Source organism: Bufo gargarizans, chromosome 8, assembly GCF_014858855.1.
Source record: "Bufo gargarizans isolate SCDJY-AF-19 chromosome 8, ASM1485885v1, whole genome shotgun sequence".
Lineage (NCBI taxonomy): Eukaryota > Metazoa > Chordata > Amphibia > Anura > Bufonidae > Bufo > Bufo gargarizans.
In genome coordinates this window covers 190311761-190454423 of record NC_058087.1, presented here as the reverse complement: position 1 = coordinate 190454423, position 142663 = coordinate 190311761, and the positions used below count along the sequence as shown (strand labels likewise).

At 47.1% G+C, this 142663-nt stretch overlaps 8 protein-coding genes across 11 annotated transcripts; 6 read left to right on the top strand and 2 right to left on the bottom strand.

The window, feature by feature from the left end:
* Nucleotides 1–20273: 20273 nt before the first annotated feature.
* On the top strand, nt 20274–29197 carry LOC122944879 (nmrA-like family domain-containing protein 1). Its single transcript, XM_044303585.1, has 5 exons — nt 20274–20406; nt 22504–22742; nt 26580–26829; nt 27807–27997; nt 28736–29197. The coding sequence occupies exons 1-5, from the start codon at nt 20367–20369 to the stop codon at nt 28913–28915; spliced, it is 900 nt and encodes a 299-aa protein (XP_044159520.1). The 5' UTR covers nt 20274–20366; the 3' UTR covers nt 28916–29197.
* Nucleotides 29198–36965: 7768 nt separating this feature from the next.
* Nucleotides 36966–48968, top strand: LOC122945144 (nmrA-like family domain-containing protein 1). The gene is made up of 5 exons (XM_044304055.1): nt 36966–37090; nt 41851–42089; nt 42562–42811; nt 43915–44105; nt 48515–48968. Exons 1-5 carry the CDS (start codon nt 37051–37053, stop codon nt 48692–48694), a joined length of 900 nt encoding a protein of 299 aa, XP_044159990.1. The 5' UTR covers nt 36966–37050; the 3' UTR covers nt 48695–48968.
* Nucleotides 48969–52054: 3086 nt separating this feature from the next.
* CDIP1 (cell death inducing p53 target 1) lies at nt 52055–63119 on the bottom strand. 2 transcript variants are annotated; one of them, XM_044304056.1, is made up of 5 exons: nt 63026–63119; nt 61001–61101; nt 60519–60626; nt 60086–60377; nt 52055–55116 (listed from the first exon to the last, which is right to left on the bottom strand). In XM_044304056.1, exons 2-5 carry the CDS (start codon nt 61083–61085, stop codon nt 55005–55007), a joined length of 597 nt encoding a protein of 198 aa, XP_044159991.1. In that variant the 5' UTR covers nt 61086–61101; nt 63026–63119; the 3' UTR covers nt 52055–55004. The 2 variants fall into 2 exon arrangements, with proteins under 2 accessions (XP_044159991.1, XP_044159992.1); XM_044304057.1 differs by lacking the exon at nt 63026–63119 and adding an exon at nt 62970–62991.
* Nucleotides 63120–64881: 1762 nt separating this feature from the next.
* C8H16orf96 (chromosome 8 C16orf96 homolog) lies at nt 64882–83266 on the top strand. The gene is made up of 17 exons (XM_044304368.1): nt 64882–65024; nt 65626–66041; nt 66406–66510; nt 66678–66758; nt 68250–68336; nt 68874–69024; nt 70122–70207; nt 70281–70391; nt 79003–79077; nt 79415–79579; nt 80179–80297; nt 80557–80619; nt 80700–80771; nt 82009–82156; nt 82669–82762; nt 82843–82926; nt 83009–83266. The coding sequence occupies exons 2-17, from the start codon at nt 65646–65648 to the stop codon at nt 83158–83160; spliced, it is 1989 nt and encodes a 662-aa protein (XP_044160303.1). The 5' UTR covers nt 64882–65024; nt 65626–65645; the 3' UTR covers nt 83161–83266.
* A 1273-nt stretch (nt 83267–84539) lies between these two features.
* On the bottom strand, nt 84540–87566 carry LOC122944755 (UBA-like domain-containing protein 1). Of its 2 annotated transcripts, none has more exons than XM_044303349.1 (4): nt 87414–87566; nt 87019–87203; nt 86685–86744; nt 84540–85177 (listed from the first exon to the last, which is right to left on the bottom strand). In XM_044303349.1, exons 2-4 carry the CDS (start codon nt 87136–87138, stop codon nt 84929–84931), a joined length of 429 nt encoding a protein of 142 aa, XP_044159284.1. In that variant the 5' UTR covers nt 87139–87203; nt 87414–87566; the 3' UTR covers nt 84540–84928. The 2 variants fall into 2 exon arrangements, with proteins under 2 accessions (XP_044159284.1, XP_044159285.1); XM_044303350.1 differs by having other exon boundaries at nt 87308–87464.
* A 1604-nt stretch (nt 87567–89170) lies between these two features.
* MGRN1 (mahogunin ring finger 1) lies at nt 89171–109171 on the top strand. Of its 2 annotated transcripts, none has more exons than XM_044303348.1 (18): nt 89171–89469; nt 95471–95561; nt 97385–97503; nt 101239–101327; nt 101421–101567; nt 101662–101779; nt 102423–102489; nt 102597–102640; nt 103234–103281; nt 103797–103865; nt 104163–104322; nt 104441–104550; nt 104636–104817; nt 104898–105015; nt 105213–105258; nt 105346–105432; nt 105911–105954; nt 108013–109171. In XM_044303348.1, exons 2-17 carry the CDS (start codon nt 95474–95476, stop codon nt 105949–105951), a joined length of 1533 nt encoding a protein of 510 aa, XP_044159283.1. In that variant the 5' UTR covers nt 89171–89469; nt 95471–95473; the 3' UTR covers nt 105952–105954; nt 108013–109171. The 2 variants fall into 2 exon arrangements, with proteins under 2 accessions (XP_044159283.1, XP_044159282.1); XM_044303347.1 differs by lacking the exon at nt 89171–89469 and adding an exon at nt 94563–94715.
* A 4184-nt stretch (nt 109172–113355) lies between these two features.
* Nucleotides 113356–116449, top strand: LOC122944824 (zinc-binding protein A33-like). The gene has a single exon (XM_044303493.1). It carries the CDS (start codon nt 113366–113368, stop codon nt 115856–115858), a length of 2493 nt encoding a protein of 830 aa, XP_044159428.1. The 5' UTR covers nt 113356–113365; the 3' UTR covers nt 115859–116449.
* Nucleotides 116450–124868: 8419 nt separating this feature from the next.
* On the top strand, nt 124869–127933 carry LOC122944935 (E3 ubiquitin-protein ligase TRIM39-like). Its single transcript, XM_044303680.1, has one exon. It carries the CDS (start codon nt 124911–124913, stop codon nt 126483–126485), a length of 1575 nt encoding a protein of 524 aa, XP_044159615.1. The 5' UTR covers nt 124869–124910; the 3' UTR covers nt 126486–127933.
* The last annotated feature ends 14730 nt before the right edge of the window (nt 127934–142663 follow it).

The window sequence follows — 142663 nt, the reverse complement described above, 5'->3', positions numbered from 1 at the left end:
CCTCTGTCCAGGCTTCTACTCCCCTCACTACATCCACAGCCGTCCCTCTGTCCAGGCTTCTACTCCCCTCACTACATCCACAGCCACCCCTCTGAGAGAGGCAATAGTTGAACCAAACAGGAACTTTACTTGTCATTTGTAGTCTTGCAATAAGTATCATCCAGTAGCAGCACTTTGTCATATATCAAGATAGTAAAACTGTAAATCCCAATAACAGGCTCAGTGAGGAGGAGTATGTAGGTTCCAGCTCAACTGTGTAGAAGTGATGATCATACTTGTACTTGGCTCCTGTTCTTACTCTGGTTACTCAACTTTTCAATAATAGTTTGGATCATCTGTAAGTAATTATTCAGAAAATTCAATGCTTTAGTGATTCAGCAACCCAAGGGCGGTCTCCCTCATGGCAGGCAAACTCTCTGCTCCATTCTTTGAAAAGGTTGCACAAGGTACAACAATTATTCCATTAGCCCCTGGGAGGGTCCATAGAAGGGATATTAAAGTAAAGGATCAATAAATCCTAGTCCTGGACCACAAAGGCTGAAGTAGCTTCACTCCCTGGGCAAGGCCCAGGAGGACAGAGCCAAGTCTGGCTCCTCTCCTCCTAACTCCTAAACTCCCTCTAACTTCTTGTGTGCTCACCTATATAAATGGTGTGAAAGTGACACCTAGAGGCAGATATGTGTAGTGCATTGAACCAGCCTGAAATAGGAATTTAGCAGCTGTGACAAAGGAAGATACAATAAATAGTGCAAAATGACATAGGATGACACAGACAATTTTGGAGTGTTCCCATCCACCTGGACTGGGACACTATATTCCTCACTGCTTTAATGAAAGTCGACCTCGACTTTAGACTTGCTAGATGCTGTGCATCTCCTCGCCGTCACCTGAAAAACACCAAAAAACATGCGCCGCACACATATAGATCTCAAAGTTTGGCATTATATAATATTATTTTTTTCAAGTTAATCCAGTACTCAAGTGCATAAAAGAGTTTGCATAGAAATACACATTATCACAATATCAGAGGTTAATACTTCTTAGTTGTCATGGCGCAGATAAAGGGATATTGGGGGTTGTACTCTCTTCTTTGCTTGACGGTGACAAAATGGGAGGTGATTTATAAGTAATATAATCCAGTCCATAGCAAAGTCCATCCCTGATTTAGGGGTATAAATATTTTGCAATCCAATAAAGTGCAAAAGTTCTGGTATCGTAAATGTAACACCCCAGAGTTGTGTTACTAAACTCTTTTACCCCGGTACAATCTGTTAAGTGCTTTAACCTCGTCATCTGATGTAATTTTACATTATATCCTCACAACTGTGCATTATAAACCATGTTAAGTGCATATTGCTTTAATTGCCATGTTCATCCGGCAGGTGGCAGCAATGTATTAGCAAGAATTTAGGTTCAGTTTAGTACATCTAAGCTAGAATAGTTCATTCCAGTTTAGCTCCACCCTCTGTGAGCAGAGTGGGCTGTGCCCACATCCTGCAGCATGGGGAGAGAAGGAAGTTAGTGGGAGTGTAGCCCACCCCCTGCTAGGGGTAGGGTGTGCATGTTAGGCGCTCCCAGAGATAGGGAACCAAACCAGGATCTTGTCTTGGCTGAGACATTGATCACCATCCCCAGCCTGAGCTCTGCAGCTTCGGCTGGATGAAGCAAGCAGACAACTCCAGTTCCAGGAAGAAAGCATCCCTGAGAAGATAACTGTGAGTCAAAGTCCAGAGACCCAGGAGAAGCCATATTCCTCCACAGCTAGTCAGTCCCCATACAGCAGAAGATAGAGAGTGCAGAAGCCAAATTCCTGCCACAGTATAGAGCTAACAAGCAGACGTCCTTTCCTGCAAGCTTCAGGTACATGAGAGAGCAGAAGATACATTCCTGCCAACCATTGCCAATACCTGCTGGGACCTAAGACAAAAGCTGTATCTTGCTTGGATGAAAGTTACAATCAGTAAAGACAAGTTTGAACTTAACCCAAGGTCTGGATCTCAATTTCTGCTGCAAAATCCCTTTATTATTCCTACTAGCACCACACTCAATTTATTGCAAGTGAGCCAGGATCCAGAATTCCAACCGTACCCAGGTAGGAGACACCGTTGACACCATAATCACCACCATACACTCTCCTCAGAGAAATTACCGCCACACAAATAATTCTCTCTCCTGAGTTGTCAATTCTAGGCATCGGATTAGATAACTCCCCTCCCAAGATAAGGGGGATTTTAGCACATGTACTCAGCGCCTCCAGGAATGTTATAGCCCGCCAGTGGAAGTTGGCGCAGTCCCCGGAGGTAGCCGCGGTAGTGCAATCTGTTAATGAGCATATGCATTGTGAAATGGTTTTTGCGGAGAATGTACGCTCCAGAATACGCATACATAATCAGTGGGTCATGTGGCTGTCTAGCCATTATGCCACCCCCCTACCGTTTTCTATACTCTGATAGAGTTGCATTGTCATTGTAGCTCTTACTGGATGTGCTGCTTCATGTATGTGAACCCAGGATGTGCTGCACTTGCTTTCCAATGTACGCCTTTCTTTTCTTTTCTTTCCTTTTGCACTCTGTTGTTATTACTTGTAATGCTGTGAATGCGCTATTCGCGCCTCTGTAAACTGTGCTGTCCTCAATTGTTATAACTCAATAAAAATCTATTGAACACCATAATCACCACCATACAGAGACATTACACCACTCTGGCATTCCTAACCTAGGACGTGCGTTATAACACCTTTAAAGGGCCCTGTAATTGTACCCTGCGCACTCTGCAATTGGCGTCACAAACAAAACTATAGACTATAACCTACACCTGACCCAGCTCATTGCATAATTTGGCGTCAGAGTGCATACCCCGGTCCGGCTCATTGCAAATTTGGCGTCACTGGAACAGGATTGGATCGAAATGTGTGCCTATCCCTGCCATAACCGGATCCAATTGTGTGCCAACAGGATCGAATTGCATGTTTAACAGTACTGCAAGATCTAAGAATTGTGCCAAAACCCAGAAAATTTACTTTGCTGCCCTTATTTCTGTGCCAGACAGCACTACTCGGTGCGCACCAGCACTCCAAGGGTTAATTCGCCATATTCGTGTAATAGCGCCGCTTCTTCATGCCCTTCAGAAGCAGAAACTCTCAAGCCTGACCACCAAGAACTTTGCAATGTGAGCCAAGGGAGTGAAGACTCCTCCGTCTGGGCTCCATTCCCTGTGCTGAGTGAGAGAGGAGACGCAGGAAACATGGCGCTCCCATCACCCAAGTGGGACCAGATGGCGATACAAGGAGAGCTAATCTCCGAGGCTACCTTACCAAAGATCCGGGTCTCCCAGCTCGTGAAGAGAGCTGGCCCCTGCACGTTCGGAGTGTCCCCGAAGCCTGCGCATGCCGCGACTGGTGGAGAGACAGCCGCCGCCGACCAAATCAAGATGGCTGCCGTTTCTGAACCAGCTCCCGCAGAAAAGGACATTGCGTCTACAGTTCAGACCCTGGAGGCTGTGGATCCCTCCGCGACAGCTGAGCGCACAGACCAGACATTCCCCAAGATGGCCGCCGATGCCAAGCCTGCTCCCACGGAAGACACCGCCGACCAAGTCGCCCCAGCCTGCACCACTGACAGCACCTGAAGCCCCAGATGACCTCCAGGAAGCACCGGAACCGGCCGCTCGGCTGCAACATCAGGTAGGAGCAGTCGCACTCCCTGAGGCCCAGGCCCGGTCCGAAGCTGCCCCTGCATCATGCCCAATGGACTCTGATACCCCTAGTAGGCCCAAGCCAGCTCCGCCATGCACACATGCTGGTGAAGCGGAAGCGGACGGAATTTCCACTCCGCCGCCCAGAACCAATACCTCCAGAGCGGGACGCCTCAATCCTGAAGTCCCATTGGAGATCACTGCTCACGCCCAGACTGCGTGGGAATACAAGTCGGCCATTGAGGAGTGGGTCAATCAAGTGTTAGATGACCCCCGGCCAGGTGACCCGAAATGGGTTTCGGCGCACAGGGACCATACTATGGTTTGCTGTAGAGAGAGGAGTGGGCTTCCTTCCATTCAGGGGCTGAGATATTTGTGGGCTGCCATTCCGTCAAGCGCCACTACTTGCCCCAGGCCTGTCACAACCTGTATGTGGGGGATCAGGTGGAATATACCCCCATGCGCTCCATCCAAGGCCCTTTCGCTGCTGGTGTCCCTTGCAGTTACCCCAGAGACCTGGTAGGAAGATCCAGGCTCTGCGGGGAGAGTACGCTGCCTACAAGAGACCCCAGACGGCAGGATGCACTTTAAGGAACAGCCCCAGCCAGAACCTGAGCCCCTCATCCCTGACCTGGCCGCACCACCAACACTATGGGTGGGCCAGATTAACAATTCGGCTCTGACATTCAATCCCAGGGTGCAGCCACATGTCCTACCCTGAAAGCGGTCCCAGGCACCCTCAGGTGGCCTACCAGAGCCCCTTTAGCCGGAGGTATTGTCCACCTCTGCACCGGCTAGAGATCCCGATTTGCAGCATGTCATAGCTGCATTCACCTGTCTGACTGCTCAGCCAATTCCAAAAGACACCACAAGAGGGCAGTGGCGCACCACTACAGCTGCAAAACTAAGTTACCAGATGCAAGAGCGCCCTCTAATGAGCTTCAGTAGCTCTAGCAGCGAGGAGGACCCGGACGTCCTTCTCTAAATGCCTTCCTTTTCTAAAAATAAAGGACTAATGGGAGCCACAACATGGACTACACTTGAAGGGTGAAGAACTGTTGGCCATTTGTTCAGTGTGTGTTGCCCTTGTTTGTTCTTCACCAGGATGGTCATGTGCAGTAAGGACTCCCCCCATCTTCAACTATTTAACCCCTTAAATCCAAGTTTTACATTGTTTTATCCCCTTTTTCAGGTTACTTGATAGCCTTATGGAACTATGGTTCTTAATATGCTGCTTTTATGTTTTATATGACATTTTATACCATGGATTACAATTAACTTTATTGTTCCTGTGGATTACAATTGACTTTTGCCTGTTTCCAGAGGATTCTACATTAAGTACTTCAAGAAAAAGGTCTCAAGTCATATTTGAGCTTATTATTGCACTAATAAGTACATAAAATATTTGCACTGTTTTCCAAAATGTTTACTGCAACGTTAAAAGCTTGCACCCATAGAAAAGACTCAAATGTGTACCCGAGCTCTTTGTGATCTTAGTTGCTATATTATTGCACTAATTTTGCCTAATGTTTACATGTTATGTAACGTTCAAGTATAATATGCCCATTGTGCGTATTCTCTTCTAGGTGCCGCAATGTGACCCTCATGCACTTATTGTGAAATTGCACTTAACTTTGCACTTAACCAGATATGTAGCAACTTACTCTAGTGTGCCTTGCTTTACAGCTCTTGTTCTCTCCCCCCTTTATATGGACTGCCTCTTCGGACGCTTAATACTAATGGCCTACACCCGGTGTTATATACCTATAGGTACCCAGGGTAGGACCAAGTGGTAAGTCCTGGCAGGTCCAGTAACTACACGGGTAACCCCCCTGCTTCGGGAATGGTTAGAGGAGTTTTTGACCCCTCCTTCCCGTTTGTTATTTGTTCAGGATTGCTCCCATCCTGAGGTGTCTTCCAGGAGTTCCATGGGATTATCATACCCTCCTCCTGTGACTGCCAGAAGTGCATGGAGAAGCTGATACCTCCCCCTCTGTGCCTTTGCCTAAGGTATGGCGCCTCAAGCCTTAGTGCCATTTTAGCTACCCATAGTCACCATAGTGATCATGCTATAAGCCTTATATTTTGACTTTGGTGCAGGGAAGGGAATACAGGATAAAGCCACCCTTCCATTTGCGGGCATTTCATTACATAATGGTGGGACTACAGAGTAAAGACACCCCCATGTTTTCTTTGGTGTTAGGATCCGGAACACTTCAAAGTCAGTCAGTAGTGATTGCTTAGTGCAGACCTTTGGTTCACTGGTTATACTGAGAGGGAAACTGTTAATTAGGACACACTACTCATGCGGGCAGGAACCTCAGGGTAGCCGTTATATGTTAGTCTTTGTATGTCATATTTGTAATACATGCAGTAATTTGTACTAAAGTGGGTACCCCAGAGCTGGTTCCTCCCCTCCTAAGCATAAGCCGAGGGCGGCTCAACTCAAAGTAAGGGGGGATGTAACACCCCAGAGTTGTGTTACTAAACTCTTTTACCCTGCTACAATCTGTTAAGAGCTTTAACCTTGTCATCTGATGTAATTTTACATTATGTCATTCATAACTGTGCATTATAAACCATGTTAAGTGTATATTGTTGTAATTTCCATGTTCACCAGCAGGTGGCAGCAATGTGTTAGCAAGGATTTAGGTTCAGTTTTGTACATCTAAGCTAGAATAGTTCGTTCCAGCTTAGCTCCCCCTCTGTGAGCAGAGTGGGCTGTGCCCACACACTGCAGCATGGGGAGAGAAGTAAGTTAGTGGGTATGTAGTCCACCCCCTGCTAGGGGTAGGGTGTGCATGTTAGGAGCTCCCAGAGATAGGGAACCAAACCAGGATCTTGTCTTGGCTGAGACATTGATCACCATCCTTAGCCTGAGCCCTGCAGCCTCGGCTGGATGAAGCAAGCAGACAACTCCAGTTCCAGGAAGAAAGCATCCCTGAGAAGATAACTGGGAGTCAAAGTTCAGAGACCCAGGAGAAGCCATATTCCTCCTCAGCTAGTCAGTCCCCATACAGCAGAAGATAGAGAGTGCAGAAGCCAAATTCCTGCCACAGTATAGAGCTAACAAGCAGACGTCCTTTCCTGCAAGCTCCAGGTACATGAGAGAGCAGAAGATTCCTGCCAACCATTGCCAATACCTGCTGGGACCTAAGACTAAAGCTGTATCTTGCTTGGATGAAAGTTACAATCAGTAAAGACAAGTTTGAACGTTACCCAAGGTCTGGATCTCATTTCTGCAGCAAAATCCCTCTATTATTCCTACTAGCACCACACTCAATTTATTGCAAGTGAGCAAGGATCCAGGAATCCAACCGTACCCAGGTAGGAGACACAGTTGACACCATAATCACCACCATACAGAGACATTACTCTGGCATTCCTAACCTGGGGCGTGAGTTATAACACCTTTAAAGGGCCCTGTAATTGTACCCTGCGCACGCTGCCATTGGCGTCACGAACAAAACTATAGACTATCATCTACACCTGACCCAGCCATTGCATAATTTGGCATCAGAGTGCATACCCCGGTCCAGCTCATTGCATAAACATGAATATTGCATAAAACAGGCACAGAAAATGTCCTTCTGGCTACATCGTTTGAATGTTACATAACTTGATCCATGTTAACCACTTCAGCCCCCTAGCTGAAACCCCCTTAATGACCAGGCCACTTTTTACACTTCTGCACTACACTACTTTCACCGTTTATCGCTCGGTCATGCAACTTACCACCCAAATTAATTTTACCTCCTTTTCTTCTCACTAATAGAGCTTTCATTTGGTGGTATTTCATTGCTGCTGACATTTTTACTTTTTTTTGTTATTAATCGAAATTTAACGTTTTTTTTGAAAAAAAATGACATTTTTCACTTTCAGCTGTAAAATTTAGCAAAAAAAACGACATCCATATATAATTTTTTCACAAAACGTATTGTTCTACATGTCTTTGATAAAAAAAAAATGTTTGGGGAAAAAAAAATGGTTTGGGTAAAAGTTATAGCGTTTACAAACTATAGTATAAAAATGTGAATTTCCGCTTTTTGAAGCAGCTCTGACTTTCTGAGCACCTGTCATGTTTCCTGAGGTTCAACAATGCCCAAACAGTAGAAAACCCCCACAAATGACCCCATTTCGGAAAGTAGTCACCCTAAGGTATTCGCTGATGGGCATAGTGAGCTCATAGAACTTTTTATTTTTTGTCACAAGTTAGCGGAAAATGATGATTTTTTTTCTTACAAAGTCTCATATTCCACTAACTTGCGACAAAAAAAAAATTCTAGGAACTCGCCATGCCCCTCACGGAATACCTTGGGGTGTCTTCTTTCCAAAATGGGGTCACTTGTGGGGTAGTTATACTGCCCTGGCAATTTAGGGGCCCAAATGTGTGAGAAGAACTTTGCAATCAAAATGTGTAAAAAATGGCCTGTGAAATCCGAAAGGTGCACTTTGGAATATGCGCCCCTTTGCCCACCTTGGCTGCAAAAAAGTGTCACACATCTGGTATCGCCGTACTCAGGAGAAGTTGGGGAATGTGTTTTGGGGTGTCATTTTACATATACCCATTCTGGGTGAGAGAAATATCTTGGCAAAAGACAACTTTTCCAATTTTTTTATACAAAGTTGGCATTTGACCAAGATATTTCTCTCACCCAGCATGGGTATATGTAAAATGACACCCCAAAACACATTCCCCAACTTCTCCTGAGTACGGCGATACCAGATGTGTGACACTTTTTTGATGCCAAGGTGGGCAAAGGGGCACACATTCCAAAGTGCACCTTTTGGATTTCACCGGTCATTTTTTACACATTTTGATTGCAAAGTTCTTCTCACACATTTGGGCCCCTAAATTGCCAGGGCAGTATAACTACGCCACAAGTGACCCCATTTTGGAAAAAAGACACCCCAAGGTATTCCCTGAGGGGCATGGCGAGTTCCTAGAATTTTTTATTTTTTGTCACAAGTTAGCGGAAAATGATGATTTTTTTTATTTTTATTTTTTTCCTTACAAAGTCTCATATTCCACTAACTTGCGACAAAAAATTAAAAATTCTAAGAACTCGCCGTGCCCCTCACGGAATACCTTGGGGTGTCTTCTTTCCAAAATGGGGTCACTTGTGGCGTAGTTATACTGCCCTGGCAATTTAGGGGCCCAAATGTGTGAGAAGAACTTTGCAATCAAAATGTGTAAAAAATGGCCTGTGAAATCCGAAAGGTGCACTTTGGAATATGCGCCCCTTTGCCCACCTTGGCTGCAAAAAAGTGTCACACATCTGGTATCGCCGTACTCAGGAGAAGTTGGGGAATGTGTTTTGGGGTGTCATTTTACATATACCCATTCTGGGTGAGAGAAATATCTTGGCAAAAGACAACTTTTCCAATTTTTTTATACAAAGTTGGCATTTGACCAAGATATTTCTCTCACCCAGCATGGGTATATGTAAAATGACACCCCAAAACACATTGCCCAACTTCTCCTGAGTACGGCGATACCACATGTGTGACACTTTTTTGCAGCCTAGATGCGCAAAGGTGCCCAAATTCCTTTTAGGAGGGCATTTTTAGACATTTGGATCCCAGACTTCTTCTCACGCTTTCGGGCCCCTAACATGCCAGGGCAGTATAAATACCCCACATGTGACCCCACTTTGGAAAGAAGACACACCAAGGTATTCAATGAGGGGCCTGGCGAGTTCATAGAATTTATTTTTTGTTGGCACAAGTTAGCGGAAATAGATTTTTTTTGTATTTTCTCACAAAGTCTCACTTTCCGCTAACTTAGGACAAAAATTTCAATCTTTCATCGACTCAATATGCCCCTCACGGAATACCTTGGGGCGTCTTCTTTCCGAAATGGGGTCACATGTGGGGTATTTATACTGCCCTGGCTTTTTAGGGGCCCTAAAGCGTGAGAAGAAGTCTGGAATATAAATGTCTAAAAAATGTTACGCATTTGGATTCCGTGAGGGGTATGGTGCGTCCATGTGAGATTTTATTTTTTGACACAAGTTAGTGGAATATGAGACTTTGTAAGAAAAAACAAAAACAAACAAAAAATTTCCGCTAACTTGTGCCCCAAAAAATGTCTGAATGGAGCCTTACAGGGGGGGGTGATCAATGACAGGGGGGGTGATCAGGGAGTCTATATGGGGTGATCACCCGCCTGTCATTGATCACCCCCCTGTAAGGCTCCATTCAGACGTCCGTATGATTTTTTACGGATCTACGGATACATGGATCGGATCCACAAAACACATGCGGGCGTCTGAATGGAGCCTTACAGGGGGGTGATCAATGACAGGGGTGTGATTAGGGAGTCTATATGGGGTGATCAGTGGTTCATAAAGGGTTAATAAGTGACAGGGGGGGGGGTGTAGTGTAGTGTTTGGTGCTACTTTACACAGCTACCTGTGTCCTCTGGTGGTCGATCCAAACAAAAGGGACCACCAGAGGACCAGGTATCAGGTATATTAGACACTGTTATCAAAACAGCATCTAATATACCTGTTAGGGGTTAAAAAAATCACATCTCCAGCCTGCCAGCGAACGATCGCCGCTGGCAGGCTGGAGATCCACTAGCTTACCGTCCGTTCCTGTGAGCGCGCGCGCCTGTGTGCGCGCGTTCACAGGAAATCTCGCGTCTCGCGAGATGACGCGTACATGCGTTGCTGAGCGCTGGGCTGCCACCTCCGGACCGCAGATCTGCGTTAGGCGGTCCGGAGGTGGTTAAAGTGCTCAGATAACCTGAGAAGGGGGGTGAAAAAATAGAGCAACAAAAAAACTAAAATGCGCAATTTGGAGAATTTTCGCACTGATAATGTCCAGCAGATGAGTCCTGAACAGTTTTATTTTTTTTCTTAAAGGACCAGTAGGCTCTGAAGTGGCTTCTTATAAAAGAGTCCTTACTGTTTAGGGCTCACTGTGGAACACACATTTGTCTTTTTTAGTTGTATGGCCATCCGGCCTACTTACAGATAGGTGTCCTTCTCTTCAGGTTCCATGGCAGGTACTAGCCACCAAAGCCAGTTGTCGGACGAAATAACTTGGGTCGGGACCCTGCAGGACGCAGAGGCCTCCAAGCCTCCAGTGATTTCTGCAACAGTGTGTATCCTGCTTCTGGCGTATGTCAATCTCTCCGGTCTCCATCTGCGCTGCTGGTTCGGTGCTGTAGCATCCGCGGCGGAAGAATCCGGCTCTTGATGTTGAGCAGACTGTTCAGGCTCCACCACTGGGCTCTTCTCTTCAATAGGGGCCGACATTAAGGTTGCATGCCGTAGATTCCGATTACCTCCAGGCGGCACGGGGTAAGGGTAAGGTGGTGGTATGTTGCCCCTGGCTCCTTCCGAATAAGTAGGGGGGGCAAGCGACTCTCTCCCCAACTTAGCTCCATGGAGCGACAGGCTCCTGGTTCGGGCCTTGCTGCCACGCCATGTCTTCCGCCATAACTCCTCCTTTCTCCGAATCGGCACACATGAAAAGGTCAAGCAGGAACTTCCACTCCTCACAGAGCCCCCCGCCTTTTCTATAGCCCACCCCCTACGTTCAATTGCATAAGGGAGATTGTAATCCATGTTAAGCATATTGTGGCGCAGCAAGAATACTTTTCCCGCACTTTCAAAAGGGGCAGCACTCAATTTTCCCGCCACAGTGATGGCGCAGTATAATTAGTAAAGAAGCTTCAGGCGGCCATTTTAGGTGAAAAGGAAAGTCTATTCAATGACAGCAATCAGTTTTATTGACACAAAAATTGCAGTGGAGGGGAAGACAGCACAAAATCCTCCGGGGCACTCTCTATTGCAGGAAACACCAGCCAGATGGAAGTTGAGGTGCCTTTGATGGTAATGGGTACACTTATGGTGCTTTGGTGGCTGGACTCCTGTTTTGTTCGTGATGCCAGCACCGTCAGGTGCAATTAGGAGATGCAGTAGAATGATGAGAGAGGCAATAGTTGAACCAAACAGGAACTTTACTTGTCATTTGTAGTCTTGCAATAAGTATCATCCAATAGCAGCACTTTGTCATATATCAAGATAGTAAAACTGTAAATCCCAATAACAGGCTCAGTGAGGAGGAGTATGTAGGTTCCAGCTCCACTGTGTAGAAGTGATGATCTTACTTGTACTTGGCTCCTGTTCTTGCTCTGGTTATTCAGCCTTTTAATAATAGTTTGGATCCTCTGTAAGTAAATAGTCAGAAAAATTCAATGCTTCAGTGATTCAGCAACTCAAGGGCGGTCTCCCTCATGGCAGGCAAACTCTCTGCTCCATCCTTTGAAAAGGTTGCACAAGCTACAACAATTATTCCATTAGCCCCTGGGAGGGTCCCTAGAAGGGATATTATAGTAAAGGATCAATAAGTCCTAGTCCTGGACTACAAAGGACTGGCCCAACAGAGTCATAAAAGTAGATACTCCAGAAATGTTATTGCAGGGGGAATGCAAGTTACTAAAACAGACATGTCGGGAGAGGAGATGGGTCCCTGTTCTGATACTGCAGTTTTCAAATTGCAAAAAATAATAGAGAAAATGGCAATCGTTACAAAAATAATCATAAATGAATTATAAATGTAGATATTATGAGATTGCACTATGTTATTCCTAGTACTACATTATAGTATTATTACATTGTTGTTATGGACATTGGTTGTAGAACCGCTGTGCCAAACCCTAAGGGTGTTATTCTGGCGCCTGCCCGGTGTTCACCCTTTAAAGAGGACCTTTCACCTGTTCTGAGATTACAGTATCAATACCTGGCACTGTGGGGCATGTTTTACTAGATATTTTATCGCTATTTTTTTCAGATACGATCCTCCGCTGCGGCGGTGCGCCCCTTATTCTGTTTGGAGCCGCCCCCTGGGAAATGTGTCCGTCTCCTCCTCCCTGTACCGATGCTATTGATTAGCATACAGGGCAGCAAAACAGAATGGGGGGCACAGCGCCGCAACAGGGGAGCGTATATGAAAAAAATAGAGATATGACATCTAGTAAACATGCCCTACAGTCCCTACAGACCAGAAAAGCCAGACATGCAAATTACTGAAAGTTGGGCACACAGACTTCAGAAACTTGGACAATGTTCAAACATAGCAGAACTTGGCAGGATGGACTTTAGGAAGGGACTCCAGGAACTTGTTCAGATACAGGTACATACAGAAACAAGACAAGAAGGACAGGATTTAGACTGTGCCATAACCAGAACCATCCACAAACTATGGACTGGGGCTAAGGCACAGACAGACTGCAACCAGAACAAAGCAAGGCATGGCAAGGGCAGACATGACCCCGCATCCCTGCGCCACTCCTGGTCCCCGCATCACCGCTGCTGCTTCTCCCTGTACACGGATGACACTATACACGGTGTTGGGGAAAGCAGGCGGGGACGAGGACGAGCCTCCCTAGCATCGCTGCTCCCCCCCCCCCCGACACCAGATGTTTTTATCCATGTACAGGGAGAAGCAGCAGCGGCGATGCGGGGACCAGGAGCGGCGAGCGAGGTAAGTATATTCCCTCTCCCAAATGGGGCTGTTTATGATATTGGATAACCCCTTTAATAATTCTTCTACTACACTATATAGTGTATTATATTATTATACTGTATCATTTTATTAGAGTATTATTTAGATTATTACTTCTACATTTTTATATAATTTCATAGCGCTATCCCACTTCTTTTGTCTATAGATTATTACTACTACATTGGAATCATTTCAGATTAGTATTTTACAGTGTGATTGTTACATTGTATTAGTACAATCTGTTACATTATGACTAAGGTAAATTCTTTTTATGGATTTCCAGTTTCTTCCAGTCAGTACAACTCGCCAAGTAACATTTCACACAATGGAGCCGGTTTTTTCAGTCGCCAGTTCTTTTTTTGTTTAGCTGTAATGACAGAGCACAAATTCTCCTTTTCTGATATTACAGAGCGCTCTGCGGGCGGTCACATATACTGCAAGTCATCTATGGGGCAGTTTCAGAGATGAATTATAAAATCACTGATTTAAAGGGGATCTCCATATATAATGGACTGTTACATCAGAAAACCTCTCTAACCGCTCAGTGGGGCACATTTACAAAGCTCGCCTTTTTCTCCGTCATTTTCTGCCCTTTTTTTCCCCATCACGTGGGTTAGATTTATTATTTCATGCACAGCTGTTCTTAAATGAGACATATTTTGTCTGCAGCAAGTTTTTACCAGTTTTACGCCTGATAGTACTTAGCAATTGTGTTGCGAGACTATTGCACCTAAATGTATTATGGTGGCGCATGCGGCCAAGTGTCTACGTGGTCCAGGGTATCAAGGAAAGAATACGACAAAAAAAGTGGCGTAGACACTTTAGGAAATGTGCCCCAGTGTCCATTGATATCAAGAGACCATGGCCAGGAAAAGTTTTGCAGAGCTGTACTGCAGAGCTGTAATCGCAATTCTGCAGCCATCAGAGTTGAAATCACAATCGCTGTCCGCTCTGGTGATTAGCATTCTGGGAAATGTCGTCTTTACCCCAGACACTGTACAGTCCTCTGATGTAGAAAAACTTAACCTATTTAGGGATTCTAAACTAAGCTTCCACACCGTCCCTAGTAACAAAATCTGAATTCTGATTGCAGCTCTGGAGTATAATACAGGATAAGTATCAAGAATTCTGCTTGCCGTCAGTGAATGGGAGCTGCAGCCTTGCTGTCCTGTCTGGTGACATTGTGCTGGCTAATCTGTGGGATCTATGGGCCGCAGGGCTCGTGAGGCCTATTCGTTGTGATCGGCTGATTGTGGGCGATTATTTGGCACTTTGTGCTCGTGCAGTTTATTATAATATTATTATACAGGTCCTTCTCAAAAAATTAGCATATTGTGATAAAGTTCATTATTTTCTGTAATGTGCTGATAAACATTAGACTTTCATATATTTTAGATTCATTACACACAACTGAAGTAGTTCAAGCCTTTTATTGTTTTAATATTGATGATTTTGGCTACAGCTCATGAAAACCCAAAATTCCTATCTAAAAAAATTAGCATATTTCATCCGACCAATAAAAGAAAAGTGTTTTTAATACAAAAAAAGTCAACCTTCAAATAATTATGTTCAGTTCTGCACTCAATACTTGGTCGGGAATCCTTTTGCAGAAATGACGGCTTCAATGCGGCGTGGCATGGAGGCAATCAGCCTGTGGCACTGCTGAGGTGTTATGGAGGCCCAGGAGGCTTCAATGCGGCGTGGCATGGAGGCAATCAGCCTGTGGCACTGCTGAGGTGTTATGGAGGCCCAGGAGGCTTCAATGCGGCGTGGCATGGAGGCAATCAGCCTGTGGCACTGCTGAGGTGTTATGGAGGCCCAGGAGGCTTCAATGCGGCGTGGCATGGAGGCAATCAGCCTGTGGCACTGCGGAGGTGTTATGGAGGCCCAGGATGCTTCAATGCGGCGTGGCATGGAGGCAATCAGCCTGTGGCACTGCTGAGGTGTTATGGAGGCCCAGGATGCTTCAATGCGGCGTGGCATGGAGGCAATCAGCCTGTGGCACTGCTGAGGTGTTATGGAGGCCCAGGAGGCTTCGATAGCGGCCTTAAGCTCATCCAGAGTGTTGGGTCTTGCGTCTCTCAACTTTCTCTTCCCAATATCCCACAGATTCTCTATGGGGCTCAGGTCAGGAGAGTTGGCAGGCCAATTGAGCCCAGTAATACCATGGTCAGTAAACCATTTACCAGTGGTTTTGGCACTGTGAGCAGGTGCCAGGTCGTGCTGAAAAATGAAATCTTCATCTCCATAAAGCTTTTCAGCAGATGGAAGCATGAAGTGCTCCAAAATCTCCTGATAGCGGCTGCATTGACCCTGCCCTTGATAAAACACAGTGGACCAACACCAGCAGCTGACATGGCACCCAGACCATCACTGACTGTGGGGACTTGACACTGGACTTCAGGCATTTTGGCATTTCCCTCTCCCCAGTCTTCCTCCAGACTCTGGCACCTTGATTTCCGAATGACCTGCAACAGTCCAGTGCTGCTTCTCTGTAGCCCAGGTCAGGCGCTTCTGCAGCTGTTTCTGGGGAATGCGGCACCTGTAGCCCATTTCCTGCACACGCCTGTACACGGGGGCTCTGGATGTTTCTACTCCAGACTCAGTCCACTGCTTCCGCAGGTCCCCCAAGGTCTGGAATCGGTCCTTCTCCACAATCTTCCTCAGGGTCCGGTCACCTCTTCTCATTGTGCAGCGTTTTCTGCCACACTTTTTCCTTCCCACAGACTTCCCACTGAGGGGCCTTGATACAGCGCTCTGGGAACAGCCTATTCCTTCAGACATGTCTTTCTGTGTCTTACCCTCTTGCTTGAGGGTGTCAATGATGGCCTTCTGGACAGCAGTCAGGTCGGCAGTCTTACCCATGATTGCGGTTTTGAGTAATGAACCAGGCTGGGAGTTTTTAAAAGCCTCAGGAATCTTTTGCAGGTGTTTAGAGTTAATTAGTTGATTCAGATGATTAGGTTAATAGCTCGTTTAGAGAACCTTTTCATGATATGCTAATTTTTTTAGATAGGAATTTTGGGTTTTCATGAGCTGTATGCCAAAATCATCAATATTAAAACAATAAAAGGCTTGAACTACTTCAGTTGGTGTGTAATGAATCTAAAATATATGAAAGTCTAATGTTTATCAGTACATTATAGAAAATAATGAACTTTATCACAATATGCTAATGTTTTGAGAAGGACCTGTATAATAGTATGATTATATCATTGCTGCATTATATTATAGTATTATACTGTATTATAACCACTATTACATTATATTAAAGGGGTTGTCATCAGTATCTGATCGGTGGGGGTCGGACTCCTGGAACCACCGATGACCAGCTGTTTGAAGAGACCACGGCTTCCTCACAGCGCCGTACATTGTATAGTGGCTGTGCTTGGTATTGCAGCCCAGGTTCATTCCCTTGAATGGGACTGAGCTGCATCTAGGACATGTGACCGATGAACGTGATGTCACTGACAAAGGAAGCGGCCGGAGCACCGTGGACTCTTCAAACAAGTAGAGTATGGGGTGTCAGACCCCCACTGATCAGATATTGTTCAGTGACATCAATTTCAAATCCTAGACAACCCCTTTTTATATTCTTGTTGGTTTTATACATATTTTCATATTTTTATTTTTATTTTTTCATCCACACATTATTCCATCTTGTGTAGGATGCCTTTGTGGTGCATGTGGTCCGCTGCCGACATCCTCCATTGTATGCATTTTTGCTGGGGATAGTCGTTAGCAACGGATCACTTGCGGAGGAATTGCTCCACTATTATAAACACACTACAGGGTTGCGGTTTCCTCCCATTTAGGCCACTTTATTCAGTGATTTTGGTTTTATACAAGTATTATTACATTACAGTATTATTTTACATTCTGATTATTATCGTAATATTATATAGAATTATTGTCTTGCCCCATCAGATAATGGTGATGTATACAGCATTAGGGCTCATGCACACGGCCGTTGCCCGGCATGCATATGGCGGGTCCGCAATACACGGGCACAGGTCGTGTGCATCCCGCAACACGGATTGCGGACCCATTCACTTCAATGGGTCCGCAATCCGAGAGATGCGGAATGGAAGCACGGATTAGAAGCCCACGGGAGCACTTTGTAGTGCTTTCGTGGGTTTACTGTATGTGCCTCGGCACAGCAAAAAGGTTGTGCAAGCACTACTTTTTTTGCGGTGCGGACCGTAGGATGCAGATCGCGGACCCCATTCAAGTGAATGGGTCTGCGATCCGCATGCGGCTCCCCCACGGTCGGTGCCCGTGCATTGCGGACCACAATTTGCAGTCCACAGCAAGGGCACGACGCCCTTACATTCATGGGCATGAGCCCTTAGACTGAACATCTGTCCAACCACATTGACTCTGGGCTTCCGGCTCAGTCCCGAAGCAGCTCGTACTCTGCAGATTTCAGCATCAGGACTCTTCTCAGTCCAAACTGTAGATATGTGTTGTAATCCGCTGCGGAGGAAGGCTGTTTAGAGGAAATTACAGAGGTCCGGACCTTTTACTTCCTTTAAAAGACTTGAGAGACTTGTCAATTTTCTACCTCTGGTCTGGTTACTGACTCCAGCACCCTTCGCCGGCCACAGCACCTACACCCCCTGCCTTGCACCCGCACCAAACCCAGAATACTAAGGGCACTCCAACTACCATCAGGCAGGAGCCCCAACATCAGGGTGTGATCTGAGGGAAGAAAGGTGCGCCCTCCTATCACTGCCCTGGTCTTAGGGCGGATTGGCGTGAGGATCGCCAATGTGAATAATTATTGCAGCCAGAGCCACTACTACTCCCATCCTGCACATGTAAGCAGTAATTTTCTGGTAGATATAACAATATAGCACAAATCCTCCAGGCACAATCAGAACGTCGTCCCCCAAGCAATGTGTCACTCACACGTATAGTGTCATGTACAGGACATGTCAATGGGCAGTTTCAAGGTCACTGCTTTTAAGGGCTTCTCCATATGTAATGCCATCTTACACAATTATAAGGGAAGATCCTATACCAGGAGCCCCTTACAATAACCAGCGCAGGAGGGGTGGCACGTGCAGTTGTCCGCTGAGGGATCACCCACCAGGTGCCCTGTCATTTCACAAGGCCACATGCAGGTAAAAAAAACAAAAACAAAACTGTGTTTATGCTTCAGAGCTGAAATCTCCCAGCACCCCCTGCTTGTTCATAGTGATTTCATTTCTGAGAAAGGAAGAATCATCTGATGTAGGAAATCTTAACTGACCCCCACATTATAGAACAGCTATGCTGTTAAAGTGGTTCGGTGCCAAGCTTGCTGACCATTTTCCAATACTAATCAGCAGAATTGGGATTGCAGCTCTGGCGTATAATACAGGATCAGTATAAGATTATGTCATTATGTAGATTATGTATAAAGTGTATAACGGTGATCACGTTCAGTTCTTTCTAGTTCTACTTATTTCCTATGGAGAACATGGTGTCATGTCGCCTGCATGACGGCGGCGGCTGCAGAGGATTAGTCCGTGCACACACTCTATTGTGTGCAGTGATACCATAAACCACATATCAATACGGCGGTTTGCATGTCTGGACGCCGCTCGTGTTATGTGATCGTATCCTCTGCCATTACTCAGGACTCTGGACCGAATACATGCCTCCCAAGTGTCCCTCTTTTTGACTCAGGTCCCTCTTTAAATGTCCCTCTTTTTGACCTGGGGAATTAAGGCATAAATGTGCATTAATAAATTTTCTACATTGCTCCTCACTAAAGTGTCTGTATGATTTCTACCTGTATATAAACCGCAACTTCATTATTTGGTGCAATTTGGACCTTAAAATTGTCCCAGGGGCTCCACATGTGAAAAAAAAATAAAGGAACTTACACTCACCTCGTCGATCCCCAGCTGCTGCAATTGTGACGGGGGTCAGTAATTATGCTTTGAGTTAGAGGAGTGGCCTAGTATAAAAGAAATTGCCGCGATGCTTGCCGGCATATATTGTCCCTCTTTGCGATTTTCAAAAGTTGTGAGGAATGCGAATATAGAAAGGGGAACCCACCGTCCTGATCATAGAAAGAGCTCAGGGGTCCCTCTGAATAAGGACAGTAAGGGCCCCAGAAAAATGTTTTCCCTTTTAAACTGATATGATGAAAACATCTGCAGCTTTGTAATATACTTTAGGCCTCATTTATCCAAACAGGCCTTGTTACTCATAGCAACCAATCAGAGCTCAGCTTTCATTTTCCAATTCTCCCTGGAAAAATGAAATCTGCACTGTGATTGGTTGCTAGGGACAAGACGGCCTAGCTTCCTGGTAGTTGTGATAAATTAGGTCCTTTGTGTTTCCTCATTTTTCTCAACTCTGAAGAATTATAATGTTTTGGTTTTTTTCAAACACAGGCCACCACAGCCTTGAGGCCATAACTCACAAAAATTCACAACCCTGTAGGCTGATAATAAGGCCCTGAAGGCGCTCGTTTAATTCCTCTAGTAACTCATGATTTATTAAAGTTTTTTTCTATAATCCAATTATCATATTAATCCAGTTCACAATTAACACATGAGCGCGGGGTACAGCGCCATAGCAGTGCGCAGATTTCCAAAATGTAAGCCCCTCAGAAGACATGGGTTCAGGGTTATATTGTTGTTGTACATAGATTCTGAGTGACAACTATCAATGGTCGCCATTATCCTGCTCATACTTAGATTTCCACAGACCCAAAACTTCATGTAAACCTGCACTGGACTCCCACCTTCTCATTCTGTTCCACTGCTCTTTCTATGCCTGTGTCAGTCCTCACTGCAGTTCTGACATTCTATTCCTGAGCCTGCAAGCACAGGATAAACAGTGCTGCAGGCTAATATTATGAGTTATGATAAGAATTTCATCATATTCTTTTGGGAAATCCTTATCAGAAAGGAGTGTCCAAGCTGTGGAGATGGCGGCGTGACTGTCCAGCGGACAGAGTCTTTCCATGGAGACCCCTTCCTTCTGCTTGTCTATTGTGTATAGTGCTGAGTCACACTGACATTTTGATGAGGAGAGGAGGGGAGAGGGAGAGGAGGGGAGAGGGAGAGGAGGGGAGAGAGTTGCCTGAGCGTCCTTATATACGCAGCTCCACTCTGCTCGCAGCCATATCCTGCAGAGGACACTACACCTGCACCATGTCCTGCAAGAAAGTCATTGTAGTCTTTGGAGCCACAGGTGAGTGTGGGGGGAGGTAGGTGACCGCTCTGCGGATGAGGGAAAGTGGTGACCTTTGGGATCAGCTTTCCAACAACCCCCTCATGGAGATGATCACATACGTGCACAGATTATATATTCACACGCCACAGATTTGTTGCAGAAGTTTCTGCACCCGTCAGATTCATCTTAATTATGCCTCAGAAATCTACAGTTTCCAGTCTCTGGAATCTCTGCACCAAATCCACATGTGAATACCGCCTTACCGTGTCATCCAATGTGAATACCGCCTTACCGTGTCATCCACCTGTCTGCCCTACACGGCGAGACCTGTTATTATACCAGGTGAAAACTTAGAATTTATTCTTACAGCTCCCACACCCTGAAACTTTCCCACCCAGTTTTCATGGATTTTTCATGGCTAAAGGTCCCTTTAAACAGGACAGACTTTTGGGAGGGAACTGTTCCTTCTGGACAAGCTGCTGCTGCTCGCTAGCGGAGGAGACTGATGCATTTACATAGCGAGATCTCCTCCAGAGTATAGGGAGGAGTGATCGCTAACGCCATCGCTCTTCCCCATAAGGTCTTGTCGTTTACACTGTACAATCTGCTGTCGAGAAACAAGGATTTTTGTGCTGCACTAACGATCCTGTTACCCGATGAAACAGCGTTTCGGTGGTGCTTTTATACCGCCAGATCATCGCTAATGAGTGTTACTAAAAACGCTCGTTAGTGATTATCTTTGTGCGGTCTGCAAAATGCGGAACGCACAATGCCGATGTCCGTGTTTTGTGGATCCGCAAAACACACACAGATTATCTTTTCAATTCTCGGCCTGTGTAAAAGGCCTTTTATTCTGAATGGAGCAATATACCACATGGCTACACAAGCTGGGTGGCAGCCACCAAAATGGAGCCATCTGTGAAAAGTTCCCCCCCCCCCCATATATACCTATGGGCACCTTGACACGCTATCGATTTTGTTGCAGAATTTTCCGCAACTGAAAACTAACTTGAACTGACTGGGCCCCACAGCAAATTTTTGCAAGCTACCATCCTCTGTCCCTTTAAATAATTAAAAAAACAACCTCTCTTCTCCTCCTGCGGGCGCCTCTGCTGTACTGCATCTAGGTACGCACTACACTGTGCAGCGCAGACCGGGGAGTGGCGAGTACTACCAGTGCTAGGACTAAGAGCACCATACTCTCCTCCTTCCAGGCCCCTTCTTGACTTCGGGCCCTGTAGAAGCGGCTTCCATAGTAGCTACGCCCCTGCCACTTCCCCTAATGGGGCTTGCAGAAATCTATGTGCTTTCCACCCCATTCAAATTAATAGAACTGATTTCCAGTCGCAGAAACAAAATCCACAGCGTGCGAAGGCACCTTAACTAGGCATGTGCCCGGCGCCATGTCTGTGTACGTGCCACTTTGCAGAGCAAGATTCACCTGGCACCTCTCCATCAGTAATTTGGCACCTGTCCCTCTGTGCTGATGCTCGGGTCAACGATCATCTTATATGGATAAGGATCTCTGCACCGAGGGCTGGAGTTGCCCTCAGAATAGTTCTGGGAATGCTGGGTGATCACCATTATGGCAATTACCCAGCTTTCCTATGCTCAGTAATGAAATATCAGCCCCCACCTCCAGCACTGGCAGATAATCCAGACAGTCTGCGGCCTCTATTGAATGTTATAATGGTTGTCACACAGCTTTTCCAACCTCCTAAATGGCAATGCTGAACATTTGGTTGGTTTGCCACCGTTATTACCCTGGGTTCACATCTGAGCGTTCTGAAAGGAGCGCTCTGTATGCGCGATTGTACCAGCGTTTGCAATCGCGCATACAGAGACAAGCGAACGCCCATTGTCGCACGTTCCCGAAAGTCTATGTACAGGAACGCGCGACAAGACGCCCCAAAGAATCTCCTGTACTTCTTGGGGCGTCGGACGTTTTACAGCGCGATCGTACACGCTGTAAAACGCCCAGGTGAGAACCATTCCCATAGGGAAGCATTGGTTTCTCCTTGTTGAGCGTTTTACAGCGCGTAGGAACTCGCTGTAAAACGCTCAGGTGTGAACCCAGCCTTAATCTTCCCGCCGCGTCTTGTCGTCTCTCCGCAGGAGCACAGGGCGGATCAGTCGCTGCAGCGCTCCTGGAAGAAGGCACCTTTGCAGTCAGGGCAGTGACTCGCGATCCCAGCAAGTCGGCAGCCGTGAAGCTGAAGGAGGCCGGAGCGGAGGTCGTGTCTGCGGATCTGGACAATGAGAAAAGCCTGGAGGCCGCGCTGGGCGGAGCTTATGGAGCGTTCGTGGTCACCAACTTCTGGGAGCATTTCAGCAAGGACAAAGAGGTCGCCCAGGTACGGAAACCATCAACCCCACCGCTGGAGCTGCTTGACATCAGCAGTAGTGGTTTATATCAGGGATCAACGGCCTTCAGCACTCCAGCTGCTCTGAAACTACAACTCCCAGCATGCACACTTTCTTGGCTGTTCCTGTAACTCCCACAGAAGTGAAAGGAGGATTCTGGGAGTTGTTGTTTTAGAACAGCTGGAGTGCCGGAGGTTGCCGATTCCTGGTTTAGATAATGGAGACTTGTCTCTCAGTTCATCCTGAGCTTTCTGGTAACATAGTAACATAGTAACATAGTACATAAGGCCGAAAAAAGACATTTGTCCATCCAGTTCGGCCTGTTATCCTGAAAGTTGATCCAGAGGAAGGCAAAAAACCCCTGTGAGGTAGAAGCCAATTTTCCTCACTTTAGGGGAATAAAAATTCCTTCCCGACTCCAATCAGGCATCGGAATAACTCCCTGGATCAACGACCCCTCTCTAGTAGCTATAGCCTGTAATATTATTACGCTCCAGAAATACATCCAGGCCCCTCTTGAATTCCTTTATTGTACTCACCATCACCAGCTCCTCAGGCAGAGAGCTCCATAGCCTCACTGCTCTTACTGTAAAGAATCCTCTTCTATGTTTGTGTACAAACCTTCTTTAGTTGCCCTCCTCTGGACCCTCTCCAGCTCTGCTATGTCTGCTTTGTTCACTGGAGCCCAGAACTGTACACAGTACTCCATGTGTGGTCTGACTAATGATTTGTAAAGTGGTAGGACTATGTTCTCATCACGGGCATCTATGCCCCTTTTGATGCAACCCATTATCTTATTGGCCTTGGCAGCAGCTGCCTGACACTGTTTTTTGCAGCTTAGTTTGCTGTTTATTAAAATTCCTAGATCTTTTTCCATGTCAGTGTTACCGAGTGTTTTACCATTTTTAATAAGTACGGGTGACTTGCATTATTCCTTCCCATGTGCATAACTTTACATTTGTCAGTGTTAAACCTCATCTGCCACTTATCTGCCCAAGCCTCCAATCTATCCAGATCGCACTGTAGTGTATATACAGTATACTGTCTTCTGTAGTGTATATACAGTATACTGTCCTCTGTAGTGTATATACAGTATACTGTCCTCTGTAGTATATATACAGTATACTGTCCTCTGTAGTGTGTATACTGTCCTCTGTAGTGTATATACAGTATACTGTCCTCTGTAGTGTATATACAGTATACTGTCCTCATCAGTGTAAATTACTTTACACAGTTTAGTGTCATCTGCGAAAATTGATATTTTACTATGCAAGCCTTCTACAAGATCATTAATAAATATATTGAAGAGCATAGGGCCCAATACTGACCCCTGAGGTACCCCACTAGTGACAGTGACCCAATCTGAGTGTGTACCGTTAATAACCACCCTCTGTTTTCTATCACTGAGCCAGTTACTTACCCACATACAGACGTTTTCTCCCAGTCCGAGCATTCTCATTTTATATACTAATCTTTTATGTGGTACAGTGTCAGATGCTTTGGAGAAGTCCAGATCCACGACATCCATTGATTCGCCGCTGTCAAGTCTAGAACTTACCTCCTCATAAAAACTGATTAAATTAGTTTGGCATGACCGATCCCTCACGAAGCCATGCTGATATGGAGTTATTTGCTTATTTCCGTTGAGATGCTCTAATATAGCATCTCTCAGAAAACCTTCAAACAGTTTACCCACAACAGATGTTACACTTACCGGCCTATAGTTTCCAGGCTCTGTTTTTGGACCCTTTTTGAATATTGGCACCACATTTGCTATGCGCCAATCCTGTGGGACATTCCCTGTCAGTATAGAGTCCGCAAATATCAGAAATAAGGGTCTGGCTATGACATTACTTAATTCCCTTAGGATACGGGGGTGTATACCATCCGGTCCTGGCGATTTTGTCTATTTTAATCTTTTTAAGTCGCTGATGTACTTCTTACTGGGTCAGACAGGACACTTTTAATGGGGAATTTATTTTTGCATTCTGCATGTCATCTGACAGTTTATTTTCCTCAGCTTTGCTTTCTCCTCGTCGCTCTCTGCGACTCCCCCCTCATTACTCTTTAAAGGGCCGACACCTTCAGATTTATACTTTTTAACATTTATATAATTGAAGAACATTTTAGGGTTAGTTTTACTCTCTTTGGCAATTAATCTCTCGGTCTCTAGTTTGGCCGCTTTTATTTGTTTTTTACATGTTCTATTTTTTTCCTTATAGTTTTTCAGTGCTTCCGTGCTACCGTCCTGTTTTAGTGATTTATATGCTTTCTTTATGTCATTTATTGCTTTCTTTACAGTTCTGTTTATCCACATTGGTTTCTTTTTGTTCCTTAACCTTTTATTCCCATAAGGTATGTACCTCTCACAATTAGATTTTAGGATGCTTTTAAAGATATCCCATTTTGTGTCTGTATTTTTATTTTTGAGGACTTTATCCCAGTTAGTTAGGCCTATGGCCTCTCTTAGTTGGCTAAATTTAGCTTTTTTGAAGTTTGGTATTTTTGTTCCTCCCTGTAGAAACGCTCTTTTGAATGATAATTGGAAGGTTATTACTTTGTGGTCACTATTTCCCAGGTGTCCCCCGACCTGCACGTCTGCTGTTCTGTCAGGCCTATTGGTTAATACTAAGTCCAGTATGGCCGTCCCTCTAGTCGGGTCCTGAACCAGTTGGGAAAGGTAATTGTCATTGGTTATTGCCAAGAACCTGTTTCCTTTATGAGATGTACAGGTCTCAGTTTCCCAGTCTATATCTGGGTAGTTGAAGTCCCCCATAATAACCACCTCATTATGATTTGCCACCTCGTCTATCTCGCTTAGTAGTAGATTTTCTGTGGACTCTGGTATATTAGGGGGTTTATAGTAAACTCCTATTAGTAATTTATTATTGTTTTTGCCTCCATGTATCTCTACCCACAGAGACTCCACATGTTCATGTCCCTCACTTATATCTTCCCGGAGTGTGGGCTTTAGACAGGACTTTACATAAAGGAGAACCCCTCCCCCTCTCCGGTTTTGACGATCCTTTCTAAACAGACTGTAACCTTGTACATTAACTGCCCAGTCATAGCTCTCATCCAGCCATGTCTCAGTTATTCCCACTGTCATAGCTATCATCCAGCCATGTCTCAGTTATTCCCACTGTCATAACTATCATCCAGCCGTGTCTCAGTTATTCCCACTGTCATAGCCATCATCCAGCCATGTCTCAGTTATTCCCACTGTCATAGCTATCATCCAGCCGTGTCTCAGTTTTTCCCACTATGTCATAGTGCTCCTCACACATCACTAATTCCAGTTCACCAGTTTTATTAGTCAGGCTTCTGGCATTAGTATACAGGGATAAAATCTCTGAATAGGAGTGAAGACTGACACTAAGGCTCCATTCACATGTCTGCAATTCCGTTCCGCAATTTGCAGAATGGAATTGCGGACCCATTCATTTCTATGGTGCCGTACTATGTGTGGCCCGGATCCGGAAATGCAAACCCGCACTTCCGGGTCCGCAATTCCGATCCTGAAAAAAGTAGAACATGTCCTATTCTTGTCCGGACAAGAATAGGCATTTTCTTTGTGCGGTCTGCAAAATGCGGAACGCACAATGCCGGTGTCCGTGTTTTGTGGATCCGCAAAACACACACAGATGTGTGAATGGACCCTAAGCAGCATGAAGAGTGGGCAGCAGGTGATGTAGTGCAATTATCTGTCATTCAGTATACTGTAGTTCTTGCATTCTTCACATGAACCAGGAAGCTCAGTATGAACACAGCTGATCCTGTGTAACATGCAGCATTTATATGGGAATATTTCATTATTTTTCCTCCAGGGTAAACTGATTGCAGATGTGTCCAAGCGCCTTGGTCTGCAGATTGTGGTCTTCAGCGGCTTGGAGAATGTGAAGAAACGGACAGGGGGGAAGCTGGATGTGCTGCATTTTGATGGGAAAGGGGAGGTTGAGGAATACTTCAGAGAGATTGGGGTCCCCATGACCAGCGTCCGGCTCCCCAGTTACTACGAGAATCTGCTGACCTTCTTCAGGCCCCAGAAGAACAAGGACAGCGACAGCTACTCTTTAGGTACAAGAAATGTTCTGCCCTCCGGGAAAGCTGGGTGCAAAGTCCAGATATACTCCAGTCACACCCAAAGCTGTATTTAAACTTTCATGTGGGATCCATGACAAGCAGAGTTAAAAAAAAATCTGTTGGCCTTGGAGGACCCCAAAAGAAGGACGATGACAGCTGCTCTTTAGGTACAAGAAATGTTCTGCTCCTTATATAAAAGAGCGCAGTCCCTGGAACAGGTTTACAGCCACAGAAAATGTCTGCAACGCGTCTGCCATGAGTGAATTAACTCTAATTTGCCCACGTATCTCCATCAATTTATCACAGTACAGTGTAGTATTTGAATACTCTGAACCAGCAGAGGGCAGCAGTGAGATATGAAGTCCTACGTCCAAATCAGGAGGTCAGAACTGTGAATCCAGCTTTGGATGTGACCGGAGTATAATATTTATCCAAGATAAGTAGCTTTTAATTTCTCACCTCATCGTAACCCCTTCCCTTTTTACTCCCGGTCTTCCTGGAGCCTTTTTTATCTTTCCATTAACATAGCCGTATGAGGACATGGTTTTTTGCATTTGTATATTTTATATATATATATATATATATATATATATATATATATATATATATATATATATATATATATATATATATATATATATATTTTTTTTTTTAATGGCACCATTTTAGATTGTGTACAATATAGTGGGAGGCTGGAAACTATTTTTGTATTACTCTTTATTTTTATTATGGGGAAAGGGGTTGCTTACTATTATTTATTTTTTTTATAAATTTTTCAAAACTTTTTAGACTGATCTGCGGTAAATCAACCTCTGCTTGTAAACAAATGTTCTCATTCACTGACAGTGAGCCGAGGAATTGAAATTAAAAAAGTCACATAATTTGCCATTATACGAGGACTGAGCTTTATGGAAATAACTGGACAATCCCTTTAAGATGTCTCAGTATCACAACTCTCAATTTCTTTCCAGCCATCCCGATGGGTGATACTCTCCTGGATGGGATGTCAGTAAAAGATTTGGGTGGCGTTGTTGTCAGTATCCTGAAGTCGCCATCGCAGTACGCAGGCAAGGACATCGGACTGAGCACAGACAAGCTGACGGTGGCACAGTACGCTGCCATAATGTCCAAAGTCTCCGGCAAAGACATTCGAGACGCCAAGGTGAGATCAGATCCTCCAATCATTTATTACAACAAATTTTTTAAAAAGAAGGCTCTACCCCCATCTACTCTGAACATGCCTTCATAATGACACCTACAGCGCCCGATCGCCATACAGTGAGGCGCCAGACTGTGCGGTCTGAAAGGGATACCCTTTCATCTGTAATGTATCATTCATTGTACAGATAATTGAGCTCCAATCACCACCACAGCTGCATTTACAATTCAATTGGTGGCAGGTCTATGACTCCCCTGAAATGGCTGATAACAGGGAGCAATAGATTGTATTCTCCTGTCCTACAGTCATCCTCTCCCCTGAAATGGCTGATAACAGGGGGCAATAGACTGTATTCTCCTGTCCTACAGTCATCCTCTCCCCTGAAATGGCTGATAACAGGGGGCAATAGACTGTATTCTCCTGTCCTACAGTCATCCTCCCCCCTGAAATGTCAGATAACAGGGGGCAATAGACTGTATTCTCCTGTCTTACAGTCATCCTCTCCCCTGAAATGGCTGATAACAGAGAGCAATAGACTGTATTCTCCTGTCCTACAGTCATCCTCTCCCCTGAAATGGCTGATAACAGGGGGCAATAGACTGTATTCTCCTGTCCTACAGTCGTCCTCTCCCTGGCCTGTAATGGCTGACACCAGAGAGCAGTAGACTGTACACTGAGGGCGGCTGTGGCTCCCATTTCCTCAGTAGAGGATGATCTTTAACCCTTGCATTTCCTCTGCAGATCACCCCTGAAGCGTACGAGAAGCTCGGCTTCCCCGGAGCAGAAGAGCTCGCCAACATGTTCCGATTCTACTTGCTGAAGCCTGATCGGGATGTGGCGCTCACCTTAAAGCTCAACCCCAAGGCCAAGAAGTTCCAGCAATGGGCGGAAGAGAACAAGGAGACGCTCAAGGGCTTTTGAAGTCACCAAGATTGCCTGAAAGAGAAAAAGACTGAAAAACCGGGCAACATCGGGGCTGATTTCACAAAACTAGTGCATGAAAAATGCGTAACCATAGCAGCCACTCGGCCTATTATTAAGAACGCCCCCTTCCTATAGGCCACGCCCCTCCTACTCCAGTTCTGTTAAATCTACGCAATGTTGTCTGGACAAACTGTGAAGCACTGACATTTTTTTGTGATGAGATCCATGGCTCTCCTCCACTTTTCTGTATTCGTATATTAATAAAATAATTCTTCTGAATAGCGGTGTTCATTTTAGTGACTGGGCCCCACAGTTCATCTGAAAGCAAAGTGGAGCAGCTGCCCGGGTTGTCCCAGGATTTGGGTCTGGCTCACAAGGCACTTTAACACTCCAAATCCTGAATTCCATAATTTGCCGGCCAGGCTTCCCCTAGGTCCTCCTCCCTCGGATTATAATCCTTCTGGTACACCTAGTCAGGACTTACACACAGACCGTCTCAACCTTCAACACGGGGTGTCCCTTTGTTTTTTTTCTTTCTGATCAGACAAATTATCAGTACATACAATACTGTAGTTTGTCACAAGAAGATTTGCACCCGTTGTCTGCTAGAAATGTCAGCAGGGACAAGGTGGCCTGCTCGCCCACCGGGCGAGACTCTGCGCAAAGAAGCAAATCATCAACATATTGTAGCAGCATCACAGTCTGAGGAGGTTCCCAGTTAACTAATACAGACTGCAGGGCTTGGGTGCACAGAGTGGGTGAATTCTGTGCACCCTGTGGTAACACTGTCCAGGTATATCGATTGCCCTTAAATGTAAATGCAAACTAGTACTGGCAATCTGGGTATAAGGGAACACTGGAGAAAGCAACAGTGAAACATGTAGAATTGTGCGGTACTTGTGACAGCAAAGTGTGAGGGGTTGGCACGATGGGGGTCTGAAGGACAGTCACCTTGTTCACCATAGTCAGTCTGTCATAGTCCCGTCTTTGTCTCATAGTACAGTCGCCCTTTATACACTACAGATTTCCATCCTTCTTTACACACCTGCTCTGCCACTCTACACCATGCATCAACTACTTCTTCACATTCATGATCTTTTATTCACCCATCATGGGTCCTTTTGAATCTTTCCCAGACTAGCTTCCCTAGGACTTCCTCCCTAACTCAGGGTGCCACTGTACTAGCACTCCTAGGGTTAAGATTCCCATACTTCATACCTGCTTTTTCCAACACTTTATAAACATTCTTCAAACCTTCTTTACCTTCTATATTCTCCACCAATTGTTTGGCCGAATTGTACCCCTCAGGTACACTCCCTGAGTTCCCCATTTCAATAGCTGTTAGCCTAGAAATACTTAATCAGAAAACTACACTCACCTAAAGAATTATTAGGAACACCATACTAATACGGTGTTGGACCCCCTTTTGCCTTCAGAACTGCCTTAATTCTACGTGGCATTGATTCCACAAGGTGCTGATAGCATTCTTTAGAAATGTTGGCCCATATTGATAGGATAGCATCTTGCAGTTGATGGAGATTTGAGGGATGCACATCCAGGGCATGAAGCTCCCGTTCCACCAAATCCCAAAGATGCTCTATTGGGTTGAGATCTGGTGACTGTGGGGGCCATGAACTCATTGTCATGTTCAAGAAACCAATTTGAAATGATTCGAGCTTTGTGACATGGTGCATTATCCTGCTGGAAGGATGGACATGGTCAGAAACAATGCTCAGGTAGCCCGTGGCATTTAAATGATGGCCAATTGGCACTAAGGGGCCTGAAGTGTGCCCAGAAAACATCCCCCACACCATTACACCACCACCACCACCACCAGCCTGCACAGTGGTAACAAGGCATGATGAATACATGTTCTCATTCTGTTTATGCCAAATTCGGACTCTACCATTTGAATGTCTCAACAGAAATCGAGACTCATCAGACCAGGCAACATTTTTCCAGTCTTCAACAGTCCAATTTTGGTGAGCTCGTGCAAATTGTAGCCTCTTTTTCCTATTTGTAGTGGAGATGAGTGGTACCCGGTGGGGTCTTCTGCTGTTGTAGCCCACCTTTCTTTCCCATTCTGACATTCAGTTTGGAGTTCAGGAAATTGTCTTGACCAGGACCACAACCCTACATGCATTGAAGCAACTGCCATGTGATTGGTTGACTAGATAATCGCATTAATGAGAAATAGAACAGGTGTTCCTAATAATTCTTTAGGTGAGTGTATATAAATTCAGACGTCTGTATTTCCCTTGTTTATAACATCAGTACCTCCTCACTGCACCCTGTTAGTGTATACTGAACAAAACAAGATTCCCCCAGGACAAGTTTTTACCCCTACTCAACAATGTCTAATAGGCATTTCCAGTATTTCTATATATAATCCAAATTTAATGCAGATACGCAGCACAAGACCAAAGCATTACCCAGCAATCATAGGAATCATAAGGTTCTTACCTACAAAACAGGCTCGACTGTGAGTAGACTTTTATAACTTCCCCTCAACCTCGAAGGCTGATTTTCTGACAACAGGAGACAGATGATTGTAAGAATAAGCTTCTTACCTTTTACAGCGCTGTTTGTTATCTGTGCGTCCTTGTCCAAGCCTTCACGTGATTTCGATGCCTCAGAGAAAAGTCCACTAGTCGAGCCCCATGTTGGGCGCCAAGAATTGTTAGGGCAAATCAAACTGCAGAGTATTATGTGCGCATAGAGAAAACTGACACAGACACACTGGCTGAATCAAGTAATCTGTTTAATTTAAAGACAAGCGTACAATAGATAGGCTTCAAACAGAAAAAAGAAACCATCATATGAGGAACATGACATTTGTGGTTACAAGATATAGATCATAAGACAATATGTATGTTTCCATTCCTCTCTTCTCTTCCCCCGCACTTTCTGAGACTCGGACTGATAACTCTGCGAAAAAGGGAACTGGGGGGGGGGGGGGGGGTTTCACACACACATCTTATTATTATCTGCATAAAACTTTTTTCTATTTAACCCTGTAAGCTTCATTCAATACACTGACCTCCATCTCCCACAGTGCCATGTCAGCATTCTGTATTTTTCCACCAAGACCCTTTGTACTCACAAAATGGATTCCCATCTCTCACAGTGAGGGTACAATTCCTGGCACCACCAATGACCAGCTGCTTGAAGAAACCACGGCTTCCTCACAGCATGCCAAGCACAGCGCTGTACATTGTATAGTGACTTGCGTGGTATTGAAGCCCAGGTCCATCCCCTTGAATGGGACTGAGCTGCATCTAGGACATGTGACCGATGAATGTGACGTCACTGAAAAAGGAAGCGGCCGGAGCACCGCGGACTCTTCAAACAAGTGGAGTCTGGGGTGTCAGACGCCCACTGATCAGATATTGTTTAGTGACATCAATTTAAAATCCTAGACAACCCATTTTTATCTTCCTATTGGTTTTATACAAGTATTATTACATAATTATTTTATATTCTGATTATCATCGTAATATTATATAGAATTATTGTCTTGCCCCGTCAGATAATGGTGATGTGTACAGCATTAGACTGAACATCTGTCCAACCACATTGACTCTGGGTTTCCGGCTCAGTCCCGAAGCAGCTCGTACTCTGCAGATTTCAGCATCAGGACTCTTCTTAGTCCAAAATGTAGATATGTGTTGTTATCAGCTGGATAGGAAGTCTGTTTAGAGGAAATTACAGGGGTCCGGACCTTTTACTTAATTTAAAAGACTTGAGAGACTTGTAAATTTTCTACCTCTGGCCTGGTTACTGACTCCAGCACCCTTCGCCGGCCACAGCACCTACACCTCCTGCCTTGCACCCGCACCAAACCCAGAATACTAAGGGCACTCCAACTACCATCAGGCAGGACCCCCGACATCAGGGTGTGATTTGAGGGCAGAATGGTGCGCCCTCCTATCACTGCCCTGGCCCTAGGGAGCATCGGCGTGAGGATCGCCACTATGAATGATTATTGCAGCCAGAGCCACTACTACTCCCATCCTGCACATGTCGGCAGTCATTTTCTGGTAGATATAACAATATAGCACAAATCTTCCAGGCACAACCAGAACGTCGTCCCCCAAGCAATGTGTCACTCACACATATAGTGTCATGTGCAGGACATGTCAATGGGCAGTTTCAAGGTCACTGATTTTAAGGGCTTCTCCATATGTAATGCCATCTTACACAATTATAAGGGAAGATCCTATACCAGAAGTCCCTTACAATAACCAGCGCAGGAGGGGTGGCACGTGCAGCTGTCTGCTGAGGGATCACCCACCAGGTGCCCTGTCATTTCACAAGGCCACAAGGCCACGTGCAGGTAAAAAAAGAACAGTGTTTATGCTTCAGAGCTGAAATCTACCAGCACCCCCTGCTTGTTCATGGTGATTTCCTTTCTGAAAAAAGGTAGAATCATCTGATGTAGGAAATCTTGACCGACCCCCACATTATAGAACAGCTACGCTGTTAAAGGGGTTCGGTGCCAAGCTTGCTGACCGTTTTCCAATACTAATCAGCAGAATTGGGATTGCAGCTCTGGCGTATAATACAGGATCATAATAAGATTATAATGTCATTATGTAGATCATGTATAAAGTGTATAACGGTGATCATGTTCAGCTCTTTCTAGTTCTACTTATTTCCTATGGAGAACATGGTGTCATGTCGCCTGTATGACGGCGGCGGCTGCAGAGGATTAGTCCGTGCACACACTCTATTGTGTGCAGTGATACCATAAACCACATATCAATACGGCGGTTTGCATGTCTGGACGCCGCTCGTGTTATGTGATCGTATCCTCTGCCCTCAGGACTCCGGGCCGAATACATGCCTCCCAAGTGTCCCTCTTTGATCCTTAAATGTCCCTCTTTTTGACCTGGGGAATTAATGCATAAATGTCCATTAATTAATTTACTACATTGCTCCTCACTAAAGTGTCTGTATGATTTCTACCTGTATTTAAACCATAACTTAATTATTTGGTACAATTAGGACCTTAAAATCTATATAATCCAATGATTTATGACCCAATATTTAAGTGGTTATTGAAGCACTAGTAAAAATTGTCCAAGGGGCTCCACACAAAAAATAAAGGAACTTACACTTGCAACGGCCGGACACCCTGGGGGTTATGTGTGTGAGCGTACTAGTAATAGGGTGCCGAGGATAGTAGTACTCACGGTTAAGTTGTCCCCTGGGGCCGGCGTGCAGTGGATGGGCACAAAATCTTCCGGGGCACTCTCGGTTGCAGGGAACACCAGCCAGATGGAAGTTGAGGTGCCCTTGATGGTGGTGGTGTTTAGGGTGCTTGTGGTGGCTGGGCCCCTGGTTCGTGACGCCAGCACCGTTAGGTGCAAATGTTGAGAGTAGTAGTAATGAGGAGTCAGTTGTAGTAAAACAATTCCAATATTTACTCAAATCAGTAGTCTCAAGGCAGATGTTACAGTCCATTAATAAAGTGCATTCATATGGCATAAGTAATGGCTCAGAAGTAAGTACAAGTTTATTCCACTTATCATTTGCAGCAATTGTCAATTGAAGATCTTTCCTTACAGTTAACGCTTCACAGGCAAGACTTCACTATTTAGATTAAGTCCAAACTATAGCACTCTGGTACTAAGTATGCTGCTTACTTTTGAGCTATCCAACAGGGCGATCTCCCTATCGGCAGGCAAACTCTCTGCTTCATTATGTACAGGATGCTCTCCTAAAAGGTGTAGGTTTTCCACTTTGTCCTGGAAGGCTTGTGTAGTGAATAAGGACAATTCTGCCTTCTGCGCACTAATTATCCATATGTGTCCCGGCACTTGGAAAGTTACTCTCAGGCACTTGTGCTGATGAGGTCCATAAGTCTATGGGGTCCTAAGGGCTAGGTAGGGCTAGATAGGTTTAGCTGTAACCCTCACTAGGCTTTCTGCATATTCATACATAGACTCACTGTCTGGTGCTTGGCTGCTATAACATATCTTAGTCTGTCTTCTCCAGGGTTGATCAGGTCCCGGAGGAAAGGATTTGCAGCTACATGGTGACTTTAGCCTGTCTCTCTCCTCCATGAACTTACTTCTTCTCTTACTACTCTTATCTCTCTTAGGCTTCGTTCACATCACCGTTCAGCCTTTCCGTACGGAAAGGACGGATAAGGCACATAACTGATGCCAAACGGAGCCAAACTGATGCCAAATGGGTGGAAAGACAATGCCGGACTGATAAAAGTGAAATACCATACAGTAAATAAATACATAAATAAGCAGACATCTAAGTGTCCCCTTTCCACACAAATGTGGGACGCTGCACACTCACCTTGCCGATCCCCAGCTGCTGCAATTGTGACGGGGGTCAGTAATTATGCTTTGGGCGGAGTTAGAGGAGTGGCCTAGTATGAAATAAATTGCTGCGATGTTTGCCGGCATATATTGTCCCTCTTTGCGATTTTCAAAAGTTGGGAGGTATGCGAATATAGAAAGTGGAACCCACTGTCCTGATCATAGAAAAAGCTCAGGGCCCCCCCTGACTAAGGACAGTAAGGGCCCCAGAAAAACTGATATGATGAAAACATCTGCAGCTTTGTAATATACTTTAGGCCTCCTTTATCAAAACAGGCCTTGTTACTTATAGCAACCAATCAGAGCTCAGCTTTCATTTCCTAAACTTCCCTGGAAAAATGAAAGCTGCACTGTGATTGGTTGCTAGGGACAACATGGCCTAGTTTCCTGGTAGTTGTGATAAATTGGGTCCTTTGTGTTTCCTAATTTTTCTCAACTTGTTGTCAGTGAATGGAAGAATTTTTTATTTTATTTTTCAAACACAGGCCACCACAGCCTTGAGGCCTCCAGGCTGATGATGGGACCCTGAAGGCGCTCGTTTAATTCCTCTAGTAACTCATGATTTATTAAAGTTTTTTTTCTATAATCCAATTATTGTATTAATCCAGTTCACAATTAACACATGAGCGCGGGGTACAGCGCCATAGCAGCGTGCAAATTTCCGAAATGTAAGCCCCTCAGAAGACATGGCTTCGGGGTTATATTGTTGTTGTGCACAGATTGACAATCTGATTGAGAGTGACAATCATCAATGGTCGCCATTATCCTGTTCATACCCAGATTTCCGCAGACCCAAAACCTCATGTAAACCTGCACTGGACTCCCACCTTCTCATTCTGTTCCACTGCTCTTGTTGCGCCTGTGTCAGTCCTCACTGCAGTTCTGACATTCTATTCTTCAACCTGCAAGAACAGGATGAACAGTGCTGCAGACTAATATTATGAGTTATAACAAGAATTTCATTCTTATCTTTTGAAAAATCCTTATCAGGAAGGAGTGCCCGAGCTGTGGAGATGGCGTGACTGCCTGCTGACTGCCCAGCGGACAGAGTCTTTCCATGGAGACCCCTTCCTTCTGCTTGTCTATTGTATATAGTGCTAAGTCACACTGACAGTTTGATGAGGAGGGGAGAGGGGAAGAGGAGAGAGGGGAGAGGGGAAGAGGAGAGAGGGGAGAGGAGGGGGAGAGGAGGGGGAGAGGAGAGGGAGAGGAGAGAGAGAGGAGAGAGGGGAGAGGAGGGGAAGAGGAGAGGGAGAGGAGGATGAGAGGAGGGTGAGAGGAGAGAGAGAGGAGGGTGAGAGGAGGGTGAGAGGAGAGAGAGAGGAGGGGTGAGAGGAGGGTGAGAGGAGGGTGAGAGGAGAGAGAGAGGAGGGTGAGAGGAGGGTGAGAGGAGGGTGAGAGGAGAGAGAGAGAGGAGAGAGAGAGGAGAGAGAGAGGAGGGGGAGAGGAGGGGAGAGGAGAGAGAGAGGAGGGTGAGAGGAGGGTGAGAGGGAGAGAGAGGGGAGAGAGGGGAGAGAGGGGAGAGGAGGGGGAGAGGAGAGGGAGAGGAGGGGGAGAGGAGGGTGAGAGGAGAGAGAGAGGAGAGGGAGAGGAGAGGGAGAGGAGAGAGAGAGGAGAGAGAGGAGAGGGAGAAGAGAGGGAGAGGAGGGGGAGAGGAGGGGGAGAGGAGGGGGAGAGGAGGGGGAGAGGAGAGGGAGAGGAGAGAGGAGGGGTACTGGGCTGACTGAGCGTCCTTATATACACAGCTCCACTCTGCTCGCAGCCATATCCTGCAGAGGACACTACACCTGCACCATGTCCTGCAAGAAAGTCATTGTAGTCTTTGGAGCCACAGGTGAGTGTGGGGGGAGGTAGGTGACCGCTCTGTGGATGAGGGAAAGTGGTGACCTTTGGGATCAGCTTTCCAACAACCCCCTCATGGAGATGATCACATACGTGCACAGATTTGTTGCAGAAGTTTCTGCACCCGTCAGATTCATCTTACTTATGCCTCAGAAATCTAGTTTCCAGTCTCTGGGAAACTCTGCACCAAATCCACATGTGAATACCGCCTTACCGTGTCATCCACCTGTCTGCACTACACGGCTAGACCGGTTATTATACCAGGTGCAAACGTAGAATTAAATCTTACAGCTCCCACACCCTGAAACTTTCCCACCCAGTTCTCATGGATTTTTCCTGGCTAAAGGTCCCTTTACACAGGACAGATTTTCTGGAGGGAACTGTTCCTTCTGGACAAGCTGCTGCTGCTCGCTAGCGGAGGAGATATGTGCAGCTCCCGGCCTACCTAGGGGATGGTGAGTGTAGGGGTGGCGATATTCCGAGTGGGTGTAGTAGTACTCACAGTTCAGTTGTCCCCTGGGCCAGTGTGCAGTGGATGGGAAGACAGCACTGAATCCTTCTGGGCACTCTCTATTACAGGGAACACCAGCCAGATGTTGGTTGAGGTGCCCTTGATAGAGATGGCCTTGCGGTTTGCCCGGCGGTCGTTTCGCGGCGAACTTTGCGCATTTGCGATTTGCCAAACATGCGAACATATGGCGATATCTGCACCCGCCATATTCTTTTACATTGTAAAGAACTTTGACCCTTGACACATCCATCAGGTGGTACAGGGCAGCCAATTGAGGCGTTTCAGCACATGGACATACCCCCACATTTTACATTCAGTGTTTTGCCAGTGTAGGGAGAGGTTGCTGTGTGGAGCAGGGACAGGCTGTTAGGGGCACCAAACGCTGGCTAATAGGGCCACAAAAGTCTTTTTAAGGACTGGTATAGGTAGGTGTGACTTACTGAGAGGTGTAATATACTTAGAAAGTATACTATAACATAGAAAGTATACTATAGTGCAATTGTATTGCGCAGCAGTTGTGTGCGGTTCTGCGGCGTTACCGCAGCTACACAGAGTGCCAAACGCTATTGGAACAAATATTTTCTACTGGTGTGATATACCAAAAATATATTTTCTATATAGTGCATTTAGGTAGTGCAGCATTTGTTTGCGGTTTTGCTGCTGTAAAATTGATATCCAATGACCGTGTAATCTACCTCCAGCCACTTACTTGTTCTTTTCTGTACGGTGAATGCCTAATAGTTGGGGCCTCGGAGGAATTTAACACCAGTGACGACCACATGTTATAGAATTTCAACTATTATCATTAAGGTTTTTTTTCAAGAGGGGGGATTTCGTTAGATGTTTTTAATCCAATTTTATATTTTTATTTTTTTAAACATATGTATTTGGCCTGTAGTTGTACTGGCCTGCAGTAAAATTGATATCCATTGACCGTGTAATCTACCTCCGGCCACATAATCACTTGATCTTTTGCGTCCGGTGACTGCCTAATGTTTGGGGCCTGAAGTACAGTGGCTTACAGTAATATTTTATCCATTGACCGCATAATGTACCTCGAGCCACATCATCAGAACTTCTTTTATGTCAAGTGAATGCCTAATTTTTAAGGCCCGTACTCCTGTGGCCTAAAATAATATTTTTCTAGGCTCCAGCAGGGCACATTTCAGAGAATTTCCCTTTAAGACGCGTACAAATGTCCCCTGATTAAGATACATATTTTTTGTTGGAATTTTTGTCATTGATCCCCTTCTAGTATGTCACTGTCTATGTTGTGGACTATTTGTACACTTTTACTAAGTATTTGGTGGCTGCAAATATGATCTGAAGGTTTTTCAGGTTCGCCTGCCATTAAAGTGAATGGGGCCCGCCGCTAACTTGCGGTTCACGAACATTTAAAGGGTTTCTACCACTTAGGTGTCACATATTTAGCTGTCAGACACTAGCGATCTGCTAGTGTCTGCTCTGGCCAACCATCCTAATATAATTGCTTTTGGGGCGGTGGTTTGGCTAAAAAAACTACTTTTATTAATATGCTAATGAGCCTCTAGGTGCTATGGGGGCGTCATTAGCACCTAGAGGCTCCGTCTACCTTCAGAAACTGCCGCCGCCCAGCGCGTCCCTCCAGCCCGCCCATCTCTTCCTGAATGCGATCCTCCTTGTGAGCGCATGTATTCTGCGCATGCGCAGTGAATGTCTGACAGCTTCCCTGCTCAGACATCTCCACTGCGCCGGTTCCTCGGAGCACTATGGCGTCATCGCGCAGGCGCAGTGGAGATGTCTGAGCAAGGAAGCGGTCAGACATTCACTGCGCATGCGCAGAATACATGCGATCGCATTCAGGAGGAGATGGGCGGGCTGGAGGGACGCGCTCGGCGGCGGCAGTTTCTGAAGGTAGACGGAGCCTCTAGGTGCTAATGACGCCCCCATAGCACCTAGAGGCTCATTAGCATATTAATAAAAGTAGTTTTTTTAGCCAAACCACCGCCCCAAAAGCAATTATATTAGGATGGTTGGCCAGAGCAGACACTAGCAGATCGCTAGTGTCTGACAGCTAAATATGTGACACCTAAGTGGTAGAAACCCTTTAAACGCGTTCGCACGATCGCGAACCATCCCGGAGGATGTTCGTCCATCACTAGCCCTTGATGGTGATGGGTATGCTTAGGGTGCTTTGGTGGCTGGGCCCCTATGTTCGTGACCACAGTACCGTAAGGTGCAAATAAGAGATGGAGCAGAAGAATGAGGCAGTAGGTAAACCAAACAGGAACTTTACCTATTAGATGTAGTAAGGTGTCCAATATCATCACTTTGTCTTGCATAAAGTGCAAAGCTGCAAATCCAAATTAGCAGGCTCCTTGAGGTGAAGTGTAGAAGTTAACTCCAGCTCACTTTAGTAAAGGTAATGTTCTTACTTGTACTTGGTTCCTGATCTTGCTCTGATCACTCAACCTTTCAATAGTAGTTTAGATCCCCTGTAAATAAGTATTCTTACAGATGGCCTTTCTGTCCTTAGTTATGGTGGGCAGCCTGTAGCTTAGAATCTCTCCACCAAATGGAAAGGTGACTAAAACCTGATAAACACTAAACCTTTCAATAGTAGTTTAGATCCCCTGTAAATAAGTATTCTTACAGCTGGCCTTTCTGTCCTTAGTTATGGTGGGCAGCCTGTAGCTTAGAATCTCTCCACCAAATGGAAAGGTGACTAAAACCTGATAAACGGCAGTTATCTTCCTTCGCCAATATTCTTTAGTTTAATGATCCAACATCCCCAGGGCGATCTCCCTCACGACAGGCAAACTCTCTGCTTCATTATTTGAACAGGTTGTGGTCTTCAGAATAATAATCCACTTGATACCCCGGAAGGGTAATCTACAGTGTAGGATCAGACAGTCTTAATCTTGGACTCAATGGTTTAAGTAAATTGGTTCCCCTGGGCAAGACCCAGGAGGACGGAGACAAGACTGTCTCCTCTCCTTCCTCCTAATTACCAGTCTTAACTAACTTCCTGTGGCTGCACTATATAAGTAGTGTGTTAGAGACCTCTAGTGGTAAAAGTATGTAGTGCATGTTACCAGCCTGCAATATGAATTTAACAGCATAGACAAAGGAATAGTGCAAAATGACATTATAGTACATAACAATTTGGAGTGGATACTACACATAGCGAGATTTCCTCCAGAGTATAGGGAGGAGTGATCGCTAACGCCATCGCTCTTCCCCATAAGGTCTCGTCGTTTACACTGTACAATCTGCTGTCGAGAAATAAGGATTTTTGTGCTGCACTAACGATCCAGTTACCCGATGAAACAGCGTTTCGGTGGTGCTTTTATACCGCCAGATCATCGCTAATGAGTGTTGCTATAAACGCTCGTTAGTGATGATCTTTTCAATTCTATGTAAAAGGCCTTTTAGTCTGAATGGAGCAATATACCACATGGCTACACAACCAGGCGGTAGGAAAGCTGGGTGGCAGCCACCAAAATGGAGCCATCTGTGAAAAGTCAAGCTCCCCCATGACACTGATGGGGCCCCTCAAAGCCAATGGGCTTACTCCGTGCTTTCCCTTAGGCCTCTTTCCCACGAACGTATTTTATTTCCGTTTGGGGTCCGTATGCTGAACCATTCATTTCAATGGTTCCGCAAAAAAACGGAAGGTACTCTGTGTGCATTCCGTTTCCGTATTTTCATATATCCGTTCTGCTAAAAGATAGAACTTGTCCCATTATTGTCCACATTACGGACAAGGATAGGACTGCTCTATTGGGGCCAGCTGTTCCGTTCCACAAAATACTGAATGCACACGGACGTCAACTATATTTATTGCATACAATACAATACATACAGTTGTGTCGTGTGCAAGAGGCCTTGAGTGTCATGGATAGCCTCCGGGTGCGTTCAGTGAAACTCGCACCATTTTGCAAGTGATTACGTTCAGTTTTTTCCGCACGGGTGCAATGCGGGTGTGATCTCTGCACCTAGGGCTGGAGTTGCCATCAGAATAGTTCTGGGAAAGCTGGGTGACCACCATTATGGCAACGACCCAGCTTTCCTATGCTCAGTAATGAAAAATCTGCCCCCACCTCCAGCTCTGGCAGATAATCCGGACAGTCTGCGGCCTCTATTGAATGTTATAATGGTTGTCACACAGCTTTTCCAGACTCCTGAATGGCAATGCTGAAAATTTGGTTGGTTTGCCACCGTTATTAATCTTCCCGCCGCGTCTTGTCCTCTCTCCGCAGGATTACAGGGCGGATCAGTCGCTGCAGCGCTCCTGGAAGAAGGCACCTTTGCGGTCAGGGCGGTGACTCGAGATCCCAGCAAGTCGGCAGCCGTGAAGCTGAAGGAGGCCGGAGCGGAGGTCGTGTCTGCGGATCTGGACAACGAGAAAAGCCTGGAGGCCGCGCTGGGCGGAGCTTATGGAGCGTTCGTGGTCACCAACTACTTTGAGCATTTCAGCAAGGACAAAGAGGTCGCGCAGGTACGGAAACCATCAACCCCACCGCTGGAGCTGCTTGACATCAGCAGTAGTGGTTTATATCAGGGATCAACCACCATCAGCACTCCAACTGCTCTGAAACTACAACTCCCAGCATGCACACTTTCTTGGCTGTTCTTGTAACTCCCACAGAAGTGAAAGGAGAATTCTGGGAGTTGTTGTTTTAGAACAGCTGGAGTGCCGGAGGTTGCCGATTCCTGGTTTAGATAATGGAGACTTGTCTCTCAGTTCATCCTGAGCTTTCTGGTTCAGGGATAAAATCTCTGAATAGGAGGGAAGACTGACACTAAGCAGCATGAAGAGTGGGCAGCAGGTGATGTAGTGCAGATATCTGTCATTCAGTATACTGTAGTTCTTGCATTCTTCACATGAACCAGGAAGCTCAGTATGAACACAGCTGATCCTGTATAACATGCAGCATTTATAGGGGAATATTTCATTATTTTTTCTCCAGGGTAAACTGATTGCAGATGTGTCCAAGCGCCTTGGTCTGCAGATTGTGGTCTTCAGCGGCTTGGAGAATGTGAATAAACTGACAGGGGGGAAGCTGAATGTGCTGCATTTTGATAGGAAAGGGGAGGTTGAGGAATACTTCAGAGAGATTGGGGTCCCCATGACCAGCGTCCGGCTCCCCAGTTACTACGAGAACCTGCTGACCTACTTCAGACCCCAGAAGAACAAGGACAGCGACAGCTACTCTTTAGGTACAATAAATGTTCTGCTCCTTATATTAAAGAGCCCCCCGGGAAAGCTGGGTGCAAAGTCCAGATATACTCCAGTCACACCCAAAGCTGTATTTAAACTTTAATGTGGGATCCATGACAAGCCGAGATAAAAAATCTGTTGGCCTCGGAGGACCCCAAAAGAAGGACGATGACAGCTGCTCTTTAGGTACAAGAAATGTTCTGCTCCTTATATAAAAGAGCGCAGTCCCTGGAACAGGTTTACAGCCACAGAAAATGTCTGCAACGCATCTGCCATGAGTGAATTAACTCTAATTTGCCCACGTATCTCCACCTATTTATCACAGTACAGTGTAGTATTTGAATACTCTGAACCAGCAGAGGGCAGCAGTGAGATATGAAGTCCTACATCCAAATCAGGAGGACAGAACTGTGAATGCAGCTTTGGATGTGACTGGAGTATAATATTTATCCAAGATAAGTAGCTTTTTCATTTCTCACCTCATCGTAACCCCTTCCTGACAGCATTTTTTAATTTTTTTTTATTTTACTCCCTGTCTTCCTGGAGCCTTTTTTATCTATCCACTAATATAGCCATATGAGGACTTTTTTTTTGCAGGACAATTGTTACATTGCGTACAATGTAGCGGGAGGCTGGAATTTTTTAATTTTTTATTACTGTTTATTTTTATTATGGGAAAAGGGGTTGCTTAGAATTTTATACTTTTTTCATATTTTTAAAAAAAAATTTTAGACTGATCCGTGGTAAATCGACCTCTGCTTGTCAACAAATGTTCTCATTCACTGACAGTGAGCAGAGGAATTGATATAAAAAAGTCACAGAATTTGTCATTATACAAAGACTGAGCTTTAGGCCTCATGCACACGACCGTTGTTTTGGTCCGCATCCGGTGCTCTGTTCCGTCGCCCCGCTAAAAAAATATAACATGTCCAATTCTTGTCCGCGCTTTGCGGACAAGAATAGGCAGTTATATTAAAGGCTGTCAGTGCCGTTCTGCAAATTGCGGAGGGCACACGGGCACGGTTGTGTGCATGAGGCCTTATGGAAATAACTGGACAATCCCTTTAAGATGTCTCAGTATCACAACTCTGTTTCTTTCCAGCCATCCCGATGGGTGATGTTCTCCTGGATGGGATGTCTGTAAAAGATTTGGGTGGTGTTGTTGTCAGTATCCTGAAGTCGCCATCGCAGTACGCAGGCCAGGACATCAGACTGAGCGCAGACAAGCTGACGGTGGCACAGTACGCTGCCATATTGTCCCAGGTCTCCGGCAAAGACATCCGAGACGCCAAGGTGAGATCAGATCCTCCAATCATTTATTACAACAAATTTTTTAAAAGTAAGCTCTACCCCCATCTACTCTGAACATGCCTTCATAATGACACCTACAGCGCCCGATCACCATACAGTGAGGCGTCAGACTGTGCGGTCTGAAAGGGATACCCTTTCATCTGTAATGTATCATTCATTGTACAGATAATTAAGCTCCAATCACCACCACAGCTGCATTTACAATTCAATTGGTGACAGGTCTATGGCGCCCTGTTAAAGCCTGAAATGGCTGATAACAGGGAGCAATAGACTGTATTCTCCTGTCCTACAGTCATCCTCTCCCCTGAAATGGCTGATAACGGGGGGCAATAGACTGTATTCTCCTGTCCTACAGTCATCCTCTCCCCTGAAATGGCTGATAACGGGGGGCAATAGACTGTATTCTCCTGTCCTACAGTCGTCCTCTCCCCTGAAATGGCTGATAACAGGGAGCAATAGACTGTATTCTCCTGTCCTACAGTCATCCTCCCCCCTGAAATGGCTGAAAACAGGGAGCAATAGACTGTATTCTCCTGTCCTACAGTCATCCTCTCCCCTGAAATGGCTGATAACAGGGGGCAATAGACTGTATTCTCCTGTCCTACAGTCATCCTCTCCCCTGAAATGGCTGATAACAGGGGGCAATAGACTGTATTCTCCTGTCCTACAGTCATCCTCTCCCCTGAAATGGATGATAACAGGGGGCAATAGACTGTATTCTCCTGTCCTACAGTCATCCTCTCCCCTGAAATGGCTGATACCAGGGGCAATAGACTGTATTCTCCTGTCCTACAGTCATCCTCTCCCCTGAAATGGCTGATAACAGGGGGCAATAGACTGTATTCTCCTGTCCTACAGTCGTCCTCTCCCCTGAAATGGCTGATAACAGGGGGCAATAGACTGTATTCTCCTGTCCTACAGTCGTCCTCTCCCCTGAAATGGCTGATAACAGGGGGCAATAGACTGTATTCTCCTGTCCTACAGTCGTCCTCTCCCCTGAAATGGCTGATAACAGGGAGCAATAGACTGTATTCTCCTGTCCTACAGTCGTCCTCTCCTCTGAAATGGCTGATAACAGGGGGCTATAGACTGTATTCTCCTGTCCTACAGTCGTCCTCTCCTCTGAAATGGCTGATAACAGGGGGCAATAGACTGTATTCTCCTGTCCTACAGTCATCAGCCATTTCAGGGGAGAGGATAACAGGGGGCAATAGACTGTATTCTCCTGTCCTACAGTCATCAGCCATTTCAGGGGAGAGGATAACAGGGGGCAATAGACTGTATTCTCCTGTCCTACAGTCATCCTCTCCCCTGAAATGGCTGATAACAGGGAGCAATAGACTGTATTCTCCTGTCCTACAGTCATCCTCTCCCCTGAAATGGCTGATAACAGGGGGCAATAGACTGTATTCTCCTGTCCTACAGTCATCCTCTCCCCTGAAATGGCTGATAACAGGGAGCAATATACTGTATTCTCCTGTCCTACAGTCATCCTCTTCCCCTGAAATGACTGATAACAGGGAGCAATAGACTGTATTCTCCTGTCCTACAGTCATCCTCTCCCCTGAAATGGCTGATAACAGGGGGCAATAGACTGTATTCTCCTGTCCTACAGTCATCCTCCCCCCTCACATGGCTGATAACAGGGGGCAATAGACTGCATTCTCCTGTCCTACAGTCATCCTCTCCCCTGAAATGGCTGATAACGGGGCAATAGACTGTATTCTCCTGTACTACAGTCGTCCTCTCCCCTGAAATGGCTGATAACAGGAGGCAATAGACTGTATTCTCCTGTCCTACAGTCATCCTCTCCCCGTGAAATGGCTGATAACAGGGGCAATAGACTGTATTCTCCTGTCCTACAGTCATCCTCTCCCCCTGAAATGGCTGATAACAGGGGCAATAGACTGTATTCTCCTGTCCTACAGTCATCCTCTCCCCCCCTGAAATGGCTGATAATAGGGGGCAATAGATTGTATTCTCCTGTCCTACAGTCATCCTCTCCCTCTAAATGGCTGATACAGGGGCAATAGATTGTATTCTCCTGTCCTACAGTCATCCTCTCCCCTGAAATGGCTGATAACAGGGGGCAATAGACTGTATTCTCCTGTCCTACAGTCATCCTCTCCCCTGAAATGGCTGATAACAGGGGGCAATAGACTGTATTCTCCTGTCCTACAGTCATCCTCTCCCCCTGAAATGGCTGATAACTAGGGGGCAATAGACTGTATTCTCCTGTCCTACAGTCATCCTCTCCCCCCTGAAATGGCTGATAACAGGGGGCAATAGACTGTATTCTCCTGTCCTACAGTCATCCTCTCCCCCCCTGAAATGGCTGATAACAGGGGGCAATAGACTGTATTCTCCTGTCCTACAGTCATCCTCCCCCCCCCCCCTAAAATGGCTGATAACAGGGGGCAATAGATTGTATTCTCCTGTCCTACAGTCATCCTCTCCTCTGAAATGGCTGATAACAGGGGGCAATAGACTGTATTCTCCTGTCCTACAGTCATCCTCTCCCCCTGAAATGGCTGATAACAGGGGGCAATAGACTGTATTCTCCTGTCCTACAGTCATCCTCTCCCCCTGAAATGGCTGATAACAGGGGCAATAGATTGTATTCTCCTGTCCTACAGTCATCCTCTCCCCTGAAATGGCTGATAACAGGGGGCAATAGATTGTATTCTCCTGTCCTACAGTCATCCTCTCCCCTGAAATGGCTGATAACAGGGGCAATAGATTGTATTCTCCTGTCCTACAGTCATCCTCTCCCCTGAAATGGCTGATAACAGGAGGCAATATACTGTATTCTCCTGTCCTACAGTCATCCTCCCCCCTAGAATGGCTGATAACAGGGGCAATAGACTGTATTCTCCTGTCCTACAGTCATCCTCTCCCCTGAAATGGCTGATAACAGGGGGGCAATAGACTGTATTCTCCTGTCCTACAGTCATCCTCTCCCCTGAAATGGCTGATAACAGGGGCAATAGACTGTATTCTCCTGTCCTACAGTCATCCTCTCCCCTGAAATGGCTGATAACAGGGGCAATAGACTGTATTCTCCTGTCCTACAGTCATCCTCTCCCCTGAAATGGCTGATAACAGGGGCAATAGACTGTATTCTCCTCTCCTACAGTCATCCTCTCCCTGAAATGGCTGATAACAGGGGGCAATAGACTGTATTCTCCTCTCCTACAGTCATCCTCTCCCTGAAATGGCTGATAACAGGGGGCAATAGACTGTATTCTCCTGTCCTACAGTCATCCTCTCCCCTGAAATGGCTGATAACAGGGGGCAATAGACTGTATTCTCCTGTCCTACAGTCATCCTCTCCCCTGAAATGGCTGATAACAGGGAGCAATAGACTGTATTCTCCTGTCCTACAGTCATCCTCTCCCCTGAAATGGCTGATAACAGGGGCAATAGACTGTATTCTCCTGTCCTACAGTCATCCTCTCCCCTGAAATGGCTGATAACAGGGGCAATAGACTGTATTCTCCTGTCCTACAGTCATCCTCTCCCCTGAAATGGCTGATAACAGGGAGCAATAGACTGTATTCTCCTGTCCTACAGTCATCCTCTCCCCTGAAATGGCTGATAACAGGGAGCAATAGACTGTATTCTCCTGTCCTACAGTCATCCTCTCCTCTGAAATGGCTGATAACAGGGGGCAATAGACTGTATTCTCCTGTCCTACAGTCATCCTCTCCTCTGAAATGGCTGATAACAGGGGGCAATAGACTGTATTCTCCTGTCCTACAGTCATCCTCTCCCCTGAAATGGCTGATAACAGGGGGCAATAGACTGTATTCTCCTGTCCTACAGTCATCCTCTCCCCTGAAATGGCTGATAACAGGGGGCAATAGACTGTATTCTCCTGTCCTACAGTCATCCTCTCCCCTGAAATGGCTGATAACAGGGGGCAATAGACTGTATTCTCCTGTCCTACAGTCATCCTCTCCCCTGAAATGGCTGATAACAGGGGGCAATAGACTGTATTCTCCTGTCCTACAGTCATCCTCTCCCCTGAAATGGCTGATAACAGGGGGCAATAGACTGTATTCTCCTGTCCTACAGTCATCCTCTCCCCTGAAATGGCTGATAACAGGGGGCAATAGACTGTATTCTCCTGTCCTACAGTCATCCTCTCCCCTGAAATGGCTGACACCAGCGAGCAGTAGACTGTATTCTCCTGTCCTACAGTCGTCCTCTCCCCGGCCTGTAATGGCTGATAACAGGGGGCAATAGACTGTATTCTCCTGTCCTACAGTCGTCCTCTCCCTGGCCTGTAATGGCTGACACCAGAGAGCAGTAGACTGTACACTGAGGGCGGCTGTGGCTCCCATTTCCTCAGTAGAGGATGATCTTTAACCCTTCCATTTCCCCTGCAGATCACCCCTGAAGCGTACGAGAAGCTCGGCTTCCCCGGAGCAGAAGAGCTCGCCAACATGTTCCGCTTCCACTTACTAAAGCCTGACCGGGACATAGAGCTCACCTTAAAGCTCAACCCCAAGGCCATAAAGTTCCAGCAATGGGCGGAAGAGAACAAGGAGCTGCTCAAGGGCATTTGAAGTAACCAACAGCGGGGCTGATTTCACAAAACTAGTGCATGAAAAACACGTAACCATAGCAACCACTCAGCCTATTAAAAACACCCCCTTCCTATAGGCCACGCCCCTCCTACTCTAGTTCTGTTGAATCTGCGCAGTTGTCTAGACGAAAACTGTGAAGCACTGACATGTTTTGTGATGAGATCCATGGCTCTCCTCCACTTTTCTGTATTCTTATATTAATAAAATAATTCTTCTGAATAGCGGTGTTCATTTTAGTGACTGGGCCCCAGCACCTTGAGGGCCCCACAGTTTATCTGAAAGCAAAGTGGAGCAGCTGCCCGGGTCGTCACCTTTCCCAACAAGAAATACCGGCCAAGTTTACGCGGGTAAAAAGGGGGTGTGGTTTGGGGGCGTGGCTTACACAGGTGTATTGGACACGGATGGTTTGATCATATGGAGTTTTACTATTTTTTCTTTTAAAAATAAAACTTTTTTCCTGTTTTTAAAGGGGTTGAGCAATGGTTTAATATTGATGAACTATCCTTAGGATAGGTCATCAATATCGGATCAGCGGGGGTCCGACTCCCGGGTTGTCTGTTTTTTTTCTCCCCGAGAGGATAGGTAATCAATATCAGATCAGTGGGGCACCCCCGCCGATCAGCTTTCTGAATAGACCACAGCTGATCGGCGGGGGTGCCCCACAGATCTGATATTACCTATCCTGACGGGGGGATAGAGTTGCACCAAGTTTTCAATTTATTCCCTATCCACAGACTAGGGGATAACTGATCTGTGGGGGTCTGACTGCTGGTACCCATAGGATCCTGAGAGCAGAGTCCTGTTCCCTGTATCTGATGGACCCGCAGGTTGAGCAAGCACTCTGTCACTCCAGTCATTCTCTATGGCTCTGCCGGAGATGGGCGCATACAGCACCCTCTGCTATTTCTGGCGCTTTCATGGCGACCAATAGAGCAGCAAGACCAGCCGCTCCACCAGAATGGGGAAATGGGCCCCTCTTCTCAGGATCAGAGTTCCCGTATTATAAAACACACCTAGTATTTTTCATTAGACCTCAGTTCAGACCCCCGCTCCTCATCAGACCTCAGTTCAGACCCCGGCTCCTCATCGGACCTCAGTTCAGACCCCGGCTCCTCATCGGACCTCAGTTCAGACCCCGGCTCCTCATCGGACCTCAGTTCAGACCCCGGCTCCTCATCGGACCTCAGTTCAGACCCCGGCTCCTCATCGGACCTCAGTTCAGACCCCGGCTCCTCATCGGACCTCAGTTCAGACCCCGGCTCCTCATCGGACCTCAGTTCAGACCCCGGCTCCTCATCGGACCTCAGTTCAGACCCCGGCTCCTCATCGGACCTCAGTTCAGACCCCGGCTCCTCATCGGACCTCAGTTCAGACCCCGGCTCCTCATCAGACCCCAGATTAGACCCCCACTCCTAATCAGACCCCCCACTCCTCATTAGACCTCAGTCCAGACCCCTGCTCCTCATCAGACCTCAGATCAGACCCCCCCCTTCCCCCTCCCCCTCCTCCTCCTCAACAGACTCCAGATCAGACCCCCGCTCCTCACCAGACCTAAGATCAGACCAAAAAAATAATAAAATGAACTTACCCACTCCTGGTCTGGATGGAGCTGCCACTCTGCAGCTGTAGGACTCACCGATCCCTGCTCTTTTTCCAACCTGCACTGTGAATGGACGTTGCACAGCGCCAGGTCATAGTGTGCATGTGCACTACATCCTGTCACTGTACATGGTAAGGGCATATGCACCGTGGCGCCCTGCAGAAGAGCAGGAGCGGTGAGTACAACTAGCGCAACACTTCCCTCACCACCTACCTACTAATGACCGGTCATCTGCATTCACTCTATAAGACACACTGCCATTTTTCCCTCACTTTTGTGAGAAAAAAGTTGTGTCTTATAGTCCAAAAAATAGTCATCACCAAAACATTTCCTCAAATACAGTGTGTGTATATATATATATATATATTTTTTATATAGACAATAGGTACCTATATACATAGACACATTATATATCGGGCAGCACGGTGGCTCAGTGGTAATCTGACCTAGGGGTCCTAGGTTTGAATCTGACCAAGGGCAACATATGCATATTTTGTGGTGAGGTTCCTGATGAGTGGTCCAAGGCCTGTGCTGGTATCTGACCAGGTCACACAGTTGGCCGCCCGTCGCAGCCCCATTAGGAGAGACATTTATTTGTATGTGTGTCCAGGAGCGCTGGGCAGCAGCAATGGGCATCAGCAGAAACACTGAGCCAATGAGGAGCCGGCTCTACACGTGTGCCCGCTGACTGATGCTGCCCTGCGATCCGCGCTCATGCCACATGTAGGAACACGTGTGCGCTCCATCACCAGCACGCCTGTCCTCCGCACCGCTCCTGCCAAATAGGAAGGTAAGTGACCAATCTGTGTATATGTATATATTTATTTATTTTATGCACTTATATAGCGCTACTATGTTCTCCTTGTGTTTGTGTAGGTTTCCTCCCACACTCCAATCACACACTGATAGGTACCTTAGATTGTGAGCTCCTGGGGACAGTTGGATGCTGATGTCTGTAAAGTGCTGCGGAATAAAGTAGCGCTATATAAGTGCATAAAATAAATATATACATACACAGATTGGGCACTTACCTTCCTATTTGGCAAGAGCGGTGCGGAGGACAGGCGTGCTGGTGATGGAGCGCACAAGTGTTCCTACATGTGGCATGAGCGCAGATCGCAGGGCAGCATCAGTCAGCGGGCACACGTGTAGAGCCGGCTCCTCATTGGCTCAGTGTGGCTGCTGACGCCCATTGCTGCTGCCCAGCGCTCCTGGACGCATATACAAATAAATGTCTCTCCTAATGGGGCTGCAACGGGCGGCCAACTGTGTGATCTGGTCAGATACCAGCACAGGCCTGGTGCCACTCATCAGGAACCTCACCACAAAATACCGGACAGGCGGCTACCCTATTTCCACCGCAACCAAATCAGAATCCTGCGCTCATTACTGGAAAATGAAAGCGGCGATCCGAGTGGCTGCTGTGGAAAAAGCTTCCACTCATGTAGCCCATAATGGCCAATCAGAGAGCAGCTTTCATTGACTATACTTTATACACAAAATGCAACACGGTCTCTGATTGGTTGATACCTGTCACAAGGCCCCACCACTAATCTTGCCGCCCATGGCAACTAATCACAGAGCAGCTTTAGAAGTGAAAGTTGAGCTCTGATTGGTTGCTATTGGTGACAAGGATGCCATATCATTTACCCCACTGCGCCCCCTGCAGGGGAAGCGTATGGCCGAATGAAAGTTCCAGGAGCTGAAGCAGGGGCCACCAGCGGATCAATGGGCGCAGCCATCTTTATATCATTTTATTAGAATATTTAGTAACCATACAAATATGATTTTCTTTGATTCTGATCTTCATGTAGTGTTTTATGCTCCAGTCACAACCGGAGCTGCATTCACAATTCTGCCGATTTTCTGTGGTCTGCTGGACCACCCACAGAGCAGGTACTGTCAACACCAGGCTGGCGCAGGAACCCTACATCTCTCAGAATGCAATGCATTGACGGACCCCGCCCTATAGATGCAATTAGAAACTCCTGACCCCCCTCTACGCTCCCCACGGCTGATGTAATGGGGGTTGTCACCCAGCTTTCCCGGACCATCAGGCCTGACTATGTTCACACATCACTAGGTGTCTGGCCTGTCCTCTCATATGTACGGCGCCCATGACTGTAGTCACCCAGCTTTCCCAGGATCCACGGACAAACACAAGAGCCTTGCGGTCGGTAGTGCTTTAATGCGTTCACTTCTCATCAATTGAACCATGGTCACAGTAACGAGGATCAGTCGCCGCTGCGTGGCCTGAGGCACAGCCACAGAAGGGTTAAACTGGCAAAATTCTAAACAAAAACAAAAAAAAAATATTTTATTTTTTTCTTTGACCACATAACGGAAGCTCTGGCGCCCAGTAGACTTACGCACCGCGCCGGCAGCCATTACCTGTCATAGGTAATTACTATTACTTCAATCCAGCTTGGTCGAATGCCCAGAGGAGATAAGCGGCACCAGGAACATCAGACAAAAAAAAAAAAACCTTCATCTTGTTGGATCCTTATTCCCTGACAGCAGCAGAGGTTGTGCCCCATAGACAAAGAGAATTGGCGGATCCCGCAAAACCGAAAATATCTACAGCGGTTTTCAAGATTTGTGTACAGAAAGCAAGGAAAGGTCCTGCAGCTCTCTCCTGTACATTTTTCCCTGCAGATCTCTGTTGGCTGTCAGTGAATGGAAACCTGTGCTGGTTGCAGGTCTTTCGTTACAATGTGTCAGTTCCCTCGCTAACGCGTGTCAGCTGATCGCGATTAGGGCATATTTTCTTATGCTGAGGGTTTCCGTTCACTGATGACAAGCAGAGATCTTGTAAATGCCAAAGAACGGAAATGCGAAGGGGGCGCTGAAGTGTAAGTTTATGAGCCGCATCTTTTCATTACCGTGCGACAGAAAAGCAATTTACAGCAGGAGTGGATTTGCGCCATAATTTCTGGCGTATCTGTGGGAGGACACGCCCCCTCCTTGATATGCCCCACCCACTTCCCAGTGACTTTTAAAGACCAAAAAAAAAAAAAGACAAATTTTTTAAACTGAATTTGCCACTTTTTTTTACGCAACAGAACTGGCGCAAAACCCTTCACAAACAGGACTTTTCACGAAGGGGGCGCCCCCAATACCAACGTAACACTCCCCTCCCTCCTCCGCATAACTGCAGGTCAGCCTTCATGCCAGTTGTGACTGGAGAAAATTGTTAAAAAAACGCATCGTCCTCATTATCTTCCATGTATTCGGCAACCGTTACAACTCGTACGCAAAGAAAAATAAATAAAATTCGACAACTTTCGGCAAAACGCACAAACGTTACATGCGGCTAAAGATCGGCAAACCTGAGAAATTAGAAGTCACTCCATTTCGCCTGTTCACACAGACAGCTTCACAAGACGCTGAGAACAAACCGCCGCTGGGGGCGGAGTCACCTGACGCGGCTGTTCAGAAATGTAACAAGATTCGCTATATTATATATATACACAATGATTAAACTACACTACTCAACAGCGGGATGTGTCCCCCCTATAGGAGGCAGAGAAATGGAACATTCCAAGTAACAAGGCAGCAGGTGTACACAGTCTCAAAGGGAATGTGCCATGCACGGCAGAAGGAGGGGGGGTCACAAGATGCCTAGCAGAAAATATTAGTGTTTCCAGTTACTTGCAGGATATTGACAACCTTTAAAGGGCTTCTCCACCCACTTTTAGAAAAATCTGATTACTAACGTTGGGATCAGCACAGGGTTGATGCTGCTGTTCTTCTGTAGGAACAACGCTGTGCCCAGCTGGTTGCTATGGATACATTGTGTGTCAGCCAGACGCTTGTATGGGGTTGTCAGGCAGCATCTCCCTAGCAACCAGTCTGTGTCACATTACATAGGTCTGCAGTATTTATCAGATTTTTGCCAAAAGAAACGTAAAGCGTTTTTTTTTCAGAGCCGCAGAGATCAGTTCGTTGTTGGACCTGCTTCATATTCGCTTTGACGACACCGCCCCTTTAAGTAGAGAATCCCTTTAAATGAGGCCATCAACAAAGGCTAGGTTATACAGCCCTGCAACGTGCCAGTGGGGGGGCTGGAGTAATGTCACCTGCGCCAACGCAGGGCTCTGCACGCACCAGACTCCTAGAAAGAGTCCACGGGTGGAAGGCTGTTACCATGGATACCACGGTGTACGTAAATTAGACTATGGCGTGTATTACTCCAGACACCGACGGGCACGGTGCGTTGCTGGGACCTCGGACACCTAAACGTCGACTCTAAATGAGATAGCAGCCCTTTATAGCAGCCAAGACAATTACCGGACCGAAGCAACATGAGGAACGGCCGATGCGTAAGTGATAGCGCCCCCCTCCATCCATCCAACTGAATGCCTTATATATCTGAGGTAGCCAGAATGGGGCATAAAGAGTTAACGGATTCCTAGTATAAACTACACTCGACCCGGCAAAGCCTTCGTGACTTCACGGCGCCGGTAATTATTATGACACATTGCAGCCCCCAACCCCCCAACCCCCCCACCCCCCAATAAACATTACATGTCCTATTCAATGTCGACCACCAGGGGGAGACACTCTGAGAACCAGTCTGAATTAGTCCTTCATTGAGGCCGGTCTGAGAATTCACAGTTTCTTAGTGGACGAGCGGACGGAGGACGAGATGAGATGAGCCGGACGGAGACGAGGGGCCGGGGGTCTTCACTAGCCCATCCTCCGGTAGGTGTAGATGTACGCCTTGCAGTTGGGGCAGGAGTGGGTCACATCTTTCAGGTCGTTGATCATACAGGGGATGAGACAGCAGCCGAGGTCACAGCTGGAAGCAGAAGACAGGAGGGAGACCCCTTAAAATATTCACACCCCAAAGTACTCACATAGCCAAGAGACCACCGACTAAACCCCCCCCCGAAGACGTCACCAGTGAACAAACATGGCTGTCAACACCCAGCTTTCCCGGACTCCTGCACTAAGTATGTATATATAGCACCCAGCTTTCCCAGGCTCCTGCACTATGTATGTATATATAGCACCCAGCTTTCCCAGGATCCTGCACTATGTATGTATATATAGCACCCAGCTTTCCCAGCTCCTGCAGTAAGTATATACAGTCAGGTCCATAATTATTGGGACATGGACACAATTCTAACATCTTTGGCTCTATACACCACCACAATGGATGTGACATGAAACAGACAAGATGTGCTTTACCCGCAGACTGTCAGCTTCACCCGCAGACTGTCAGCTTCACCCGCAGACTGTCAGCTTCACCCGCAGACCGTCAGCTTTACCCGCAGACCGTCAGCTTTACCCGCAGACTGTCGGCTGTAATCTGAGGTATTTACATCCAGATCAGGTGAACGGTGCAGGAATTACAGCAGTTTGCATCTGTGCCTCCCACTTGTTAAGGGACCAAAAGTAATGGGACAGAATAATAATCATAAATCTCACTTTTTAATACTTGGTTACAAATCCTTTGCAGTCAATTACAGCCTGAAGTCTGGAACGCATAGACATCACCAGACGCTGGTCTCATCCCTGGTGATGCTCTGCCCGGCCTCTACTGCCACTGTCTTCAGCTCCTGCTTGTTCTTGGGGCATTTTTCCTTCAGTTTTGTCTTCAGCAAGTGAAATGCAGCTCAATCAGATTCAGGTCCGGGGATTGACTCGGCCATTGCAGAACATTCCACTTCTTTCCCTTAATAAACTCTCTGGTTGCTTTTGCAGTATGCTTTGTGCTTTGGGTCATTGTCTATCTGCACTGTGAAGCGCCGTCCAATGAGTTCTGAAGCATTTGGCTGAATATGAGCAGATAATATTGCCTGAAACACTTCAGAATTCATCCTGCGGCTTTTGTCAGCAGTCACATCATCAATAAATACAAGAGAACCAGTTCCATTGGCAGCCATACATGCCCACGCCATGACACTACCACCACCATGCTTCACTGATGAGGTGGTATGCTTAGGACCATGAGCAGTTCCTTTCCTTCTCCATACTCTTCTTTTCCCATCACTCTGGTACCAGTTGATATTGGTCTCATCCGTCCATAGGATATTCTTCCAGAACTGTGAAGGCTTTTTTAGATGTTGTTTGGCAAACTCTAATCTGGCCTTCCTGTATTTGAGGCTCACCAATGGTTTCCATCTTGTGGTGAACCCTCTGTATTCCCTCTGGTGAAGTCTTCTCCTGATTGTTGACTTTGACACACATACACCTACCTCCTGGAGAGTGTTCTTGATCCGGCCAACTGTTGTGAAGGGTGTTTTCTTCACCAGGGAAAGAATTCTTCTGTCATCCACCACAGTTGTTTTCCGTGGTCTTCCGGGTCTTTTGGTGTTGCTGAGCTCACCGGTGCGTTCCATCTTTGTAAGAATGTTCCAGACAGTTGTTTTGGCCGCGCCTGATGTTTTTGCCATCTCTCTGATGGGTTTGTTGTGTTTTTCAGCCTAATGATGGCTTCACTGATGGTGACCGCTCTTTGGATCTCATCTTGAGAGTTGACAGCAACAGATTCTAAATGCAAATAGCAAATAGCCGACTGGAAATTACCTCTGGACCTTTTATCTGCTCATGTAATTGGGATAATGAGGGAATAACACAGACCGGCCATGGAACAGCGGAGAAGACAACTGTCCCATTACTTTTGGTCCCTTAACAAGTGGGAGGCACAGATGCAAACTGCTGTAATTCCTGCACCGTTCACCTGATTTGGATGCAAATACCTCAGATTACAGCTGACAGTCTGCGGGTAAAGCCCACAGTCTGCGGGTAAGGCCTCATGCACACGACAGTTTATTTTCACGGTCCGCAAAAACGGGGTCCGTAGGTCCGTGATCCGTGACCGTTTTTTCGTCCGTGGGTCTTCCTTGATTTTTGGAGGATCCACGGACATGAAAAAAAAGTCGTTTTGGCGTCCGCCTGGCCGTGCGGAGCCAAACGGATCCGTCCTGAATTACAATGCAAGTCAATGGGGACGGATCCGTTTGATGTTGACACAATATGGTGCCATTTCAAACGGATCCGTCCCCATTGACTTTCAATGTAAAGTCTGGAGTTCTTTTATACCATCGGATTGGAGTTTTCTCCAATCCGATGGTATATTTTAACTTGAAGCGTCCCCATCACCATGGGAACGCCTCTATGTTAGAATATACTGTTGGATATGAGCTACTTCGTGAAACTCATATCCGACAGTATATTCTAACACAGAAGCGATCCCATGGTGATGGGGACGCTTCTAGTTAGAATACACTACAAACTTTGTACAAGACTGCCCCCTGCTGCCTGGCAGCACCCGATCTCTTACAGGGGGATATGATAGCACAATTAACCCCTTCAGGTGCGGCACCCAAAGGGGTTAATTGTACTATCATATTCCCCTGTAAGAGATCAGGGCTGCCAGGCAGCAGGGGGCAGACCCCCCCCCCTCCCCAGTTTGAATATCGTTGGTGGCACAGTGTGCGCCCCCCATCGGGCCCCCCCTTCCTCCCTCTAATGTTAGAAATCGTTGGTGGCACAGTGTGCGCCCACCATCGCCCCCCCTCCCTCTATTGTAATAAATCGTTGGTGGCACAGTGTGCGCCCACCATCGGCCCCCCCTCCCTCTATAGCAGTAACAACATTGGTGGCAGTGTGCGGCCTCCCATTCTCCCCCCCCCCCCCCATCATTGGTGGCAGCGGAGTTCCGATCGGAGTCCCAGTTTAATCGCTGGGGCTCCAATCGGTAACCATGGCAACCAGGACGCTACTGCAGTCCTGGTTGCCATGGTTACTTAGCAATAGTACAATAGTAGAAGACTCATAGTTACCTGCTTGCTGCTGCGATGTCTGTGTCCGGCCGGGAGCTCCACCTACTGGTAAGTGAAAGGTCTGTGCGGCGCATTGCTAAAGAACTGTCACTTACCAGTAGGAGGAGCTCCCGGCCGTTCACAGACATCGCAGCAGCAAGCAGGTAAGTATGAATCTTCTACTGTTGTACTATTGCTAAGTAACCATGGCAACCAGGGCTGCAGTAGCGTCCTGGTTGCTATGGTTACCGATCGGAGCCCCAGCGATTAAACTGGGACTCCGATCGGAACTCCGCTGCCACCAATGATGGGGGGGGGGGGAATGGTAGGCCGCACACTGCCACCAATGTTGTTACTGCTATAGAGGGAGGGGGGGCCGATGGTGGGCGCACACTGTGCCACCAACGATTTATTACAATAGAGGGAGGGAGGGGGGGGGGCGATGGTTAACTGGGACTCCGATCGGAACTCCGCTGCCACCAATGATGGGGGGGGGGGGAATGGGAGGCCGCACACTGCCACCAATGTTGTTACTGCTATAGAGGGAGGGGGGGCCGATGGTGGGCGCACACTGTGCCACCAACGATTTATTACAATAGAGGGAGGGGGGGGGGAGCGATGGTGGGCGCACACTGTGCCACCAACGATTTATTACAATAGAGGGAGGGGGGGGGGAGCGATGGTGGGCGCACACTGTGCCACCAACGATTTATTACAATAGAGGGAGGGAGGGGGGGGGCGATGGTGGGCGCACACTGTGCCACCAACGATTTCTAACATTAAAGGGAGGAAGGGGGGGCCCGATGGGGGGCGCACACTGTGCCACCAACGATATTCAAACTGGGGAGGGGGGGGGGGGGGGTCTGCCCCCTGCTGCCTGGCAGCCCTGATCTCTTACAGGGGAATATGATAGTACAATTAACCCCTTTAGGTGCCGCACCTGAAGGGGTTAATTGTGCTATCATATCCCCCTGTAAGAGATCGGGTGCTGCCAGGCAGCAGGGGGCAGTCTTGTACAAAGTTTGTAGTGTATTCTAACTAGAAGCGTCCCCATCACCATGGGAACGCTTCTGTGTTAGAATATACTGTCGGATATGAGTTTTCACGAAGTGAAAACTTAGATCAGAAAAAGCTTTTATGCAGACGGATCTTCGGATCCGTCTGTATGAAAGCAACCTACGGCCACGGATCACGGACACGGATGCCAATCTTGTGTGCATCCGTGTTCTTTCACGGACCCATTGACTTGAATGGGTCCGTGAACCGTTGTCCGTCAAAAAAAATAGGACAGGTCCTATTTTTTTGACGGACAGGATACACGGATCACGGCCTCGGCTGCAAAACGGTGCATTTTCCGATTTTTCCACGGACCCATTGAAAGTAAAGCCCACAGTCTGCGGGTAAAGCACATCTTGTCTGCGGGTAAAGCACATCTTGTCTGCGGGTAAAGCACATCTTGTCTGTTTTCATTTCAAATCCCTTGTGGTGGTGAATAGAGCCAAAGAATTGTGTCGGTGTCCTAATATTTATGGACCTGACTGTATGTACCGCCCAGCTTTCCCAGGCTCCTGCAGTATGTATGTATATATACCACCCAGCTTTCCCGGGCTCCTGCAGTACGTATATACCACCCAGCTTTCCCGGGCTCCTGCAGTATGTATGTATATATACCACCCAGCTTTCCCAGGCTCCTGCAGTATGTATGTATGTATATATACCACCCAGCTTTCCCGGGCTCCTGCAGTACGTATATACCACCCAGCTTTCCCGGGCTCCTGCAGTACGTATATACCACCCAGCTTTCCCAGGCTCCTGCAGTACGTATATACCACCCAGCTTTCCCGGGCTCCTGCACTACGTATGTATATGTACCACCCAGCTTTCCCGGGCTCCTGCAGTACATATAGACCACCCAGCTTTCCCGGGCTCCTGCAGTATGTATGTATGTATGTATGTATATGTACCACCCAGCTTTCCCGGGCTCTGCTCCGCACTCACCCTACAAAGCAGCAGAAGCAGCACAGCAGGAAGTTCATCAGGCCGATCTCGTGGGTGATGTTGGTGATGATGGGCTGCTGGCAGTGGGGGCACACCGTCTGCACCGGGGACCCCTGGAAGATTTCTCCCTGCAGGACGGTGACTGTAGTGGTGGCGGAGGCTGTACTGGCACCGGGCGGCACAATGACTGCAGTGCCATGTCCACCGGGAGACGGAAACTGCTGAGGATACGGGTGGGCGGCAGGCGGGTAGTAGCCCATGGGTGCATAAGGCCCAGGTGGGGGGTAGTAACCTGCAGGAGGAGAAAGAGTTAATACCCCGGGTAATGCCGCACCCGCTTCTGACCAGTATTATAGAGGGACGTGGCATCGTGTGAACCCCAAGATCTGCCCCCCTCTGCGGGGCAGTCGGCGACGGGCATGCCGCTCCTCACCTGGATTTGGGGGGATGTAGCCCGGATTTGCATCATACGGCGGAGGTCCGGCATCTGGGGGTCCAAACGGCATGCTGGGAGGGTACACCCCCGGGGGCTGTCTGTTATCTACAAAACAAGAAGCAATGGAAACTGTTACAGGGGCTTGCTGACAGTGAATGGATGAAATGCTATCCTGACCTAATACTTCTCACAGCTGAGGGTTTGTTACAGTCATGACCAGTTCAGACCTCAGCAGCAGCAGCGCAGATCTCTCTCTGGTGCTGACAGTTTGTTACAATGTGTCAGGGCAGGCACGGCTGTGAGATGTATGAGGCTGGGGCAGGTTTTCACCCTCTGACAGCAGAGATCTTGAAAATAGAGGGGAACTGATGATACACAGAGCCGAAACTGATCAGAGGGTCTGATGGGTACGTTTTTTCTTTGATACAGTAACACTATGGAGGTGCCCTCTAAATACGCCGGTGACTACCACTGCGTACCTTCATTACTGGGTGCTCCATGCTTGTCCTCCAGCAGCGGAGCCGTGGGGCCCCCGGGGTAAGGAGGGGGAGGGTCACTCGCCATCGCTTAAAAGTTGTATCTGGTAAAGAGAGAAAGAGAAATGAGCACAAGGAAGCTGGCGACGCGAAATCGCTATAATGGCGCAGCCCATCACATGCCACCCCCCCACCCCCCCCCCCTTTTCTACACAATGGTACGCACCGTATGCCACTGGACGATGGACTGCGAGTCATGTCTAAAGAAAAGTGCAACTTTCTGATACAAATTGTATTTTAATCTCAAGATCTCTGCTTGCTGTCATTGAACGTGCACCATTGTAGTTTATATCCATAGCCTGAGCACACGATACGTATCACGTTACAGTGCAGCCCACCATAACCCCCCCAATACTGCTGCACACTTTCCCTGTACTGCCACAGCGCCACTCCTGTCCGTGTCTGGTACTGCGGGGTGAGCTGAGCTGCAATACCACGCACTGCCCATGGGCAGAAGAGGCGCTGTGCAAGAATATATAAAACGCCTGCAGCAAACAGATGGTTAAATAGGGATCCGACTGTTGCCACGGGCAACGACTACATCTCCCACAATGCACCGCAGCCAGGACTATAAATAGAGCACAAGACTCCAGATTTAGGACCACGGGTCAAGGAAAGTATGACAGGCCGAGCCCCGGGGGTCACTAGCCCAATGACTGGAGTCATCGTCCATATCTGTTACCGGGAAAGCTGGGTGACCAGGAATAGTCACCATGACAACTCGTCACCGCAGGAGGACACTCTGCAAACACAGCCAGGGGTCGGGGAAAGCTGGGTGACACAGAAACAAAGGCCATGCTGTGGAAGAGCTGAGGGTTTGTTGTGGTGACATCCTCTCCGGATCAGACTGGCAGAATTCAGGCCATAACCGCAAACAGCTCCGTCAGAGCCAGAACCTGACAACCGCCGGCCTGTCCGCAGCCTGACAACATCTAGCCAGTGTCAACACTGCACGGCTGCACTCACGATGCAGCTGGTTACCACTGGAAACTGCCAGCAAGCTGGCTGTCACACAGAGGCCACTGGAAACTGTCAGCAAGCTGCTTGTCACACAGAGGCCACTGGAGACTGTCAGCAAGCTGCTTGTCACACAGAGGCCACTGGAGACTGCCAGCAAGCTGGCTGTCACACAGAGGCCACTGGAAACTGTCAGCAAGCTGGTTGTCACACAGAGGCCACTGGAAACTGCCACCAAGCTGGTTGTCACACAGAGGCCACTGGAAACTGCCACCAAGCTGGTTGTCACACAGAGGCCATTGGAAACTGCCACCAAGCTGGTTGTCACACAGAGGCCATTGGAAACCGCCACCAAGCTGGTTGTCACACAGAGGCCATTGGAAACTGCCACCAAGCTGGTTGTCACACAGAGGCCATTGGAAACTGCCAGCAAGCTGGTTGTCACACAGAGGCCACTGGAAACTGCCACCAAGCTGGTTGTCACACAGAGGCCATTGGAAACTGCCAGCAAGCTGGTTGTCACACAGAGGCCACTGGAAACTGCCAGCAAGCTGGTTGTCACACAGAGGCCACTGGAAACTGTCACTGCGAATCGGATCAGTGCCTGGCACAGCCGCCCGCACAGAGCATGGCCCTGTGGCCCCCATCCTGCTGTTGTTCGATGGGGGCCACATTCACATAGTGATCAGTCCAGGACATGCACACAAGCCATTATAAGATCCATCATCAGCAGCTACCCTGCTTGCTGATGGTTTCCAAGGAAACCTGATTTGTTCCACACCCTGAAGACTCCCCACCATATAATAATACAATGTAATAGGTGACAGCATGCTGGGAGTTGTAGTCCCCCTAGTTTACAGGTTAGAAAATCTACGAAGAGAACACATAACAGATACAGCGATGGCAGAATGCAGATATATAATGGTGACAGCCCGGACCCGCAGCAGCCACGCACCTAGGTGGGTGACAACCCCAGACGCCCGGAGACGCCCCCGCATCCCACGCACTCACCTCCACTCTCCCTGCTGACTCTACTGCTCCTGTTTACTCCCCGAACTGCACTTTGGGAGCTGTAGTCCCGCCCCTTCCTCAACGAACTACAACTCCCGGCGGCCAGCAGGAGCACTTCCGCTTTCTAGTAACCCCCTAACTGGCCTAACAGGTTTTTTTTATGAATAACTTTATTGTCCATGTTACAATTTTACATTAAACAAATATTTATTACATGACACAGATTTCGAGGGAGTCCTGCAGCAACCAATCAGAGATCATCTTTCATTTTCTAAGTTGCTATAGAAAAAGGTGAGCTGCCATCCAGTTGGTTGCTAAGGGCAACTGCGCCTCTTTTTTTTTCTCCCACTGTTTTACTTTAACGAGACCCAATATAATTAGTAAAACTCAATTGATTGTTTGCGGGACTTGCTTAGTTGCAAATTTTACTCGGTTTTCACAAAACGTTGTAAAAATGGCCTGGGTATAAAGGGCATGTTGCCCATAGCAACCAATCAGATCGCCGCTTTCATTTTTTTCTAACTTGCCTCAAATTAACAGCTGCTTAGTGATTGGTCGCCATTAACGCCATTTTCTCCATTTGCTCTAGTTCTTACACATGCCCCGTACACTGCTGTCGGGGCTTTAGAAGTAACCGGAGGACTTTTTTAACATTCGTGACTACAATAAGATGGCGGTTTCCTTCAAGCGACACAACTTGAATGTCATTGAAACTGCCATGTGATTGGTTGTCCTTCCGGCCAATCACAGCCCAGCATGCAGCTGCCGAGTTTCAAATTCCAACCGCAGAAAATGTGATTCGTTGGGCAGAAATCGGTTGTTTTAGGGCGTACGCGAAACCCCCCCCCCCCCCCCCCTGGCAATACGGTACGTGATGTAGGGCAAAAATAACGACGTGGAGGGCGCATAATTATTACAGGGACGGGAAAGGGGGCAAATGTGACTGTGATATCCGTATCATGTCCAAATGGCATCAACAGACGCCCAAAGTCATGAAACGCATGGGATGTACATACAGCCGGGCGGGACGCGGGGTGGGTTTAGCTGGACCAGGCGCGTTTTAGTGCTCTTAAACGACAAGCGCCTCCTCCACAATCGCATTGTAAAGCCACCCTAAGGGTATATTCACACATAGCAAATGCGCTGCAGATTTCCAACGGAAGCTCTGCATGGTATTCCTGCGGCTGCACATCCCCCTCCCCTTGTTGTGGCTCCTGCGTTTAAAGGGTATGTCCAGAATTAGAAAAACATGGCTGCCTTCTTCCAAAAACAGCGCCACCCCCATCTATTGGTTGTCTGTGGCATTGCAGCTCCACTGAAATGAATGGGGATAAGCTGCAGCACTCACACGACCTGTGGAGAGGTGCGGCCCTGTTTTGGGAAGAAAGCAGCCATGTTTTTCCACTCCTTTGAAACTGCAACCTTTATGAATACCTAGAAATGTCTCCCTACTCCTCTGCACATGCGCACGCTCGACTCAGCTGGACCTCCTATTGCTACACCCGTTTAGTCAATGCTGATTACGATTCTGACCGGGATCCGTCAGCAGGAGGTAATGACGGAAACCATCAGCATGTAGTAGTGGAAGGATCCGTCAGCAGTTTCGTTTTTCCTCTGCGCGCTGGTCCACTACCAGGGATAGAACGGGCAACCGTATATATATCGAGCCCCGTACTGCGCTCGCTGCCGACTGACCTGGTTGCAGAGGTCCATTGTGCAATGGTAGGAGGTGCAGGGGTTAAATTACCAGAGGTAGCAACAGGGACATAAACAGTAGACAAGTGTCCTCTGCAGATTACCAGGCGTTTCTGTGTCTCCTAGCAACCGGAGAAAACTTCCCCGCACAGTCCGGGAGTCAGTAGGCATGGCTGGCTGCGAGGGTTGCTATGAGGGTTCAGTGTAGTGTAGAATGAATTCCAGCATGCATGAGCTAGACTGAAGAGCTTGCACTTTAGGTACAGCTATCTGGAGACCCCCGCTACCTCGGTTTCTTCATAAGGTAAGGTACTCATGGCGCTGAGGATGGAGCAGGGGTTAGTGAAGAAAGTCACTATATTTCTGAGGGGAAGATCCCGGCGACAACACATTTCCACTTCTTTAGTAAATGAATGGACAACCCCTTTAAGTGTCCTTAGGACTATCCCTTTAAGTGCTCGGTTAGTTCCCCCCCATACAACATTTATCAGGTATCGACAGCTTAGGTCTGATCGCTGGGACCCCCGACGATCACGAAAATGGTCCTTGCGTGAAAGCAGTGGTAGGCGTGTTTCACCCTTGCGTTGACAGATCCTAAAGGCTGTTCTGGCCGGGAATAGCCGGCACTGCTGGAATTCCATCCGTCCGGTCCAGCTGAGATGCGGCCAAAACCCGGCAAATATGCCAAAAATTCAGCTGGCAGGAAGACCGTACCTGTAGTGTGAAACAAGCCTTAGTGCCCATGTGTGACCACCACTCCATGGACTTTGGGACTGTTGAGGAGAGTGCTCGACCATAGAAGTGAATGGGGCGGTGGTCAGGCTGAGATCATCTCCTCAGGGGTGTCTTGCTCTTCTAGAGAATCCCTTGCCTCTTTACTCCAGTTTATTTATTTCTTCCTTTAGACCCCTCCGAGATTTCCACCATGTCCGGTTCCGTGTCCTTCAAGGAGCTACTGAAATTTGCAATAGGTTCTCCAGAACTTGGTGCCGTCAACTTCAATGCCCTCTACTCCCTGCTCTATGGTCTCCTGGAACACCTGCAGGCGGGGGACGTACGGAAGAAGTTGTCCCAGGAGGAGAGGGAATTTATACAGCCGGAGCAAATTCATGTGGACGACTCTGGGAAACCATCCACCCTATTCCACCACCTGCAGGACAAGATGGCTCAGATGGAGGCCAAGCTCCAACACCTAGATGCTCTGCCCAGCTCCACGAGTCTCTTGCAAGCCAGCCAGTCCCAGAAGAAGCCTGTGGAGGAGATGTGGCAGCTAATGCAGCTGAAGAAGAAAACAGAGATGAACGAAGATGGAGTCAACAAGGTGAGACATGGATGTGATGCAGGGGCATACATACACCTAGAGGAAGCCCTAGCCTTAGCTATGGGAGCTATAGAGAAGCACCTCAGGTCAGCCATGTTCCCATCTGCCATGGATGGTGTAAACCTGGGCATGGTTTTCCAGAAGTACCTCAAAAGTTGGAGGGAACCAGCCTGAGGATCACTCTGTTCTACTGCGTTTCTGACCCACAACCCTCGCCCCATCACCCTGGGTCCATGTGGCATTACAACCACTACCCCCAATAGCTGCATCCCTGGCAGAGCTTGGTTTTCTGTATGAATACAGGAGAAAGGGTAAATGTCCACATGATGTCCTGTAACTGACCAATGATATCTCCATTTTCTAGGCCATGAGCGCCTTCCAGGAATTACTCAGCACATTCAATTCCCTCAGGGAGACCAACAACATGATCCAAGAAAGGCTGGCGACTCTTGGTGACCAAATGGCAAAGGTAAGAAAGTGTGGTCAGGGTGACTAAAGATTCAAGCCAGAAATGGTTGCTCCTTGGGGGCCGGCATACCAAGAACAGAGGAACCACTAAAGGAATTCCAGCCCAGTTGGTGCATTTTCTCCTCACCAGTAGATTTATCAGACCTTGTGCTGTTTCTTTTTTTGTAGATAAATATCCGAGAGATGGAGAGGAGACTACAAGATCTGGACGGGAGGACACAACATATCCCCCTGCTAGAAGACAAGCTGGTGAGATCACAAGGGAAGCTTAGCCCCATATATCTCATATAATTCTATGGTACTATGCTGGTTTTCCTCTGTCTGTGTAATTGGTAACCTGTACTGCAACTATGGACTATTCATGAACTAGAAAGACCAGGATGAACAGGGCTCAAAGTCCTGTCCATATACAGGGAACATGCAGTGTATGTGTTTTTAGCCAATAGAGTCCCCTGCAGTTTCTTTTAAGAAGAATTTATAAATCCTCCTTTCCATTTTAATTTCCATGTTCTATATGGCTTGTATGGTGTCTATAGTCTATATGAGGTACATGAATTACTGTATGTGTCTATAGTCTATATGGAGTATATGATTTACTGTATATGTGTCTATAGTCTATATGGAGTATATGATTTACTGTATATGTGTCTATAGTCTATATGAGTATATGATTTACTGTATATTTGTCTATAGTCTATATGGAGTATATGATTTACTGTATAGGTGTCTATAGTCTATATGAGTATATTATTTACTGTATAGGTGTCTATAGTCTATATGAGTATATGATTTACTGTATGTGTCTATAGTCTATATGAGTATATGATTTACTGTATATGTGTCTATAGTCTATATGAGTATATGATTTACTGTATATGTGTCTATAGTCTATATGGAGTATATGATTTACTGTATGTGTCTATAGTCTATATGGAGTATATGACTTATTGTATATGTGTCTATAGTCTATATGGAGTATATGATTTACAGTATATGTGTCTATAGTCTATATGAGTATATGATTTACAGTATATGTGTCTATAGTCTATATGAGTATATGATTTACTGTATACGTGTCTATAGTCTATATGAGTATATGATTTACTGTATAGGTGTCCATAGTCTATATAAGTATATGATTTACTGTATAGGTGTCTATAGTCTATATGGAGTATATGATTTACTGTGTATGTGTCTATAGTCTATATGGAGTATATGATTTATTGTATATGTGTCTATAGTCTATATGGAGTATATGATTTACTGTTTATGTGTCTATAGTCTATATGAGTATATGATTTACTGTGTATGTGTCTATAGTCTATATGGAGTATATGATTTACTGTATAGGTGTCTATAGTCTATATGGAGTATATGATTTACTGTGTATGTGTCTATAGTCTATATGGAGTATATGATTTACTGTGTATGTGTCTATAGTCTATATGGAGTATATGATTTATTGTATATGTGTCTATAGTCTATATGGAGTATATGATTTATTGTATATGTGTCTATAGTCTATATGGAGTATATGATTTACTGTATAGGTGTCCATAGTCTATATGCAGTATATGATTTACTGTATAGGTGTCCATAGTCTTTATGGAGTATATGATTTACTGTATAGGTGTCTATAGTCTATATGAGTATATGATTTACTGTTTATGTGTCTACAGTCTATGTGGGCCCTGCCGTTATCTGCTATTTGCTTGTGAATGTCTTTCCTTCTCTTTACAGGAGAATCTGCAGAAAAGGCTCCATTCGTATCCGGAGCAGTCTGAGCTGGTGACCTGGGCATTGCTACACGATGCCTTCACTGACAAGGTTGGAGTATATATTATATGGATATTGTATTTTACATCTCAAACATTTCTCCACAGTTATTTGCTTTGCCCATGAAATAACGATTCTTCGGCATCTTTTCTTAGACCACCATGTTGTGCCGTTCTGCTATAAATCCTCCTGTATCAATAACTTGACAGTTGGGTGTCCTTAGTCCTTGTCAATTTGGTGTCCCCCTACACAGTCTAATCAATGGTCAACTTATTCATACACTTCCAGGAGGAATAACAGATGAACCAGAGCATTTTAAGAATAAATGTTTCAGAATTGCTATTGGATGGGTGATGCAGGTACCTACTGATACGGACATTTCAGGAGAAAAACTATGGGGGAGATTTATCACACTAGGATAAAGTAGACTGGCTTAGTTTCCCATAGCAACCAGTCAGATTCCACCTTTCATTTTGGTAAATTAAAAATGAAAGGTGGAATCTGATTGGTTGCTCTGGGCAACTAAACCAGTTCTACTTAACACCAGTTTGATAAATCTCCCCCTATATGTGCCTGTATCCCCGTCAGACTGCAGACTGGGCCCTCAGCAACGAAACCAAGCAGCGTAATGTAAAGAGAATCCTGAACGGTCTAGGGACGCTGCCCGGAAAACATGACGGTCTAGAGAGTCGAGTTCAGGATATCGAGCAAGAGCTGAAAAAGCTGAATCAAGAGATGGGTGAGCACAGAATAGTAATAAAATGTGTGCACAGGGCATGGCCGTCACCTTATAAACTCATCCAGCCCTTCTCCTGACAAAAGAAGTCTACAATCATAACTCCACTAACTACTATAATACTGCTCCTATGTATAAGAATATAACTACTATAATACTGCTCCTATGTACAAGAATATAACTACTATAATACTGCTCCTATGTACAAGAATATAGCTACTATAATACTGCTTCTATGTACAAGAATATAACTACTATAATACTGCTCCTATGTACAGGAATATAACTACTATAATACTGCTCCTATGTACAAGAATATAACTACTATAATACTGCTTCCTATGTACAAGAATATAGCTACTATAATACTGCCTCCTATGTACAAGAATATAACTACTATAATACTGCCTCCTATGTACAAGAATATAACTACTATAATACTGCCTCCTATGTACAAGAATATAACTACTATAATACTGCCCCTATGTACAAGAATATAACTACTATAATACTGCTCCTATGTACAAGAATATAACTGCTATAATACTGCCTCCTATGTACAAGAATATAACTACTATAATACTGCTCCTATGTACAAGAATATAACTACTATAATACTGCCTCCTATGTACAAGAATATAACTACTATAATACTGCCCCTATGTACAAGAATATAACTACTATAATACTGCCCCTATGTACAAGAATATAACTACTATAATACTGCTCCTATGTACAAGAATATAACTGCTATAATACTGCTCCTATGTACAAGAATATAACTACTATAATACTGCTCCTATGTACAAGAATATAACGACTATACTACTGCCTCCTATGTACAAGAATATAACTACTATAATACTGCCTCCTATGTACAAGAATATAACTACTATAATACTGCCTCCTATGTACAAGAATATAACTACTATAATACTGCCCCATGTACAAGAATATAAATACTCTAATACTGCTCCTATGTGCAAGAATATAACTAGTATAATACTGCCCCTATATATTACCTCCTTCTATATATTAGTATAATACTGCCCCTATATATTACTATATAACTACTTTGGAGCTGTTTCCTATGATGACAGGTAAGATGGCTCTTCCTGAGGATCTGCTGAAGCAGTTGCGGACTCTGAGGACGGATGTGGACAGTCTGTTCTCTGAGAATAAGAAGGTTGGTGCTGCAGGTCCTGTGGTCGCCCTCCTTGTAGTGAGGTCCTTATTACAGTGATTTGTCCTCCTCTCAGGACAAGATAGACCTGAACGCCCTGAAGACCGGACTGCATGATCTGAATATGGCTCTACAACGACTGGACACCAGAACTGACAAACTGGCAGCAGACCTGGCTGAGAGCGCGGTGAGGAGACCTACATATAATCTCCAGGGGAGCAGTGTATCTAAGCTTATCACGTGTGATACTGTCTGCTGAGTCCATGTATCTAATCCTATCCTGTGTGATACTGTCTGCTGAGCTGTGTATCTAATCCTCTCCTGTGTGATACTGTCTGCTGAGCTGTGTATCTAATCCTATCCTGTGTGATACTGTCTGCTGAGCTGTGTATCTAATCCTCTCCTGTGTGATACTGTCTGCTGAGCTGTGTATCTAATCCTCCCCTGTGTGATACTGTCTGCTGCGCTGTGTATCTAATCCTCTCCTGTGTGATACTGTCTGCTGAGCTGTGTATCTAATCCTATCCCGTGTGATACTGTCTGCTAAGCTGTGTATCTAATCCTCTCCTGTGTGATACTGTCTGCTGAGCTGTGTATCTAATCCTATCCTGTGTGATACTGCCTGCTGAGCTGTGTATCTAATCCTGTCCTGTGTGATACTGTCTGCTGAGCTGTGTATCTAATCCTCTCCTGTGTGATACTGTCTGCTGCGCTGTGTATCTAATCCTCTCCTGTGTGATACTGTCTGCTGAGCTGTGTATCTAATCCTCTTCTGTGTGATACAGTCTGCTGAGCTGTGTATCTAATCCTATCCTGTGTGATACTGTCTGCTGAGATGTGTATCTAATCCTATCCTGTGTGATACTGTCTGCTGAGCTGTGTATCTAATCCTCTCCTGTGTGATACTGTCTGCTGAGCTGTGTATCTAATCCTGTCCTGTGTGATACTGTCTGCTGAGCTGTGTATCTAATCCTATCCTGTGTGATACTGTCTGCTGAGCTGTGTATCTAATCCTGTCCTGTGTGATACAGTCTGCTGAGCTGTGTATCTATTCCTCTCCTGTGTGATACTGCTTGCAGAGCTGTGTATCTAATCCTGCTCCTGTGTGATACTGTCTGCTGAGCTGTGTATCTAATCCTGTCCTGTGTGATACTGTCTGCTGAGCTGTGTATCTAATCCTATCCTGTGTGATACTGTCTGCTGAGCTGTGTACTAATCCTATCCTGTGTGATACTGTCTGCTGAGCTGTGTATCTAATCCTCTCCTGTGTGATACTGTCTGCTGAGCTGTGTATCTAATCCTCTCCTGTGTGATACTGTCTGCTGAGCTGTGTATCTAATCCTCTCCTGTGTGATACTGTCTGCTGAGCTGTGTATCTAATCCTATCCTGTGTGATACTGTCTGCTGAGCTGTGTATCTAATCCTGTCCTGTGTGATACAGTCTGCTGAGCTGTGTATCTAATCCTCTCCTGTGTGATACTGTCTGCTGAGCTGTGTATCTAATCCTCTCCTGTGTGATACTGTCTGCTGAGCTGTGTATCTAATCCTCTCCTGTGTGATACTGTCTGCTGAGCTGTGTATCTAATCCTATCCTGTGTGATACTGTCTGCTGAGCGGTGTATCTAATCCTATCCTGTGTGATACTGTCTGCTGAGCTGTGTATCTAATCCTATCTTGTGTGATACTGCCTGCTGAGCTGTGTATCTAATCCTATCCTGTGTGATACTGTCTGCTGAGCTGTGTATCTAATCCTCTCCTGTGTGATACTGTCTGCTGAGCTGTGTATCTAATCCTCTCCTGTGTGATACTGTCTGCTGAGCCGTGTATCTAATCCTATCATGTGTGATACTGTCTGCTGAGCGGTGTATCTAATCCTATCCTGTGTGATACAGTCTGCTGAGCTGTGTATCTAATCCTATCCTGTGTGATACTGTCTGCTGAGCTGTGTATCTAATCCTATCCTGTGTGATACTGTGTGCTGAGCTGTGTATCTAATCCTATCCTGTGTGATACTGTCTGCTGAGCTGTGTATCTAATCCTATCCTGTGTGATACTGTCTGCTGAGCTGTGTATCTAATCCTATCCTGTGTGATACTGTCTGCTGAGCTGTGTATCTAATCCTCTCCTGTGTGATACTGTCTGCTGAGCTGTGTATCTAATCCTCTCCTGTGTGATACTGTCTGCTGAGCTGTGTATCTAATCCTCTCCTGTGTGATACTGTCTGCTGAGCTGTGTATCTAATCCTCTCCTGTGTGATACTGTCTGCTGAGCTGTGTATCTAATCCTCTCCTGTGTGATACTGTCTGCTGAGCTGTGTATCTAATCCTATCCTGTGTGATACTGTCTGCTGAGCTGTGTATCTAATCCTATCCTGTGTGATACTGTCTGCTGAGCTGTGTATCTAATCCTATCCTGTGTGATACTGTCTGCTGAGCTGTGTATCTAATCCTATCCTGTGTGATACTGTCTGCTGAGCTGTGTATCTAATCCTCTCCTGTGTGATACTGTCTGCTGAGCTGTGTATCTAATCCTCTCCTGTGTGATACTGTCTGCTGAGCTGTGTATCTAATCCTCTCCTGTGTGATACTGTCTGCTGAGCTGTGTATCTAATCCTATCCTGTGTGATACTGTCTGCTGAGCTGTGTATCTAATCCTATCCTGTGTGATACTGTCTGCTGATGTGTATCTAATCCTCCTGTGTGATACTGTCTGCTGAGCTGTGTATCTAATCCTATCCTGTGTGATACTGTCTGCTGAGTGTGTATCTAATCCTATCCTGTGTGATACTGTCTGCTGAGCTGTGTATCTAATCCTCTCCTGTGTGATACTGTCTGCTGAGCTGTGTATCTAATCCTATCCTGTGTGATACTGTCTGCTGAGCTGTGTATCTAATCCTATCCTGTGTGATACTGTCTGCTGAGCTGTATCTAATCCTATCCTGTGTGATACTGTCTGCTGAGCTGTGTATCTAATCCTATCCTGTGTGATACTGTCTGCTGAGCTGTGTATCTAATCCTATCCTGTGTGATACTGTCTGCTGAGCTGTGTATCTAATCCTATCCTGTGTGATACTGTCTGCTGAGCTGTGTATCTAATCCTATCCTGTGTGATACTGTCTGCTGAGCTGTGTATCTAATCCTATCCTGTGTGATACTGTCTGCTGAGCTGTGTATCTAATCCTATCCTGTGTGATACTGTCTGCTGAGCTGTGTATCTAATCCTATCCTGTGTGATACTGTCTGCTGAGCTGTGTATCTAATCCTATCCTGTGTGATACTGTCTGCTGAGCTGTGTATCTAATCCTATCCTGTGTGATACTGTCTGCTGAGCTGTGTATCTAATCCTATCCTGTGTGATACTGTCTGCTGAGCTGTGTATCTAATCCTATCCTGTGTGATACTGTCTGCTGAGCTGTGTATCTAATCCTATCCTGTGTGATACTGTCTGCTGAGCTGTGTATCTAATCCTATCCTGTGTGATACTGTCTGCTGAGCTGTGTATCTAATCCTATCCTGTGTGATACTGTCTGCTGAGCTGTGTATCTAATCCTATCCTGTGTGATACTGTCTGCTGAGCTGTGTATCTAATCCTATCCTGTGTGATACTGTCTGCTGAGCTGTGTATCTAATCCTATCCTGTGTGATACTGTCTGCTGAGCTGTGTATCTAATCCTATCCTGTGTGATACTGTCTGCTGAGCTGTGTATCTAATCCTATCCTGTGTGATACTGTCTGCTGAGCTGTGTATCTAATCCTATCCTGTGTGATACTGTCTGCTGAGCTGTGTATCTAATCCTATCCTGTGTGATACTGTCTGCTGAGCTGTGTATCTAATCCTATCCTGTGTGATACTGTCTGCTGAGCTGTGTATCTAATCCTATCCTGTGTGATACTGTCTGCTGAGCTGTGTATCTAATCCTATCCTGTGTGATACTGTCTGCTGAGCTGTGTATCTAATCCTCTCCTGTGTGATACTGTCTGCTGAGCTGTGTATCTAATCCTATCCTGTGTGATACTGTCTGCTGAGCTGTGTATCTAATCCTATCCTGTGTGATACTGTCTGCTGAGCTGTGTATCTAATCCTCTCCTGTGTGATACTGTCTGCTGAGCTGTGTATCTAATCCTATCCTGTGTGATACTGTCTGCTGAGCTGTGTATCTAATCCTATCCTGTGTGATACTGTCTGCTGAGCTGTGTATCTAATCCTATCCTGTGTGATACTGTCTGCTGAGCTGTGTATCTAATCCTATCCTGTGTGATACTGTCTGCTGAGCGTGTATCTAATCCTATCCTGTGTGATACTGTCTGCTGAGCTGTGTATCTAATCCTATCCTGTGTGATACTGTCTGCTGAGCTGTGTATCTAATCCTATCCTGTGTGATACTGTCTGCTGAGCTGTGTATCTAATCCTATCCTGTGTGATACTGTCTGCTGAGCTGTGTATCTAATCCTATCCTGTGTGATACTGTCTGCTGAGCTGTGTATCTAATCCTATCCTGTGTGATACTGTCTGCTGAGCTGTGTATCTAATCCTATCCTGTGTGATACTGTCTGCTGAGCTGTGTATCTAATCCTATCCTGTGTGATACTGTCTGCTGAGCTGTGTATCTAATCCTATCCTGTGTGATACTGTCTGCTGAGCTGTGTATCTAATCCTATCCTGTGTGATACTGTCTGCTGAGCTGTGTATCTAATCCTCTCCTGTGTGATACTGTCTGCTGAGCTGTGTATCTGTGTGATACTGTCTGCTGAGCTGTGTATCTAATCCTATCCTGTGTGATACTGTCTGCTGAGCTGTGTATCTAATCCTATCCTGTGTGATACTGTCTGCTGAGCTGTGTATCTAATCCTATCCTGTGTGATACTGTCTGCTGAGCTGTGTATCTAATCCTATCCTGTGTGATACTGTCTGCTGAGCTGTGTATCTAATCCTATCCTGTGTGATACTGTCTGCTGAGCTGTGTATCTAATCCTATCCTGTGTGATACTGTCTGCTGAGCTGTGTATCTAATCCTATCCTGTGTGATACTGTCTGCTGAGCTGTGTATCTAATCCTATCCTGTGTGATACTGTCTGCTGAGCTGTGTATCTAATCCTATCCTGTGTGATACTGTCTGCTGAGCTGTGTATCTAATCCTATCCTGTGTGATACTGTCTGCTGAGCTGTGTATCTAATCCTCTCCTGTGTGATACTGTCTGCTGAGCTGTGTATCTAATCCTATCCTGTGTGATACTGTCTGCTGAGCTGTGTATCTAATCCTATCCTGTGTGATACTGTCTGCTGAGCTGTGTATCTAATCCTATCCTGTGTGATACTGTCTGCTGAGCTGTGTATCTAATCCTCTTCCTGTGTGATACTGTCTGCTGAGCTGTGTATCTAATCCTCTCCTGTGTGATACTGTCTGCTGAGCTGTGTATCTAATCCTCTCCTGTGTGATACTGTCTGCTGAGCTGTGTATCTAATCCTATCCTGTGTGATACTGTCTGCTGGAGCTGTGTATCTAATCCTGTCCTGTGGATACGTCTGCTGAGCTGTGTATCTAATCCTCTCCTGTGTGATACTGTCTGCTGAGCTGTGTATCTAATCCTCTCCTGTGTGATACTGTCTGCTGAGCTGTGTATCTAATCCTCTCCTGTGTGATACTGTCTGCTGAGCTGTGTATCTAATCCTATCCTGTGTGATACTGTCTGCTGAGCTGTGTATCTAATCCTATCCTGTGTGATACTGTCTGCTGAGCTGTGTATCTAATCCTATCCTGTGTGATACTGTCTGCTGAGCTGTGTATCTAATCCTATCCTGTGTGATACTGTCTGCTGAGCTGTGTATCTAATCCTCTCCTGTGTGATACTGTCTGCTGAGCTGTGTATCTAATCCTCTCCTGTGTGATACTGTCTGCTGAGCTGTGTATCTAATCCTATCATGTGTGATACTGTCTGCTGGGCTGTGTATCTAATCCTATCCTGGGGTCCTGGGTGTATAATCCTATCCTGTTGATACTGTCTGCTGAGCTGTGTATCTAATCCTCTCCTGTGTGATACTGTCTGCTGAGCTGTGTATCTAATCCTATCCTGTGTGATACTGTCTGCTGAGCTGTGTATCTAATCCTATCCTGTGTGATACTAGTCTGCTGAGCTGTGTATCTAATCCTATCCTGTGTGATACTGTCTGCTGAGCTGTGTATCTAATCCCTCCTGTGTGATACTGTCTGCTGAGCTGTGTATCTAATCCTATCCTGTGTGATACTGTCTGCTGCGCTGTGTATCTAATCCTCTCCTGTGTGATACTGTCTGCTGAGCTGTGTATCTAATCCTATCCTGTGTGATTACTGTCTGCTGAGCTGTGTATCTAATCCTATCCTGTGTGATACTGTCTGCTGAGCTGTGTATCTAATCCTATCCTGTGTGATACTGTCTGCTGAGCTGTGTATCTAATCCTATCCTGTGTGATACTGTCTGCTGAGCTGTGTATCTAATCCTCTCCTGTGTGATACTGTCTGCTGAGCTGTGTATCTAATCCTATCCTGTGTGATACTGTCTGCTGAGCTGTGTATCTAATCCTATCCTGTGTGATACTGTCTGCTGAGCTGTGTATCTAATCCTATCCTGTGTGATACTGTCTGCTGAGCTGTGTATCTAATCCTATCCTGTGTGATACTGTCTGCTGAGCTGTGTATCTAATCCTCTCCTGTGTGATACTGTGTGCTGAGCTGTGTATCTAATCCTATCCTGTGTGATACTGTCTGCTGAGCTGTGTATCTAATCCTATCCTGTGTGATACTGGTCTGCTGAGCTGTGTATCTAATCCTATCCTGTGTGATACTGTCTGCTGAGCTGTGTATCTAATCCTATCCTGTGTGATACTGTCTGCTGAGCTGTGTATCTAATCCTATCCTGTGTGATACTGTCTGCTGAGCTGTGTATCTAATCCTATCCTGTGTGATACTGTCTGCTGAGCTGTGTATCTAATCCTATCCTGTGTGATACTGTCTGCTGAGCTGTGTATCTAATCCTATCCTGTGTGATACTGTCTGCTGAGCTGTGTATCTAATCCTATCCTGTGTGATACTGTCTGCTGAGCTGTGTATCTAATCCTATCCTGTGTGATACTGTCTGCTGAGCTGTGTATCTAATCCTCTCCTGTGTGATACTGTCTGCTGAGCTGTGTATCTAATCCTATCCTGTGTGATACTGTCTGCTGAGCTGTGTATCTAATCCTATCCTGTGTGATACTGTCTGCTGAGCTGTGTATCTAATCCTATCCTGTGTGATACTGTCTGCTGAGCTGTGTATCTAATCCTATCCTGTGTGATACTGTCTGCTGAGCTGTGTATCTAATCCTATCCTGTGTGATACTGTCTGCTGAGCTGTGTATCTAATCCTATCCTGTGTGATACTGTCTGCTGAGCTGTGTATCTAATCCTATCCTGTGTGATACTGTCTGCTGAGCTGTGTATCTAATCCTATCCTGTGTGATACTGTCTGCTGAGCTGTGTATCTAATCCTATCCTGTGTGATACTGTCTGCTGAGCTGTGTATCTAATCCTATCCTGTGTGATACTGTCTGCTGAGCTGTGTATCTAATCCTATCCTGTGTGATACTGTCTGCTGAGCTGTGTATCTAATCCTATCCTGTGTGATACTGTCTGCTGAGCCGTGTATCTAATCCTATCCTGTGTGATACTGTCTGCTGAGCCTTGTATCTAATCCTATCCTGTGTGATACTGTCTGCTGAGCTGTGTATCTAATCCTATCCTGTGTGATACTGTCTGCTGAGCTGTGTATCTAATCCTATCCTGTGTGATACTGTCTGCTGAGCGTGTATCTAATCCTATCCTGTGTGATACTGTCTGCTGAGCTGTGTATCTAATCCTATCCTGTGTGATACTGTCTGCTGAGCCGTGTATCTAATCCTATCCTGTGTGATACTGTCTGCTGAGCTGTGTATCTAATCCTCTCCTGTGTGATACTGTCTGCTGAGCTGTGTATCTAATCCTATCCTGTGTGATACTGTCTGCTGAGCTGTGTATCTAATCCTATCATGTGTGATACTGTCTGCTGAGCTGTGTATCTAATCCTCTCCTGTGTGATACTGTCTGCTGAGCTGTGTATCTAATCCTATCCTGTGTGATACTGTCTGCTGAGCTGTGTATCTAATCCTATCCTGTGTGATACTGTCTGCTGAGCTGCGTATCTAATCCTGTCCTGTGTGATACTGTCTGCTGAGCTGTGTATCTAATCCTATCCTGTGTGATACTGTCTGCTGAGCTGCGTATCTAATCCTGTCCTGTGTGATACTGTCTGCTGAGCTGTGTATCTAATCTTCTCCTGTGTGATACTATCAGCTGAGCTGTGTATCTAATCCTATCCTGTGTGAGACTGTCTGCTGAGCGGTGTATCTAATCCTATCCTGTGTGATACAGTCTGCTGAGCCGTGTATCTAATCCTATCCTGTGTGATACTGTCTGCTAGCTGTATCTAATCCTATCCTGTGTGATACTGTCTGCTGAGCTGCGTATCTAATCCTATCATGTGTGATACTGTCTGCTGAGCTGCGTATCTAATCCTGTCCTGTGTGATACTGTCTGCTGAGCTGTGTATCTAATCCTCTCCTGTGTGATACTGCCTGCTGAGCTGTGTATCTAATCCTGTCCTGTGTGATACTGTCTGCTGAGCTGTGTATCTAATCCTGTCTGGATACAGCCATGTATCTAATCCCATAAGTCTGTGATACAGTCATAGCGGCACATGGCACTACAACCCCCATCATGTACAGTCACTGATTCTCTCCTCCCCTCGCAGACCCTCCAGAGTCAGATCGATGAGCTGGAGAAGAAGAAGCTGGATCGGGAGGACTTCCTGTTGGAGCTGAATTTGGTGAGGATTTATTTGGGGGTGACGGTGTGATGGGCCGGGGGTGTAGTCCTCGGGGGCGCAGAGGTGGTAGTCCTACCCGGGACCTGGTGCCTGCAGATGTCCAAAGTCCTCTCTGACATATAGGAAGAGTCTGATATTACACATGGTCCATGGTGGGCGTGGCCTGGTCCGGGGGGGAGGAGCCTGTGTGTGACTGGATGGCAGAAGGGCAGCCCCATGGCAGCCAAAATGGCTGACTATGGTCCTGCCCCCGAAACTGAAGGTCACAGACCACGGGGCGGGATCATGTGCAGGATCGGCAGCAGTCAGGACGTCTTCTTCTCTATCTTATGTGCAGAAAGCTGACAAACGGGCGCTGGAGAGCAAGGTGGGGCACGCCCAGTTGGAGGCCACCATCGGCGAGGTCAATGCCGTGCTAGAGGATCTGATCAAGAAACTGGCAGCACAGGAGTCCGAGTGGCGGAACATGCTGGCCAAGCTGCTGGCGGGGCTGGAGGCTAAGGTGACGTATACACAGGAGGACACGCCCCGTGGTGCGTTGTGGGGACACAACGCGTACAGCAGCCATGAGGCGAATCCCTTTCAATAAACTTTATTGAGGTTGTCCACAGGAGCGGTACAGCAGCCGGAGGGGCCCTGCGCGGCCTCTGTTTGCTCAGAGATCTTTGTTCCGTATCCAGTTGAGCAATCGCCATCACTAGGCGACTGGATCCATCACCCGGACAAAGCAAAACACTCCTGGTGACATCATCAGAAGGCCATGACATCAGAGGGAACCATGGCAATATTGCCTCGCCCAAAATACTCTGTGCTGCTGGGAAACCAGATCCCTGACTCCCCCCTCACATCATGTCTCTGCCCCGTCCTCAATGACAACTTCGTATAAGTGGACAGGAGTCAGGACACCACCCCCCGAAATAGTCAAACTTTCATTGCCTGAAATCCTCTGTGCTGCTGGGGATCTGTTCATTCTCTGTGTGTCTCAGTCTGTGATCTTCCACTGGCCTCCTCATCCACATAGACACTCTGCCCTACTCTCCTGAAATCCTCTGTGCTGCTGGAGGCCGCTGCGTGGTCTGAGGGTTTGTGTGTGTTTTCCAGCTCGGCCGCTCCGACTTGGACTCCATTCACAAAGACCTGGAGGATCTCTGGAGGTTCCTGAAGAAGCATCTCAACTCCGGCCAAGCCTTCGATCCAGACGGTGCGGCGGGCTTCAGGAAGTGAGTGGCGTGTGTGTACGGGGGGGTTGGCGCAGTCTATGGGGAGTGGTGAATATAATTCTAGAAATACAGTAAAGACTGACACCCGCACAGTGGGAGAGAGGCCGCTGGGCGGGTGTAACACTGTCTTATCTGAGATCAGGGTCTATGCCGATGGGGGGGAAGAGACGGGGATGGTCCGGGACGGGACGGGGGGGGGGGGCGGGGGGGAACAGAGAAAGAAACGGCAAATCTCAGACATCTTATCAAACATCCACAGGAAACTGTTCGAGAGAGTCAAGTGCATTTCATGTGACCGTCCTGTAACCATGGCGACCGGACCGTGAGTGACCCGATATACCACACATCCGCTCTCTGTCTGTCTGTCCGTCCCCCGGTAATGTCCGCCTTTCTCTCTTGCAGACATCTTGTCACCGTGCGTTCTCTTAACCCCCGGAACGCCTCTAACAGCGGAGACTACAACAAGAATTCCGTGTACGTGTGCGCAGGGCCGTAGTCGGATAGTCGCACTGTTCAGGGCTCTGACAACGTTCTGTTCATGAAGAAGATGATGGTTGTCAGCTACACAAGAGTACCAAACCTGCCTCTGTGCACAGCCGTGCCCCTCCCCGCCTGCATCTCTCTCCTCCTGTTGCCCCCTGCCCAGTATTCCTTGCTGGGGTAGTGGCTGCCAAGTAAACTGAATTAACCCCTTACCTGCCCTAGACCACCAGGGGAGCTTACATTAACCCCTTCTAAACCCTAGACCACTAGGGATTCTTACATTAACCTCTTCCGTGCCCTAGACCACTGGGGATTCTTACATTAACCTCTTCTCTGTCCTAGACCACCAAGTAAGATTACATTAACCTCTTCCCTGCCCTAGACAACCAGGCAAGCTTACATTAACTCCTTCCCTGCCCTAGTCCACCATGGGAGCTTACATTAACCCCTTCTCAACCCTAGACCACTAGGGATTCTTACATTAACCTCTTCCTTTCCGTAGACCACTAGGGATTCTTACATTAACCTCTTCCCTGCCCTAGACCACCAGGTAAGATTACATTAACCAATTCTCTGCCCTAGACCACCCGGCAGACTTACATTAACCTCTTCCCTGCCCTAGACCACCAGGCAGACTTACATTAACCTCTTCCCTGCCCCAGACCACCAGGCAAGCCTACATTAACCTCTTCCCTGCCCTAGACCACCAGGCAGACTTACAATAACCCCTTCTCTACCCTAGACCACTAGGAATTCTTACATTAACCTCATATGTACCTTAGACCACCACAGATGCTTACAGTAATCCCTTCTCTTCCTCAGACCACAAGGGATGCCTCCTATGACCCCTTTATTGCTTTAGACCACCGGGGATCCTTACATTAAGCCCGGTACTGCTTAGACCCCCAGAGATTTTGGGATTGATATAGTTAATACTGTAGACAATCAGGGTTACCAGTCTGGATCCCAGGAGTACGGGGACCGCTCCCACCTTTTATATAGATTTCAATTGGGGGGGAAGGGGGGGCACCTCAACAATAAATGTCGAGCCCTAGCCCCAGTCTCTAGACAAGGGGGGCACATCTCCGGCTCTAAATCAGTCACCAGACATGCTGCGTCCGTCCCACATGTGTGTACAGGACCCCCGGCCGCTCAGGGGCCCGGACTGTAGCCGACCTCAGGATCAGCTGCTGGTGAGATCTCTGCTCATGTGGACTCTTCTTTACAGGGACCCCTCTCACCTGTCAGAGCTCGAATTCCAGTACGAGCCCCCGAGACCCCACACGTCCTGCACGTTCCACCGAAAGACATCCCGAAACCAGAACCTCACCACGGTCTACCCGTACGGAGACCCCGGGCAAGTCCAGTACAAGAACGTAAGTGGGGTGTGTGGGGTGGCTATAGGGCCCGGTACATGAGGGTCCATGTGGGGTGGCTATAGGGCCCGGTACAGGAGTGTCCATGTGGGGTGGCTATAGGGCCCGGTACATGAGGGTCCATGTGGTGTGGCTATAGGGCCCGGTACATGAGTGTCCATGTGGGGTGGGTATAGGGCCCGGTACAGGAGTGTCCATGTGGGGTGGCTATAGGGCCCGGTACATGAGTGTCCATGTGGGGTGGCTATAGGGCCCGGTACATAAGGGTCCATGTGGGGTGGCTATAGGGCCCGGTACATGAGTGTCCATGTGGGGTGGCTATAGGGCCCGGTACATGAGTGTCCATGTGGGGTGGCTATAGGGCCCGGTACATGAGTGTCCATGTGGGGTGGCTATAGGGCCCGGTACATGAGCAGTTATGGAGAGGTTAGCCGTACCATAAGCAGGTGGGAGGATAGATAATCCATAATGGATAGAAACCTCTGTCCCTTCTTTTGCTGGTTGTATCACAGTCGGAGTTTGACCTGATGGGGATCGATGGTGTAATGTACAAAGGCCGCATAGACAAGAGTTACCCGGCTTACATTCCTGAGAGGGACCCCCCAGGTGAGTGTCAGCTCTGTGGCCCAGCTGTTTAGCCTCCTTGCGCCATGGGTTGCAGAGTGACGCTCTCTTCTCCTCCGCAGTGAAGACTCCTCAGCCGCCATACAGGATGGAAAGAGCGCGTTCAGCGACCCCGCACTACAGGACCTCCAGCGCCCCCACCTCACGTAAGCAGTACTGCCGCCACCCCCTATAGTCAGGACCCTTCTATATGGAGCATGTGTATGACCCCTGCTCTCCCCCTCACAGGGCCCCTCAGTCACTCCGCCCACTCCTCCCGCACCGGACTACAGGCGCCATCTACCACAGACGCCGCGCAGCCCACATTTCACGTGCCGTCAGCCACAGAGGACACAAGCATTCTGCAGCAACCAATCAACAGCCAGGAGCAGGCCGTCTGACCAATGATGAGGCCTTCAGTCAGAGGCCATCGCCCTCAACGCCATCCCTGCTGCCACCTACTGCTGGGCACCTACCCCCCCCCCCCCCCAGGACTTTATAACTGGAGTTTATATTTTCTCTCATGTACTGTGTATAGAATAAACCTGTCATATAATAAATGTACAATTCAATGGGCAGACGGGCATGTCGTGTGTGGGCACTGAGGGTCAGGCGGGCATGTCGTGTGTGGGCACTGAGGGTCAGGCGGGCATGTCGTGTGTGGACACTGAGGGTCAGGCGGGCATGTCGTGTGTGGACACTAAGGGGGAAGACGGGCATGTCGTGTGTGGACACTAAGGGGCAGACGGGCATGTCGTGTGGGCACTGAGGGCAGATGGGCATGTCGTGTGTGGACACTAAGGGGTAGACGGGCATGTCGTGTGTGGACACTAAGGGGCAGACGGGCATGTCGTGTGTGGACACTAAGGGGCAGACGGGCATGTCGTGTGTGGACACTAAGGGGCAGACGGGCATGTCGTGTGTGGACACTAAGGGGCAGACGGGCATGTCGTGTGTGGACACTAAGGGGCAGACGGGCATGTCGTGTGTGGACACTGAGGGGGAAGACGGGCATGTCGTGTGTGGATACTAAGGGGCAGACGGGCATGTCGTGTGTGGACACTAAGGGGCAGACGGGCATGTCGTGTGTGGGTACTGAGGGGCAGACAGACTCTCAATAGTGAGCACTGAGGGTCAGACGGGCATGTCGTGTGGGAACTGAGGGGCAGGTTGTGTGTGGGCACTGAGGGTCAGACGGGCATGTCATGTGTGGACACTAAGGGGCAGATGAGCATGTGTGTTGACACTAAGGGATCAGATGGGCATGTCGAGTGGGCACTGAGGGCAGATGGGCATGTCATGTGTTGGTACTGAGGGTCAGACGGGCATGTCGTTTATGAGCACTGAGGGGCAGAAATGCATGTGGTATGTGGGCACTTAGAGGCGAACGGGTATGGTCATGGGGGTGCAAGGTGGCAGACAGGCATGTCATGTGTGGGCACTGAGGGAAAGAGGGCAGTCATGTGGGCACTAAGGGCAGGTAAACCCTTTTTAAATACCTTATGTCTAGGCCAAGATATGATCATTTAACGCTACAGGCCCAAAGCCTGAGGCTGCACTACTGAGAGATCCGCGGACACTTCCTGCTCCAATTCCTGTCAGGATGTAGATATTGATGTGGATGGCGATTTCTACAGAGAAGGTCACTGCAGTAGTGCAGCCTCAGGTTTTGGGCCTGTAACTTCAATCGGCCATATCTCAGCCCAGAAGTCAGGTATGGAAACCATTTTTTCACGGATTTTCCCCACGGATTCTCCCGATCCAGCGGCCGCCACGTGGAAAAGATGAAAATATTTATTGTTGTCAACTCTTAAAACCGCTACAGGAACGTTTGTATTAAATGACATCCGAAACACAAATCCCTACACCGTAAGCTCCGCGGGTGAGAGGCCGAGGCCTGGAAATGCTCTGCGCCAGCACACAACGCGCTATGAGGTACGGCCGACGTCCCGGGCGGCTCTGCCGTGGTGTGCTTATCGTGCAGAGCGTCTCTCTAGTGGAGGTTGGAGGATGGAGCGGTGCAATGCTCTGCAGGCAAGTGAGGTAAATAGAGTGTCAGACAGACGGGCGCTGCCGCTGACGTATTGCTAGGGTGAGATGCCCGCCGCAGAGCCGCACCCTGAAGGTCCCATCCTGCCTCCTTCCTGGTGTCCGTCAGTCCTCGGCGCCTCATCTCTCGGCTTCGGCCGCTGGGTTTGCCTCCGCTCCTCTCGGGTTGTTCCCTCCAGGGAAGGTCATGCCCGGCTGCTGGCCCCGGGGGTCGTGGGGCAAATGGCTGCCGCTTCCTCCCTGCTGGAGCGGCGGGGACGTGGCCAGGGAAGACAGGTACCCGCTCTCCGAGGCTTTCAGGCGGGAAAACATGGCGAGGGCGTCGGGGAAGTTCGGAGGGGTCGCCGGGGTGTTGGCGGGGGTCCCCATCTGAAGAGAGAGGAGAACAGGATGGGCGGCGGGCACAGGTGACGCGGGTCTGCTACCTGGCGCTTTACAAGTGCTGTGAGACTACAACTCCCAGCATGCCCTGACAGCGAAAGCCTGGGAGTTGTAGTCTCACATCAGCCATCACGCCCCCGGGTTGCAGACGACCGGGCTACACAATATCACCTCATCGTATTCTTTCTTATTTCATCCAGATTCCCTCTCTGCTTGCTGTCAATGAATGTAAGCATCACTGGTTATATCCAGATGCCGAAAATCTGTACAGACCCAATCCAGCTCACAGCTGAGGGTTTGTTACAATCCCATCCAGTCTCAACACTTCAGCAGCACATATTTCTCTCCTGTCCTTGCGGTTTGTTACAATGTATCAGTCCGGAGCTCATAGAGGGGTATCTAGACTAGATACAACAGTAACAAACCCTCAGCTGTGAAAAGTATTAGGTCTGTACAGGCTTTCAGCCTTGGGATATGAACACGAACAGTTCTATTCACTGACAGCCAGCAGAGAATAGCGAGGAACTGACACACAAAGCTTCTTAGGCTGCAGACTATTGGGCTACACAACATCTCACGCCTCTTATTCTTTCTTACTTGATTCAGATTCCCTCTCTGCTTGCTGTCAATGAATGTGAGCATCACTGTTAATATCATCCAGGGATCGAAAATCTGTACAGACCCAATCCTGCTCACAGCTGAGGGTCTGTTACAATCAACACATCATCGCACACATTTCTCTCTTTTCCTGGTAGTTTGTTACAATGTATCAGTCCGGAGCTCACAGAGGGGCATTTAGACTAGAAACAACAGTAACAAACCCTCAGCTGTGAAAAGTATTAGGTCTGTACAGGCTTCATTCAGTGACAGCAAGGAACTAAGACACAAGGTTTCAGATTTTACACATCTTCTTTCTTATGTGATTCAGTTTCCTTCTCTGCTTGCTGTCAATTAATTTGTACCTTCTTGTTAATATCCAGAAGCTAAAAAAAATAAAAACATCCTGAATGAATACTTTTCACAGCTGGTGGTTTGTTACAACTGTATCCAGTGCAGACAGAGCTCAACACATCAGCGGCAGCACGCATTTCTCTGCTGTTCTGCCAGTTTGTTACAATGTATCAGTGCAGGTAAAATGTATAATTCTGGATCTCCCCAGAGGATGGCCTACACTGGGTGCAACGGTAACAGACCCTCAGCTGTGAAATGCATTAGGTCTGCACAGGTTTTCAGCACAAGAATGTGTTCCATTCACTGACAGCCATCAGAAAATAGCCCCTCTGTGAGCTCCTTTCTTATTACGCAATGATAAAGCTTTATTAACACAGATTCGGGAGGAACTCTGCAGACACATCACATCTCATCCTCCAGAGCTGAACTCACAATTTTAATGGCTGCTACTTGGAACCGGTCAGCGCTGCGTATAATGTACGTCTGTATAATACGCACAGTGCTGCGGCGCATATATTACAGTACAAGCGCCTCCCCCACTTACCATCTGATGATGCGGTATATACGGGTGATTCGTCTCCAGGAAGAAGGCGCTAAGAGCCGTCTGTAGAGGGGAGAAAAATATGGTAGTGTCACTTTAAATTCTGCGTGACCACCCCCCTGGCCTATAGCGTATCTACCACACTGGTTGTCACCCAACTTTCCCAGAACAGCAGCGCCCTCTGTGGTCTCACTGCGTAACTACCTGGGGGCCTGGATAGATGGCCGACAACCCTCGGCGGCCCTATTGGTTGTCACCCAGCTTTTCCTGAATTAAGTTTTACAGCTTGAAGTATGTTGGGAGTTGTAGTTTCCAGATCTGAGCGGGCATGCCTCACCTCATACTGCCAGTGCGCGGCCCGTAACAACTGCTCGGCCTGGTCGGTGGCGCATCCGGCCGCCAGCACGAACTGGGACACCAGAAGCTGCTGCTTCAACTGCTCAATGTCACCGGACATCCCGACGGGCGTCACAGCCACAGCGCCACGAATGCCACCGCAGGGTCAGAGGTCACTGGTCCGCTCTGCAACACAAAACATAGCACAAAAATCACATCAACGATGCGACTGCAGGACGGCGACCAACCAAGTGCCGCCATCTACTGCGCAACACCCGGCGCCAACGTACCGCGCATGCAGGTGACACACAGACGGCCCTGAGGTGGAGGGGGGCGCACAATCCCCTATAGACGGGGGATATACATTTATAAACACAACACGCATCGCACACTCACTGCCTCCGTACAGCTGCCCATCAGCCAGATCCGGCCCCATGGAGGCGGGGACGAGCAGAGCATGATGGGAGCTGTAGTTTATCCCACCGCTCGGCGTCCTCCTGTGCACGAGTCTTCCAGGAATTTCTATCCGGCGGTGGAGGTGGGGGAGAGTTCAGACAAGGCTCTACCTATCACACTGCATGGTACGACCCACGTCCTATCCATACGATACAATGTAACCAGTGACCGATCCAGCCGCCAAGATCGCCGCGTTACCCCGAGAAGAGAGCGCGTGCACACCGCGCACAGGGCTGGGGAAGTTGTACTGTGCAATAATAAATAACTAAAAGACCGCAGCGATGGGATGAGACACGAGATGTGTGGGGGCGTGCACCGCACCAGATTTCAGGAGCGGGCGTGCCCTGAGAAGTTGTACTGTGCAGTTATGGCAGCGGGAAGTAGTACTGTGTATGACGAACACGAGACCCTGGGAGAAGGGGCTTAGGGGAAGTTGTACTGTGCGTCCAAGTGCAAAATATCACACAGAGAGCGCGGGGGGGGGGTACGTGAGAAGTTGTACTGTGCGTCCAAGTGCAAAACATCACACAGAGAACGCGGGGGAGGGGGGGTACGTGAGAAGTTGTACTGTGTGTCCAAGTGCAAAATATTACAGAGAGCGCGGGGGGGGGGGGGGGGTACGTGAGAAGTTGTACTGTGCGTCCAAGTGCAAAACATCACACAGAGAGTGCGGGGGAGCAGGGCGGGCCCTGAGAAGTTGTACTGTGCAGTTATAAACAATATTATGTGACAGTGGGAAGTAGTACTGTGTATTACGAGAACGAGACCCTGGGAGAAGGGGCTTAGGGGAGGTTGTACTGTGCGTCCAAGTGCAAAACATCACACGCAGATTGTAGGGGGGTACGTGAGAAGTTTTACTGTGCGTACAAGTGCAAAACAACACACAGAGAGACGGGGGGGTATGTGAGAAGTTGTACTGTGCACCCAAACATCACGGATCTGCACAGACTCGCACCAGACACAATAAATAGCAGCGCCTTATAGCGCAAGAGAAAAACAAACAAAACCCAAACCGAACACCCCGGTGGTCCGATTAGAAGTTGTACTGTGCATGTTTTAATGTGCGCAGGAAGTATTACTGTGCAAACACACAATGAGAAGTACCAGAGGGAAGGAGGTTGTACTGTGCATGTTAGTGCCATAAAGTGCACATGACGTCATCTCAGAAGTTGTACTGTGCATGTTGCAGTCAATACACAGGAGTGGTGCCGTATAGAGCTAGACAAAGTGGGGGGGTCATCATAGAAGTTGTACTGCGCATCTGAAGAGATCTTGAAGCGACAAGTGACCAGGCAATAAATACTGAGAAGGGAAGTTGTACTGTGCATTGACAGATGCAAAGCAAGCAGAGGTTGTACTGCGCAACATTCAGCAATATCTACAGGGAAACCCGCACTCCGCCTCAGCACAGCGCCGCGGACCGAGCACATGCCCTACTGACAGAAGACTACAACTCCCGGCATGCTCCGCTTTGTTTGTGTAGTGAGGTCATCACGAGGCCTCAGCCGGCAGCCAATAGCGGCGTTAGCTGAGGCAGTGTCAGGCCATATATGGTAAACATCCCGCGCACCAATAGCAGGGCAGCACCGGGCGGCGAGGGCGTGGCCTGGTGGCGATGGACGGGTCAGGCCAGGTTGGCAGGCAGTGTGGATTGTATACAGGGGTTTCCTGGGTTGGTCGGTGACGTCACGCGGTGGGTGTGGCCGGCAGAGCCCTGAGTGACCCCTGCAGCGGCCACTGAGTTCATTATGGAATTGTATTCTGAGCAGTTGTCTGATACAGGAGTATTATGATTACTGCTCTTCCGGCCACCGCCAGAAACTCCGAGAGTGCAGCACCGCAATATATCCAAAGCCCCATCACACTGACAGGGGTCTAGGGAGGGACCCAAGCAGTACTCATCACAATCCTGCTGGACCTTAGTGGAAACAGTCAGCAAGCCTGTAACCAGAGAACCCCTCCATGAGCTCCTATAATACAGCAGACCTGCAGAATAGTGAGTGCAGCTCTGGAGTATAATACTGGATAAGTAATACATGTACACAGTGACTGCACCAGCAGAATAGTGAGTGCAGCTCTGGAGTATAATACAGGATGTAACTCAGGATCAGTAATGTATGTACACAGTGACTGCACCAGCAGAATAGTGAGTGCAGCTCTGGAGTATAATACAGGATAAGTAATGTATGTAAACAGTAACTGCAGCAGCAGAATAGTGAGTGCAGCTCTGGAGTATAATACAGGATAAGTAATACATGTACACAGTGACTGCACCAGCAGAATAGTGAGTGCAGCTCTGGAGTATAATACAGGATAAGTAATACATGTACACAGTGACTGCACCAGCAGAATAGTGAGTGCAGCTCTGGAGTATAATACAGGATAAGTAATACATGTACACAGTGACTCCACCAGCAGAATAGTGAGTGCAGCTCTGGAGTATAATACAGGATGTAACTCAGGATCAGTACAGGATAAGTAATGTATGTACACAGTGACTGCACCAGCAGAATAGTGAGTGCAGCTCTGGAGTCATAGGCGTGCGCAGCCTATTGCATTAGGGTGTGCACCCTAAAGCACAAAAACACACGCCCCGCGCACGTGTGTATTTGTGTATTTATGTATGTATGTATATATATATGTGTGTGTGTGTGTGTATATATATATATATACACACACACACTGTATATATATAATTATATACACACACACATATACACACAGGCTGGGCCTCACCCTAGCATTGCCGTGACTCCGCCTCTGCGCCTAGGAACAATATATAGGGGGGGGGGCACATAATATACCACAGTCAAAAATGGGGGCGGGGGGCACTAATAATTTCCACCATATAATCATACTACTGAAAAAAACTAAATAAGTATATATAAATAAGATTACAAAATAGGAGAGTATTGCGGTATGCAGGGGTACCTTTTTATTGTACTATCCTAATACTTAAAAGACAAGCTTTCAAGAGTTTTCCTTTCTTCCTCGGTATTGCTTCATACCTGAGAAAGAGAGAAACACTCTCCAAAACTTTTCTTTAGAGTTTAAAGCAGTTTCAGCGCTATAATAAAATAATTTACTTACAAAAGAAGCCATTCAGTCGTCTGCTGTGCCGTCCTCTGCTTCCTTCCGCGGATCTTCCCCTCCTTTCAGTCTCTCCATAGTGCGCAGGTGCCCTGTTATGGGGGATATGTGTATGACACTGTTATGGGGGATCTGTGAATGACACACTGTTATGGGGGACCTATGGATGACACATTGTTATGGGGGATCTGTGTATGACACACTTATGGGGGATCTATGGATGACACAGTGTTATGGGGGATCTGTGTATGACACACTTATGGGGGATATGTGTATGACACTGTTATGGGGGATCTGTGAATGACACACTGTTATGGGGGACCTATGGATGACACAGTGTTATGGGGGATCTGTGGATGACGCACTGTTATGGGGGACCTGTGGATGGCACACTGTTATGGGGGACCTATGGATGACACAGTGTTATGGGGGATCTGTGGATGACGCACTGTTATGGGGGACCTGTGGATGGCACACTGTTATGGGGGACCTGTGGATGGCACACTGTTATGGGGGACCTGTGGATGGCACACTGTTATGGGGGACCTGTGGATGACACTTTTATGGGGGATCTGTGAATGACACATTTTTATGGGGGATCTGTGAATGACACACTGTTATGGGGGACCTATGGATGACACACTGTTATGGGAGATCTGTGGATGACACACTGTTATGGGGGACCTGTGGATGGCACACTGTTATGGGGGACCTGTGGATGACACACTGTTATGGGGGACCTGTGGATGACACACTGTTATGGGGGACCTGTGGATGACACACTGTTATGGGGGACCTGTGGATGGCACACTGTTATGGGGGACCTGTGGATGACACACTGTTATGGGGGGATCTGTGGATGACGGACACTTATGGGGGGATCTGTGGATGACGGACACTGTTATGGGGGACCTGTGGATGACACACTGTTATGGGGGACCTGTGGATGACACACTGTTATGGGGGACCTGTGGATGGCACACTGTTATGGGGGACCTGTGGATGACACACTGTTATGGGGGGATCTGTGGATGACGGACACTTATGGGGGGATCTGTGGATGACGGACACTGTTATGGGGGACCTGTGGATGACACACTGTTATGGGGGATCTGTGGATGACATATGACTGAGGAGGGCTATCAGGGGACTTTATACAGGGGTAATATAACTGAGGGGTATCAGGGTAAATTATACAGGGGTAATATAACTGAGGAGGGCTATCAAGGACATTATACAGGGGTAATATAAGTTATATTTCCTCTGTATAATGTCCCCTGATAGCCCTCCTAAGTTATATTACCCCTGTATAATAATGTCCCCTGATACCCCTTAGTTATATTACCCCCTGTATAATAATGTACACTGATACCCCTTAGTTATATTACCCCGCCCTGTATAATTTAACCTGATACCCCTCAGTTATATTATATAACTGAGGGGTATCAGGGTACATTATACAGGGGGTAATATAACTAAGGGGTATCTATCAGGGTACATTATACAGGGGTAATACAAGTGAGCAGGGCTATCTGGGACATAATACAGGGGTGAGGGGTAAGATAAGTTATATTACCCCTGTATAATGTCTGATAGTAGCCTAGCCCTCCTCGGTTATATTTCCCCTCATGTACCCTGATACCCCTAGTTATATTATCCCCTGTATGATTTACCCTGATACCCCTCAGATATATTATATAACTGAGGGGTATCAGGATAATACAGGCGACAACAGAGGATTCGTAGCACTGTGGGACGGGGGGGGGGGGGGGGGGGTACATACTACTTTTTTTATATGCCCAGCCCTCACCTCACCAGCTAGCAGACGGCCAGGCGCGCAGGCAGGGTACTACTATTCAGATGCAGCGTGACGTGACGTCAACGTCAACTCAGCCTGCGCCGCACAGCACGCACTCCCTCTCTGCCTCTGCCGGGTCCGGGACTCCGCCCCCTATTTGAATACTAGCCACCGCCCGCCGGCAGCCCACAGCCAGATATTGTAAATGAATCGACAGCGCGGCGGGCGGCGGCAGCCAGCAAAACAGACAGGGAAATAGGCTGGGGGGCAGTGCGCATGGAGGTGACGAACCTATTAGGGTGTGCCCAGGCACACCCGGCACACCCCGTGCGCACGCCTATGTCTGGAGTATAATACAGGATGTAACTCAGGATCAGTATAGGATAAGTAATGTATGTACACAGTGACTGCACCAGCAGAATAGTGAGTGCAGCTCTGGAGTATAATACAGGAGGTAACTCAGGATCAGTACAGGATAAGTAATGTATGTACACAGTGACTGCACCAGCAGAATAGTGAGTGCAGCTCTGGAGTATAATACAGGATGTAACTCAGGATCAGTATAGGATAAGTAATGTATGTACACAGTGACTGCACCAGCAGAATAGTGAGTGCAGCTCTGGAGTATAATACAGGATGTGACTCAGGATCAGTACAGGATAAGTAATGTATGTACACAGTGACTGCACCGGCAGAATAGTGAGTGCAGCTCTGGAGTATAATACAGGATGTAACTCAGGATCAGTACAGGATAAGTAATGTATGTACACAGTGACTGCACCGGCAGAATAGTGAGTGCAGCTCTGGAGTATAAGGCTGAGTTCACACGAGCGTGACAGATTTGGTCCGGATGCGTTCAGGGTGCGTTCAGTTAAACTCGCACCATTTTGCAAGCAAGTTCAGTCAGTTTTGGCTGCAATTGCGTTTAGTTGTTCAGTTTTTTCCGCGCGGGTGCAATGCGTTTTGATGCGTTTTTCACGCGCGTGATAAAAAACTGAAGGTTTACAAACAACATCTCCTAGCAACCATCAGTGAAAAACGCATTGCATCCGCACTTGCTTGCAGATGCAATGCGTTATTAACGCAGCCCCATTCACTTCTATGGGGCCAGGGCTGCGTGAAAAACGCAGAATATAGAACATGCTGCGATTTTAAAGCATTGTAGAACTGATGCATGAAAAAAAACGCTCATGTGCACAGCCCCATTGAAATGAATGGGTCAGGATTCAGTGCAGGTGCAATGCGTTCACCTACTGCATTGCACCCGCGCGGAAATCTCGCCCGTGTGAACTCAGCCTAATACAGGATGTAACTCAGGATCAGTACAGGATAAGTAATGTGTGTACACAGTGACTGCACCAGCAGAATAGTGAGTGCAGCTCTGGAGTGTAATACAGGATGTAACTCAGGATCAGTACAGGAGAAGTAATGTATGTACACAGTGACTGCACCAGCAGAATAGTGAGTGCAGCTCTGGAGTATAATACAGGATGTAACTCAGGATCAGTACAGGATAAGTAATATATGTACACAGTGACTGCACCAGCAGAATAGTGAGTGCAGCTCTGGAGTATAATACAGGATGTAACTCAGGATCAGTACAGGATAAGTAATGTAATGTATGTACACAGTGACTGCACCAGCAGAATAGTGAGTGCAGCTCTGGAGTATAATACAGGATGTAACTCAGGATCAGTACAGGATAAGTAATGTATGTACACAGTGACTGCACCAGCAGAATAGTGAGTGCAGCTCTGGGGTATAATACAGGATGTTACTCAGGATCAGTACAGGATAAGTAATGTATGTACACAGTGACTACACCAGCAGAATAGTGAGTGCAGCTCTGGAGTATAATACAGGATGTTACTCAGGATCAGTACAGGATAAGTAATGTATGTACACAGTGACTGCACCAGCAGAATAGTGAGTGCAGCTCTGAGGAATAACAAGTATGTGACTCTACATTATCCCATGTAGTTATAGATCGGTAAGGAACATGTTAATACATCAACCACGGACACTTCCAATGATCCAAGGTGATAACAGGCTTCCGACCTCTGTACTATAGAAATGAATTGACACCAGAATGGACTATTCCAGCGTGTACCCCCATTCCTCTCACTTTTGATAGGGTCCAAGGTATTGTTTTCTTTGGTGACGCTCGTCAGCTGTGAGGACGTCGCTGTGCATCTCGGGAATGGTAGTTGTTATTGCTTCCTCCTAAAACGCTGTGCGCTGGTGACGTCACTACGTAGGAACTACAGCTCCCGGCAGTCATTGCGGCTTAGCGGTGGAATCTCAGGGATCTGTAGAGGAAAGAGGCCCAGAAACCGATAAGAAGAGGCTCGTAGGTATGTCTCCCCGTGTGAGGCGCGGCGGGATCGGGGTGCGCGGTGTGAATGTGTCCCCGTATAGCTGGTGTGTGAGCGACGTGCGAGCTAGGTGTGCTGTAGTACTACCAGTCCCAGCATAGCCTGACAGACAGGCGGGGGAGGGGCACACTACTGAGGGCTGACTGTGGCCTCGGCAGATCCAATTTTGGGACTAAAAACACAAAATCAATAAATGAGGAATAATTGGTGAAGTTTTGCCCCTCAGGGGGTGACTGGTGGTTTTTGGGGTGAGGCTGGGTGGCTTCAGATTAAACTCTGTGTTTCCATGGCGATCTATGGTCTTGCCAACTATTTGCTGGTGACCGCAAGTGAGGGGTTAACAACACTGGTCGTCTACAATGGTGCACTTAGTGCTTGCTGTCAGTGAATGGGAACACAACCACCTTTCCTGACTTGATCCTTCTCGCCGCTGAGGGTTTGTTACTGTTGTATCCAGTCTAGACAATGCTCTGTTACCTGCGCTGATACACTGTGACGACCCAGAGTGAGTTCTGTGCTGCAGTGGAGCGGGGTTACGCCCTGTGCCCGCCACATATGCCCCCGCCAGCCCCCACTACATTGTGCAGATTTCCCTTTAGCGGATCCCCCTAGCCCCCGCGGCCTGTGTCTGAGACCTGTATACTGTGCAGCTTTTCTTAAAGGGGCGGACCGCCGCGGTCAGATCCGTCTCTCCGGTCGCCGTGACTCACGTGTTTGACGCGTCTTTCTCTTAGATCATGGGGGCCGTCTGGGGTCGGAGGATCGCAGGTGTAGAGGACATCGACATCCAGGCAAATTCCGCCTACCGCTACCCCCCGAAATCTGGTGAGTGCCCTGCTCTACATGGTAATGATGGGGGTTATAATCCATACACAGGTAGGTGAGGATGATGATGGGTGCGGTCATCACCCAGCACAGGAACCTAAGTTCTACAGGTCCGATCCTTTGTGTTCTCGGGACTGAAGCTCAGGCCAGGAAGTCCTATGACCTGATGGAGAAGACGTGCATGCTCGGCCGAGCCCGCTGCGCATGCGTCAGGAGGAAGAGCTGCAGCCACAGCTATGTCAGATGTATGGCCACCTTACCGGGAGAGCTGTCAGTCACACTGTAGCTCCGCCCACATTCAGCCGCTCGCTTGTGAACACTGCGGACAACACGGAGGGGAACGCGGAACAGCCGGTGACTTTTATTTTTTAGATTTTTTCATCATCGCCTTATAAGAGCTATAACTTTTTTATTTTTCCATATAGCTGTATGAGGGCTTGTTTTTTGCGGGACAAGTTGTAGTTTTTAATGGCGCCATTTTGGGATTACGCACAACTTTCTGATTAACATTTATTAACTCTTTCTGGGAGGGAGATGGGAAATACAGCAATACTGCCGCTGCGTTTTTCCATTATACATTTTGCAGCGTTCATTTTTAGGCATAAATAACATAACTTTGCTCCTGGGTCAGTACGATTACAGTGATGCCAAATACTCATAGTTTTTTTCTTTTTCTTCGTTTTACTACTTTTGCACAATAAAAACCCTTTTTAGGCCTCGTGCACACGGCCGTTTCCTGCTGTTTGCGCGCCTCCATACCGCCACGGCCGTGTGCATGAGGCCTCAAAAGAAAAAAATAATAAATCTTTTTGCATTGCCGGCATCCCAAGACCCATAACTTTTTTTTATTTTTCTTTCTACGGCGTTGTGTGGGGGCTTGATTTTTGCGGGATGATGTGTAGTTTTCGTTGGTATTATCTTGGGGTAAATAACCCTTTTTGATTACTTTTTATTCATTTTTTTTTTTTTTTTTAATGCGTTCACCGTAAAGCATAATTTACATGATACATGTGTAGTGCGTGTCATTACAGACGCGGAAATACTAAACATAGAGGACGTTTTCTGTTAGCAATTTATTTATTTTTTACATTGAAAAGTGTATTTTTTTTTTGGGGGGGGGGAGAAGCGTAATTTTCTTTTTTTGGAAGAATTTATATTTTTTTTTTTTAACCGTTTACAGGGACTATAACAGGCAATGTTTTGATGGCTTCTACAATACAATACACCATTTCTATAGTGCATTGTATTTTAGTGTCGGTGCTATACTGACAGTGACCAGCAGGCCGTGCCAGAGAGGTGTTAGAGGCAGGCCTGAGGCCTACACTAGGTCTCAGCCTGCCTTCACTGGCATTGGCACCCCGCAATCATTTGCAGGGTGACTAAGGGGTTAAATAAGCTTTATACTGATGACCTATTCTCAGCATAGGTCATCAATATATTATTGTTGGGTGCCACTGGTTTGAGGCCGTGGTGCTCCAGTGAGATCTGCGGTCTCTTCCTATTCCAGTTAAGTCACATGACCTGGACGCATCTCAGCCCCATGGAAGTGAATGGACCTGGGCTGCAGTACCAAACACGGTCACTATACAATGGGCGGCGCTGTGCTGGGAGAGGAGGCTGCGGCACTGACGGGAGCTCCGTAGCCTCTTCAGACGACAGAGCGGTGGGGGTCCTACTCCCCCATAGATCATCAGTATAGAACACCGGAAACCCCTTGACTTGTACACTTTTTATATTACATTTTTCTTTTTTGGTGAAATTTTTCTATTTTCAAATTAGTGAAATTTAAAAAAAGATTTGTATTTTTTTTCTTCTTTCTCCAGGAAACTATTTTGCCAGTCATTTCTTTATGGGAGGAGAGAAGTTTGAGACCCCGCACCCCGAGGGTTATCTGTTTGGGGAGAATAGTGACCTCAACTTCCTGGGAAACCGCCCTGTTCAGGTAGGTCCGATGTCTAACCCTGGGTTCACACCTGAGCGTTTTACAGCGCGTTCAAACGCGCTGTAAAACGCTTAAGACATGAAATCCAATGCTTCCCTATGGGAATGGTTCACACCTGGGCGTTTTACAGCGCGTACGAACGCGCTGTAAAACGCCCGACGCTCAAACAAGTACTTGAGCTTCTTTGGGGCGTTTTGACGCGCGTTTGTGGCCATAGGACACTGCAGTCAATGACACAAACGCGCGTCAAACGCGCGTTCACTATTACAAAAACGCGCGTCAGAAACGCGCGTCAAAAACGCGCGTTTGACGCGCGTTTGGGAAACGCTCAGGTGTGAACCCAGGGTTAAAGGGGCGGCTCTGTGGAGCCAGTGCTTAGAGGGACCGTTCTGTTTAATGTCGATAAAGTTTAAACTTCATGTATAGCGACAAACTGTAACTTTTAGAGACTTTGTATCTCAATTCATCACTGTGTGCAAGATCTCTGCTTGCTTTCAGTAAAGGAAGCAGTCATTGTTTACACACCAAGGCTGAAAACCCCTCCTGCTCACACTGGGGCACAGCTTGCTTCAAGAGATCTGTGATACGCTTGTCACGGATGTTCCCGTGGCAGGAGATCGGTGAGACTGGCAACACGTGGTTTGATCTGACGTGTTTTCCGATCAATGACGTCTGCGTTTCTGGTGCTCGCCGCACCTTCTCTCCCCAGGTGTCATTCAACCTTCTCTGTTTATAGTGGCTTCTCCCACAATGCTGCGCGGTTTATAGCTTCAGCTTCTGTTTGGACCTTTGGATAGATTGTGGTTGGATCTCGGCGGAGTTCCTGCTGCTTCCATTGCTCCTTTGAAGTTAAAGGGGTTCTGCACTTTGTTTAAACTGATGATCTATCCTCTGATCGGCGGAGGTCCGACACCCGGGACCCCCGCCGATCAGCTGTTTGAGAAGGCAGCAGCGCTCCAGCAGCGCCGCGGCCTTCTCACTGTTTACCGCTGGCCGAGTGACGTCATGACTTGTATCAACTGGCCTGGGCGCGGCTAAGCTCCGTTCAAGTGAACAGAGCTTAGCCGCGGCGGGGGTCCCGGATGTCGGACCCCCGCCGATCAGAAGCTTACGATCTATCCAGAGGATAGATCATTAGTTTAAACAAAGTGCAGAACCCCTTTAAGGCCTCCTTCACACGGGCTTCAGTTTTTTTGCCCGGATAAGAGCCGGGTGCGTTGCGGGAAAATGCGCGATTTTTCCGCGCGAGTGCAAAACATTGTCATGCGTTGCACTTGCGTGAGAAAAATCGCACATGTTTGGTACCCGAACTTCTTCACAGAAGTTCGGGCTTGGGATTGATGTTCTGAAGATTGTATTATTTTCCCTTATAACATGGTTATAAGGGAAAATAATAGCATTCTGAATACAGAATGCATAGTAAAACAGCGCTAGAGGGGTTAAAAAAAATAAATTAATAATAATTTTTAACTCACCTTAGTCCACTTGATCGCGAAGCCCGGCATCTCCTTGTGTCTCCTCTGCTGAACAGGACCTGGGGTGAGCATTAAATAGAGGTTAAGGACCTTTGATGACGTCACTCTGGTCATCACATGGTATGTCACATGATCTTTTACCATGGTGATTCACCATGGTAAAAGACCATGTGATGACCGGAGTGACGTCATCAAAGGTCCTTAACCTCTATTTAATGGTCACCCCAGGTCCTGTTCAGCAGAGGAGACACAAGGAGATGCCGGGCTTCGCGATCAAGTGGACTAAGGTGAGTTAAAAAAAAAATGTTTTTAACCCCTCTAGCGCTGTTTTACTATGCATTCTGTATTCAGAATGCTATTATTTTCCCTTATAACCATGTTATAAGGGAAAATAATAATGATCGGGTCTCCATCCCGATCGTCTCCTAGCAACCGTGCGTGAAAATCGCACCGCATTCGTACTTGCTTGCGGATGCTATGCGATTTTCACGCTTCCCATTCACTTCTATGGGGCCTGTGTCGCGTGAAAATCGGACAATATAGAGCATGCTGCGATTTTCACTCAACGCACAAGTGATGCGTGAATATCACCGCTCATGTGCACAGCCCCATAGAAATGAATGGGTCAGGATTCAGTGCGGGTGCAATACGTTCACCGCACGCATCGCACCCGCACGGAAAACTCGCCCGTGTGAAAGGGGCCTAAGTCTTTCCTTTCCCTTTTGTATTTTGTTTGGGTTCTGTGTGTTGCATTTCCCTATTGTTTGTATTAGGCCTGTAGGAGACTTGTTTGTCCTTCCTTTTGGGGGAACAGGTAGTCTTGTCCCTGCCATAAGTGCCAGGCTCCTAAGGACTCTAGGTATTCCTGCGTATGAACTCTCCTACCTCTGGGGTCTGTTTATACTGGTAGTCAGTCAGGATTTTGGTTAGGGTTTTCACTAGTAAGTGTCCGTCTTCCTTCCCTAGTTCTCAGGCATGATTCCCTGTTCCCCCCCCCCCCCCCCTTCCCTCCTATGCTCGGGACGGACCTTGCGCCTGCGTGACGACGCCGGGACGGACCTTGCGCCTGCGTGACGACGCCGGGACGGACCTTGCGCCTGCGTGACGACGCCGGGACGGACCTTGCGCCTGCGTGACGACGCCGGGACGGACCTTGCGCCTGCGTGACGACGCCGGGACGGACCTTGCGCCTGCGTGACGACGCCGGGACGGACCTTGCGCCTGCGTGACGACGCCGGGACGGACCTTGCGCCTGCGTGACGACGCCGGGACGGACCTTGCGCCTGCGTGACGACTCCGGGACGGACCTTGCGCCTGCGTGACGACTCCTCGACGGACCTTGCGCCTGCGTGACGACGCCTCGACGGACCTTGCGCCTGCGTGACGACGCCTCGACGGACCTTGCGCCTGCGTGAGTAGGATGTCTCTGGAGCTTTTGGATGTAAAACGGAATGGTCTCATTCACTGACAGCAAGCAGAGATCTTCAAGGTATATTAGGACATTTTATTAGTACTACATGGAACCCCTTTTAATTAGAGAGCAGCAGGAAGGACACGTCCCTGTTATTGTCACGCTTCGGTGTGGGAGAGAAACACCACACCGAGCATTGGAGGGAACAGGGAATCGGGCCTGAGAACTTTAGAAGGAAGATGGACACCTCACAGTAAAACCCTAACCCAAATCCTGACAGGTTACCAGTATGAACAGACCCCAGATGTAGGTGAGTTCATACGCAGGAATACCTAGAGTCCTATCAAGCCCCATAGGACCCTGGTATTAATGGCAGGGACGAGACTACCTGTTCCTCCAAAAGGAAGAATGAACAGGAGTCTCCTACAGGCCTAATACAGACAATAGGAAAATGCAACACACAGAACCCAAACAAAATACAAAAGGGAAAGGAAAGACTTAACTTCAAAGGAGCAATGAAAGCACCAGGAACTCAGCAGAGATCCAACCACAATCTATCCAAAAGTTCCAAACAGAAGCTGAAGCTATAAACCGCACAGCATTGTGGGAGAAGCAACTATAAATAGAGAAGGTTAAATGACCCTGATAGCCACACCTGGGGAGAGAAGGTGCGGCAAGCACCAGAAACGCAGACGTTTGATATAAACGGAAAACATGTCAGATCAAACCACGTGTTGCCAGTCTCGTCTGTCGCGGGAACGTCCGTGACAGCTATGTGTTCTGCAGAGTGCAGGCTGCTGTTTATGGCGGCCTATATTGTGCTTCTCATGTACTTCCCTCTCTTCCCAGTTCCCGTATCTGACCCCAGCACCCCATGAGCCGGTGAAGACCCTGCGCAGCCTGGTGAACATTCGTAAGGATTCGCTGCGTCTCATCAGGTAACAGTCACCTTACAGCGTCGCTGTTGTGGCACTGCTGCGCCCTGCGCTGTACCGCTCATGGTCGTATCGCGGTGATCTGTGTGTTTCCAGGTACAAGGAGGGAGCGGACAGTCCCATCGAGGATGGCGGGAAGCCCCGGGTCTTGTACGGTCTGGAGTTCATGTTTGACGCAGACGCCCGCGTGGCGATTACGGTTTACTGCCAGGCTAGCGAGGAGTTTGTTGGGGGGATGGCGGTGTAAGTACAACCAGGCTGGAATCGTGAGTGACCTCTGCAGGCAGAGGGACGGTACTGCAGCCTCCTCTCATGTTCTCACTTGCATCCCTCACAGGTACAGTCCCCGCAGTCCTGCCCTGCAGTCTCAGACCGTCTACTATAAGCGAGGACTGAGCCAGCACTTCTCTCTGCCAGCTTTTAAAGTGGACTTAAATGACTGGAAGGATGAAGAGGTGAGCGATGCAGAACCTCTCCTGCGGCGGACCAGCTAGACCCCCGACTGTGGGGACCCCCTCATTCCTCAGACAGAAGGGGCTGCGGCACTGGTTAAAGAGTAACCAGTTTTCATCTACTGATAGATTGGTGGCGAGGTCTAATGACTGGGACCCCCACCTGTTATGTACCCCCCCACTTTGAAAGGAGTGGCTATCGAACATATGATACCTCTCCATTAAAAGTCTGTGGGACTGATGGAGGTGGTCGAGTACAGCCCTCAGACCCCGAAGATCTGGCGCATATCACATACCGAGTGGATGGGACCTCATTATACCTACACCCCTTTTCATTTCGGGGGTATCAAGGCTCCTGTTCTCTCGATTGGTGGCATCTCCAGCGTTTTGGACCTCCACCAATCACTTGCCTATCCCCTACCCCTTTACGCAGTGCAGCTCATTCAGTTTGTCCCTTTCACTTGAATGGGTGCAGTTGACTTGCTCTGTGCAGCCCGGTTCTCGTCCACATGGAATAGTTGGAGGTCCCAGAGTTAGGACTCCCAGTGATCCGGAAACTATGGCATGTGCTAGTGATGGGAGTACACCACTGATTATTTTTTTTTGTCTCATCCCAATGTTTTTTTGTTTTATTTTTTCTTCCCAGCTGAACTTTGACCTTGATAAAAGTGTGATTCCTCTGGTGATCCAGGCTGTCGTGGCTGAGGGTGGAGGTAAGATGGAATTGCTGCACGTGGATCAGAGACTATTAATTACTATTTAGGGGGGAATATTATAAGTGATTAACATGTCGTTGTTCACACCTCTCTATTTTGTACAGAGGGATCAGGACATGCTCATGTTGTCTTGGCTGCATTTGAAAAGGTAAGACACCAGGTCATGACCACATAACCTGAGCTATAGCCGTCACTGTATCCATGGCTTAGAGCCTGAACTCTGTCCATCAATGGACATGTATCCCGGGGCTAGAGCTTGAACTCTATCCTTCTCTGGACATGTATCCAGGGGTTAGAGCCTGAACTCTGCCCTTCTCTGGGCACGTATCATGGGGCTAGAGCCTGAACTCTGTCCGTCAATGGACACGTATCCCGGGGCTAGAGCTTGAACTGTATCCTTCTTTGGACACGTATCCCGGGGCTAGAGCCTGAACTCTGTCCGTCAATGGACACGTATCCCGGGGCTAGAGCCTGAACTCTGTCCGTCAATGGACACGTATACCGGGGCTAGAGCCTGAACTCTGTCCTTCTCTGGGCACGTATCCCGGGCTAGAGCTTGAACTGTATCCTTCTTTGGACACGTATCCCGGGGCTAGAGCCTGAACTCTGTCCTTCTCTGCACACGTATCGAGGGGTTAGAGCCAAAATGATATAGTTCCTTTAGACAGATTTCACTAGTAGGCAGCAGATGACTTTCCAGCACCGCTTCCTGCACCGTCCTCTCTTTTCTCTTCTTTGCAGCACGTCGATGGCAGCTTCTCAGTGAAACCTCTGAAACAGAAGCAAATAGTGAGTAAAGAAACGGATCATGTCTGTAAACGTAATGTGTGTAATGGGTGGGGCGGACTGACTAACCTGGAAGTCTCCAGACAAGGTCCTTACTTTTGGAAATGAGCGTCACAAGGGCTGTTAGGGCTCATTCACACGACCGTATATTTGTGTCCGCATCCATTCCACAATTTTGCGGGAACAGATGCGGACCAGTTTGTTTCAATGGGGCCGCAAAAGATGCGAACAGCACACTATTCCGTAGCCCCTCAAAGAAGATGGAGCGTATCGTGCGGACAAGAATATGCATTTCTATCACATTTTGCTGGCCATTCCATTCTGCAAAATGTGGAACGCAGACAGCAGGTATCCGTGTTTTGTTTTTTCCACAATTTGTGGACAGCAAAAAAGGATATGGTCGTCTGAATGAACCCTTATGGGGTGGGGACCTCCTGGGGTAGTGTTAGGACTATTATAGGACTCAGTAGCGGTTACCTGGCTGCCATTACTGACCATCATGGCGGTGTATGTTACAGGTGGATCGTGTCAGTTATTTGCTGCAGGAAATCTACGGCATTGAAAACAAGAACAATCAGGAAACTAAGGTAAGTCTGTGCCACGTGTCATAGAGATGAGACTGAATGCTGTAAAAGGAGGGCTTTGCACGGGTGGGCATTGCATGTCGCCAGGACTCTCACCAATAAGACAAATGAAGGGGCAGGACACTGTTGGAGTCACGTTCTCCCTCATGTGGCAGTATCTAGTACTGCAGCCACAGTCACTTGGACAGGTGTTTCTGGTAATGCAGCTCCAATCGCCCCCCTGTGGACATGGCGCTGCCCCCGGGACACTCCGCGATCTCAGATTAATGGCCGATCTTACACAAAACTCTTTCTCTGCAGCCCTCAGAAGACGAGAACAGTGACAACAGCAACGAGTGTGTCGTGTGCCTCTCTGACCTGAGGGACACGCTGATCCTGCCCTGCCGACACCTCTGCCTGTGCAACTCGTGTGCCGACACCCTGCGCTACCAGGCCAACAACTGTCCCATCTGCCGACTACGTGAGTCACCCCACCACTAGGCTAGGCGCTCGTGCCATCAGCGGTTTGCCGAGCAGTGCCCCCCATACACATAAATCCGATCTGTGCTCTCCTGTTTAGTGTATATCGTGTTTTACAGCTTTTCGCGCCTTGCTCCAGATCCGCGCAGTGCGCCGGAAGCCGGGACCCCTCCCCCCCATCTCATTCAGCCCTGTGCTGGCCCAGACTCTGGACCACGATGACAACTCGGTAAGTGGCCGCTCTCGTCCGTATGTATTTCTACAGATGGACACATCTGGCAGTTTTATTATATGGCTCTGTCATTATATCGCAGGGTGCAGATAACATCCCTCCAGGGTTTGAGCCCATCTCTCTGCTGGAGGCGCTGAACGGGCTAAGGTCTCCCCCCGCCAGTGCCCCCCTGTATGAGGAGATTCCTTACAGTGATGGTCTACCTGCCCGGGCACCGCCAGACAACTCCCACCCCAAAAACAAGCACATAAAGACTCCAGACAGGTGAGCGCGCCCCCTGCCTCTGTTTCCCCGTGTATCCCTCCGGGCTCTGTATTAACACTTTCCTGTTCATGGTCCCACAGTGGTCTGCGTTCTCCCTCCTCACCCATCCATGAAGAAGATGAGGAAGTGACGGGACCCTGTGACAGCGAGAGGCCGGGGTTACTGGGGTCGCTTAGCAGGGACTCTTCACAGATAGAGGTGGGTGGTAGTAGTCTCGCTAGGATCCTGGGCGTCACTCCGTCCCGATTCAAGTTGGACTGAACCAAACGACAAAAGGGGTGGGGTTTATGTAAATTGTCTCGACAAGGCGCATTTCTGTCCTGGACAGACTGGGGGTGGGTCTTGGTATGTGTGCCATAGGCTGCCGCCATGTTTGACTCTCTGCTGTCTTGTAGAATATCTCCTCTGCTGACACTCCGGAGATCGTCTCTGCACATCGAGGTAGGAAGCCTCCATCGTCCTGGACTTCATATCATCTTGGGCTTTTGTAATTAACACGTCCTCACATAGTGTCCTTCTCTTCCGTAGGATCTCGATCACAGTCTCAGATAGATGAGCCTCTCGAAAGTCCGGAGACTCAAGAGCTGAAAGAGGATGAAGGCCAAGATGTGTCGCGTGAGTCTATCTGCGTGTGAACCTGTGTGTACAAGAGGGGTTGTCAGGCAGATCTCTCCTCCCCAGCCCCAGCAGGAAATCCCAGCACCATTATATTGCTTTATTACATTTAGCTGAATGTATCAGAAGCCAAGTGTGGATTTATTCACCCGCCATGTGAATGGCGTCTAAAAACAAGATCAGATCCTGTCTGACAAACACGGTAATAACTAATCATCTAACAACTTGCCTGCCTAATACCTACTAAGGCCACCTGACCAAAAAGAAGTTAGAGTTTTGATTGACTGGTCTGTTGTATCTTCATATTGATGCTAACAGCCAGCGGCGCCACCAGTATGACCGTTCCCGTACTACTATTACAGAGTCACGTGTTACCTGCAGCTTCTATATGTTCTGAGGACGTTCCTTTACTACACGTGCAACTTTTTTTGCGTCGGACTCTTGTGTTAATGACCTGATTCTTCTCTGTTCCCTGCAGCGCTGGGTCCTGATTCCTGTTCTATCGGGATTGATGAGTGACGGGTGAGTGGCTCCAGATATATGCGGGATAATACTGGAGCATGGGGGATAATACTGGAGCATGGGGGATAATACTGGAGCATGGGGGATAATACTGGAGCATGGGGGATAATACTGGAGCATTACATGCCCGACAATCTGCATAATGTATTACTGAGCTCTGGAGTATAATACAGGATGTAACTCAGGATCAGTACAGGATAAGTAATGTATGTACACAGTGACTGCACCAGCAGAATAGTGAGTGCAGCTCTGGAGTATAATACAGGATGTAACTCAGGATCAGTACAGGATAAGTAATGTATGTACACAGTGACTGCACCAGCAGAATAGTGAGTGCAGCTCTGGAGCATAATACAGGATGTAACTCAGGATCAGTACAGGATAAGTAATGTATGTACACAGTGACTGCACCAGCAGAATAGTGAGTGCAGCTCTGGAGTATAATACAGGATGTAACTCAGGATCAGTACAGGATAAGTAATGTAATGTATGTACACAGTGACTCCACCAGCAGAATAGTGAGTGCAGCTCTGGAGTATAATACAGGATGTAACTCAGGATCAGTACAGGATAAGTAATGTATGTACACAGTGACTGCACCAGCAGAATAGTGAGTGCAGCTCTGGAGCATAATACAGGATGTAACTCAGGATCAGTACAGGATAAGTAATGTATGTACACAGTGACTGCACCAGCAGAATAGTGAGTGCAGCTCTGGAGTATAATACAGGATGTAACTCAGGATCAGTACAGGATAAGTAATGTAATGTATGTACACAGTGACTGCACCAGCAGAATAGTGAGTGCAGCTCTGGAGTATAATACAGGATGTAACTCAGGATCAGTACAGGATAAGTAATGTATGTACACAGTGACTCCACCAGCAGAATAGTGAGTGCAGCTCTGGAGTATAATACAGGATGTAACTCAGGATCAGTACAGGATAAGTAATGTATGTACACAGTGACTGCACCAGCAGAATAGTGAGTGCAGCTCTGGAGTATAATACAGGATGTAACTCAGGATCAGTACAGGATAAGTAATGTCTGTACCCAGTGACTGCACCAGCAGAATAGTGAGTGCAGCTCTGGAGCATAATACAGGATGTAACTCAGGGTCAGTACAGGATAAGTAATGTATGTACACAGTGACTGCACCAGCAGAATAGTGAGTGCAGCTCTGGAGTATAATACAGGATGTAACTTAGGATCAGTACAGGATAAGTAATGTATGTACACAGTGACTGCACTAGCAGAATAGTGAGTGCAGCTCTGGAGTATAATATAGGGTGTAACTCAGGATCAGTACAGGATAAGTAATGTATGTACACAGTGACTGCACCAGCAGAATAGTGAGTGCAGCTCTGGAGTATAATACAGGATGTAACTCAGGATCAGTACAGGATAAGTAATGTATGTACACAGTGACTCCACCAGCAGAATAGTGAGTGCAGCTCTGGAGTATAATACAGGATGTAACTCAGGATCAGTACAGGATAAGTAATGTATGTACACAGTGACTGCACCAGCAGAATAGTGAGTGCAGCTCTGGAGTATAATACAGGATGTAACTCAGGATCAGTACAGGATAAGTAATGTCTGTACCCAGTGACTGCACCAGCAGAATAGTGAGTGCAGCTCTGGAGCATAATACAGGATGTAACTCAGGGTCAGTACAGGATAAGTAATGTATGTTCACAGTGACTGCACTAGCAGAATAGTGAGTGCAGCTCTGGAGTATAATATAGGGTGTAACTCAGGATCAGTACAGGATAAGTAATGTATGTGCACAGTGACTGCACCAGCAGAATAGTGAGTGCAGCTCTGGAGTATAATACAGGATGTAACTTAGGATCAGTACAGGATAAGTAATGTATGTACACAGTGACTGCACTAGCAGAATAGTGAGTACAGCTCTGGAGTATAATATAGGGTGTAACTCAGGATCAGTACAGGATAAGTAATGTATGTACACAGTGACTGCACCAGCAGAATAGTGAGCGCAGCTCTGGAGTATTCTATCTGGCTTATTAATATTTTTTATTTGTTTTGCCTCCAGATTTCACTTCCAACCTAATCAACGAACAAATTCCTTCTCCCTGCCCCTTCATAGGTTCTCAGCACTGGGGTAATCCGGGTTGGGGTTCAATCCCCTCTCCAATCATCTACATTCCAGAGGGGCCGGTAGCGAGGCCCCCCTTCATTGTATCTCACTTTGTGGACCGTCTGACCGGCATTCTACACTGCGATGTGCCAGGCTATATATAAATGTCAGGTTTAGTGCCCGCTTGATGTGCCATGTGACAGTATATTGTAGACGTGCCGGCCTTGTGTGTGTGCAGCCGTGAGCATGGCATGTAATGTGCCAGCCTGCATGTTTGCATTGCAGTGTACACATATCGGTAGCACTTGCCGCCATGGCTGCCGCTGTGCCACTCTGCCACTCTGAATGTCTCCCTGTAGGGGTCAGCCCCGACTCCACATAGCTAACGGTACATCCCAGGCCCTGCAATGCACAATAGAAAGTAGCCTCAAGGTCTGGGGCGCCATGTTCCTACTGCGTCCTTGGCGCGATTGGTTTCAGGACATTAAATGGCTGCCTCTGAGTTCTTGAGTCGTCTTCTTCTGTGAGGTTGTTTTTAGTCTTATTCCGCAATGTCGTGTCCAGATCGTTGACTACGTCGTTTATACAGAGATGTATGGCTGCTTTATAGGTAGGCGGTGTAAGTAAAAAGCTAAGTGACGACCGCTGTAGTGTCCACAATGTTGGCCATACTGGTTGTCACCCAGAAAGCAGGTTTAATGGTAAATGTTGAGCTACTTGATGGAAGACGACTCAAGGATTCATGCTTCTTGGAGGAATTTTTAAACAAAACGTGTTGCACCTTAGAGGAGGCCTCAAAAACGAAATGGCGGTGTTCAATGGATATAATACCGCCACTCACTGTTATCTCAACCACATCGACCATTGCAAATAACCTGGAACGCGTTCAGTAAAGCTGCCGAAGAGGCCCGAGCCTTAAAGAGGACACTAACAGAAGCGGCCATTAACCCTTTAGGCTGCCTGGTTGAATGTCTGTCCACGGTGGGATTGTCTGTCCGTGTACTGACCACAGGACGGTTAAAACGGCAACTCCGGAAGATGACTGTTTGTAAAAATGATTTTTGTTCATTTTAACGAGAATATGTTAAAATAAAAGATGAAATTCTTGACAAAACTTCAGTGTGGTGTTGTTTTATGTCCGGTCAGGGCTGTGACCAATCACAGTCACCGTTGTTCAGCAGTGACAATGAGGCCTCCTGATGGACCAATCAGCTGTCAGCAAGTGAAGGAAGGGGCTAAATGACATGTTCTGGGCAGGGGTGGAGTCTCTAATGAATATTCATGAGCAAGTATTGTAATTAAAGGGATCTTCCCAATAAGGATCGGGGGATATCTTATCAGTGGAGTTTTGACTTCCGGGACCCCTCTGATTATGAGAACGGGGGCCCGTGTTCCCATATTTGAATGGAGTGGTGGTCACGCATGCGGACTACATATGGAGTTTTAGGAGAACACAGGTCCCTGTTCTCATGATTGGCATGGGGCCCCAGCATTCAGACAGTTATCATGCGACAACCCCTTTTAATGTTCATCTATGATACCTCAAAGACAGAGGGGCCCCAGATAGTGTTTATATCAGTGGGTACAATCACATCCCCTAAATTATTATTTATTATTATAGCTCCATTCCTTCCATAGCGCTGTACATATGATAAGCGGTGCACATACATAATACAGACAATTCCACTAAGCATAAACAAGACGAGTTACAGACTGGTACAGAAGGAGAGAGGGCCCTGCCCGTGAGGGCTTACTATCTACATGGTATGGGAGAAGGACACAGTAGGTGCAGGTGAAGCTGGTCATGGCGGTATAGAGGCAGCAGGGTCACGGGTTGTAGGCTTGTCTGAAGAGGTGGGTTTTCAGGTTTCTTTTGAAGGATTCCACTGTAGGTGAGAGTCTGATATGTTGGGGTAGTGAGTTCCAGAGTCTGGGGGATGCACGGGAGAAATCTTGGAGTCGATTGTGGGAGGAGACGATAAGAGGAGAGAAGGAGGTCTTGTGAGGATCGGAGAGTGCGTGTGGGGATGTATCCGGAAAGTAGCTCAGAGATGTAGGGAGGGGACAGGTTGTGGATGGCCTTGTATGTATTTGTTAGTACTTTGAAGTGAATTCGCTGGGCAATGGCGAGCCAGTGAAGGGATTGGCAGAGGGGAGAGGCAGAGGAGTAATAAGGTGAGAGGTGGATTAGTCGGGCAGCAGAGTTGAGGATAGATTGGAGAGGTGCGAGAGTGCTAGATGGAAGGCCACAGAGGAGAATGTTGCAGTAGTCTAGGCGGGAGATGATGAGGGCATGTACAAGCATTTTCGCAGATTCAAAGTTAAGGAAAGCATGGATGCGGGAGATGTTTTTGAGTTGGAGGCGGCAGGTGGTGGAAAGGGCTTGGATGTGCGGTCGGAAGGAGAGGGCAGAATCCAAGGTCACTCCAAGGCAGCGGACTTGGTTGACCGGGGATAGTGTGCAGCCATTGATCGTGATAGATAGGTCTGTTGGGGGGGGTTGAGCAAGATGGAAAGATGATTAATTCTGTTTTATCCATGTTAAGTTTTAGAAAGCGAGAGGCGAAGAAGGATGATATAGAAGATAGACATTGTGGAATTCTTGATAGTAAGGTGGTGATGTCTGGACCATAGAGGTAGAATTGTGTGTCGTCAGCATAAGAGTGATACTAAAAGCCATGGGACTCTATGAGCTGTGCCAGACCAAAAGTGTAGATAGAGAAGAGCAGGGGTCCTAGGACAGAGCCTTGCGGGACACCAACAGAGAGGGAATGAGACAAGGAGGTGGTGCGGGAGTGGGAGACCCTAAACGTCCGGTCTGTGAGGTATGATGTGATCCACGAGAGGGCCAGGTCAGTGATGCCAAGGGATGAGAGAGTTTGCAACAGAAGGGAGTGGTCAACAGTGTCGAAGGCAGAGGACAGGTCAAGGAGAAGGAGGACAGAGGATTGTTTCTTGGTTTTGGCTGTCAGTAGGTCATTGGTGACTTTGGTGAGGGCAGTCTCAGTCGAGTGGTGGGGTCGGAAGCCAGATTGTAGGCGGTCAAAGAGGGAGCAGGAGGAGAGATAATGAGAGGGTCATGAGATAATGTACAATACAGGACTCCAAAGATAGAGGAAATGTAGGCTGGATCACGTGATTCTTTTCTAACAGCTGACTGGCTGAAGAACAGTCATGTGATACACCATGTGACTTTAAAGGAGGTGCTTCCTTTCCAGATCCCAGGTTTTCCCTTTTGATGCGTTGTTTAGTGGATGTTCTATCTACCAAGGGGTAGATGAAGATTGGACAGCTTTTATGTTTACTGCGGTCACCTTGAGACAGTTATGTTCAAGGATCCAAAATGTAGGCCGGGCCTGCGTTCGAAGTTTTGTACCGTGTCTTCAATCAAGATGGCCGCGAAGGCCTCTACGCAATCAAATGGATAGGGTGAGTATTTTTTATTTTTTTTGTGTGACCCTGATTAATCCCTGAAAGGCCTAAATAGTAGCCTCAGATGCTGCGATCAGCGATGAACACGACCTACCTCTGAGGGATTCAATGATCCTTTCCCCGTCATTGCGCCCGCTATAATCAAAGAAGTTCACTTTGTGACTAAGTAATTTCTTTCATAACTTCGCTGACCTCTAGTCACATGAACGTATCTGGTCCTTAAGCCAGTGAGTAAAACTGCACAGAGGAGCAGAGTGCAAACTGTCCTGTGCAAGCGTCTGGGGAACGTGCTTATTTAGGGGGTCCAAGGTCAGTTAATAGTGGGTTCTCTATGTATTCTGGGGTACGCATGTCTTTAGGGGGCTAGTCGAAGATATATGTCCATTCTGAGGTCTATATTTTGGGTCTGATTCTCAGATCTGTATTTTGAGGACTGTGGGTCTGGACCTTCAGGGGTCTTTAGTAATTTTGGGGTGTGCTGAAGGATCTTTGCACTACATATGACTGGGGCACAGTGGGCAGGCGGTTTGGTCTTTGTGAACGGTGGCATATGGTTTTACCCAGTGGTTCTCTGAACCTGATGAGGACAGAACTGCCCATCCGTATATCAGGATCTCTGAGCTCTCAGATGTAGCTGTAGAGCAGTGCTGGAGCCTGAGGAGGTAGGTAACCGCCGGGCGACAGGTACTGCGGCCGTTAGGTACTGGACAGCTACTGCGGCCATTAACTCATTCACTTCCATAAACCACCATTGATGTCTACAATAACCTCTCCTCTAATTTTTCAAATATTGAATGGTTTGGTTGAGAAAAGGAGGGGAAGGTACCAGCATATCTTGTCCCAGGGCACCTGCCCTTTCTAGTAATCCCCCTCAAAATTATAAGGATATTAAATGTCACCAGGAGGCCCCATAATTATATAAAACCATGAGACCTCAGGCTAAGCACATTTTTACAGGTCATGGGAAGCCTTGGTGACTTCTAGTAGTTTTAGAACTTTCCAAAATATTGCTTACAATACATACCACAGCTGCTGCAGAACCTCTCTTTGATGTGTAAGTCGGAGATTGTTTTTTTTATATGAAATTCCCTCATTGTTTTCATAAAGAAGGTCCTCGGCAGCAGCTGAGGTGTGCTTTAGGAGGTTCTGCAGCGGCTGAGGTGTTCTTTAGGAGGTTCTGCAGTGGCTGAGGTGTTCTTTAGGAGGTTCTGCAGTGGATGAGGTGTGCTTTAGGAGGTTCTGCAGCGGCTGAGGTGTGCTTCAGGAGGTTCTGCAGCGGCTGAGGTGTGCTTTAGGAGGTTCTGCAGCGGCTGAGGTGTGCTTTAGGAGGTTCTGCAGCGGCTGAGGTGTGCTTCAGGAGGTTCTGCAGCGGCTGAGGTGTGCTTTAGGAGGTTCTGCAGCGGCTGAGGTGTGCTTTAGGAGGTTCTGCAGCGGCTGAGGTGTGCTTCAGGAGGTTCTGCAGCGGCTGAGTCAGTGTTGTATAATATATACACCACAGCTATAAGAATACCAACTAATCGGCATCCTGCAGGAAGAGATCAGTGGTGTCTGTAGTGCCGCTCATCCCTATGTAATCAGGTTCTTTCTATCGATCATTGTAACTTATGCAGGTCAGTGATTTCTGCTCACATCTTGTGTTCTTCCAGTCGATGCAGAGTATCCAGATCTGATGTATTCTAAGAGCAGATCATATAAGTATTGCCATAAATCATACATTTCTTTGCATAACATAAAATGGATGCCACAACTGGACAGAACATAGTGTTAGTCACTTCAAACATTACAGGACTGCAGGGGTTAATTCCTCTACAGGAGCTCTCCGCCCTCTTATGAGAAGAGACATTTTCACTTTCGATTCCTGCTCCTCCGTACCACAATGGCGTCTGCTGATCTGAGGGCCGAGCTGGACTGCTCCATCTGCCTGAGCCTCTATAAAGATCCCGTATCCCTGAGATGTGGACACAACTTCTGCCGCTTGTGTATTGTGAGTGCGCTGGATGCACAGGAGGCAGCTGGAGTGTATTCCTGTCCTGACTGCAGAGCAGAATATCCGGAGCGTCCGGCCCTGGAGAAGAACAGGAAGCTGGGGAACATAGTGGAGCGTTTCGTATCTGCTCGGCCTGATATGGAGGAGACCGGGATCTTCTGTACTTACTGTGACTCTCCTGTACCGGCTGTGAGGACATGTCTGCAGTGTGAGACCTCCATGTGCCATAAACATCTCGGAGCCCATAACAAGTCAGTGGATCACAGTCTGATTGAACCTACTGTGTCGTTTCTGCACAGAAAATGCTCCACACACAATGAGATCCTGAAATACTATTGTCCAATGGACACCGCCTGTATCTGTGTGTCCTGCTGGGTGGTCGGAGACCACAAGGGACATGATGTGGAGCTACTGGATGTGGCCTCTGGGAAGGAGAAAGATAAACTGAGACCTCTTATTGAGAAACTGAAGTCTGAAAGAGAAGAAGCTGGAAAAAGAGTCCAGAGACTAAAGGATCATAAGACAGAACAGGGAGAGAAATCGACCAGACTTGCTGAGAGGGTCACCGGTCTGTTCACTGATCTCAGGGAGAAGCTGGAGGATCTAGAAAAGAGAATCCAGGGTGAGATTTCCAGACAGAAGGAGCAGGTGTCACTCTCAGTCTCTGATCTGGTCAGACAGGCGGAGCTACAGAAAGATGAGCTGACCAAGAAGATTAATCAATTTGAGGGACTATGTATAATCACAGATCCATTGATTTTGCTGAAAGATTTAAAGACTTGTGACATCAGTGATAGGAGTGGTGATGTCATCAGTGATGTAAGGGACACTCAGTGCCTGGATGAAGGCTTAGTCTTACAGATATTAAACAGAGGACTGTTAAGCTTTGGACGTGGACACAACTTCTGCCGCTCGTGTATTGTGAGTGCGCTGGATGCACAGGAGGCAGCTGGAGTGTATTCCTGTCCTGACTGCAGAGCAGAATATCCGGAGCGTCCGGCCCTGGAGAAGAACAGGAAGCTGGGGAACATAGTGGAGCGTTTCGTATCTGCTCGGCCTGATATGGAGGAGACTGGGATCTTCTGTACTTACTGTGACTCTCCTGTACCGGCTGTGAGGACATGTCTGCAGTGTGAGACCTCCATGTGCCATAAACATCTCGGAGCCCATAACAAGTCAGTAAATCACAGTCTGATTGAACCTACTGTGTCATTTCTGCAGAGAAAATGCTCCACACACAATGAGATCCTGAAATACTATTGTCCGATGGACACTGCCTGTATCTGTGTGTCCTGCTGGGTGGTCGGAGACCACAAGGGACATGATGTGGAGCTACTGGATTTGGCCTCTGGGAAGGAGAAAGATAAACTGAGACCTCTTATTGAGAAACTGAAGTCTGAAAGAGAAGAAGCTGGAAAAAGAGTCCAGAGACTAAAGGATCATAAGACAGGACAGGGAGAGAAATCGACCAGACTTGCTGAGAGGGTCACCGGTCTGTTCACTGATCTCAGGGAGAAGCTGGAGGATCTAGAAATAAGAATCCAGGGTGAGATTTCCAGACAGAAGGAGCAGGTGTCACTCTCAGTCTCTGATCTGGTCAGACAGGCGGAGCTACAGAAAGATGAGCTGACCAAGAAGATTAATCAATTTGAGGGACTATGTATAATCACAGATCCATTGATTTTGCTACAAGATTTAAAGACTTGTGACATCAGCGATAGGAGTGGTGATGTCATCAGTGATGTAAGGGACACTCAGTGCCTGGATGAAGGCTTAGTCTCACAGATATTACACAGAGGACTGTTAAGCTTTGCAGATAATCTGATTGATCTGAAGGAGAAGAGACAGTTCCCAGTGATGGAGAAATCCGACGTACTGCTGGATATAGACACGGCTCATAATAACATTATTATATCACGGGATCTCAGATCTGCTTCTTATACCGCTAAACCACAGAAGAGACCTGATGGGCCCAAGAGGTTTATATCCTGTCAGGTTTTAGGCTCCAGCAGCTTCTCCTCTGGGAGACATTACTGGGAGGTGGATGTGAGTCAGGCAGAGAATTGGATCATTGGAGTGGCCGAGGAAAGTCTGGAGAGGAAGGTTAATGGGAATGAATCTTATATTGGTTATAATGAGAAATCCTGGGGTTTGATTTATAATAGTTTTGGTGTGCGTCATAACAATATCTTTAAGCGGCTGGTGTCAGATTCTCCTGTGAAGGTTGTTGGGATCTATCTGGACTATGAGGCCGGGCGTCTGTCCTTCTATCAGCTATGTGACCCTGTTAGACACTTACACACCTTCACCGCCTCCTTCTCCGAGCCGCTCTATGCCGCTTTCTATCTGTATGAAAATTCCACTATTAGCATCATGAAATAATTACATGAAAATGGCGACTGTGAGGCTTTAAAGTGAATCTTCCATCAGCCTTTAATGTTTAGTCCAAAATTACGTGCTGGTAATTTCTGCATTTTATCTTCAGAGCTGTTGGAACTGTTGTTTTTCTGTTACTGATCTCCAAAATCCCCTGATTAGACATGAATTTGAAGGGATTATCCAGCTTTTTTCCCCTCCCAGCCTGCTGTACCTGTGGAACAATCCATATTCACCTGATCTTCCGGTTCTTGTCCTGTAAACTTTCAGACAGACCGGGTCATGTGCGCCGATGCAGCCAATGTCTTCTCTGAGTGGTCATGTGTCCTCAAGTGGCATGTGATCAGGCAGTGACGAACCACTTGGGGACGTGTCACCGCTGAGGCCTGTAAATGGCTGCAGCTCTGCACATGACCCTGATCTGTTTAAAAGTTTGCAGGACAGGGACCAGAAGACCACCGAAGAGAGCTAAGGAGCTGGAATGGAACGGTGGGGAGCAGGCGAGCGTGGATTTTTTTCCACAGTTTAAGCAGCCTAGAGTGGAAATTTAAACAAGTGTAAAAAAAAAAAAAAAAAAAAAAAAAAGCAGGACAACCCCTTTAAGAGAAAAGATGCTGACCACCTGCAGCCACCATTAGGGGAAGCTCATAATTGAGTGCAATATATATTCCGTATCCATGTGTCTTCTCACATCCATGGGTCATCAGAGACTACAGTTAATGACCTGGTGGTTCCCCTGCAGCTGAGTAAAGGCTCAGACCAGGGGGTTGCCAGGATAATGCCCTTAGGAGTAGTGATGAGCGGCAGAAGTCATATTCAAATTTGTGATATTTCACGAATATTTTGTAGAATATTCATTGAATATTTGCGAATTTGAATATTCGTTATATTCTACATTCTTTTTTTTTGTTTTACTCGAAAATTGGTAAGGTAATGATCGCGTAATATGCGAATATTACGCAATCAATACAGGCGTGGGTCAAAAACTAATATATAGCAATATAGAATACAGTGCTATATATTAGTTTTTTGAATATTCGTAATTTTTTCCATCAGAAGTCATGAAGTCATGATTGCTCCCTGCTTAAGTGGCTTGACAAGAAACTTAAGCAGGGAGGAATCCTAACTTCAGATGGAAAAAATGACGAATATTCAAAAAACGACTATATAGCACTATATTCAAAATATTCACGAATTCTCAAAGTGCCGATATTCGCGATATAAATTTGTAATTCGAATATTCGCGCTCAACACTACTTGGGAGTAGCCTACAGCTAAGGCTCCATTCACACGTCCGCAAAATGGGTCCGCATCCTTTCCGCAATTTTGCGGAAAGGGTGCGGACCCATTCATTCTCTATGGGGACAGAATGTGCTGTCCGCATCCACATTTGCGGATCTGCACTTCCGCATCCGTGCTTCCGTTTCCGCAAAAAAATAGAACATGTCCTATTCTTGTCCGCAATTGCGGACAAGAACAGGCATATTCTATTATGTTGGCAATGTGCGGTCCGCAAAATGCGGAAAGCACATTGCCGCTTTCCGTGTTTTGCGGATCCGTGTATCCGCAAAACACATTGCGGACGTGTGAATACAGCCTAAATCTGTACAGTAGACACGGCTTTGTAGCATCTCTTCTGTGAGTGTTTCGCGCACGTTATTCTTCTTGCTTATATTTTGATTTACTACGGAGTTCTTATAAGGCGACTGCTGTAATCCTAAATCCAGAGCAGAGATTATTCTGCACCAAATTTACCGTCAGCAATATGCATTGTGTTGTGATATCCTGTGATTCTCAAAACATATGTCCATCTTCACAACTAAACTGCTGTCATTTGTCCTAATGCATCTAAAACGAAACACGTCGGCCGATAGTCCTGATTGAAATTGTACTTCTTGTACACAGCTCCCAGGCAGACTTCTGGTTTCCATGGTAACAGACTACAAACAAACCCTTTGTAGTCTGATCCTGCCGTCGCACTCCCTTCCATCTGATTTGTGCCAAATGTAGATGAGCAAGAAGTGGGGACAGAGCTATGACGGCAGGATTGTATTTGTTTGTTGCCATGGAGACACACAGGTCTGCTTAGGGGTTGTGTGCACAAAATGATAACCAAAGTTTATTATAAAGTTTTTTTTTTCCTTTTTTTTAAATGCATTGGGGTAATACAGAAATGTTTTTCGAGTGAAAATAGTCTTTAAAGTTTAACAATTAGCAATAAATAAGCAGATTTATGAAAGATCAGATAGAATGTTATAGATTTTTCTATGATTGTCCGATAATGAAGTATATGATGTATCATTGGTTAATTCTCGCTGCCGTATTATGTGTTAATCCTGATGGTAACAGATCAGTATCTATCGTATATCACTTGGTTGCTATATTCTTCTTCATTGACTTCTAATAAAAACATTACACCGCTGATATCAGGTCATTTCTGGAGACGATCCCTGAAATTGCTTTGTGACTGTTCACGAAACTCCATTCTTGGGGTCATGATTGGGGGTCTCCGTGGGGCTCTGTGTGACCGAGGTCTGATCATAAAGTTACAACTTATGGGGAATTCTTTGCCAAGTGCTGTTTATGGTGGCCTGTTTTGTGCGCAACATGGAAGTTGTTGTGATAGGAACACTGCACGCTCAATAATCTTATCTTTCAGACAGGGATGTGCGGCTTTTTGAGCCAATTTTTGACAAAATTTAACTTCCTTTAATCGTAAGCTGTGCCCGCTCGTTCTTTGCTGGGTCCATGAAAAGAATCATTATTGCAGAGGTTATTATAGGGACGGTATATGCATTTATATAACGATATCATATCCCTCCTCAGCCTTCTCCTCTCTGGGTAGACAGATTTAGATTTGCTAACCTGAGATCTTCCATACCTTGTATTAATTTGGTCGCCCTTCTTTTGAAGTGTTTTTGATATCATTTTAATGGACTGATGGCCACAAATCAATTCTACGTTGCACTTGGTAAAGAAGACCTTGTCACATTTCACACTGGCCTCCTTCTTTGGTTCAACGACTTTAGGGAGTACACCATGACACAAGATTTAATCAGCGCCACTACCACTCCTATCCTCTACACCGTCTCCTCGGAGGATCACTACATCTGCACCAATGATCCTATTACCTGATGAACAGGAGTTCTGCTCCTTCATTAGGAAATTGGCGGCACCTTTACACGAGCCTATTATCGCGAACAGTAATTAATTTGCCGGAACGTCGTGCAGTGTAAAGCGGCCTTCAGTCATGTCTTCCAACACTTCAATCCCCAATTTTTTTTGTATTTTAATCTATAAGCGATACCGGGGGGACTCGGACACCTTTTGTATGTGAGGTTCAGGTTGGACAATGGACATTTGCATCCTGATGAGATTCATTCCATCCAGACATTGAACCAAACCCATGGGCCTCCATCCTAAATTCACATAGATGAAATACCGGATATAAAATATAACACATCCCAGTAGACGGGCCTTTTACACAAGCAGATAAATTATAAGACGAGCCTTTGTATTGTACAATGTTTGTGTGTTTTATTGCCTTCTCCGATGCGGTTTATACAAGGAGACGTTCCTCCAGCAAAAAATCGTGAAAGATGTGATGAACGGTCAACAAGACAATTACTGTTTGTCATTGGATCGCGGCGTCCGGTCACTAGAAAAGATTAGAACAAACTCTCTTTTCTAATGTCCGATCTGCTCTAAAGATATAGGTCTATTGTGGTAACGGGCAATAAGGTCACTGTATGGAGGTATGTCAGTCTTTTTCTATAGTGGGAGGACGCTGTTATGGGGGATCTGTGGAGGACGCTGTTATGGGGGATCTGTGGAGGACGCTGTTATGGGGGATCTGTGGAGGACACTGTTATGGGGGATCTGTGGAGGACACTGTTATGGGGGATCTGTGGAGGACACTGTTATGGGGGATCTGTGGAGGACACTGTTATGGGGGATCTGTGGAGGACACTATTATGGGGGATCTGTGGAGGACACTTATAGGGGATCTGTGGAGGACGCTGTTATGGGGGATCTGTGGATGATGCACTGTTATAGGGGATGTGTGCATGACACATAGGGCCATGAGGGGGGCCAGCATGAGACATATAGCATCTTATGCTGGTCCCCCTCATGGCCCTATGTGTCCTAAACTGCGCACATAACTGGCTTTGTCTGTAAAGTATTTTACTAGTGTGTGAAACAATCTCTCTCCTATTGATAACCTGGCCGCCTCTGCACTCACTGTCACGATGAATGCACTGCAGCGAGCGGGCCGGCCGGCGCGTGACTGACGTCACTTAGTAACACTCCTCCAACTTCAGGAAGCAGGAGCGTTACTAAGTGACGTCAGTCACGCTCACTGCCGTGCATTCATCGTGACAGTGAGTACAGAGGCGGCCAGGTTATCAATAGGAGAGAGATTGTTTCACACACTAGTAAAATACTTTACAGACAAAGCCAGTTTTGTGCGCGGGGCCCCTTCATATATAATCGCAGCATTTTAGGATCGGCCAAATCGCCATATCGCATTTGCCGATTATCGCGATTCGATTAATCGTGCAGCCCTAACAAATATATAAGCGGACCACACAAAAAACTTAAAGGGAAGCTGTTCTGTGTTAAACCCCCTCAAAAAACAAGGATCCGTTCCCTACACCTGGAGGAAAAAAGATTTAGTAATGAGAGGCAAGAAGCATTCTTTACAGTAAGAGCGGTGAATCTCTGGAGGAGGCGCAGGCGCTGCTCACAGCAAATACAGGAGATGCTTCAGGGAAGGTTCAGAGGACTTTACAATTCAAAATAACATTGAGGCTTCTGACAATGTATAGACATCTTGTCCTGCTCACCCTGTCCCTTTGGCCCAACTCCTTTTTAAAAGGAAGAGGGACATTGATCCAGGGATTTTTTCTGATTGACACATCTAGAGTCGGGAAGGATTTTTTTTTTCTCTCCTAAAGTTTTCTCTGTTTTCCCTTTCCCCTAGATCAATATAGCAGGATCTCAGGTTGGACTTGATGGACTTTTGTCGTTTTCCAACCTTAACAACTATGTAACTGTGATAAGACACACTTTTATTATCCACATACTAAGCCATTTGTTCATAGGCGTGCGCAGCCTATTGCATTAGTGTGTGCACCTTAAAGCACACACACCGCGCATATATATATATATCTAGCCTTTATGCCATTAGTCCCCATTATCAGCCCTTATGCCTCTAATTAGCCCCCATTATGCCCCCAGCAGCCTCACTTTTTATAAAATTAAAATCCACTTGCCTCTCTGCTCCTAGACGCCGCCCGCGATCCTCTTCCTCCTGCTGTTGGCTCTGCTCTGAACGGGCGCGCACAGCGGCCCGTCACAAAGCGCCTCACGCTGTGCGCAGCCCTGCACAGTCGATAGCCGAGGGCCAGGAAGCGGTAAGTACATAGCGTTCATTGCTGTCTGGTCCTCCGGTACTAATGAGCTGTTCCAAAATGGAAGAGCTTCATTAGTATTCGCCAGCCAGAAGGCTTGATTAGGGTGTTTCCCGGCACACCCTGTGCGCACGCCTATGCATTTGTTATATGTTGAGCGCGCTGTCCTGGAGTCTAGGAGGACGGGTCACTTTGAGAGACCTTTGGAAGAAAGCTTATATAACTTGGAACCAAAATGTGAGTAAACCATAAATTCAGGGTACCCTAAAAGGTTGTACATGTTTAACAATCAAAAGGGTACTCCAGTAATAACACGTATACATTGGGTAGGTGATAAATGGTAGATCAATAAGGCTCCCAGTGGTTGGACCCCCACCAATTATCAGAATTGAGGTCCAGTGTCCCAAATTTGAAGAAAGTGGTGGTCAAGCATGCACGCTGGTGCTCCGTGTATGGGACTGATGGAGATGACCCCTACTTCATTCAAATAGCCGGACTCCCAATCTCAGAACTGATGGGGGACCTCCACCGATCTAGCAGCTATCCCCTACAACAGAATACCCCTTTAACAATCTTTTATGACCATTGTTCTTGAGTGAACTACAGACAAGAAGATGTTGGGGAAGGGATTTATGGAGGCAGAAACACAGAAGTAAAAATGAAAATAATAATCTAGACCAGGCATCCTCAACCTGCGGCCCTCCAGCTGTTGCAAAACTACAACTCCCAGCATGCCCGAACAGCCTACAGGTATCAGCCTACAGAAGGGCATGGAGGGAGTTGTAGTTTTACAACAGCTGGAGGGCCGCAGTTTGAGGATGCCTGATCTAGACTGAAAGCTGCTTCCTATAACATTATGTTCACATAGAAGGCTGCGCTGTCACCGCAAGGATCTTCAAGACACTCCGATTATTGGCAGAACGGATACTTCTTTATTCTGTGATCTCATGATCGGCAAGGGGCCCCAGCCTTCAGACAGTTATCATAATGCGACAACCCCTTTAATATTCATCTACGATACCTCAAAGACAGAGGGGCCCCAGATAGTGTTTATATCAGTGGGTACAATGACATCCCCTAAATGGCCCCAGAGCAGCACCTGGTCCTGTGCTGGAGCCTGTAGAGCATCACATGATCCCTCTCAGCCAGTCAGAAGCTCTAAAAGGGTCATGAGATAATGAGCAATACAGAGGAAATGTAGGCTGGATCACGTGATTCTTTTCTAACAGCTGACTGGCTGAAGAACAGTCATGTGATACACCATGTGACTTTTCAGGAGGAGCTTCCTTTCCAGATCCCAGGTTTTCCCTTTTGATGCGCTGTTTAGTGGATGTTCTGTCTACCAAGGGGTAGAAGAAGATTGGACAGCTTTTATGTTTACTGCGGTCACATTGAGACAGTTATGTTCAAGTATCCAAAATGTAGGCCGGGCCTGTGGTTGAGGTTTCGTACCGTGTCTTCAATCAAGATGGCCGCGAAGGCCTCTACGCAATCAAATGGATAAGGTGAGTATTTTTTGTGTGACCCTGATTAACCCCTGACAGGCCTAAATAGTAGCCTCAGATGCCGTGATCAGAGATGAACACGACCGATATCTGAGGGATTGAATGATCCGTTCCCCGTCATTGCGCCCGCTATAATCAAAGAAGTTCGCTTCGTGACTAAGGCTACTTTCACACTGGCGTTTCTGGGTCCACTTGTAAGATCCGTTTCAGGGCTCTCACAAGTGGCCCAAAACGGATCAGTTTTGCCCTAATGCATTCTGAATGGATAAGGATCCGCTCAGAATGCATCAGTTTGCCTCCGTTCAGCCTCCATTCCGCTCTGGAGGCGGACACCAAAACGCTGCTTGCGGATCAGTCCTGACTTGCAATGTAAGTCAATGGGGACGGATCCGTTTTCACTGACACAGTATGGTGCAATTGAAATAGGATCCGCCTCCCATTGACTTTCAGTGTAAGTCGAAATGGATCCGTTTGCATTATCATGAACAAAATTTTATTTATTTATTTTTGTTCATGGTAATGCAAACGGATCCGTTCTGAACGGACACAAGCGTTTGCATTATAGATGCGGATCCGTCTGTGCAGATACCAGACGGATCCGCACCTGACGCAGCTGTGAAAGTAGCCTTAAATATCACCAAGAGGCCCCATAAAAATACAAAACCATGAGACCTCAGGCTAAGCACATTTTTACTGGTCATGGGAAGCCTTGGTGACTTCTAGTAGTTTTCGAACTTTCCACATTATTGCTTACAATAGATACCACAGCTGCTGCAGAACCTCTCTGCTGTGTAAGTCAGAGATTATTTTTTTATATGAAATTCCCTCATTGTTTTCATAAAGAAGGTCCTCAGCAGCAGCAGAGGTGTGCTTTAGGAGGTTCTGCAGTGGCTGAGGTGTTCTTTAGGAGGTTCTGCAGCAGCTGAGGTGTACTTTAGGAGGTTCTGCGGCAGCTGAGGTGTGCTTTAGGAGGTTCTGCAGCGGCTGAGGTGTGCTTTAGGAGGTTCTGCAGCGGCTGAGGTGTGCTTTAGGAGGTTCTGCAGCGGCTGAGGTGTGCTTCAGGAGGTTCTGCAGCGGCTGAGGTGTGCTTCAGGAGGTTCTGCAGCGGCTGAGGTGTGCTTTAGGAGGTTTTGCAGCGGCTGAGGTGTGCTTCAGGAGGTTCTGCAGTGGCTGAGGTGTTCTTTAGGAGGTTCTGCAGTGGCTGAGGTGTTCTTTAGGAGGTTCTGCAGTGGCTGAGGTGTTCTTTAGGAGGTTCTGCAGTGGATGAGGTGTGCTTTAGGAGGTTCTGCAGCGGCTGAGGTGTGCTTTAGGAGGTTCTGCAGCGGCTGAGGTGTGCTTTAGGAGGTTCTGCAGCGGCTGAGGTGTGCTTCAGGAGGTTCTGCAGCGGCTGAGGTGTGCTTCAGGAGGTTCTGCAGCGGCTGAGGTGTGCTTTAGGAGGTTTTGCAGCGGCTGAGGTGTGCTTCAGGAGGTTCTGCAGTGGCTGAGGTGTTCTTTAGGAGGTTCTGCAGTGGATGAGGTGTGCTTTAGGAGGTTCTGCAGCGGCTGAGGTGTGCTTTAGGAGGTTCTGCAGCGGCTGAGGTGTGCTTTAGGAGGTTCTGCAGCGGCTGAGGTGTGCTTCAGGAGGTTCTGCAGCGGCTGAGGTGTGCTTCAGGAGGTTCTGCAGCGGCTGAGGTGTGCTTCAGGAGGTTCTGCAGCGGCTGAGGTGTGCTTCAGGAGGTTCTGCAGCAGCTGAGTCAGTGTTGTATAATGTATACACCACAGTTATAAGAATACCAACTAATCGGCATCCTGCAGGAAGAGATCAGTGGTGTCTGTAGTGCCGCTCATCCCTATGTAATCAGGTTCTTTCTATCGATCATTGTAACTCATGCAGGTCAGTGATTTCTGCTCACATCCTGTGTTCTTCCAGTCGATGCAGAGTATCCAGTTCCGATGTATTCTAAGAGCAGATCATATAAGTATTGCCATAAATCATACATTTCTTTGCATAACATAAAATGGACGCCACAACTGGACAGAACATGGTGTTAGTCACTTCAAACATTACAGGACTGCAGGGGTTAATTCTTCTACAGGAGCTCTCCGCCCTCTTATGAGAAGAGACATTTTCACTTTCGATTCCTGCTCCTCCATACCACAATGGCGTCTGCTGATCTGAGGGCCGAGCTGGACTGCTCCATCTGCCTGAGCCTCTATACAGACCCTGTATCCCTGAGATGTGGACACAACTTCTGCCGCTCGTGTATTGTGAGTGCGCTGGATGCACAGGAGGCAGCTGGAGTGTATTCCTGTCCTGACTGCAGAGCAGAATATCGGGGGCGTCCGGCCCTGGAGAAGAACAGGAAGCTGGGGACCATAATGGAGCGTTTCTTATCTGCTCAGTCTGATATGGAGGAGACCGGGATCTTCTGTACTTACTGTGACTCTCCTGTCCCGGCTGTGAGGACATGTCTGCAGTGTGAGACCTCCATGTGCCATAAACATCTCGGAGCCCATAACAAGTCAGTGAATCACAGTCTGATTAAACCTACTGTGTCGTTTCTGCACAGAAAATGCTCCACACACAATGAGATCCTGAAATACTATTGTCCGATGGACGCCGCATGTATCTGTGTGTCCTGCTGGGTGGCCGGAGACCACAAGGGACATGATGTGGAGCTACCGGATGTGGCCTCTGAGAAGGAGAAGGAGAAACTGAGACCTCTCATTGAGAAACTGAAGTCTGAAAGAGAAGAAGCTGGAAGAAGAATCCAGAGACTAAAGGATCATAAGACAGAACAGGGAGAGAAATCGACCAGACTTGCTGAGAGGGTCACTGGTCTGTTCACTGATATCAGGGAGAAGCTGGAGGATCTAGAAAAGAGAATCCAGGGTGAGATTTCCAGACAGAAGGAGCAGGTGTCACTCTCAGTCTCTGATCTGGTCAGACAGGCGGAGCTACAGAAATATGAGCTGACCAAGAAGATTAATCAGTTTGAGGGACTATGTGTAATCACAGATCCATTGATTTTGCTACAAGAAGATTTAAAGACTTGTGACATCAGTGATAGGAGTGGTGATGTCATCCGTGATGTAAGGGATGCTCAGTGCTTGGATGAAGGCTTAGTCTCACAGATATTACACAGAGGACTGCTACACTTTGCTGATGATCTGATTGATCTGAAGATAAAGAGACAGTTCCCAGTGATGGAGAAATCCGACGTACTGCTGGATACAGACACGGCTCATAATAACATTATTCTATCACAGGATCTCAGATCTGCTTCTTATACCACAACATCACAGGACAGACCCGATTTGCCCCAGAAGTTTATATCCTGTCAGGTTTTAAGCTCCCGCAGCTTCTCCTCTGGGAGACATTACTGGGAGGTGGATGTGAGTCGGGCAGAGAAATGGATCATTGGAGTGGCCGAGGAAAGTCTGGAGAGGAAGGTTAATGGGAATGAATCTTATATTGGTTATAATGTGAAATCCTGGGGCTTAGAGTTAATTAATAGTTTTGGTGTGTGTCATAACAAAATCTTTACCAAGCTGGTGTCAGATTCTCCTGTGAAGGTTGTCGGGATCTATCTGGACTATGAGGCCGGGCGTCTGTCCTTCTATCAGCTGTGTGACCCCATCAGACACTTACACACCTTCACCGCCTCCTTCTCCGAGCCGCTCTATGCCGCTTTCTATCTGTTTAAAAATTCTAGTATTATAATTGTGAAATAATTACAAGAAAATGGCGACTGTGAGGCTTTAAAGTGAATCTCCACCTGTTTATGTCAAAAATTATGTGCTTGTTAACTACAGAATTTTATCTTTAGAGCTATTAGAACCCTCTTTTTCTGATGCAGAGCTCCAAATCCCCTGCATAGACATAGGGCTGTCCAGCTTTTTTTTTCATTTATTTTTTAATTTCGACCCAGCCTGCTGTACCTGTGGAAAAAATCCGGAATCCACACCTGAGGTGTGAAAGTAGCTTCATAACAAAGACCCTCCATGCCCCTTATCAGTTTAGTCGCTCTTCTCTGTACTTTGCCCAGCTATAGGGCATCCTTTCTATAGACTGGTGTCCAGAAGTGAATTGCATATTCCAGAAGATGAGGCCGCACCAACGATTTATAAAGTGGTAATATCACATCCCTGCCCCGTGAGTCCAAGCCTCGTTTTTAATACATGACAATATCCTGCCACCCTTACAAGCATCTGACTGACATTGTGCTGTTATTTCATCTATGATCTACGGTACATGCACGTAGATTATTACTACCCAGATGGTGATGAAATCCTGTATTTCACAAAACCTATGCCTCTCTTCACAACTGAACTGCTGTCATTGTCTAAATGCATCTAAAATAAAAAAAATGTGGATTGAATCTTTTATTTTGTGTACACAGGCAGACTTCTGGTTTTCCATGGTAACAGACCACAAACAAACCCTTCGTAGTCTGATCCTGCCGTCACACTCCCTTCTATCTGACCCGTCCTAAATGTAGATGAGCAAGAAGTAGGGGACAGAGCTGTGACTGCAGGATTGTACTTGTTTGTTGTCTGTTACCATGGAGACACATAGGTCTGCTGAGGAGTTGTATACACAAAATGATAGGTTTTTAATCAAGGTTTACTGTAAAGTTTTTTTTTTTTTTCATTTTAGATGCATTGGGATGATACAAAAATGCTGTGCGGATTTAAATGGGCTTTAACATTTAACAATTAGAAATATTTAGCCAAATTTTTAGATATCAGAATATTATATATTTTTCTATGACTGTCTGTCTGATAATTAAGTAATGACATATCATTGTTTAGTAATTGCTGCTGTATTATGTATTCATTTTGATTTTAAAAGATCAGTATCTATCGTATATCACTTGATTGCTGTATTCTTCTTCATTTACTTCTAGTAAAAAAAATTACACCGCTGATATCATCAGTTCATTTCTGGAGACGCCGGATGAGATCTGATCGCTGAAATCTCTTTTTGACCGTTCACGAAACTTCTACTTATCTCACTAATGAGTGACCAGATAGCGGTACCCAGACCAGCCAGAAGACATGTCAGTCCATTTTTGGGGTCATGAATCAGGCGTGTGACCAAGGTCTGTTTGTAAAGATATAGCTTATGGGGAATTCTTTGCCGAGTACTGTTTATGGTGGCCTGTTTGGGGGATAACAAGCTATTTTCATAGCAACAAAGTTCAATGTGCGTCTTTTGAACTTTTTGACAAAATTAAACTTCCCACAATCGTAAGCAGTGACCGTGTGTTCTCTGCTGGGCCCATGAAAATTATAATTTATTGCAGAGGTGATTATAGGGACATTATACGTATTTATATGAAGATATCATATCCCTCCTCAGCCTTCTCTTCTCTGGGTGGATAGATTTAGTTTCGATGACCCAAGATCTTCCATACCTCATTTAATTCAGTCTCGCGAGACTTCGCGCAATAACTTCATAAATTTATTTGTACTGTAAAAAAAACATTTCCTGAACTCTGGTTCGGTTCCAAATGGTACCTTGGGACCGAACCCAAGTTCAGGAAATGTTTTTTTACAGTACAAATTAATTTATGAAGTTATTGCGCGAAGTCTCGCGAGACTTCGCGAAGCTGTAACTTTGGCTCATCGGAACCAATACATTCTAATACTGTACAGAGCTCCCGCTCCGTTCAGTATTAGAACAAAGTGTTATGCGAATTTTCTTGGGTGTTTCATCCGAAGTCGATTTGCTCATTCCTAGTAATTATAACAGAATATAACTCCCTATGTTTATTTTTGAAATGATCATGACAAAATCCCAAAGACACATGGTCATGTGGTGGAGTCTCTAGAGGCCTCACATGATCCCTCTCAGCCAATCAGCAGCTCAAAAAATGGTCATGTGATCATGTATGTAAGCTGTGTACCGGGGTGGGCTCCGCAGGATACAGTGAAGTCACGAACGAGGAAAGCAACCCCAACATCAGCTTTTGCCAAAACAGAATTTTACTTAAATGTGGCAATAAACACAACCACAAATGCTGGGAACATGCAATAAATTTACATACACCCAGCCCGAAGGCTGAGACTCTTGTGCTGCACAGCACGGCGCCCTCCGATGGATGCAGGAGGAAAGTGCAGTAATTTACCTACTGGCGGGCACAACTAAACTGCCACACCTTACCTGTTATAACCTTAAAAAAACAAGAATAACTGTTTGGGTGCGTGGTGCGGGCTAGCCTGCGGTGCAGCACAACAGCTTACAATCTTACAAAGCTCTACAGTATTCCCCCTCCCATAACTGGTACTGTAGCACGTGCCTGAGTATTCCTCGTGAGCAAAACGCCAGCCTGGCTTGAGTTTGTGAGAAGTTTATCAGCTCTCCAGTGTGAAATGTCCCTTTAACCCCTTGAGGACCCTGGGATTTTCCTTTTTTGCGTTTTCGTTTTTCACTCCCCGCCTTCCCATAGTCCTAACTTTTTTATTTTTCCATTCACATAGTCTTATGAGGGCTTATTTTTTGCGGGACAAGTTGTACTTTCTAATGGCACCATTTACAATTGCATACCATGTAGTAGGAAGCGGGAAAAAAAAATTGCAAATGGGGTAGAATTGGGGAAAAAAACACTATTCTGATAAAGGTTTTTACACTGTACACTATGTGGTAAAATTGACCTGTTATCTTCATTCTCCAGGTGAGTATGGTTACAACGATACCACATTTGTATAATTTTTCTTAAAATCTTTGAGGAAAAAAATAAAATTTTTATAACCATATTCTGACCCCCTATAACTTTTTGGTAGTTATGTGTACGGGGCTTTGTGAGGGCTCATTTTTTTGCGGGAAAATCTGTTCTTTTCAGTGAGACCAATTTGAAGTGTGTGCGACTTTTTGATCACTTTTTATAAAAATATTATTATTATTTGGTAGTTGAAGTGACAAAAAATTGTAAATTGGCTGTTTTAATTTTTCTCCCTGTTACGCCATTCGCCGTATGCCATTAATATTTTAAAGATAATATATTTTAATTGTATGGGCATTTTCGCATGTGGCGATGCCCATGATGTTAATTTTTTTTTATTGGTATTTTTATTTTAAGGAAAGGGGGGTGATTTAAACTTTTTTTTTAATTTTTATTTGTAAAAACTTTTTATAACTTTTTTTTTTTTAAAGTCACCTTGGGTGACAATAACTGGCAATCATTCGATTGCCCATAGTGTTCATTGATGGCTAAATAGCCATCATTGAACACTTCATTTGTAATATAACACTACAATGCTGCCACCTAGTGACCTGTATTGGTATATTCCTGAAATAGCAGAATGTCAGTCCAGATAATTTAATTTATGGATGTCAAACTCATGGCCCTCCAGATGTTGCAAAACTACAACTCCCATCATTCCCTGATAGCTGTAGTATGCCCAGGCATGATGGGAGTTGTAGTTTTGCAACAGCTGGAGGGCCACGAGTTTGACATCCCTGATTTAATTGAATCTATATAAACAGTGTTCATACAATGACAGCTGTTTCCCCATCTCACATGTACACCACAGGAATCATTAACAACTAGAGAGAGACTGTATCATATTATTATTTACAGAGCTGCTTACTGGCTGAAGAGCAGTCACATGATATGCCATGTAAGTGCTTCCTTTCTGTGAAAAGTCACCAAGAATCGTCATTATTATAATTGCATTAGACCACAGGCTAAGCAAATCCATGTAGGGCATGGGAAGCCTTGGTGACTTTTAATAGCCTTATAATTTTCTGCATTATAGCTTATAATACATACCACAGCTGCTTCAAGTATAAGGGGGAGATTCCTATTTGATATGAAGCTCCCTCACTCTCATAAAGAAGGTCTTCAGCAGCTGAGGTGTGTATTATGATTTTCTGCAGCAGCTGAGGTGTGTATTAGGAGGTTCTGCAGCAGCTGAGGTGTGTATTAGGAGTTTCTGCAGCAGCTGATGTGTGTATTAAGAGGTTCTGCAGAAGCTGAGGTGTGTATTAGGAGGTTCTGCAGCAGCTGAGGTGTGTATTAGGAGGTTCTGCAGCAGCTGAGGTGTGTATTAGGAGGTTCTGCAGCAGCTGAGGTGTGTAATATTAGGTTTTTCCCCGGCGCCTCCACAACGGCACTCCAGGGTGTCCCCGCCTCCCTAGGACAGGAAACAACGTAGAAGCTCAATCTTAAAAGGCCCCCTCCCCTTACCTGCTTCAGTTTGTTGTTTCCTGTCCTTGGGATCGCGTGGAAGCCGCTCCTGCTATGTCAGGGGTTCATGGATCGCACGGCCTAGATAATGTTGCCCCATTTGGGAGGGCCTTGCAGAGGTCGGGGGTCCGGCTCATTCCCTGTCCCTTCCATGAAGGCAGCCCGGGCTTCCGTTCCCCTGCTCACTCATCATTGGGAAGAGGGATTGCGCGCATGCGCACAGGCTGGAAGTTCTGTTGCCAAGCCTCGGCATCACTTCCGGTGGCGGGTGACGTAGGAGAACTGGCGGATATGTGTCCGGGAGCATGGAGTTCGGCGTTGCAGCATCGCTGAGTGCCTAGCATGTCGGCGGATCTGTGGATCCTGCTGCCCAGAGCCCGGTAAGCCTCATTCCTGTCTGACTACTGACCCTGCTGAAAGGGGGTGAGGGGGGGAGAAGCACATTATTATTATCCCTCAATGGTGCGGTGCTAGTTAGAGCCCTAAAAAGTTCTTAATTATTACCTTACGGGGCAGGGACACCAGCACCAAAAGAGCTGCTGAGGATTCATTAACTCGGAAGAAATGTACAATATGTAGAAAATCCCTACCCTCCAAATCAAAGAAAACGTTATGTCCAAGATGCACGGACAAAATACTTTCTGAGGAGTCACCCTCTTTCATTGAATCTATCAGAGGTATGATTAAGGAAGAGGTTAAATCAGCGATTGACACAAGGCTACCGCCGTGTTCTCCTCAGCCCTCTACCTCACAAAGATCACAGATGTCGGACCTTCAGTTGGAGCCAGACTCTGAAGAGGGAGAGAATCTGAATCCTCCGATGATGAATCAGGGAAGCCCCTTTGTAGCCCAGAGGATACGGAAAAGTTATTAAAGACCATCAATGCTACGATGAAAATAGAGAAAGTTAAGGAGCCTCAGTCCATCCAGGACAGAATGTTCCAGGGGCTGGGAGAGAAGAAAAGGAAGGTCTTTCCCGTACATAATAACATTAAAATGTTGATTAATAAAGAATGGAAAGATCCGGGGAAAAATTATGTAATTCCCACTTCCTTTAAGAGGAAATATCCGTTCACTGAGGAGGACTCAGTACTGTGGGACAAAACTCCTAAGATTGATGCGCCTGTCGCCCGCATATTTAAGAAAACTTCTCTCCCTTTTGAAGACATGGGCCTTTAAAAAAATCCTATGGATAAGAAATGCGAGGGTCTTTTAAAACGTACATGGGAAACGAACACAGCCATGCTAAGACCCAGTATAGCCGCCACCTATACCTCAAGATCCTTGTCAGTCTGGTTAACACAGCTTGAAGAACACTTGGCGGCAGGGAGGCCAAGGGAAGAGATCCTGGCCTCAATACCTATCTTAAAACAGGCTTGTAATTTCTTGTCGGATGCATCCGCAGACCTGGTGAAACTCTGTCAGATCCTCAGCCCTCTCCAATTCCACAAGAAGAGCTATATGGCTCAGATCTTGGTCTGGTGATGCCAGTTCAAAAAGTCTGCTATGCTCTATTCCGTGTGAGGGAGACAGGCTGTTCGGGTCAGTCCTTGAAGACATCTTGGATAAAGCATCAGACAAGAAAAAAGGATTGCCTTCAGAATCAAAATTCTATCAGCAGCGCCGATCCTTTCGAAATCAAAGGAAAACTAAACCAGACCAGAAAAGGAAAGACAGTACTGGAAGATGGCAATCCTCCAAAGGAAGAGGGAAGGGGTTTCTATTCAACCCTGAATCCACTTTAAAACCTGGCCAATGACGCCAGGCTTCAAGTAGGTGGCAGGTTAAAAATGTTCTCTGCGGCCTGGGAAGAAATTTCATCCTCCCCATGGTTTATAAATATAATATGCATGGGGTACAAACTAGAGTTCGACACGCCTCCACCGGAATTTTTCACCGTCAACAGGCCATTAAAATCTCTCCTAAAAAAAGGCGTAATTGTTCCAGTCCCGAGATACCAGGAAGGGCAAGGGTTTTATTCTCCCATATTTCTTATTCAAAAGCCAAACAAGTCCTTCAGACTAATAATCAATTTAAGGAAACTAAACAAATACATGACCTACAAAAGTTCAAAATGGAATCGATCAGATCTACAGTGAATCTCCCATCTCGCAACTGTTACATGGTAACTATAGACCTCTCAGACGCATATTACCACGTTCCTATACACAGAGCATACCAAAGGTATCTCAGAATTGCAATACTCCTAGGAGATCAGGAGTACCACTTTCAGTTCCAGGCACTCCCTTTCGGGCTGTCATCATCCCCAAGAATATTTTCGAAAATTATGGCCGAGGTGACGGGATATTTACATCTCCAGGGAATAATAGTGGTCCCATATTTAGACTACCTTTTAATAGTAAGTGTAACACCCCAGAGTTGTGTTACTAAACTCTTTTACCGTGCTACAATCTGTTAGGGGCATTAACTTTGTCATCTGATGTAATTTTACATTACATCCTCACAACTGTGCATTGTAAACCTTGTCAAATGTATAATTGTTGCAATTTTCATATTCACCAGCAGGTGGCAGCAATGTTCTGGCAAGGACTTAAGTTCAGTTTAGGGTTTCTAGGCTGGAATAGTTCATTCCAGTTTAGATCCCCCCCCTCTGTGAGCAGAGTGGGTTGTGCCCACATCCTGCAGCATGGAGAGAGAAGGAAGTTATTCAGTGAGCCAGCCACCCCTGCTAGGGGAAGGCTGTGAGTGTAGGAGCTCCCAGATATAGGGATCCAAGCCAGGATCTTGTCTCGGCTGAGACATTGATCACCATCCCCAGCCTGAGCCCTTCAGCCTCAGCTGGTAGAAGCAAGCAGACAAACTCTAGTTCCAGGTAGAAACCATACCCTGTGAAGATAACTGTGAGTCAAGTTCCAGAGACCCAAGAGAAGCCATATTCCTCCTCAGCTAGTCAGTCCCCATACAGCAGAAGATAGAAAGTGCAGAAGCCAAATTCCTGCCACAGTATAGAGCTACAAAGCAGATGTCTTTTCCTGCAAGCTCCAGGATGATAGAGCAGAAGATAAATCCCTGCCAACCATTGCCAATACTTGCTGGGACCTAAGAAAAAAGCTGTATCTTGCTTGGATGAAAGTTACAATCAGCAAAGACAAGTTTGAACTTCACCAAAAGTCTGAATCTCAATTTCTGCTGCAAATTCCTCTATTACTCCCACTATCACTACCCTCAATTTATTGCAAGGGAGCCAGGAGCCAGGTGTCCAGCCGTACCCAGGTAGGAGACACTGTTGACACCATTACCACTACCATACAGAGACATTACACCACTCTGGCATTCCTAACCTGGTGCGTGAGTTATAACATCTTGGAGGGCCTGTGACAGTACCCTGCGCAGGCTGCAATTGGCTTCACGAACAAAACTATAGACTATTATACCCATATCCCGACCCACTGCATAATTTGGCGTCCGTGTAACCGTACCACAGTCCTGCCCTATTGCACAAGTTCATCTCTTCAGGACCTCCAGGGGCATCTGAAGACGGTGCAAAAAAAGCTGGTCGAGTTAGGCTGGCTAATACCCAAAAATCAGACCTGGTTTCCAGTCACCACAAGAAATTCTTAGGAATCCTGCTAGATTCGCACAACCTTATGTCCTTTTTACCTCCAGAAAAGCAGATGGTAGTAAGTCAAAAAATCTCCCAATTCTGCGAGATTTAGAAGAGTGGCCATCGGGGACATCATGAGACTGTAGGGACATCTAACATCCACTATTCCCGCAGTCCAATGGGCCCAGCATCATACAAGGACACTGCAGAGATTCCTTCTGGAATCCTGGGACGGGAGTCAGAATTCTTTAAACAGGAGAGTGAAAATTCCACAAAAAGTGAAGATGTCTCTCTTCTGGTGGAAGATAAAGAAAAATCTCCAAAGAGGAGTTTTTTGGCGACCGGCAACAGACACCAGCAGCAAAGGATGGGGAGGCCACACAAGAAATCAGGTGGTCCAGAATGTCTGCTGTCTTTTCAAACACGAGAGAGCTGTCGGCAGTCTTGAAGGTACTTATGTGTCTTCATCCGTATGTAAAATCTCATCACATAAAGATATTGTAGTTTAGCCTACTAAAACCGGCAGGGGGGTACAAGAAGCAGAGAGCTACAACAACTGTCAGGGAAGATTTTCGGTTGGGCAGAGAAAAATATAAAATCCCTGGTAGCTGTCCCGCTAAAGGGCGAGGAAAACAGAGTGGCGGATTATCTCAGCAGAGAAGATCTAAGAGTGGGGGAGTGGTCCTTGGATCCCAACATGTTCCGACAGATATCTCTCAGATGGGGGTTACCAAAAGTGGATCTTTTCGCGAATCAGACAAACAAATCGATTTATTCGGTTCCCTCTCCAGCAGGGATCAGCCACTAATGGTGGATGCCCTGTCATGTCCGTGGCCAAAGGATCTCCTGTATGCTTTTCCCCCTTACAGTATGATTCCAAAGGTATTAGTGAAGGCAATGGAGGAAGAGGCACAGTTAATACTGATTGCACCCTTTTGGCCGATAAGATCCTGGTTTCCCCTCCTCTACAATCTGTCGGGAGGTCAATTCTGGTCTTTCCCATCGTATCCGGGACTACTACGTCAGGGTCCGGTGTTCCATCCAGATGTAGCGAGACTACATTTAACAGCCTGGAGAGTGAACGGGGGTCCACTTAGGCCCCTTTGTTTTATCGGAATCTGTAATATCCACTTGCAGCGTCCCACTACGTGTGTGTGTGGGCACTGCTTAAAAGCACTTTTTATATTATTAAGAGCACTAGATTGTCATGTATAACTTTGCATTTGTGTATCTGCAAAATCCCTGTCAACAGGCCTATTAGGTGCAATTTATACATCCCACCATTAGATGGGGATAAAGTTCAGGTCATATATATATACCTAGGTTAGGCCTAGTTAGTCAGTTGAGACCAGGAGGGAGTTGAGAGAGGTTAGATAAGAAAATGTAGTTCAGAAGTGAGCAGATCTGAGGAGGTCAGATCAACTTAGTGGGAAGAAAATGTAGGGTGAAGACTTCATGACACAGATTAGTGAGTGGAGCCGACTTCGCTAGGAGGCGATACTCAGATGTGAGGCGCAGAAGAGCGTTTTCCTTCTGTGGCCGGACTATAGACTTGCATCCCTGACCAGTAGGAGAAGAGTTTGCCTCCCTGGAAAAGAAACAAGCTTCCTAGGAATCATCGGTGATAAGAGCCATTATTGAGGGCCACAGACACCGTTGCATGGTGGAGGTTTATAGCTTCAGGCAGCCACACCAACCTTCTGAGAGACAGTTGAGTTTTCCTGTCCAAAATATTCAGCTTGTAGGGAAAGACAAGGAATAGGATCCCACACATCTAAAGGAACCAGGTACACCTAACCCACTGCTCCAAAACCTAAAACCTGAAAAGCCTAGAAACAGTGGATTTGCAGAATTAACTCTGTACCATCAAGAGACTGCATAATTGTACTGCTGCAACCAAGAGACATCCAAAGTAACAGTTGTGAGTTCTATCTTACCACTGTCTACCTCATTATTACTACCTATGGTTGTACCACCATTAACGGTACTGGCGTCATGACTAAAACCATCAAGGGACTCAGCCGCAACAAGCACCCTAAGCACCCCTAACATCAAGGGCACCTCAACCACCATCTTGGCTGATGCTTCCTACCACAGAACGTGCCCTGGAGAATTTCGTGCTGTCCACCTCAACACTGTGCTGCCGGCCCAGGGAGGCTATCCGCTAACCGTGAGTAACTGATGAACTGTGTGTTATATTACTTGGCCCCTCATCGGTCCACCGTGCACCTCACGTGTTGCCCCTGCGACTGGCTGGCTGCATAACTTTTTATTGGCGTCACGAACAGGATATTAACCCTTGCGCCATATTTGAGAAACTGACGCATGTGAATAAGCCCCTTTATTTGCTTGAGAAACTATGCTTATTGTGCGCTGTTTTGGGGTCCAGAACTGTTCAAACTTCTTGCAAAGTACTTGGAGGTGCTATACTAGTCCCCAGCATCAAAACCGCAGTGTTAAAAGTGAGAAAATGCAACATTTGTGTGTCACTAGAACTGCTTGCTGTCAGTGAATAGACTGTTACTGTTCAATTAATATGGCCGCCGGAGCTCCGATTTGAAAAATAATACTGTGCCATCTCTGTGTGCAAGTTGGCGACACCCCCTGCAGAGCGGGAAAATAGTGTGCCGCCCCTTTATGCAAAAACTGTCTGGTCAAGCCCATCCTACCTGTACTGTGTGGGTTCTGGGAGGCCGTCCCTGTATGCAACGAAGCACCGCCCTCTTTGCCCTAGGAAGAGCCCTACCGTCGCACCAAAATGGGTGGAACTATGTGTGGCTTAACAATGTGCCTACCTATTAACCTCTACAGGACCGCCGCACACAGGAATGCGTCCTGGCAGCAGCTCTGTCATTCCTCCTGGACGCGCCCTCTCGCGAGACGCGAGATTTCCTCGCGTGTTCACAGGATCGGCAGGTAAACTAGTGCATCTCCAGGCTGCCAGCGGCGATCGTTCGCTGGCAGGCTGTAGATGCGATTTTTTTTTAACCCCTAAAAGGTATATTAGACGCTGTTTTGATAACAGCGTCTAATATACCTGCTGCCTGGTCCTCTGGTGGTCCCTTTTGCTTGGATCGACCACCAGAGGACACAGGTAGGTCAGTAAAATAGCACCAAACACCACTACACTACACTACACCCCCCCTGTCACTTATTAACCCCTGATCACCCCATATAGACTCCCTGATCCCCTTATTGACTCCCTGATCCCACATACGGACGTCTGAATGGAGCCTTACAGGGGGGTGATCAATGACAGGGTGGTGATCACCCCATATAGACTCCCTGATCACCCCCTGTCATTGATCACCCCCCTGTAAGGCTCCATTCAAAACACTGACACAGTGGATCTGCAAAACACTGACACCGGCAATGTGCTTTCCGAATTTTGTGGATCCACACATTGCCAGAACTATATAGAAAATGCCTTTTCTTGTCCGTAATTGCGGACAAGAATAGGACATGTTCTATAGGCTCTACAAAAACCGCAGTGTTCGCCCGATCAGGCCTGATCTTGTGCGCACACTTGCGTTCAGTCCGCCCCACCGCAATGACAGAATTTTTTTTTCTGATCCCTGCAAAAACACCGTAAAATCTCTGCGGCGCTATAAAGATCACTTTTGAGGAGCATGGCGAGTTCATGCCCCTCACGGAATCCAAATGCGTAAAATTTTTTAGATATTTATATTCCAGACTTCTTCTCACGCTTTAGGGCCCCTAAAATGCCAGGGCAGTATAAATACCCCATAAGTGACCCCATTTTGGAAAGAAGACACCCCAAGGTATTCCGTGAGGGGCATGGCGAGTTCCTAGAATATATTTTTTTCTTTGGCACAAGTTAGCGGAAATTTTATTTTTTTATTTTTATTTTTTTTCACCTAAAAGTAATCATAACAGTATATCCCTCAGAGAGCCTCTAGAGAGCAGCTCTTCCTGAGTTGCTTTTTTTTTTTTTCAAACAGTAAACTTTATTAATAACTTTACAGCATCCTCATAGACAGGCAGTACATGCAAAAGGTCATGTGGTGGAGTCTCCCTCTCAGCCAATCAGCAGCTCAAAAAGTGGTCATGTGATCATGTACACCGCAGGACTCCTCAGAAACCGGAGTGTAGGCTATCATATGATTCTCACTAGAGGTGCTGAGTCTGACTGGCTGAATAGTGATCATGTGATACATCAAGGGTCACCACTAGAGTTGAGCGAATCAAGCTTCGTATCCAAGATCTGACGTCGATTCGTTCAAAATTGCATGATTTTCCTATTTTATGACGTAAAGTCATGATTTTATTAAAGACACGGAGGCGAGTATTGCTTTTCTCCTTCTTTACTGAAACCAACAGCAGCAAAGAATTAGCATAAAATTTAAGGACAACCCCCAAACAACCCCTCCCAATAGATAGTCCATAAATAGGTCCTCCTCCGACATCTCTTCCTCTTTCTTTGACGCGGACCACCTGAATACCGACCGAACATCTTGCAACCGAAACCTCAAAAAGGAACCACAACACGAGAACTGGAAACCGAAGTTCAACCGAAACCACGGCCAACTGGTCCTAATAACTTCCTGGCAACCTCACAAGGTATGTAGGCATGTATCGGGAGTCACCCTATGGAAAGAAAAAACATGATAATACGAGGAAGCTTCCGAATAGAAAGACTTACCAAATATGAGGAAGAACCAAAAACGGTCATAGGTAAAACAATAAATGGATATCAGTCATAAATAACACAATAAATAACATAATGCAAATATCTGGCAAACTGCTATAAATAACATATAAGCAAACCAACAGGGAGGGAACAAAAAGGGGGGGGCAATACTCGCCTCCGTGTCTTTAATAAAATCATGACTTTACGTCATAAAATAGGAAAATCATGCAATTTTATAACAAGACACGGAGGCTTCGTATTGCAAGTTTAAAGCGACGAAATCACCGTAGAAAAAGCATGTGGAGGTGGTCTGAAATAAAACTCCCTAAACGTAGAAGCTCTAGACCAATCCGCTAAGCGTAAAACATCTTCCAGACGGGCACCCGCCACAGTCATGGAGGTAGCCGAAGCTCCCCTCACCAAATGAGCCGTGAAAACCGACGTATCGACTCCCGCCAGAGAAAGAACCCACTTGACCCAGCGGGAAAGAGTGACACTAGTAACCGGAAGAAAGGGTTTGCGGAAAGAAACGAACAATTGCGGGTTAGAAGGGGCACGCAAGGAAGCAGTGCGGTCCAAATACTCTCTCAAACATTGTACCAGGGCACAGGGCTGGGTTATCAGGAAAAGCCGGGTAAGAAACCGACCGAATATTAGTTTTTGTGCGGCGAGAAATATTAAATAAGACACCGCTAGGAATAAAAGAGAGAGCATCGAAATCCAGAGCTCTTACATCAGAAACTCTCTTGCATGATATTAAACACAGCAGGGTGACCAGTTTCGCCGAGAGTTGCCGTAGAGTCAAAGAAGAATTGAGGGGCCAGCCAGAGAAAAATTGAAGAACCAACGTAACATCCCAAGAACTAGAGAAACGGGGTCTAGGCGGACGAGATAACCGAGAACCCCTTAGAAGACGACACACCAAAGGATGTTGTCCCGCCGGGCAACCTGCAAAGCCTTGGTGCCGAGAAGAAATGGCTGAACGGAAAAGGTTAATGGACCTATAAGCTTTGCCTTCGTCATAAAGCGACGTCAAAAACTCGAGCATGTCAGTCACAGGAGCTGAAGAGGGATCCAGATTCCGCCCCACGCACCAGCCAGACCAACGATTCCAGGCGGATTGATATGCGCGTCGGGTGCCAGGGGCCCATGCGTTTTCCAAAAGGGTACGAGCCGATCCCGATAAGCTCGTGACGCCCCAGCGTTCCCCGAGACTCTGCACACGAGTAGGCGAAGAGAGTCGTCCGTCACCAGCGGATGAAGTTGGTCCAGAGGGCCGCGAAGAAGATCTGGAGACGATGGAAGAAGACGGGGGTCCTCCACTAGCAGCTCCAGGAGTTGAGGGAACCATGATTGGGCTTGCCAGAAGGGAACTATCAGCACCAAGTCCGCGAGTTGGTGACGGACCTGAGATAGCACTCGTGGGATGAGCGCAAAAGGGGGAAAAGCGTAAACTAGTTGACCCGACCAGTCTTGAAGAAGAGCGTCCACGGCTACCGACAGAGGGTCCGGTCTCCAACTGTAGAAACGCGGGAGCTGGGCGTTCCAACGTGAAGCAAAAAGATCCATAGAGAGAGGTCCCCAAATCGATGCGATGGATGAGAACACCGCCGGATCTAATTTCCAGTCGCTGAAGTCCGATGAGTGACGAGAACTCCAGTCCGCGAAAGTATTGTGTAGCCCTGGGATGTATTCCGCGACCACCGTAAAGCCTTTGTCCAGGCAAAAGGACCAGAATTCCTTCGCCAGATGGGATAGGATTGAGGAGTGGGTACCTCCCATGGCGTTCACATATCGTACGGCCGACACATTGTCCATCCTGAGCCTGATACACGCCGAAATCCTGTCGCTGGTGAAGCTGCGGATGGCGAAGGAGCCCGCCAACAGTTCCAGGGCGTTTATGTGGAGATGAGACTCGTTGCCTGACCACGGTCCTCCGGTGGAAACCCCGTTGCAGTATGCACCCCAGCCAAGAAGACTGGCGTCCGACTCCACAATCAGATCCGGTTGAGGACCCCAGATGGCCTTGCCATTCCATGCGTCGAGATTGGAGATCCACCACGTGAGTTCGTCTCTCGTCTCGCGATCCAACGTCACCATGTCCGCATAGGATGCACCCGCTTGAAGATGGGCGATCTTCAGTCGCTGTAACGCTCGGTAATAGAGGGGAGCTGGAAAAATCGCTTGAATCGACGAGGATAGAAGGCCAATAATACGCGCCAGATGACGCAGGGACATCTGAGGAAGTCTCAGGACGTGACGAAGTTCCTTGCGTATAGACCTGATTTTGGATCCAGGGAGGCATAGGGTCTGCTCGGTGGAGTTCACCACAAAGCCCAGGAATTCCATCGATCTCGACGGATGAAGGCAGGATTTCTCGGTGTTGATGACGAATCCAAGACCTGTAATAAGAGACATGGCAGCCTGTAGGTGAGTTAAAAGCTCCGATGGGGATCGAGCCATAAAGAGGATATCGTCTAGGTAGATCACCAGACGGATACCCTGGCTGCGAAGGCGAGCCACCACTGGTCTCATCAACTTGGTGAAACACCAGGGGGCTGACGATAGGCCAAACGGGAGGCACGTGAACCGCCATAGGAGGTCGTGCCAGTAAAACTGGAGGAGCGTTCTGGACTGCGGAGACACTGGAACCGTTAGATAAGCATCTTTCAGGTCCAATTTCACCATCCAGTCTCCTGGCAGTAAGAGGTCCCTGAGCAAATGGATCCCTTCCATTTTGAAATGGCGGTAACACACAAACTTGTTCAGATTCCATAAGTTTATTACTGGACGGAATTGACCGCCTTTCTTTTCTACCAAAAACATATTGCTGACCACCCCCAAAGAATGAGGAGGTGCTCTCTCTATTGCTCTTTTGTCTGCAAGGGAACGGAGTTCCCGGTCCAAGCAAGACCGGGCCGATCTCGAGAGTATCAGCGGATAAGGATCTGGGAGTGACAGGTGAGAAACCACAAGATCTATTCGAAACCCCTGGACCGTGGCAAGTACCCACGGGTCGGAGGTAACCCGGTTCCAAGCGGCTAAAAAATGTTGGAGTCTGCCCCCGATGTAATGGTTGGAAGAAACACACAGGTTTTGAGGACTTACCCAATGGACGTCTGGATCCAAGGTTGCCTCTGAACCCTCTGGAGCGAAACTGCTGACCCCTGGATGGGAAGAAGGAAGATTGTTGCCTTTGTTCTTGGAACGGTGGTCTTTGGTTATAGGGACCTCGAGCGTTTCCACGCGTCTGGAAATGGACACGGCCGGACAGTCGGCCCCTGAAACTGCCGGCCCTATTAGAGACACGCCCGTGGAAAACTCTACGCATGGAACTCTGAGCTTTATCAAGCGCAGTAAATGCCCCCACAAATTTACCTAAGTCTTTGACAAAGCTATCACCGAAAAGGAGCCCCTGAGCCTCCTTACCCGTCTCCGTTAGGGCCATGTTAGTAAGTTTGGGCTCAATCTTCATGAGCAATGCCTTTCTACGTTCAATGGA

Excerpts from the sequence above, each read along its gene's own strand:
- LOC122944879 (XM_044303585.1), top strand. The coding sequence starts at position 20,367 with ATGTCCTGCAAGAAAGTCATTGTAGTCTTTGGAGCCACAG. Across the intron at positions 22,743-26,579 it reads AGGACAAAGAGGTCGCCCAG|GGTAAACTGATTGCAGATGT; the intron begins GTACGGAAACCA and ends TTTTTCCTCCAG. Across the intron at positions 27,998-28,735 it reads AAGACATTCGAGACGCCAAG|ATCACCCCTGAAGCGTACGA; the intron begins GTGAGATCAGAT and ends TTTCCTCTGCAG.
- LOC122945144 (XM_044304055.1), top strand. The coding sequence starts at position 37,051 with ATGTCCTGCAAGAAAGTCATTGTAGTCTTTGGAGCCACAG. Across the intron at positions 42,090-42,561 it reads AGGACAAAGAGGTCGCGCAG|GGTAAACTGATTGCAGATGT; the intron begins GTACGGAAACCA and ends TTTTTTCTCCAG. Across the intron at positions 44,106-48,514 it reads AAGACATCCGAGACGCCAAG|ATCACCCCTGAAGCGTACGA; the intron begins GTGAGATCAGAT and ends TTTCCCCTGCAG.
- CDIP1 (XM_044304056.1), bottom strand. The coding sequence starts at position 61,085 with ATGGCGAGTGACCCTCCCCCTCCTTACCCCGGGGGCCCCACGGCTCCG. Across the intron at positions 60,627-61,000 it reads TGGAGCACCCAGTAATGAAG|ATAACAGACAGCCCCCGGGG; the intron begins GTACGCAGTGGT and ends CTTGTTTTGTAG. Across the intron at positions 55,117-60,085 it reads TGCTTCTGCTGCTTTGTAGG|CTGTGACCTCGGCTGCTGTC; the intron begins GTGAGTGCGGAG and ends TTCTGCTTCCAG.
- C8H16orf96 (XM_044304368.1), top strand. The coding sequence starts at position 65,646 with ATGTCCGGTTCCGTGTCCTTCAAGGAGCTACTGAAATTTGCAATAGGT. Across the intron at positions 66,511-66,677 it reads TTGGTGACCAAATGGCAAAG|ATAAATATCCGAGAGATGGA; the intron begins GTAAGAAAGTGT and ends CTTTTTTTGTAG. Across the intron at positions 80,620-80,699 it reads GTAACCATGGCGACCGGACC|ACATCTTGTCACCGTGCGTT; the intron begins GTGAGTGACCCG and ends TCTCTCTTGCAG.
- LOC122944755 (XM_044303349.1), bottom strand. The coding sequence starts at position 87,138 with ATGTCCGGTGACATTGAGCAGTTGAAGCAGCAGCTTCTGGTGTCCCAG. Across the intron at positions 86,745-87,018 it reads CCGCGCACTGGCAGTATGAG|ACGGCTCTTAGCGCCTTCTT; the intron begins GTGAGGCATGCC and ends TCCCCTCTACAG. Across the intron at positions 85,178-86,684 it reads ATATACCGCATCATCAGATG|ATGGGGACCCCCGCCAACAC; the intron begins GTAAGTGGGGGA and ends CTCTCTCTTCAG.
- MGRN1 (XM_044303348.1), top strand. The coding sequence starts at position 95,474 with ATGGGGGCCGTCTGGGGTCGGAGGATCGCAGGTGTAGAGGACATCGAC. Across the intron at positions 101,780-102,422 it reads ATGACTGGAAGGATGAAGAG|CTGAACTTTGACCTTGATAA; the intron begins GTGAGCGATGCA and ends TTTTCTTCCCAG. Across the intron at positions 104,551-104,635 it reads TGGACCACGATGACAACTCG|GGTGCAGATAACATCCCTCC; the intron begins GTAAGTGGCCGC and ends ATTATATCGCAG.
- LOC122944824 (XM_044303493.1), top strand. The coding sequence starts at position 113,366 with ATGGCGTCTGCTGATCTGAGGGCCGAGCTGGACTGCTCCATCTGCCTG.
- LOC122944935 (XM_044303680.1), top strand. The coding sequence starts at position 124,911 with ATGGCGTCTGCTGATCTGAGGGCCGAGCTGGACTGCTCCATCTGCCTG.